This window comes from Phalangium opilio, unplaced genomic scaffold (genome assembly GCF_054372755.1).
Source record: "Phalangium opilio isolate 3A_F unplaced genomic scaffold, DU_Popi_V2 ptg000011l_1, whole genome shotgun sequence".
NCBI classification, from domain to species: Eukaryota; Metazoa; Arthropoda; class Arachnida; order Opiliones; family Phalangiidae; genus Phalangium; species Phalangium opilio.
In genome coordinates this window covers 10,539,208-10,681,767 of record NW_028324147.1, presented here as the reverse complement: position 1 = coordinate 10,681,767, position 142,560 = coordinate 10,539,208, and the positions used below count along the sequence as shown (strand labels likewise).

The 142,560-nt window shown below is 38.4% G+C and overlaps 5 protein-coding genes and 4 long non-coding RNA genes across 22 annotated transcripts in view; 6 read left to right on the top strand and 3 right to left on the bottom strand.

The window, feature by feature from the left end:
- The window catches only part of LOC149712108 (uncharacterized), a 5,061-nt gene extending 3,665 nt beyond the window's left edge, over window positions 1–1,396 (top strand). The window contains exon 2 of the mRNA XM_089860688.1: window positions 1–1,396. This exon is cut by the window's left edge and continues 1,662 nt beyond it. Coding sequence (XP_089716814.1) covers window positions 1–1,199 — 1,199 coding nt within the window. The 3' untranslated portion in view covers window positions 1,200–1,396.
- A 7,573-nt stretch (window positions 1,397–8,969) lies between these two features.
- On the top strand, window positions 8,970–27,667 carry LOC149712107 (uncharacterized). The gene is made up of 3 exons (XM_089860689.1): window positions 8,970–9,297; window positions 22,878–23,153; window positions 27,366–27,667. The coding sequence occupies exons 1-3, from the start codon at window positions 9,291–9,293 to the stop codon at window positions 27,665–27,667; spliced, it is 585 nt and encodes a 194-aa protein (XP_089716815.1). The 5' UTR covers window positions 8,970–9,290.
- LOC149712106 (uncharacterized) lies at window positions 24,933–32,652 on the bottom strand. 3 transcript variants are annotated; one of them, XR_016377778.1, is made up of 5 exons: window positions 31,530–32,652; window positions 30,831–31,381; window positions 30,175–30,764; window positions 27,151–30,050; window positions 24,933–27,028 (listed from the first exon to the last, which is right to left on the bottom strand). It is a non-coding gene; the product is annotated as an uncharacterized LOC149712106 (long non-coding RNA). The 3 variants fall into 3 exon arrangements; XR_016377777.1 differs by lacking the exon at window positions 24,933–27,028 and having other exon boundaries at window positions 29,077–30,050; window positions 30,175–30,313; window positions 30,400–30,764; XR_016377776.1 differs by lacking the exon at window positions 24,933–27,028 and having other exon boundaries at window positions 29,679–30,050; window positions 30,175–30,313; window positions 30,412–30,764.
- Window positions 32,653–34,537: 1,885 nt separating this feature from the next.
- Window positions 34,538–36,226, top strand: LOC149712105 (uncharacterized). The gene is made up of 2 exons (XR_016375715.1): window positions 34,538–34,922; window positions 35,012–36,226. It is a non-coding gene; the product is annotated as an uncharacterized LOC149712105 (long non-coding RNA).
- Window positions 36,227–89,756: 53,530 nt separating this feature from the next.
- Window positions 89,757–92,059, top strand: LOC149712104 (uncharacterized). Its single transcript, XM_089860687.1, has 2 exons — window positions 89,757–90,804; window positions 91,589–92,059. Exons 1-2 carry the CDS (start codon window positions 89,944–89,946, stop codon window positions 92,054–92,056), a joined length of 1,329 nt encoding a protein of 442 aa, XP_089716813.1. The 5' UTR covers window positions 89,757–89,943; the 3' UTR covers window positions 92,057–92,059.
- Window positions 92,060–94,145: 2,086 nt separating this feature from the next.
- On the bottom strand, window positions 94,146–129,121 carry PNPase (polyribonucleotide nucleotidyltransferase 1). 2 transcript variants are annotated; one of them, XM_089860685.1, is made up of 21 exons: window positions 128,871–129,121; window positions 128,493–128,631; window positions 126,338–126,443; window positions 124,217–124,266; window positions 116,484–116,547; window positions 115,310–115,471; window positions 112,923–113,109; window positions 112,037–112,088; window positions 111,915–111,972; window positions 111,335–111,534; window positions 109,396–109,466; window positions 106,642–106,678; window positions 105,222–105,378; window positions 103,873–104,036; window positions 101,852–101,923; window positions 101,727–101,790; window positions 101,579–101,662; window positions 101,297–101,380; window positions 99,270–99,376; window positions 97,161–97,295; window positions 94,146–94,395 (listed from the first exon to the last, which is right to left on the bottom strand). In XM_089860685.1, the coding sequence occupies exons 1-21, from the start codon at window positions 129,038–129,040 to the stop codon at window positions 94,207–94,209; spliced, it is 2,352 nt and encodes a 783-aa protein (XP_089716811.1). In that variant the 5' UTR covers window positions 129,041–129,121; the 3' UTR covers window positions 94,146–94,206. The 2 variants fall into 2 exon arrangements, with proteins under 2 accessions (XP_089716811.1, XP_089716812.1); XM_089860686.1 differs by having other exon boundaries at window positions 128,817–129,120.
- Window positions 129,122–130,400: 1,279 nt separating this feature from the next.
- On the top strand, window positions 130,401–132,929 carry LOC149712102 (uncharacterized). 7 transcript variants are annotated; one of them, XR_016377767.1, is made up of 5 exons: window positions 130,401–130,569; window positions 130,641–131,227; window positions 131,298–131,512; window positions 131,581–131,649; window positions 131,740–132,929. It is a non-coding gene; the product is annotated as an uncharacterized LOC149712102 (long non-coding RNA). The 7 variants fall into 7 exon arrangements; XR_016377766.1 differs by having other exon boundaries at window positions 130,401–130,881; window positions 131,033–131,227; XR_016377765.1 differs by having other exon boundaries at window positions 130,401–131,227; window positions 131,740–131,862; window positions 131,945–132,929.
- A 1,635-nt stretch (window positions 132,930–134,564) lies between these two features.
- LOC149712101 (uncharacterized) lies at window positions 134,565–135,764 on the bottom strand. The gene is made up of 2 exons (XR_016377773.1): window positions 135,636–135,764; window positions 134,565–135,015 (listed from the first exon to the last, which is right to left on the bottom strand). It is a non-coding gene; the product is annotated as an uncharacterized LOC149712101 (long non-coding RNA).
- A 2,186-nt stretch (window positions 135,765–137,950) lies between these two features.
- Window positions 137,951–141,162, top strand: LOC149712100 (uncharacterized). 5 transcript variants are annotated; one of them, XM_089860680.1, is made up of 3 exons: window positions 137,989–138,047; window positions 138,159–138,245; window positions 138,873–141,162. In XM_089860680.1, exon 3 carries the CDS (start codon window positions 139,026–139,028, stop codon window positions 140,994–140,996), a length of 1,971 nt encoding a protein of 656 aa, XP_089716806.1. In that variant the 5' UTR covers window positions 137,989–138,047; window positions 138,159–138,245; window positions 138,873–139,025; the 3' UTR covers window positions 140,997–141,162. The 5 variants fall into 5 exon arrangements, with proteins under 5 accessions (XP_089716807.1, XP_089716806.1, XP_089716810.1 ...); XM_089860684.1 differs by having other exon boundaries at window positions 137,992–138,245; window positions 138,873–138,914; window positions 138,998–141,162; XM_089860682.1 differs by having other exon boundaries at window positions 138,003–138,047; window positions 138,887–141,162.
- Window positions 141,163–142,560: the final 1,398 nt, after the last annotated feature.

Here is a 142,560-nt window from a genome sequence, read left to right as displayed (position 1 = left end):
AAGCAAACCCCCCAATGATGATGACGCCTCACCCGACCCCATCTCTACCATGGGAAATGGTGGGCACTGACCTTTTTCAAGTGGGAAATCAACATTACATCATCTTGGTAGATTATTTATCACATTTCGTCGAGGTACAACAACTATCGTCAACCAACTCGCAAGCCGTAATAAATTTCCTGCGACCAAACTTCAGCAGATATGGACCTCCGCAGAAACTACTTTCCGACAATGGCCCACCATTCAACTCGCACCAGTTTAAACTATTTATGGCAGAATGGGGAGTCAGTCATGTCACTTCCTCACCATACTATCCACAATCGAACGGTTTAACGGAGAGAACAATCCAGACGATCAAGAACTCCATCATAAAGGCCAAACTAAGTGGAAAGGATCTCTCCGCAGTATTATTGGAATACCGAACCACCCCGAAACATAATCGCCCATCACCAGCAGAACTCAGCATGGGTCGAAGACTTAGAACACCCTTGACTACGACCAACAATGCCTTGAAGCCACACTACCCTCTTCAGGAAGCGAGACGCAAGATTATCAAGCAACAACAGAAGATGGCAACAAATTTCAACACAAGACGTACGTCACCACTACCAGCCCTACACACAAATCAGGCCGTCTACTATTGGGTAGGACAGCGAAAATGGCTTCAGGCCACTATAATAGCACAAGGTCCAGAGCCACGTTCCTATGTAATTCGAACGCCCGAAGGTCAAACTCTACGCCGCACAAGAACCCATTTACGAATAGATTTTAGCAAACCAGTAGCGACACAACCACAGAGAGTCCAAGGTAATCAGCCAGCTCACATGAATATGGAAGAGGGCATTCGTCTAGTTCCGACGACAACCAACGGAAATCCAATGGGCAAATATCGCAACTCCCCACTACTGCCAGCGCCAACCACACAAGAAACGCTGAACTCCAACCCCCAGCAAGCTAAAAATCAACAACCAGAGGAACTTCATGACGACAGACTACACGACGACTTCCGAAGTAGGGAGGACAGACACTCACCGGAGCTCCAGGATACTGAGAACATCACCACAAACTTGACACCCAGACAAGTCCTAATCAGACGCACAACACCAGACCCGAGAAATTCTCCAAGAAAACTTGACACTCACGCAAGACGAACAACAAGAAGCGGACGGCCAATCATTCCACCAAAACGCTTCTCATGACCTGAGGGGTCAACCATTCGACGACAATAGACAATAAGCAGTGCTTAGATAATAGCAAAGGATCGTGTAATTTTTTAATTTTTTTTATAAAATTTTAAACAATTATCATGTAAAAGCCAAATAATCATTAAGTTATAATTCTCAAATACATTGCGACCATAAAATCCTGATAAGCTCATTAGATAATTACTGTTTACTGTTTACAAGGAAAAAAAAATGTAACGGAATCTTTTAACAATTTTAACAATATATAGTTATAACTTGGTTAAGACTATCAAGAGAACGGAAAAGGAAAGATGTTATAAAGTGAACTGAACTGAACTAAATTAAGTGAACTAAACTTTGTACTCTTTGCTAAAAAACGATGTGATACTCCGTTCTCGGAGGAAGCTTATATAAGCGTTAACGAGGTGCGATGTCGGGACTCTTGAATCTAGTCATGAATAAATAAAGTTACTATACTGCGCAATAAGTCGTCGTTTAATCACAAAACATAACAATTTTGTCACTCACTCACTCACTCACCGATCATCAAAATTCTAAGGTACTTCTAGAGGAGATAGAAACTTAAAATTCATGATTTAGTTTTCATTTATTTTATGAAGCGCAGAAAAATTAAAACATCCCGAAATTGTTATAAAATTGCTCTTTAGTTCTTGATATTAAAACTAGATGGCGCTGTCGTCTTTTCAACAGAAATAATGTGGGTTCTTGATGAAAGGACGTAACAGTTCAAAGTTAACCGAAAGTTAAATACATATTAAAGCTAATAACAGTAGTAGTTTAAAAGAAATGTGTCGTAACTGATGCTACATTCCTATATTAGGATATAGCGTACAATCCTATCGGCATATTCTCTGGGGGTCGAAAGGGGTAATTCAGTGTAAATATGGACAAACGTTAGCAATTATATTGCCAAACGAAGTATAACGAGAGTGTCTTGTTTTAATTTAACTACCGAAGTATAACGAAAGGGTCTACAAAAAGAAGTGAGATCCTTTGAAAAACATTAACATGTACAAAAATGGGCCAAGCCTCGCCTCGTGACCTCTCCGCCGTTAAAAGTTCTGAGATCCCATGTAGAGCCAAGTCTGTCACTTTGTTCTCATTCAATCGCCAATTGAACAATTATGTTATAAATTAAGTCCTTTTCCTAATTAATAACCAATATTTTTTACTATCATTATTATCACAAGTAGAATAATCTTACACCAAGTTCCTATGTAAGATTTTTTGCCGTAGCCTCTGTGTCTGAAAGTTCTGACGTTAAGCTTTTTAAAGTTTCCAACGGAGCTCGCGTGAATGGAGAGATAAAATTTCTAAAATCTCGGCCACGACCGAGAACGAGCTTTTGAAGCAGTGCTCCACAGCGGTGGAGAGTGAAGTAAAACATGCGGGGCTAAGTTTTTTTATCTGAGTAAGTTGAAGCATGGAGGGTTCATCCACGGAGTTTACGTTTTTTATGGCAACGGCGTATCGTGCGGAGTGCTAAGGGGGGTGGAATTTTTTTAGTGAGAGCCAGCTTTCCGCGGCTGATGTTAGTTGGCACCGAGAAAAAATGTTAGGAGAGAAAAACTTTGGGTGTTCAACCACCATTTACTCTACAGTAGATACATTCGGCCTAGCCTTGGGATATCAAGTTTTAGGAACATTCGAGATGAGACGTTCGTTAGAGAGAACCTGACACACAATACCCACATTCCTAAGCTGGAAAGCTAGGTCCTTGGTGTTAGATTATTCACCTTGTGTTATTATACATCTTTGTTCGTATCAAAAATATCGTGACTTGGCAATCGCCAAACCTTATAAACGTGTAAATAGGGTTATGCATAACTCGCCTTATAAACTTGTTTGTACTCTTCTTATAAACTTGTTTGTACTCTTCTTATAAACTAGTACATATCCCCTCGACCATAAACGATTTATATTACTTACCTGCGATTGCCAAGTCACGATATTTTTGATACGAACAAAGATGTATAATAATGATAGAGTCAAAGAATATTGGTTATTAATTAGGAAAAGGACTTAATTTATAACATAATTGTTCAATTGGCGATTGAATGAGAAGAAGATGACAGACTTGGCTCTACATGGGATCTCACAACGTTTTACGGCGGAGAGGTCACGAGGCGAGGCTTGGCCCATTTTTGTACATGTTAATGTTTTTCATAGGTTTTAGTTTACTGGCAAATTTTCAAAGCAGCAAACATAATACGAAAAAAGTTACGGCCAATCAAAAACCCTCCCATTAGAGGCAGTATCAAGTCTTATCTAAGAGAGCGACCGCTCTCCTAGAATTTAAAAATATCTAAAACTCGGATAGAATTGAATAAAAGACTTGAACATTGCGAAAATATTCCAAATAAACTATGGAAACGATTCCAACACGAATACTTAATGGAATTAAGAACCGCACATTATGGTAAAAATCCAAAAAAAAAAAAATAACTGAAATTAAAATTGGTGATGTGGTTTTGGTGTGTGGAGAGACACACACAGGCAGACACATCGAAATTAGAACCTCTCCGTGACAGACGTCAGTCTGAGAGGTAACAAGTTGGGAAAACCAAAATATTACCTCTCCGAGTCAAGAGGTCTACTACTACAAACTTATTTACCTAGATATGGAATTATTTCTCTTTTTTGAAGTAAAAATTTACGAAATATTGTAGCAGTATTCCAAGCAAAGCGAATATACAGTAAAGCATCCAATAAGGATAAATCTTGGACACATGGAAATCAGTCAATGGGGAAAAGAACAGGAATTGAAGTCTACGCTTCAGCTGTTTACCCTATATTCTTATAACTACATTCACAACTGGTTTGCAGTGTAAGCACTATCGTCTCGTCTCACCTCAACAATATTCTTAGTTTGCCAACATGAGTGTTAACGTTAAATAACACCAAAGCTAAATAGACCCTAAAATAAAAAAAACAAGCTGGGCAGTCAAAGGCTGAGAGGAGCAACCGAAACGAAAGGGGGGATGAAAACGGAGGGCAATTCGGTTCAGTTCAGTTCTTTGACCAATGAAATACGTTATTTTTCACCTCCCGAGTCCCACTCCCAATTTCCCAAATCATAATATCGTCTGCTCGACCAAAATCCAAACATTAGGCTTAAGCTTGTTGATTTAGCGATCTTTACTTAATGCCGAGTTTACCCTCGTAATATTGTCTATTATATTTGAGATATTTTGTAAATGGGGAACTTAAGACGTGGTTCGAAATGTTGCGTCAACAACTGCAATAGTTTCTCTCGTACGCATTCCCACAAACCCACCATCAAGCATCAACCAAAGACAAAAAACAGTGCTGTGTTATGTTCAGCACTGTATATTGTAACCTGCGTTCAGGAATATTAACCATAAATGTCAACGCCGTATACTATAAGACTTCGGTTTTATCGATTACAGTTGACTGAACGCAGACTAAGGAATCAATCAGGTTCGTCATACGGGTTGTCTTTTCCCAGCAAGCTCTGCGGCTACTGGAAAAACCGTTGGGATTTTTGAACGATTAGTTTTTAGGGTCTATTGTAGCTAGACGCACTGATAGTCAATGCGCACCATAAGGCCTCATTTAACTACTCTTTGTTTCACTAAGCCTATTACGGATAATACTTGATATACCCGCCGGAGTCTAGGTCTTAGCTTTCTTCATGAAATCACTAAACCAACGATTATTCTATATACAGATGTAGTATAGCTTAAGTATTATATAAACAGCCATTTCAAATAACAATATTAAAAAAATCTTTGGAATATCAAAATGAAACAGAGCTTTAAAGCTACAAAAGTACTAAATGCATCATAATTACGAAAAATATTTAATCGGAGCCCCCGGGATGAACTAGGCCCATGCGTGTGGCGAAGCGAGAATATTTTTTTAACTAATTTAGTTCGCCGTGTTTTCCCGTTTGGGGGCGCTGATACGACCGAAAAATAAACAAAGTTCAACCCCGTGACTCTGTCGACTGGTTAAGTATTTGGGCCTAGGTCGCGGATTGTAAGTATACGTTTTTACAACTCTTACTGAATTATTTTAATTGAAATAATTTATTTTCTTGTCATCAATACAATCTAACCGAAAGATTCAATAAAAAGTGAATAGCCCCGAAACATTTACGTTAATTTCAGGATGAAACTTTTCTCGATCATAAACATTTTATGACTGACCCCTAAAATATCAACGATAATTTAAGGAAGACCCCTGTCACAACGGAAAAATAAGCGTCATCTATGGTGGAAATAGTTTTCCTAACAAACTGGATATTTCCCCACATAAAATTTGACATGCATGGGCCTAGTTCATCCCGGAGGCTCCGATTTAATCATATTCACTTTATATTATGGAAAAAGGGAATATTAAAGTTCTGTATGATTTTCTTACACATCAAAACAAAACGAACTTCTAACGCAGCGCACTAGTGTAACAACGGACGAACACACAGACAAAAACATAGACAGCTTTTTAACTCTTTCCGTATTAATTTTGAATTGAGAAACAAGATTATATTAAATATTAAAATAAATATAATTAAGATTTAATATTTTCTTCGTTAGGTGTTCGCCTTATTGAGCGTTGCATCGTTTTGATAAAGAACAATTAAACATTCTTGGGAGACTTGACTAATACTTGACGTTTGAAATGAAGCATACGCCTGTTGCGTCGCCTTACTCAAATAGGTAGTATATAAAGGATTCGAATAGTAGGTATGGATAAGACAATCCGCAATTGCGTGAACCTTTGGTGGAAGCCCCATCATTGGGAGGCTAGACGTTTCTCGTAACCCTAGCCGATCGCCTCGTATGTCTTAACCTTAACGATGATGGTGGAGTAGAAGCCAGTGTGTACAGACTGGTGTCCATGACCAGAAGATGGTTGTTTGTAGAAGCCAGTGTGTACAGACTGGTGTCCATGACCAGAAGATGGTTGTTTGTAGAAGCCAGTGTGTACAGACTGGTGTCCATGACCAGAAGATGGTTGTTTGTAGAAGCCAGTGTGTACAGACTGGTGTCCATGACCAGAAGATGGTTGTTTGTAGAAGCCAGTGTGTACAGACTGGTGTCCATGACCAGAAGATGGTTGTTTGTAGAAGCCAGTGTGTACAGAGTGGTGTCCATGTGGGATGGACAACGACCAGAAGATGATGGTGTGTAGAAGCCAGTGTGTACAGATTGGTGTCCATGTGGGATGGACAAAGAGCAGATGATGGTGGACTATAGAAGCCAGTAGGTAAATGTGTCCATATGAAATGGACAAATGGCCAGAGGATATTGGTGTTAGACAGGCAATGGATAATAGCCATTGTAAGTGGAATACAATTTTCCAAATTTCCGGGAACTGTAAATGCGGTCCGGAATTTGGGAAAACGTTTGCTCCGATTTGAAAACTGCGAACGCGGTCCCCTGGGGTGTAGGTCAATAACAACAGACAGACACACGAGACACACACACAGACACCCACACAGACACACACACACACGTCGAAATTAGAACCTCTCCGTGACATACGTCACTCGGAGAGGTAAAAAGTTACATGCAATCAAAAAAAACCCTTATACATTAAAGGCAGTATGAAGTCTTTTCTAAGAGAGCTACCGTTCTCTCAGAATTACTATACAGTACGTTAAATGAGGATAGAACAAGGAGATTCAGCAGATAAATATTATAGGCCACTTTTTTATCTATGATTTTAGTGTGTTCGTTGAATTTTAATTGAGGATCGTACCATACACCGAGGTATTTGTAGGACTGTATTTCTTGTAAGGGGTAGAGGCCGAACCTTATGTCTTTGCTACGTGTCCTAGTTTTGTTGATATTTGAAAAAAGCGTGAACACTGTTTTGTCTTTGTTCAGTTCCAGATAATTGTATTTTAGCCATTGGTAGATTTTGTTAAGGGTCTTGTTAATATCATTTATCAGATTGTCTAAATTTGGGCCACCTTCAAGACTAACAGTGTCGTCAGCGTAAAGGGTCAGAGAATTCGTATCATCGATGGCCACCATATCGTTAATGAATAGGTTAAAAAACGTTACCCAGATATTCTTAAAACTCTTACAAATTCCTTTAAAGTAATTTATCTTCCAAGGCCAATCAAGGGTCGCTAGATTTCGACTCATTCGTTTCTACGGTTTTTAGCCTGCCTCGTTAAATTTAATTTCGGCGATATTGTTAATAGTCCTAAAAACTAAGTTCCATGACGATCTAGTCCGATTTCATAAATTCATTCCAAGTTTAACGAGCTTTGAAGCGGACTAATCCTTGACCGGAGAAACGAATGACATGGAGCCATTTTAGCGGCCCCTAATTGGCCGCGGAAAATTGCTTTTTTTGAAAAACCACTGATTTATATAACAAAAGATAGAATTAATTTCCGCGAATTCAAAAATATCGAGCTTTTAATTCTCCGATTTCAGGTTATTTGGCAATATGCATTTGAAAATGCTTCATATGAAATGATTAGAAATCCACTTTACGAAAAAAATTCCATCTACAAAAATCGTTGCAAAACTGAGTTTTGCATAGCGAAGCGAACTGAAGTCACAACTTTGAAAATTTATTATAAATTAACTAGAACGTTTTTGTGAATTATCTCAACATTTATATGCATATTTTAGCACCTTTAATAAATTTAAAATAAGGTTTTATTTCTACTTTATTATCCATTTAAACGGTGCAGCGTGCTCTGAAGCAAATATTTATATATTTCTCTTTTTGGTTTTTAGCGTTTTAATATTTTAGGAACATTAAACTTTAGACAATTTCTTCGATCTTAGACCTTAAGCAGAATAACAGTTGTGCTAAAAGGCGCTTAGTTTTTGATTTTAAGGGCGGGAACTGTTTCTGAAGAACATAATGGGTACTTTAACTTCTTTTTTTGGCTACATGTAGTTATTTTTCCCAGTTAGTGTCCTCTTTTGGATATGGATTGTTATTATTTATTTTTTAGTATTCATTAGTATTTTCTTAGAGGGGCAATTTCCATATTGGAGGGCGCAAGCCGAAAATATTACTTGAGACAATATCGACATTGCAGGGGAGAATGCCCTCTTTGTCCCCTTAGTGTCTACGGCACGGGTAGCCAAAACTTTTGTTGTATCCCTTCCATTAAAGGGATACAATAACATATATTCCGGTTATGTCCCATTTCTCGTCACACAGTAATAATATCAATAACACGACAAAGATGAATGGGCTATGTTTATGCGACTAAGCCATGACATTTAGAAGAGTTGCACGAAAGAATACAAGGTGCCAAACTAACTCCTCTTATGCTATAAATTTTACAAAAAGAATCTAAACTTAGTCTTGAAGAATGCCTACCACGAAAAGTAAAGCACACGCCACACGGAGCATATAAGATGATGTTTTAAACCAAACTAGGGTTGTTTAGATAAGCTCCAAATTTTCTTACTGTAACTAGTTGAAATACGATCCTATCTTACTAATATTATAAATGTGAAAGTTTGTGACTCGATCCCGCTTTAACGGCTGAGCGGAATTTTTATGAAATTCAACCGCTAGGTGACCTCGATGAAAATATAATTTTTATACCTTTTTTATCACGGTAGAACATTTCCGCCGGATAAGTTCAAAGATTATGCTCTAATACGTTCAATATTCCCATTCCATACTTCTATCATATGTAACAATTCAAACGCGTTTTCAGTAGAATTCTACGGTACGTCAGTCACAAAAATATAACATCATTCATGGCTAACTATAATTTACTTGCTAAAGCCTTTGCCCTATTTTAGGGTCATTCAGATTCTAGCCATAGTCCCTCAAGGATGCTTGAACAGAGCTCCATCCATCGCATCGCGTATAGTTGCTTTTGGTGGGTGCAAGCTTCCAAACGTATTTCTCCATTCTCCTGAACTCCACCCTTTTCAGTCTCTCAGTATCCTTCATCCCGCATTTCGTATCGACTATTTGTGAAACTCCCACGCTTCGCTCGGAAGGATTTAGTCTTCAGACAAGTTTCCAATGAAACACTCGCTCAGTCTGTTCCTTCTCTAGCTGATACGCCTAGACTTTAAGAAAACCATAGAATTAAACTGTTTTAATACATGAAGCTGGTGGCTAATGCTGGGTGAGTTGCTCATTTGTTTTCAAGTAATTTTTGAATTCAGGGTTTGCACGGTTTTGTGTTCACATCTTCAGGATCTTATCTTGTACAAAATGCCCGTTACAATTATCGATTCACATTTGGGAACGTATAAATATAGGTCTAACATTTTCGTAATTTCACGCTTTTCTAATTGTTCGCCCGCTTTCTCATTGTGTTTGACCGTTTTTCAAAGTTGTAATATTTTTCCATGTTACTGTAATATTATGATAATTAAAATTTGAGAGAAAATTAAAATCTAGGGTACACATCTGTATTTTATCATTTCAAAATTGTATGAGGAGCGTTAAATGTTTCTGAAGTCACATTAGTGTGTACAGATCATAACCGAATATGGATAAATCCTAATTAAATATTCTCTCAAAATTATCTTGAATACATTTTTGAAATCATAATTCAAACGGGGAAATTTCAGTCACGCGGTGTACACTGATTACTTTTAACTCTATAAAAGTGATTACTTTTAACTCTATAAAAGTGATTATATGTAGTCTTTAAAAGTCGTAGCCTCGACAATGCAAAAATTATTACACGCAATCCGTGAGCTGAGAGGGATTAGCCCCTTTTATCCAGTGTACCTTACAATAGAAGAGGTGAAGTTCTAGTTGGAGTTGGAGTGAAGAGGTTCTCTCTTGAAATTTAATTTTAAAGGTAGCTTTGCAATAATAAGGGCGAAGTGGTTAATTATTTCTTTGGCTTTATTTTCAAACTCGGATTACTGAAATTTAATGCTCCTACTTTTCACAAATGTTTCCTTTGTTAAATTAGAATTTAGACAAAACTACAGAAGATAAAGAACAATTGATTGAAAAATATACTTATCTGCTGATAGCTTGTCATATTAACTATTTTAAAATTTCTCGCGACCAGTCTAGTTAATTTTCTATAACGCGTTTTCTAAGCAAGGATAATGGCGGTAATATATGTACAGCGATTAACTAAGTAATCGCAATACTTGTAATTGATATGGGACCATTTCAAATCTGTGAAGAAGGTTATCTCCATGTCAAAGCAAGTCCCTTCTTAGTGTTGGCGCGGGAGGATAAGGAATGCGGGCAGAGAGAGATTAGCTACTGGTAGGATCAGGGACTAAGCTACTTTTCACTTTCAGACAAAATTTTACCAAAATCTGTCAGTTTTAAAAATGACGCGTTTTTGTTATGGTTACCCAGACAAGCGTAGCTATTAAATTTACGTAACCTTTTTTCGTGTTATTGAACTGGGCGTCCATTAATAACCGCGAAATTAAATTCTAGCTCATTGTTTTTATCTTCATTGTATAGTGAAATTTATTTATTACTCCGTTCAATTTATTATGTATATTTCATTCCCAAACGTTTTGCGTAAAAAAAATAATAAAGAAACACAGAAAAAGTGAGATTAGTTCGTTGGAAAGGTTACCCCAGGAAATTGATATAGCATTAGTTTTTACCTTACTCTACCTTCCAATTCGTCGATGGGATATTTCTTGAAGTAAATGTAAGTCTTATATTCTCGAACCATTAAAATTACAAGGACTGTATGAAGTCAACCTAGCGGAAATTTCATACCCACACGCTTGGAATAACATGAACACTGACCGGTACTTAGAGGGATCTGTTACAATCCTATTCTAGAATGGTGGAATTGCCTGCAGGGTCTTATGGGATTATAGAGGACCTCCTCAATCAACTTAATTACGACGAGGATGATCTTTTGGATATGACTATTCTTAAAAACCAAATCGGTAGTGATGACGATATCATAGAGTCCGACACCCCCCTCGAATGCCAAGTACAGTTTCAGTTATATACGACGTATACGCCGTGAGAAAATTTTCGTGAAAGATAATTACATTACATGTTAACCATTCCGGGACAAGTCGCCGTTATGCTGGGATTTTCAAAAAACCCATCGAAAACCTCTACCATTTTTCACTCTGGAACAGACACGTACCCTGTGGACTTGAACGCGGGTCTCCATTCCCTCTTTCTTTATTCGGATATAGTCGAAAGTAGACCGGTTGGAGATGTGAACGTACCGTTGCTCAGAATCGTAAGCATACAGGGTAATGATGGTAAGACGGTAGATAAAGACTCCCAGACCGCACTACCTTCCCGTTGCTAGTAACACTTTCCAGTCAGATTGAAGTTAACATAGTGAGCGGGCTTGGTATCCCCGTGCATATCGAGCGAGGCAGACTTCACGTAACCCTACACTTTAGACCTCGTTGAATATGGACGTCATTATAAACCCGAAAGTGACGATGATTCGCGTATTATTTACGTTGAGAGTGTTAAAAGAAACGCGTCAAGAACTGGAAAATGTCCCTTAACCAATCGGAATAGGATCATCATTTTCTGAACCAGATTGGACATGGATCAAGAGTTGATTCCTATAAGCAATTTTATTCCTAGCTAGGTGCTTCGTTGGCCGTGTGCTTAAAGTGAAATTACCCTCGGAAGTGCTTATAGCCCTCGCCAAATGTCTCGAAGTGGCTCTGATAGTCTAGAATGCTAATTTGTGTGAGTACAAAAAGTCCCCGTTTAATTTTCAATTTGCCTTGTACCTGGACGGAGCTAGTGCCCGGCATAAACCCCTTTCCCCAAACCTTTCTGGTGGTCAATATATTAGGTCTTATACGAATCTCTCAAAGGTTATTGGGAGATGGGGAACTATATTTCACGGGAGGAATACCCTAATGGGAATTTTGTATTTGCTTTTGATTTGAGTTCCGACGTCAGTAGTTCGTCTTCCCAATTTGAATTGATAAAAAACGCTAACTAGCGTCTGGAATTAAAATTCGCTAATGACCTGTGCCAGACCGTCACGGTTTTGTATTTCTCAAAGTATCAGAATTTGTAGAAATTGATAAGAATAGGACTGTTATTACATTCTAGCCAAACACTTCGAACCGATACCGTCGGAAATCGTAGAACGGAGTAAATTTTACAAAAACAGGTGAATCAGTTGCCATGTATGTTGCTGCCTTAAGACAAATTGCAGAATTTTGTAACTTTGGTAACACATTAGATACGATGTTGCGCGAGAGACTTGTGTGTGGTATCAATAACGAAGGAGTTCAAAAACGTCTCCTCGGTAGTCCTCGCAGAAACAGCTCTCGATATCAAGAAAGTCATAACTATAGCTCAATCACTCGAAACCGTAGAAAAGGAGGCTTTCGATATCAAATCACAACAGGACTCGGGTCAACAAATTATCACATTTCAAAAGAAGACAACAAAGGGCGAATAACACAACGTCCAACTCACAATTTCCAGAAACAACCGCACATCACAATCGCGGAATCAAAACAAGTGCCTCGTAATACCCATGTATTCGCTGTTCCAGTGCTAACAAAAATAAATAGGGGAAAGTGTCGGACTGCGAAATTTTCCTGCCTTTACCTTAGCTTGACATGCATTTCGAGACGCTCGAGCAAGCGAAATGGTATCAGCCAATCAGATTTGTAGTAGATGATGTCATTCTTCACGAAAATACCGCTCGTACGCCACCAAACGGGAGAATTTGGCACAGGCGTATCTGAAGGAAGAGTCACAACGCTCTGTTCTATTTTCTTTAGTGTTATTTTCGCGTTTGAAGTTTGAACAAAGTTAAAGTTTGTTTAAAACGTTAGCACGCTGAAATTAAATTAAAATTGCCGCAGATGTTCTTGAAATCATCATTTAATTAAAAAATTCATCGTAAAAATCCTTTAGAATTTCGTTTAAACTTAGGCCCAGAGTTGTCATTATAAGCTAAAACGTTTAAATATTAGTAAATAACATCAATATTAGCAAGCTACATTAATAAAATCATGTACATCATCAAATTAAATTGTGGCGATAAACTGCAGTGGCCACGGTTAGCCTCAGTCAAAAGCAGATAATGTAAAATAAAACCGCACTATTTCTCCACGCGCAAAATCACAAATTATCTTAGGTACGTGGTGAATAGGCGAGGGGGATGAAACAGATTTCGCGAGTATGCATTCACCCCTCCAAATGCATGTCACAGACGAAGGAGAGAGTCCGACACTTTCCCCTATTTATTTTTGGTGCTAAACATCACGAATGGGAGTGGCCATATATAGACGCAGAATGTTTTCAATGTGGCACCAAAAGACATTTAGCTATCGCTTGCAGAAAATCACGCAACCAAACTCAGCCACGTACTCAAAATTCGTCGCGTAACGCACGTCCAAGCCCTAATCGTGGCGGGCCTTGTCGCAACTGGTTTGCTAAAATCTATCCGTAAATATGTTCTTGTGCGGCGTAGAATGTGACCTACTATTATACTATTATAGTGACCTGAAGCCATTTTCGCTGTCCTACCCAATAGTGATGTAGGGGTGTAAATAGACGTAAAATAGATAAAGCAATAATAGGTCAATAACAGACAATAGACAAACAAACATGTAAAAGGTAAAGCTAGATAAGAGACTGTAATAAATAGGGAGTTGGGGACAACACTTTAGGCAGAGTAGAACACGCGAGGACGACGATTGATATTTGACGACAGATCAGATTATAACCGAATAAATAATATTATAATAAGTACGGGATGTCTTATATATGCGTAGTTTTAAGCCTATTAAGTGATGAAGTGCGTCTTGGGTCGAAATTTGTTGCCATCTTCTGTTGTTGAGTGATAATCTTTCGTCTAGCTTCTTGAAGAGGGTAATGTGGCTTCAGGGCATTTTTGGTCGTAGTCAAGGGTGTTCTATGTCTTCGACCCATGCTAAGTTCTGCTGGCGATGCGCGATTATGCTTCGGGGTGGTTCGGTATTCCTATAATACTGCGGAGAGACCCTTCCACTTAGTTTAGCCTTTATGATGGAGTTCTTGATCGTCTGGATTGTTCTCTCCGTTAATCCGTTCGATTGTAGAGAGTATGGTGAAGAAGTGATGTGTCTGACTCCCCATTCTGCCATAAATAGTTTAAACTGGTACGAGATGAATGGTGGGCCATTGTCGGAAATTAGTTTCTACGGAGGTCCATATTTGCTAAAATTTGGTCGCAGGAAGTTTATTACGGCTTGTGAGTTGGTTGACGATAGTTGTTGTAATCTACCAAGATGATTTCCCACTTTAAAAAGGTCAGTGCCCTCCATTTCGCATGGTAGATATGGGGTCGGGTGAGGCGTCATCATCATTGGGAGGTTTGGTTTTTGACGGCTGGCGCATATGGTGCAGGCACGTATGAATGTTGTTAAATCCTGCATTAGATTTGGCCAAAAAATGTTGAGTTTCGCCTTAGCAATGCAGGAATTGATACCCTGGTGTGTGGTATGAACTTTACGGAGGAGTTCCTGCTGCATGGTTTTAGGGATGACGAGTCTAGACCCTTGTGTTGCGTGAAGCTCGTTTTGATATGGCAAATATGGTTTACATTCTTCTGGTAAAGCCTTTTGTTGCTTTGGCCAGCTTTCCTTTATATACGTGATAATTTTCTGTATGATTGGGTCGTTCCGTGTCACTAGTTGGTACCGTCTTTAGGCATCATCCGGTAGTGTTACGATTTCGTGCACGGCGACGTAGGTTCTTTCCAGATTTGAAATGCCAATCAAGGTCTTGTCTTGCGGAGCTCTAGATAACATATCTGCTATTAGTAGTTGTTTTCCGGGTACATAACGTTAGATCGAATTGGTATCGGAAGAGGCGCATCGTCAGTCTCTGTAGCCGGGGAGTGATTTGATGTAGTGGTTCTTGAAGAAGACCAATCAGGGTATTATGGTCTGTTTGTACCGTCGTTCTTGTCCCTGCCATGTAATAATTGAAGTGTTCGCACGCGAATACAATGGCTAATAATTCCTTTTCGATTTGGGCATAACGTTTTTGTGTGGGAGTGAATGTCGTTGACGTATATTCAATTGGATGTCGTCCTGTATTAACACGGACCCCACCCCGTTTTGGCTAGCGTCGACGGATAGAGTGATTGGCTTAGCTGGGTTTAAGAACGCCAACACAGGGGCTGATGTAGCAGATTTCTTCAGGTTGTCGTAGTGTCGCTAATATGAAGGTTCTAATTTAAAAATGGTGTTCTTTTTGAGCAGCGTCCTTAGGGGAGCGGTGTCTTCCGTGGCATGAGGGATAAACTTCATAATGTAGTTGACCATGCCCAAGAAACTTTGCAGGGCGGCCTTGTTTTTGGGCGGTGATAAGGAAGCGATAGCTTTTGTCTTTTGAAGCAGAATCCTGTTTGCAATGCTCTCTCCAACATTCTGATTAAGCTTTCCCTGTGGGAAGTTATGTCTTTAGTCATCTGGGGATATATATACTTCCGGAAATTGCTAATATTGACGTTTAAATTGAAGCGTACCCCTCTTACCCGATTCTTTTAAAATTTTGGTATATATGGAAATCGTTTCCCTTGTAATAGCAAGGAAAAAGCGCAATTGCGAAAACCTGTGGTGGCCGATCCCACCTTAGGGAGGCTAGACGTTTTTCGTAACCCTACCTGATCGCCGCGTATATCCTAAAACCAAACGATGATAATGGAGTAGAAGCCAATGATACAGATTGGTCTCTATGTGGAATAGACGGAAGACCAGTGGATGGTGGTGTTAGAAGCCAGTGTAAGTCCAGACTGGTGTCAATGTGGGATTGACAAAGAACTGAAGATGGTGGTGTTGGAAGCACAGAAAAGTACCAGACTGGTGTTCATGTGGGATGGACGAAGACCAAACATGTGTGAGAACTCAAGTATAGAGTAGCCAACGGAGAGAAATACAATTTTCCAAATTTCTGTAACCTGTCAATGCGGTCCGGAAATTAGGAACACGTTTGCTCCGATACGCAAACTGCGAACGCGGTCACGTGGGTGTAACAACGGACAGACACACAGACACGGCCGTTACAGAACCTCTCCTAGACTACGTCACACGGAGAGGTAAAAATGAAACATGGTGGCAGAAGTGAGTGGACCCGTTCTTCTCCCACTCAGTCTTTTTGTTTTTGGTCGTTACCCTTCGCGAGTATTCCCTCCGTTTGAGTTTTCTCACCGCCGAGGCTTAACTGGTCGAAGTAGTTTTCTTTGTGTTTTACGCCTCGGGTATACGTTTTTGGACTCCCCGATGTCTTCGCCTTCCGTTGTTTCTCTGGAAGGGGATGTGTTTGCGAACTGGAAGTTGTTTAAAGCACAGTGGGACAACTACGAAAAGGCTACTGGACTCTCTATACAGTCTGCAGACATTCAGAAAGCTACGTTTTTAACGGTAATGGGAACACCTTGCTTTCAAACTTACCAGGATCTTTCTTTAACGCCAGCAACAGTGGCTTTAATACAACATGAACTGGATGAACATTTTGAACCTCTAAGAAATGAAATCTATGAACGGTATATCTTTAACACCGCATCGCAGCTATCATCTGAATCGATAGACCAGTACGTCCAGCGTCTAAAGAAACTCGCTAAAACTTATGGTCCATGTCAAAGAATTCATACGTGATCGTCTCGTCCTTGGAATGTTAGACACTAAATTTCGTCCTCAACTCTTAAACAAACCGAAACTTACATTGGCTAAAGCACTCGACATGTGTCGAACCAATGAACTGACTAATACTCAAGTCAAGAATCTGGGTGAGGTTCCTGGAGAACCACTTAACAGAAAACCTCGAACCATACAGGCAAACCGAAAGCGAAAAAAAACCACCACTGCTCAAAAACAACTGTTCTTATTGTGGAGGCATGCATATTCAAGATAGACAAGCATGTCCCGCATTTGGTAAAACCTGTAGTAACTGTCAACAAACAAACCATTTTGCACGTTGCTGTAAATCGGACACAACTCAGTCAATGCCGAGGCTACAAAGTTCTCGGAAACAGAATCGTAAACAAGTACATGTGGTCGATACATATCAGGAAGAGGATTTGCCAGACTCAGACACCTCTTGTTATGCCATCGGACCAGCTACAAATAGAAACAAATATTATACAGTCCTAAATATCCCTAGCAGCGAACGAAGAACTACTAAAAAAGCTTGATTGTGGATCAACTTGTAATGTATTAAGTAAGAAACTCTATGATTCCTTACCAGACACACACAAGCAACTAGAAAAGGACACAACTCAACTCCATTGCTATAATGACTCAGTCTTAGAAGTCATTCGATTCACCTTTAGGGACAAGGAATTTCCTCTAGAATTTCAAGTAGTAAAACATGACAAAACTCCGTTGCTGGAAGAAGCTATAGACTATAATGAATCTTAAAGATAAAGGATTTCAACTCGCAGATAACCTGAATGATAAATGATCAAGAGAGCTTATATTTGTTGCTGATTATTATTAGATGGTTGTTACGGGAGATGATACATGACCAAAAATATCGCGGTGTCATCGTAAAGGTCGATAGGCGCCTCATTTCAAAATTGTGGGAATTTATTTCGCTGGTCCGGTAATAGTAAAAGCTGGGAGACATGGTACTCCTATTCGGATATGCGGGCAAATATTGAAGGACCAATTGTGATCTTATGAAAATTTGCGATCACTTGAAATCTATTAATTTTTGGAGTTTTTGGTTTGCCAGAAAGAAAATTGGAAATTTATAGTAGAACGCGCGACCTTGAGGGGCGGATTCTATCGAAGGTTGGTTAAATCCACAAAATTAGGCCTTGAGAAAGTTCTTGGGAGATGCCTTCTACTCTGAGTAGTTTGAGACCACCTTAATCGAGGTTGAAGCCATACTAAACTCAAGGCCTCTAACAACTACTAATCGAGCTTGTACCCCTAACTTCTGTAAATGTTTTAATTGGCGTACGCGTAACTGCACTACCCTCTGACTGATCAGGTTAATGCGAATCGTGAAGAGCTTACACTCTTGCACTTGTTTAAGATGGAGATTAGATTATCCGGTGAAACTCAGTACCGCTCATAAGTATGTGCAACCAAAACGAGCAGAAACGGGCATGATGAAAAGCATCCAAGAATTTGGAAAATGGGTGTCATTTAGTATTTATTTATAGCTAGATCATGTTTAGTTAAATTAGGCACAGGAAAGAGTTTAAGGAGGCCTATGCAACTCCCATCTCCACTAGATATTGTGAAAATTTGTATTTGTAAATTATATTTTGTAATTAATTCTAACTCTTCGATGAGCTTAAGTCATCGAGTGGAGATTGTCGAAGTAAATTTTCTTGTAATTTTGGTATTTTTATTTAAATCTGTTTTTCTTCACTTGTTTTGGATAAGGTTTTAGGTTAAGAAATTTTCCCGACCAAGGAATGCAGGTGCAGCGGGTAATGCAAAAATTATTGTTAGCATGTTTTTTTCGCCAGACAATTCTCTTGGCTGGGCATTTTCCTTTTTTAGTGAATGGGTTGGCAACCCTGACCTTCGGCTTGTCCAATGAGAGCGAGTTTTCTTTTGGAGTTACCGGGGAAAACTGGGCAGTCCTACCACGAGATTTCATTATGTAAAATATCCTTTTGTATCATTATTTATTGCTGATACTCGGGGTAGGTATTGCTACCAAAAAATATATACTCATTGTAACATTCAGTATGAAACCCAATTATATTTTTAAACATTAAAACATACACCTGTTTAAACATTAAATCATACGTCTGTTTAAAGGAATGTTTCTCCCATAAACTTTTTTTGCTGTAATCCCTTTAATTACACCGAAAACCAAGATTTCGAGAGTTGAAAAAATTTTACATTAAGTATATTTTAAATTAAATCAGAAAAACTAATTGCATTGAGGACCTTATCGCGCCTGTATGGTGCTTTTCCGCAAAGCCAGAGAGACTGCGATACGTCACTCTCATATATTAATTCAGTCCTCCATCTTATTGGCCGAGGTATCTATAGGACAAGCTTCTTCTAAAAAGTAAACTCGACTTTTACGCGGTTGAGCGCTAGACCGGCGACAAGGTACGTTGGCAGCGCCGGTAGAGCCGTAGTCAAGCCTGCCCTAGACCGTAGCAAAGGCCTAGTCAGTACGCTAGCGAATCGTAACCATTTTGATGCACTATAAAGGGTACTTAAAGTGATCGGGAACAGTATAAAAACTAACCGCACACCTAGAGTTAACACTCTGACAGTCTTTTATAATAAAACTTGGCATTTCGGCAATTAATTTTGATTCAAATTGATGAACGAAACGACTAACGAGAGCTAAACATACTTGAAGACGAAATTGTCAGGCTCAAAAAAAAACCCGACCTAAGTTCTTCTGCTTGGAGTGCTAAAATCTCATTGGCTAAACGCTATTTAAACCAGCCAGTCATCTGGCAGGTCTGGAAAAGCACGACAGTGAAGTTTAGAGATAGGGGTTAAGGGTTTTGTCTAAGCATGGGCGAATACCAGTTTTTGACTGTCGAGACGAATATCGAATAGTGGTAAATTTTCTTATCGAATACCGAGACGAATAGTTGTTTGGGAACCGAATATCGAATAATTAGGCTTAACTTAAAATTGCCCTTATCGAATAGTTATCGAATAGTCAGAAATAGAAGGATTAATTAAAATCAATTTAAATTATATTTAGAATTTAGATGCGCTTTAGAGTAGTAGCACTTCAGGCCTATTTTCCCATAGAAACTTATACATTAAAAGGTGTAACTGCCATTACTTTTTTAAAACATTTTTAGGGTTAATATTTTTTTTTCTAGAATAGTTAATCGAATATTTAACGAATAGTTAATCGAATATTTAACGAATAGTTAATCGAATATTTAACGAATAGTTAGTCGAATATTTAACGAATAGTAGGCCCGAATAGTAAAATTCACTATTCGATATTCGTTCGAATACCCGAAATGGGGCTTATCGAATATCGAGATGGTTATTCGTCTCGATATTCGATCGAGTTATTCGTGTTACTCGAGTATTCGCCCATGCTTAGTTTTGTCCATATAAAATTTTATTTTAATTATAAAATGAAAACTATCGCTAATAATTTAATTTCAGTAGTACCACTATCTTTATAAAAGTACTATTGACGCTAAGAGACAAAAAAGTTTATGGGTGAACCACTCCTTTAAACGTTAAAACAAACGCCTGTTTAAAGGGAGGGTGAAGTAGAAAATCAAGCGATTTTTTATCGATTCTTCTACTAATTATAAGACCAGTCTGCATATAGTGAAACATTCAGGAAATACTTCCGAATGATTTTTAAATTCAAATTAGGTTCAGATTTTAAGGATAATTTTAAACAAGGACTACCGACCAATCGCGTAACGCCCTGCCTTTTTGTTAACAAAATTCTCGTGGCACGTTCCGTGTTGAATGAAATTTATCACGAGATTTGATAAAATTAGGCGCGAGACGTGACAATCGTGGCGCGAGACATGGAGCGTGCCACGAGAATTTTGTTAACAAAAAGGCAGGGCGTTACGCGATTGGTCGGAAGTCCTTGTTTAAAATTATCCTCTAAATCTGAACCTAATTTGAATTTTAAAATCAGTCGGAAGTATTTCCTGAATGTTTCACTATTCAGACTGGTCTTATAATTAGTAGAAGAATCGATAAAAAAATCACTTGATTTTCTTCTTCACCCTCCCTTTAAACATTAAAACAAACGCCTGTTTAAACATTAAAACATACGCCTGTTTAAACATTAAAACATACGCCTGTTTAAACATTAAAACATACGCCTGTTTAAACATTAAAACATACGCCTGTTTATACATTAAAACATACATCTGTTTAAACATTAAAACATACACCTGTTATTCAAAGCTCAAGTTAAGCTTGTTGCGGGGATGTATTTAAGTAACATATTTAATTAACGAAATATATAACGCGAAAAGGAATTTACGACAAACTAGTGGTTTTTTCAAATATCGTTCCTATTGTTTTGCTCTATGGGATAATTTAGACTTTTTCACGACAAGGTCAGATTAATTTTATGGATTTTAAAACCACTCTTAGCATCTTTACTTTTTTCTAGCATAAACTATTAAAACCAAGGGGGACTATCTCTCTCAAACTTTGGGCTTTCTTCCGAAATTCGTCGCACTCGAGCCTGCATGGGGTGAGTGACGTAGCTGAATGTCTAGGATTAGCTCCAAAACGTGTAAGGCGGGCTCATAGTATGTATGACTTTGTCTGTCTCTATTGAACTTAGGACTTAAAGAGGGTGTTTGCTTCAACTGAGATATTAAAAGTGAATTGATACCCTACTATATTAAATAAAACACAACCATGGATGTTTTAAAAATGTATTTGCTTCAACTGAGGTTTGCTAAACAGCGCAGTTTAAACCCGGCATTATTTGCCTTAGGAAATTCCCAATCAAATAAAAAATATCAACCTGTAAGAATTAAGCCTTGGTTAACTACGCTTTAGAAATTAGATTACATTGGTTGTCAGTCTAAAATTAACGTGACATGGACAATGTGAAAACTAAATATTTAAATACTAAATAATATAATTATTTTGCCTTTATGGCCCTTGGTTCAACTCTGTGAATCATATTTTAATACATTTGAAATGCAACGGACATGAACCCGAGCGGCGGCCGAGCCGAAGGCCCGAAGCTGACGCTCGAGACTCTCGGGTAGAGGTATGGGAGAGGCGAGGAGAGGGGAATGGAAAAAAATCGAGGGCAAAATCGCTACATCTTGTTTTATTTTTTAAGACATTCAGTGACGTCTCTCCTAGGGAAAATATAGGTGTCGTGCCCCCCCCCCCCACCATCCGTTCCAAAACTCCGAAAAATTACCCCCCCCCCATTATAAGCCAACCTATATAAGCGGATGCGAGTTTAAGAACCTTGTATTAAAACGATCTCTTAGACATTTTAACCACACACAGTTTTTTTTGTGAAAGCAGTAAACGCAATGCGAAAAAGGATATATTCAATCAAAAACCATTCTGATACATTAAAGCCAGTATGAATTCTTATCGAAGAGAGATACCGCCACACTGCAATATTTCAAGCTTCCCTTTGGAACAGCTATGTATATAAGCTTATATTGTTTTTTTATAAAACATATCTCACTTGGCTATCGGATAAAAAATTAAAGTAATAATAATATTACATATGAACGTAAGTACTTACCTGCGATAGCCCAGTGACTGTATAATTTATATAAACCAACTATATAAAACTGTATTAAACTTGGCTGTACTACATGTACTCTCGGAGCTTTTTAAGGTGTAGCAGATCCAAAGTTACGCATGACATATTCTACATGTTAATGTTTTTGTTAGGATCTGTTTATAACTTGCAACCATACCTATTGCGTACTAGAACCAGTATTACCCTGAAATGAGTTAGGCTTTAACAGGGTTAGAGTCGAACTTAAAGGAAACTGTTATGGATCCCAACCTGATTAACACATGATCAAAACTTCTTTAAAAATAAAAAATATATAAATATTGATAGGATGTAGGCAAGGATAAGGGAGGTGAGATGGATTCTAAATGATGATGGGCGACCTGCGGCACCGCATCTCTCCCAGTGTTCCTCGCGCATGTCCCTACCCTTCGGTAGGCGATAGCTAAATGATGCCATTTTATTTGTATGAGAACTAGCTTCTATTTTTAAATTGTAGCAATGATGTATTCCTTAACCTGAAAGCTAAGTGGTTGTAAAAATCTCTTTGTCTTCCCAAAGAGAATGGCAGCTACAAAACGGACAACTCGAACGACCAAAATGTAAACGAATCATTGTCCTTTAATGCTGATTCCATTTCTGAAACTGCGCCTCGATATCTATCGATCGTAAGTGTCACTGCTGAAGAAGTAATCCTGGTTTCCAGCGCTATTATCCTTTGGCTGGCCTGTGTCATGCTCTTCATTAATAAATGGGGAAAAATAAGAATGATGGAACCTTATCACCCAGATTTCCATGGCAGCGATTATCCCAACTCTAAGAAGCCATCATTACGAGGTAAAGTAAATTCAAAGGGGCGGGTGCCTATTTCTCTCCAAATTTTAGCTTTCTTCCCAAATTAAGCACACTTGATCTTGTATATCTGAATGACGTAGGTGAATGTCTGCGACCGGTGCAGAAATGGCTAAGAAAGCCAGGATATATGACTGTCTGCCTTTATTAGACTTCAAACGTAAGGCAACAGGCGGCTCCATTATCAGCCCTAGCTTTCTGGCTAATCTTCTCGACTCGAATTTTATTTAAAGGGATAGAATCAATGTTTTCCGACTAGTACAAGATGAGGGCAGTTTTAGGTAAAAAAATGTGCCTAAAATTATGTGTGCCAAAAAAAATCGAATTAAAACGTTTAAAATTAAGAAAAGTACGTTAGATATTTTGAAATTCAAACTAGCCGCGAAATACCGCCCAACTTGTTTTTCATACAGTGACGTTGCTAATGTCTCTTGATTCATTGGTTGTTTGGAAATAGGAGAATGAAGGGAGCTCTAGACCACTGTATAGTAGCTTTTCACCTTCACTATCACTGGGGAAGCGGCGCATATTTGAGAAGAACTTTGTAAACATAATTCTGATTTTTCATGTTTATTATCCTTTGTTCTCTTAACTCTCGGTTACGTTGTAGAGTAAGGATGATAGAGATTTGTCAAAATTATTACAGGTAATGTCCAAAACACCACAAAATGGTATTTCTAAGAACTCTGGTGGATTATTTCTGATATTGTAAAACAATATTCAAGACTAAAAATATTAACATTTTTATGCTATTTTGGCAAAGGCTTAGCTTCCATGTATAATAATGGTATGGCTTTATTTTAGCCTAATGGCCCTAATCTAAGCTTTAACATATTTTTAATTGTAATTAAACATAGTAAAACTATTACTTTGAACACCAAAATTACAGTGAAACTATTTACCTTCCTTTATAACTTTCAAAGCATCCGTATCGAAATGAGTTATATTAATTTGGCGAAAATGCACAATAGTATGAAAACTACTTTTAGGAGTAAATCTACTGTACCTCCGAGCGAGAGGAGGGTCGCGGGAGTAATTTAGTTTTTTCACTCGTGTTTTTGCAAACGCCTGTAGAGGGGGCAGTGATCGGAGCGGTGCCGAAAACTAATACTTTTAAAAATTAATTAAAAATAGTTAATTTATTAAAACTATCAACATCTATATATTTTTGAAAACGTAATTTTAGGTTCTATCTGATTTAAAAAAATGAAAGCTTTTCATTAGTAGTCAAAAGATTGATTCTATCCCTTTTAGGCAGTAGCTAATGCATAATGCTTAGACTTTGTGTAGTCAAAGAGAATATAACAAGAGGAGCAGAAACTTTGTAAATAGGGACCGGCTCTGAATTTGGAGGAACTACTTCCGGTTGTTCACGTGACCATGTCGTCTACGGTCTACTTAAAAATTACCTTTTGTACGTCAACATTCAACCCAGACATCAACCCTTAGCCACCACCAAAAATTAGCAGTCGACATAATTTAACCAATGAAAGGCGTCGCTGCTTAGCCAATCAACACAAACCGGATCTAGTTACTCCAAAACGGTGGCCGGGCTTTTCAAAAGCCTTGTGAAAGGCTAGACTTTCTGCTCCTCTTGGTATATTCTCTTTGGTGTAGTAGAGAAGTCATCTTTAATGGGCGCCAACAGAGCCCCTTTTTGCTTAGGCCTGGCATTCGCTTCAATTTATCTCTTGGAGTCTTTTTCTTGGGGCCCCGAAAAAATTTCACAAAATTTTAAAAACAACCTTTTGCTGGTGATGCGTGTTGCACTAGCCTCTTACTATTGTTATACTTGGGCTATCGATGGCATCGATTAAAATTGTTTATTTAAAGTACATGTTTACATTTGGAGAAGCGGGAAGATGGGATCTCTATCTTCAAAAGCATTCACAAACAGAAAGGGAAGTATCTTCGATGGGAAAGATAGTTTCTCCATTTAAAGGGAAAGGACAGTTGCCCAAATCCGCTTTTTAGCTATGTGTGTTTTATAACACGTACCTATATACGATAAAGCTGCCGGGGTATTTGGCGGCGTGTGTCAACTTGCGACTTTTTGGCCCTATCTAAGTTTAATATAAATTAACAAAACAAAAATGAAAATTTAGTGGGTATATAATTAATAACAATAAATACTAAATTTAAACAGAATATAAAACAATAATACTGCTTTTAATGTATAAGGAGGGTTTTTGTTTGGATGTAACTTTTTCGTATTATATTTACTGTTTTGAAAAAATTCCACAGATTTTGCAATCCAGGCCCTTAATATGTGGTTAAAATTTCAAAATGATCCATTAATTATTTAATTTTATAAAAAATAAAGTTGCTAAGGGTGGTTTTCATTTTCATAAAATTTTTCAGTCAATTTGGCAAAAAAGGTAAATTTTTCCTTAGGAATAACATGGGAATTGTTTGCTGTGATGGCCAAAGTTTCTCGACCATTTTTTGAAGACTATTTGTTTCGATAGGTCTGAAAACGGTTTTAAATGAAAGGTTGAACATTAAACTGGTGCCTTTTGAAGTTTCATGAAAAACAATTAAGTTTAAGTATTGTTTTTCATAATTTTAATTACATACTCTAAATTGCGTTGTTTACCCTGAAACTGTGGAACATACGACTTTTAGTGGTATGGGTTAGGTAGTCGTTTCACCGCGATTATAGCGCCTTTATAGACGATTATACTAAGTTAGCGATCCAGGGTAATTGAACTAGGTTAGCGATCCAGGGTAATTGAACTATGTTAGCGATCCAGGGTAACTGAACTAGGTTAGCGATCCAGGGTAATTGAACTAGGTTAGCGATCCAGGGTAATTGAACTAGGTTAGCGATCCAGGGTAATTGAACTAGGTTAGCGATCCAGGGTAATTGAACTAGGTTAGCGATCCAGGGTAATTGAACTAGGTTAGCGATCCAGGGTAATTGAACTAGGTTAGCGATCCAGGGTAATTGAACTAGGTTAGCGATCCAGGGTAATTGAAATAGGTTAGCGATCCAGGGTAATTGAAATAGGTTAGCGATCCAGGGTAATTGAACTAAGTTAGCGATCCAGGGTAATTGAAATAGGTTAGCGATCCAGGGTAATTGAACTAGGTTAGCCATCCAGGGTAATTGAAATAGGTTAGCGATCCAGGGTAATTGAACTAGGTTAGCCATCAAGGGTAATTGAACTAGGTTAGCGATCAAGGGTAATCGAACTAGGTTAGCGATCAAGGGTAATCGAACTAGGTTAGCGATCAAGGGTAATCGAACTAGGTTAGCGATCAAGGGTAAGTTTCCACTGTGAAAACGAAGGGAAAGCTATTAGAGTTGGACTGGGCGTTGATTGTCATGTCAACCAGTCAGGATTGAAACTTTAATAATGAACACGCAGCTTAAAACTAAGGATTTAACGGTTCAAAGTGTCGAAAGTTAGTTTTGTCGGGAATAAAAAATAATTCATAAGGAGCAAGAACCTTTCCAGTCCTACTATGTTCCTTTTCTCGACGTTGCTAGTTTTTCAACATACATTTTCATTTTTATTAAGTGGTCTATGCATTTTTAATACTTCGCAAAACTAAATTTACCTTTTTTGATATTTTAAATATACTGATTGTTCAATTAACCGGTATTAATATTGGTATTTCTTTTCAAATGTCATATTGGTATTTCTTTTCAAATGTCTAATTGGTATTTCTTTTCAAATGTCGTATTGGTATTTCTTTTCAAGTGTCGTATCGGTATTTCTTTTCAAATGTCGTAATAGTATTACTTTTCAAATGTCGTATTGGTATTTCTTTTCAAGTGTCGTATTGGTATTTCTTTTCAAGTGTCGTATTGGTATTTCTTTTTAAATGTCGTATTGGTATTTCTTTTCAAATGTCTAATTGGTATTTCTTTTCAAATGTCGTATTGGTATTTTCAAATATCATATTATCTAATAAATATAGTTGCCTAGGTGGATTTCCATGTTTTTGAGATCCCTTAACAGTAAAATTTTTATACCTTTGAAGTATCAGGAGCTATGACCTCCGTTGCTTTTAGTTCTACTCCCAAATTTGATGGCTCACAAAACTTTATATTCTGTTCTTTCTTCATTATTGTTAAAATATGTTTAGATGTTATTTTTCTTGAAATCTTATCTTTTTTCCATATTCTTTCTCCCGTGACCCGGTTTTCTTCTGTATGCTATTCATCCTCTCGTGGGACCGTTAATGTAGTTGACATATCAGAAGATCATGACGAAGACGTTAATGGTACTGTGGCGGACGAAATAGCCTTAGAACTGTTAAGGCGAACTCGCGTTCGACAGAACTCCATGTTCGTCTATGACAGTTGTAGTTCCAGATCATACGACAAGATGATCTCTCGTCGGTACAAGAGCGCCGAAGATATCCTTTCTCTCGTAGTTCACGTGGAAGAGTTACAAGAGGTTCAGGAACTCCAAGAAGATGAGAGGTGTTGCTCCAATTCCAAAAATTTGGATCAAGTAATACTGGACTCCATGCAAAGCCCTGTTTAAAAATTTTATTAATACTCTAATTATGAAGGAGTTGTAAAAATGTACAAAAAAGACTGGTTTTAAATTCATTATTTCCTGCCTTACGACTTAAACATAAGGAACAATAAAAATATTAACATTTTTTTTATTTTAGAGTGAAAAAGTGTGGATTAGCAGAATCATAGTATCATAACGAACTTTATCTTTAAGTAATTAGTGTAATGCACAAGTTATTAGTTAATTTAAGTTTCCAAGACCATTATCTGAAAATTTAATCATGATCGATTCATAAAGAACAATATTTCGTAAATAACAATATTTCGAAAATAATAATATTAAACGTACGTTTTTCTAAAAATCTAAAGCATAGTGAAAAATTAACTATTTTTTTCTAGTTACAAATATGCTGTGGAATAGCTCTATCATATGTTTCATTAAAAATGATTACGAAAGTGATATTATTTTGTGACCTCTTTAAACTTTTATTAGCAATTAAATCAGGAAGTCATAACCCCTACTTTCTCAAGTGATGTTTAAGGTAAACAGGGGATGAACCCAAAACAACGTTATAAAAACGGCCATTATCGTGTCACGATTCGTTTATATGTTAAAAATTTATTTACCTTACTACAGTAGCGACTGCAATACTAATTTGCTTGAAAATGGAGCTTTTAATCAAAAAAGTAGCGTTCAGATCGCGCAGAACTGCATGAAGGCAAAGTTTTGGACCATTTATGTCATGGAAAATATAGGATTCCCAGTATTTTTTGGAAGTTAGTACTTTCTAAAATCCAATCAGATCTCTGGAATAGAAGTGAAGCACTGTCGGCCATAGATCCCCGCGTAGAGCAAGATTTTACCCCACACATTGCTGCATTGACAATGTATGTTTTTACCCATTCCAAGTAGGTTTATGGATTCCTGATGAAATACGTACGTGAAATGGTGAAAGGTGTCTTAAGGCTCGTTTTCATAGAAGCTAGAAAATTCGAAAACGCTCACGCTTCACGAGCTTGAATACGCGCGGTAATGTATTTTTTTCGAACGTTTCCGCTTTCGCTCGAAATTCTCACGCAACTCGCGCCTATGAAAACGAGCCCTAAGACACATTTCTTGGCGAATTTTGCAACTGCAGTTGGTAACTAAAAAATTGAGTCCGTTGTTCTAATTACTTAGAAAATTAAAGTCCCATTATCACTACTTTATTCTAAAGTACGTTTAAATAATTATAAAGTCAAGTTTCTTCAACATTGGTCACATGAAATCTACAAAAATGTTAGCATACCTGCTGAAATAATTTGGTTATAAAGGTTACTTACTTTTCATCACCTTTTATTTTCCTTTTCTAATTTAATCTTTAAAGTGTAACATTAAAGACCATATCATAATTTCTGTTTCCGAAATATTTGAGATTTTCAAATAAAAGGGTTTAACTAATTGATAATTTTTTTTTCACAATTTCAAAACTTGAAAATATCATAACGTAATATTAGTCCAAATTCTACACTACACTACTTTAGCTTTAAAGATTCCTAAAAAGTTGATGTGTAGATACTGTTTAAAAGAATTGCGGAAGTGGAATTTTGATGAAAAAACTAAGATAAGCAAGTTTTTTCAAATTGTTAATATGTGTTAATATTTTATGATCATATCTTTAAACTGAAAATAATTCAGTATCTGAAACTTCAGTCTTTTAATTCTATTCGCATATCTTTTTCATTTTCCATGCCTTTGTCCACAAAGACTATTTCATTAATATCTGTTCCTTCAGTCTTAGTTTTAATTAAGTTTCTTGAGAAAGTATTGGGTTCTTTGATACCTGAACTTAACAGAAAGAGATAAAAAGCCCAATCAGACAATCAGCAATATTCTTTGCAAAAACGTTAGTACGATAATTTTAAGCTGAAAGGCTAAACTTTACAAGTTTGTATCGTATTTAATGAAACCAATTGAAATTTTCTAACGCCGAAAGTAGTTAACATTCATTCAATTACAAACTACATTGGGCCCAAGTAAAGGAGTTGTTCGCTAGAGATCGAAATGAACACAGTAGCAACTCAGTGAAAAATTATCATAAACAGTTTTGGACTTATGAGAGGAAGGAACAAAACCACAATTAGAAGAGATATATTTAGAAAAGAATAGCAGAATAACAACATATAATACAGAGATCGAAAGGTAGTTCGAAAATGTTTAAAATCAACTGTGGAAGATAAGTGAAATCATAAAAGGGTCATATTACAGCTCCATATAAGTGCTGGACACAGGTTATGCTTTGTAAACAGCGCTTTCTTTCAAGACCTCCAAGCCCGCCATCTATAGCTCGTTTTTACAAGTTTAGTTTGCCCATTAACCTGGACCTGGAGTTACGTTAACTTTCGGAAGTTCCGGTTGATGGTAATGGCTGTCAGATCGCCGTCAGTGTCAAGTGTTAAATTTGTTATCGTGTTATAAAGTATTGGGAAAATTTGTCGCATTTAAAACCAAACAAACATCTAGGCCTATGTCGACGCTGTGCTGCACATTACCTTTAATTGGTATTAAACTGGTTCAACTACTCCCGGTAAAAACCTTTAAATCGGTGAAAACTCAGTGCTGTATTAAGATGTATAAACAATGTTCTAACGTGACGAAGGACAATTTGATAATTTGAATTCAAATGCATTTCTGTTTCAACACACGCGTTTTAAAAAGCGAAAGAACATTTAGACCGTGATTTATTTTAAAATCCAAAAAAGAAGGTGAAATACTACTATCTTCCTCACAATCCAACATTAGATACGGGACAACGCTCTTCTCTCTCAGACCTTCCCTCATTGGCTACCAATTGCTTCCGCTTGCTTGCCACACTTAAAATATATTTCGCGCCAAAATCATTCCTCTGGTTTAGTTCACAAATTGGCCGCTACGTTTCGCATATACCCTTTTCACTTCTGTGCGGGGGAGAAAATGCTGATGCAAAGCGATATTATCTCGTCCACTACTTATAGAGAGCTGTAATATGATCCTCTTATGGTCAAATATAGATTAAACTATCTATAAAAGTCCAGCAGTATTATTATTTTTAATATCACCATATCCACGATGGACGTTACGACGGTCATAAACAAAATGAGACCTAGAACAACAATGGGCTATGATGGCATTACTAATTTTATTATAAAAGGCTGTAAAGATGTCTTACACTCTGTTTTCACTGGGAGAATTTCCTTGCAGAAAGAAATTCGCAGAAAAAGTAAAAAAGGTAAAAACCACAACGGAAACTTTTATCCTGTGTGGTTTGTTTCCACCATAGAGATAGGAACATATAATGCCTCCAGTGTCACAACATTGAAGCGTCTCCTTATTATTAGTGACTATAAAACGTTAAAAACAGTAGACTTTATCAAATGCACCCAACGCCATCTGTGCAAGAACGACAGAACTATTTTGATTTTTTTTCAACGGTGTAGTCTACAACTGTGCGTGTATTCTAGCAAATTCTTGAGTAATGTTAATGAATAAATTAAACAGATTGATCAAGATTTCACGTATGATTTACTTAAACAAGGAGTCTGTTTTTAGTCAGCGTGACGGCCGGTCGCTTTTCTTGCGCTCCGGTTTCTCTGTGATTTCTTAAAGTTCTGCACCGTACTTTCTTCTCTCCCTCCTCCGCTTCCCTCCTTATGCTTTCCCCGGAAAGCGGAAAAAACAATTAAGCCTCGGCCTCTTCCTTAATCGAAGATGATTGCCAATCTGAAAAAGCAAGAATTCAGGCAGGTCAAGGCTGTCACTTAATGGATACTTCGGTCTCCCAAGATAAAATAAAATCACTGATATTTCAACCCTCTGTTACCCGAGAAGGGAAAATTACCAAGGATTCACTAAACAAAATCGTACGTACCTTCCATGATGCTGACTTTATTCTCTTTTGCACACATTTTGAAAAAACCGTAGGCGAAGTGAAGGATCTCCGGGTATTAAAAGGAGGCGCCCTACTTGTGGCACCAATTTCCAAGAAACAACAAGATCTCCTCGTTAAATTGGATCACATCGACAACATCAAATTCTCGGTAACCTACCCTGGACAAAACCAAGATCCTGGAAATAAGGGCGTTATATATCGAGTCCCAGAAAATATCGATGAGGCTCTTATTCTACCGGGCCGGTAGGCCCTTGTAGATATGACTTGACACCCATTTGTAACGTTAGAGCAAAATTCACATGCTTTTACTAAATTTCCTTTGGAGATTAACATGGGGTTTTTCGTGATTTACCCCCACCGCGAGCTGAAAAACTACAGCAAAGTTACTTTTCGGAATACTCTTGAATTATCAATGAAGTATTCAAGGTGTGCTATCGGCTAGTTTAATCTAAATCAATTAACTCTAAGTATGTTAATTTTAGTTAATTCGGAAAGTACGTCAAAAAATTACTTTTGGGTCAGAAGTCAGCCTAACCTTATAGCGCGCTTAAACCTATTTCTTCATTTCGTTCTCGTTGACAACTAAAAGGGCCTAGTTTTGTGCGTGCTAACAAGTTACGTTGGTAAATTGCAAATGTTGGCTTTCTTGCGGATTTTCCTAACTATTTAGCAGTAGACGCTAACAAATTACTATTTCATCCGAGCTTAAACACCTTTATATGTTTTTTCTAATTAACTGTAGCACCCTTAATAAGAAATACTTCGTTATCAGGTCAAATTTTCGTCTAGAAAAGTAATTCAAGTAAATAATTACAGTTAACAGAGGTTTTTATATCATTTAAAGTAAGTTTTTGAACGTTCTTTACGGCCAAGGCTTAAGTTGAGGGCACGGCACTAGACCAAGTTGCGTTACTCAACACTGATCAAAAAAGGGTTTATGACAAAGTCATGGATCACTTCACCCAAGAGGGAGGGAAAATTGAAAATTTCTGCCACTTTGTATCTGGTCCGGGCGGCACTGGAAAGTCCTTTCTTATTGCTTCTATCTCCAACGCCGTTAGACGTCACTTTAAAAATGCCGGTAGAGTCGCGATAGCCGCTCCCACGGGCTTGGCAGCCCTAAATGTCAACGGCGTAACGTTGCACAGATTACTTATGTTGCCAGTAGAACATGGGCGTACCGCGGAATACCATTCCCTCAATTCCGAAAACATTTCCATTATGAAACAAACTCTGGGAAATTTGAAACTCATGATTGTCGATGAGATTTCTATGGTGTCTTCGGTACTACTAACTTACGTTCATTTAGGCTAAATGAATTTTGGGAAATGAAGAAGCCTTTCGGCGGTGTGGTTTGCGTTCTTGATGTTCGAGATTTCTTCCAATTGCCGTCTGTACAGGGTAATCCTGCGTTTTTAAAAGTCACTTCGCAGGAAGCTAGACTAAGATTTAATAGCATTGATCTTTGGAAGTATTTCCAATACGATGAACTAACGCAAAACGTTCGTCAGGCGGACGACCGAGTTTATGGCGACCTTCTTAACCGAATTAGAGTCGGAACTGTTACAAAAGATGACGTTTCAACCTTAGAAAGTAGCCTAGTTACGGGAGGGAACAAAATTTAGGTGGCTATGAATCTTTACCTTAAGCTGGTTAAAGAAGGATTTCATCCCATCTGTTTGATGCCGAAATTGGCCATGTGCGATAAATTCAACATAAAAATGCTAGAGGAAAGCCGACAGAAAGTTGAATGCGTTCAATGCGAAGACAAACTCGTTGATTACGACAAAACAATTACCAAAAACATTGGCAGGAGACTCAAAATGTTAGACAATGAGCCGTCAAAAACTGGAGGTCTAGAGAGCAAGCTGTATCTCTGCGTTGGATCTCGAGTAATGGTTAGGAGAAACATCAATTTTGAAGAAGGTGTTATTAACGGCACCATGGCCATTATAACGGGATTCCAAAAGAACGACAGTGGGAACATCACTGGTATCCGTATCAGAGTAGATCGGGAACACAGCGACGAGAACAATAAGCCCGACATTTTAGTCGAGAAAATGAGCGTCAAGGTCTTGATAATGACCAATTTATACGTCAAACGAACACAATTTCCGGTAATCTTGGCATACGCTATACACAAAAGCCAGGGAATGAGTTTAAAATGCGGAATTATGGATTTGGGATCAAATTTATTTGGAACTGGCATGGCATACGTCGCTTTATCGCGAGTGACTTCCTTGGCCGGTCTCCATCTCTTGCAATTAGACTCGAATAAAATTACGGCAGATGGACGAGCCATTGAGGAGTATAACAGGCTGCGTCAAAAACACAGACCTGATCTTCCACTTATAGAAATAGTGGGGTCGGAAGGAAAGAGAGGTACAAAAAGGCCAACGTCGAGGAGTATTTTAGAAGTTGAAGGAGAGAGATCTGATGGAAAGGCAAAAGAAAGACCAAATAAAAAGATCAGACTAGGTCTTCAGAGTATAGACATTTTTCCCTTGAAGGGATTTGAAAATGGAGATGGAGTAACGTGCTACGCAAATAGCGTTTTGCAATTGCTGTTACTGATTCCGGAATTAAGGAACATTATTAAAGAGCACAAAGGATCATTGAGCGGCCTGACTGTCAGAGTAAATCTTCACAGTCCGACCGGTATACCCTTTGTTAATGCAGTAATCCGCGCAGTAACAGATCGCGGCAATTTACGCCTGGAACACACTAGCATAGGCGCCCAGACTAACTGAGAAACCGACCCTAGTGGTTTGGCAGTAGTAGCGGGCACCAGCACCGGAATAAGTCTTGGAACCATCGGTGAACCAAATAGTTTCACCCCCAGTGCCAAGAGGCAGTAGGTTAGTCCACTCGGCCCGAATGGGAAAGTGGGTGCTGAACGGCTTAGTAAAGTCGAAACTGGTAACAGTTTTGTCAGAGCCCATCAATAACGACGGCTCAAGTGCGGCAAACTCCAGGAAAAGCTTGGTATGGCTGTAGTCGCAGAGTCTGGGAGCCCAACAGCCATTAATGTGGAGCCTGTAGGCCCCCATGACAGCCTCCTCCTCAACGAAAAGATGAAGAAGAAGCATGTCGAGGAGTATTTCCATGGAAGCAGTCGGGGTCGATCTCATGGCCCCCGTGACACCAATGCAGGCTAGCCTTTGGAGCTTCCGCAGGTCAGCCTGCACCGTTTTAAGTCGGACCCTCGTCCACCAGACGAGTGCCCCGTAGGATAGTATGGGTCTAATGATCCCAGTATAGAGCCAGTGTACGGCCTTGGGGTTGAGGCCCCAAGTCTGGCCGACAGAGCTCCTGGTCCTCCAGAAAAGCATTTTGGCCTTCTTGATGCACCGATCAAGATGCGGCTTCCATGTAAGTCTGCAGTCAAAAGTCACCCCCAGGTATTTCACCTCGGAGGACTTTGACAGGACCTGGCCAAAGAAAGTGATATTATTGAACAGGTCCTTAGTATTCTTCCTCGTAAAAGGGACAAGGACAGTTTTGTCTGGATTAACAGTGAGGTTGACCACCTGGCACCATTGCTCCACGTTAGAGAGAGCAGAGCTCATAAGCGCGGTGACAGTAGCCGGGAACTTCCCGGTGAAAACTATCGCCACATCGTCCGCATACCCGAAGCAGTGGCAGCCCCAACACCCCCGAGCCTCGCCAAGAGCTCGTCCACCACAAGACACCACAACAGGGGGGAAAGAACTCCACCCTGAGGGCAGCCCCTGCTGGTGGTCACCCCAGAGAGTCCCCAAGAGGGACGCCGTCACCTCGCGGTCAGTAGGCATGGACTTTATCCAGCGGCCAAGAGTGTCGCTGATACCAAATCTCTTAACAGCGTCAGTAATAACCGAGCTGGAGACCTTATCAAAGGCCCCCTCAATATCGAGGAAGATGGCCAGTGGAATTTCCTGAAACTCGAATGCCTTATCCAGACAATTCGTAAGGTCGTGAAGGGCCGTCTCAGTGGATTTGCCTGTCCTCTCTCTTCGCCCTGTGCAGAACAGGGTAGAGATAGTCAGGTCTCGTTGGATTGATTAAAGTAGAGTTCGGAAAGTAGACCCCCAGCATATGCTTGAGAGTCTCAGCCCCAGGCTTAGTGTACACACCCTCCTGCAACTTGATAGTATCAAGTCGATGCGTATTATCATGCGCGAGAATTTTTCATGACCTTTGCAGTAGCCGGGACACTAGAGACTTGCTCACAGAAGGTCCGCCAAGAGTCCTTCTTAGCAGCTCTAACGGCCCTGTTGTAGGTATTAAGGGACAGCCTGTATCCAGTCTCCCGTACGCTTGGTTTTATTAAAGAGCCTGCGCGTGTATTTCCGGAGCCGGCTGAGATCCGCATTCCACCAAGGGACAAGCCTCGAGCGGTTAAAGGTCTTGAGTGGGCAGTTCCGGTGAAACGACTCAATAATAGAGCACTGTAGTACACCAGCCGCCCTCTCAAGATCCTTAGCTGAAGTTAGCTTAGGGGTAAGACCATCCGCGTAGCGTAGGAGTATGTCCTCCCTATAGCCGGCCCAATTAGTCCGTTTTGGATTGCGTATCTCCGTCCCTATCGGGACAGAAGTAGTGGCAACAGTGAAGCAAATATGCTTACGATCCGACAGAGACGGCTCATTTAATACATGCCAATTAGACACAGAAGACGCAAGGTTTTCCGTGGCTAACGTAAGGTCAATGACCTCCCTTCTGTTAGAGGTAACAAAAGTAGGCTCATTGTTTTGATTAAGAATATAGAGTTTAGAGCCAACTAGACATTCCAGTAGATGATCACCTCTCCTGTTGCAGTCAGAACTGCCCCACGTGCCATGATGAGCAATGGCGTCGCAGCCAATGAAACGTTTATCCCCTCCCTTCTCACATTGATCGACCAAATTGTCACCTCTAATGTCGGAAGAGAGTCCGCATCGTGGGCAAAGTAAGCAGAGGCAGCCGTGAACGTCATCTCGGCCCGCCCAGAGCCCAGAACCAACTTCACGGCCGTCGTATCCTGAGACGTGTATAGCGGTAGAGAGATACAGCAAAGGTCCTTCCGAACCAAAATACACGCCCTAGGCCTAACAGTGGAGTGGTCATAAAAGAGCCGCCCCGCTGTGCCGAGACCAAGGATTTTGCCATGGCAAATCCACGGTTCTTGTATGAGGGCCACATCAAGACCCTCTATAGCAAACCTCCTACAGAGTTCTGCGGAACCCGCCTTACTATGGTGCAAATTGATTTGAATTGCGTCCCCATGTTGACTAAGAGAGGGGTTCAGAAGGGACCTGGCTACACCTCATCAGTCCCGAGAGGGCTAGTAGCACCTCCCCCCTGACAGGCAATCTCCCAGTCCCAAGATCCTCCCCCCCCCGTCAGGATCACTAGAACGCTCATCGTCTGGACCCCGAAGGGTCGCATCCGATTCTACCAGTAGGGTGGACTCATCCATGGAAGATAAATCTTCCGAATGAGCCTCTCCCTCTCCCTCTGTGCCTAAAGCGACACCGGCAATTGACTGAAGTTCAGATATTGCAATTTCTTTTTAAATTATTTTTATTCCTTTAATCCTTAATCAATATTTAATTCAATCAACTGATTTTTACTGTTAATCGATCTATTTCCTCTAAATTAATTTAAAAAATTACATATCTACGCTTTTTCAAGAATAATTCCAATTTCCGAAAACATTTTATCATGAACATAATTATTTTGAAGGGATTTCGTGTCGATCTCTTTAACTTCTAAGCACCTTGACGGACACAGTTTTAATTCTTGCTGCCTTGACAAATTTTCAAGTTTGCACCAAAAAAGTTTAAATCTGTTGTAAGTTGCTGAGAAGACTGATGTTCAAGGGGTGTACTTAGTACATCAAAAACTTGTAAACCTGTACAACCCTTACTCTTGTATGCCGTCTTCCCCCTTAAACACCCCTAAAACTACAATTAAAACCATCGTTTTCCATAATCATTATAATGATCTGGAGTTCTGTTTAATATTATATGAAAAATATGACCCAATTTTCCGTTCAATTATCGGATAGCGTACAATGTGGCCCCATTTTTATGAAACTTTACGATAAACTACAAATGGAAAGGAATTTTAAGAAACTTTCCAACTATATTTTAAGAAAGCATTATAGTTGCAAATAAAGAGTATAATTGAACAGCGGCTCTCCTGTGTGGGTTCTGCATGGGATGAGAACCATGTTAGAGCGCTATTAAAATAGGCCAATGCGTGATCGCTTTTTCCCGGGGCTGTCGAAGCTTCATGGTGTTAAACTTTAAAGAGTATAAAACAGTTCGTCAGCCTATAACACACATCACTTTAATCCAAGTGCTAACAAACGAACGTCACTTTATCTTTTTAATACGGGATATTTTACAGTTAATATAGGCGCTGATTAGTTATAGAAATTAATTCCAACATGATTCACCTCTTTTCTGTATTCACTATTGCTATTCTCGTGCTGGCGCAGTTGACGAATACAATTCTTGCTGGTAAGAAAGCTTTGAAATAACCTTGGTTTGAAAATACTTATTCATGTCTGTTGAACGCTCAATTTACGCCAGATGGAAACCTTGTTTGAAAAATGTAAACAACTTCAAACAAGGTTAAGAAAATGGCCGCAATTCGACTTTTTGCAAAAATTATTGATACTTATACAATAAGAAAACAAATTTAATTATATTACCAAATAAATATAAGCGGTTTAAATTATAATTATAAAGTATCTCTGTTGAAAACTTTAATTTACTTATCTTTAACACGCTTCTTAATTCGCACTAATAAGATGAGGGTAAGTGAAATTCATCTTTTCATTAAGTACATAAAACACGGAGAAAATTTTAATTTTTATATTCTTTTACACGCACCATTTAATTCACAATGATAAGCTGGCTTAAGTAAGTGAAACTTCGGTCTACCAAAATTGGGTGAAAGATATTTGGGTGAAGACGACTGGGTATCCGACAATTGGGAGCGTTGAAAATTTGAAGTTTGACAATTAGAATTTAAAATTTGGTGAGCGAAAATTGAGTGGCAATGAAACACAGAGAGCGTCAATTGGGTGCATAAAAAATTTATTTTTCAAAAAGCAAATATTTGTTGAGAAACCATAAATGTTTAGCGGGAGACCAAATATAACTAAACCAAACATAACTGAACAAAACCTAACCTCACCTGAACTAACTGAACGAAACCTAACCTCACCTAACCTAATTGAACGAAACCTAACCTCACCTGACCTAACTAAACAAAACAACTTACCTGTCCTATCAGAACGAAACCTAACCTCATCTGACTTAATTATACCTAACAACCAACCCTAAATGAACCTAACATAGCCTGACCTTACAGAACATAATATTTTCACCAACCGAATCTAGTGGTTTTTAGAAAGTATATATTTTCACCCAATTGACGCTCTGTTGGTTTCATTGCCACCCAATTGTCACTAACTCAATTTTAAGTTCTCCCAATTGTTGGTCACCCAATCGTCGTCACCAAACTGTCTTTCACCCAAATTTTGTGCTCCTATGAAATTCATCTTTTTCATTAAGTGCATAAAAACGAGGGGAAAACATTTAATTTTAATTATCTTTTACACCCCCCTTTTAATTCACAATAATAAGCTAGTAGTAAGTAAAAATCATCTTTCTCATTAATTGAATGCATAAAACGCGGGAAAAGATTTAATTTTAATTATCTTTTACATGCACCTTTTAATTCACAACGATAAGGTTCAGGTAAGTGAAATTCATCCTTTTCATTAAGTGCTTAAAAAAGCGTGGAAAACACTATTTTTAATTATCTTCTACACGCACCTTTTAATTCACAATGATAAGCCTTTGGTAAGACAAATACATCTTTTTCATTAAGTATATAAACGCGGTGAAAATTTTAATTATCTTTTATATGCACATTTTAATTCACAATGATAAGCTGTTGGTAAGTGAAATTCATTCTTTTCATTACGAGAATAAAAACGTGGAGAAAACTTTAACTTTACCTTTTACACGCACGTTTTAATTCATCATAATAAGCCATTAGTACGTGAAACTTATCTTTTTCATTAAGTGTATAAAACGGGAAGAAAATTTTAAATTTCTTTTACACCCACTTATTAATACACAATGATAAGGTAATGGTAAGTAAAATTCATCTTTTTCATTAATTGCAGAAAACGCAGAGAAAACTTTAATTTTAATTATCTTCTACACGCATCTTTTAATTCACAATGATAAGCCGTTGGTATGTGAAATTCATCTTTTTCACTAAAAGCATAAAAACGTGTAAAAACTATAAAGCATAAAAACGTGTAAAAACTATAATTTTAATTATCTATTACACCCACTTATTAATTCGCAATTTTAAGTTCAGGGTACGTGAAATTCATCTTTTACATTAAGTCACAGTGCATAAAAAAACCGAGATAACTTTAATTTTAATTATCTTTTACACATACTTTTTGATTCACAATGATAAGCTCGCATGGGTAAGTAAAATTCTTCCTTTTTATTAAGTGCATAAAAATTCGGAGAAAATTTTTATTTTAATTATCTTTCACGCGCAGCTTTTGATTTAAAATGATAAGCTGGTGGTAAGTGAAATTCATCTTTTTCATTATGTGCATAAAAACGCGGAGAAAATTTTAATTTTAGTTATCATTTACACGCACCTTTTAATTCACATTGGTAAGCTGGCGTAAGTAAAATTCATCCTTTTCATTAAGCGCATAACAGCGTACAGAGGTTATTGTAAATATGGACGAGTGGTTTATGGAGACCAGCCAATGTAATCATCAATTTATTTGTATACACCCATAAGCGAGGGGTCCAACATTTACAGGAAACCCCAAAATGTTCTCGCGAAATCTTTCACACATAAAATCACGGAATCTTTGAAGAAATAACGAAATTACGAAAATAAAGAGGAAATTCCTAACCTTTGGCGAAATTGCGAAATCAAAGAAGAAAACAGTAAATCTTCAATTCTAAGAGAGCGGTAGCTCTGTTAGATAATACTTCATAATGACTTTAATGTATAAGGAAGGTTTATTAATTGGATGTAAGCTTTTTATTTTTGCACACGACATCATAAATGACGTTCGCCTAGGGGCCACGCTATCACGGCGACTCGATATTATGTACGGTGGGACCCTCGTATTTTCAGCTTGAGAGGTTACTGAGAATCAATGATGGAGAAATCTCCGCTCTAAACAGCGGCCGCTATCACGGGAATCTTATATTGTGTACGGGCATAATTTTTGCGATCTAATTGAGACCATTTTTGCTCACATTATATTCTTTTATTAATAGCCTCTTAGAATATTGCGTCAAGTGTTGTTTAGTTACTACTTTGAAGGGAATGAGAAGCTTCGTTTGAAAAACCTCTGATTTATATAACAAAAGATAGAATTAATTTCTGTAAATTCAAAAATATCAAGCTTTTAATTCTCCGATTTCTGGTTATTTAGCAATATACATTTGAAAATGCTTCATATGAAATGATTTGAAATCCACTTTTTGTGAAAGGCTAAAACGTTTCCCGTAGGCTGACGTCAGTAGTATAGGGCTACATTTCGTACCACGGTAGAGGTATAAAGTAGGTGCGTGGGAACTGGGTCATGGGAACTGGGTCATGGGAACTGGGTCAAGGGAACTGGGTCATGGGAACTGGAGCGTGGGAACTGGGTCAAGGGAACTGGGTCATGGGAACTGGAGCGTGGGAACTGGAGCACGCCGCCGCCGCGGTGAATCTTCGCGAGTTCCTTCCCCCCTCACCTCCGCGGGGTTCCCCGCGCGCGCCGCGAGTTCCTTCCCCCCTCACCCCCGCGGGGTTCCACGCGCGCGCCGCGAGTTCCTTCTCCATTTTAACTCCGCGAACTGGCTATAATACGTTTTATTCAATGCCTTCAAATATATATCAGTTTAGTTTTTAAATCATTTACATCGTTTACAATGTAGTTGTAAAGAAATGGTTCATCAATAGGTAGATTAGTACCAAAATCTTTGCGAAACTTTTCAATGACATTATCGTAGTTATTTACTTTTAAAGCTTTCACTAGGTTTTTTTCGACCCTTTCGTTCCAGTCAGTTTCTTCGGACTCGCACATAATATCGTGGGCTATTTTGTTTTGGCAAGAGGTATTGTCGCAGCATTGGGTCATCTCCAATAAGATTTCCGTTACGTTTTTCAGAATCGCTTCTCTCATAGTTTCAACGGCTCTTGTTTTTTCGTGTAGCTCTAAGTCTATGAGGGCTTTAATTTTCTTCAAATAATCCCAACTAGATTGGTTAAAGGAAATGCCCCCGCTTGTAGCGTACAAAATGTTGTATTTTTCTCGACATCCTCTCGTGTATTTTCTAATGTCAAATATATGACCTTTCCGGTTTACGAAGCATTCTAGCTTTAAATTGGTAGTAGTTGGATGTAGCCAGACGGAAAACCTCGGCGAATTTCCTTTGAAGAAAGCGTCGATTTCGTTGGAAAACTCCCAAATATTAGACCAAACGTGTTTCTTTAATGATATTTGTACACGAGTGTCGGTACGTCTAAAATATACCTTTGGGGTCGTGACATTACCAACCCAAACTTCTACTTTCTCCGAAATATTGTGAACTTGGTTCATTTTAAAGCGGTTAAGAAATGACGATTTCGACGTTGAGTTCCTACCTAATATAGTTTTTTCTCAAAGTTCAGGTGATCTCCAAAAAAAGAGTAATACGAATGACGTCATATCTAATTCAACCAATCAATGCGCCTATATTATAACTGTTCGACGAATGACGTCTATTATAACAGTTCGACGAATGACGTCATATTTGCCTTAAGTTTTACTCTAATGATACAAACGTTTTTATTGTTACATTGGGACTATTTGTTACAAACTTCTATTGTTAAAGTTAGATTATTTTTTTATAAGCATTTTCTAATGGCATAGAATTAAGGCGATATTTACAAAGTCACGTCCTGTTCTTATGGAATATTTACAAGTCAGCTATATAAAATATAAATGGAAAGACCTTTGTTTGTATTAAGAAGTGCTAAGCTTATTGGCTGACTTAACCATCTGGGTAGAAGGTTTAAAAAACTAACCAATTACAAATTATGTACTAGAACGTTTATAGCACGTGATTTTACTGTTACAAGCACTTCTTGGAATCGGATGTTTCTTAGAAATCAGCTAAAGACGGTCATTTAGAGGTCTTACCAAGTTATCTAAAATTTCAATAGAAAAATGGTCAAAATTTTTTAAAAAAGGCTTTTTGTTTTCAACTTGGTTTAAAGTTTTTGATGAAAATGATTTTAAGTACGAGTGCAAAATATAATTTGTGTGGATATAGTGGTTTCAAGCGTGTAATTTTCGAGTAAAAAACCACGTTTGTTTTTGTGATCATCAACTTAAATAAGGAATACATATATTCACATTGAAAGGTAACATTTTTTGCTATATTTAAATTAGTTTTGGGGTGCCTAGTGTTTGAAATGTGCACTTTAATAAATTTCAAGAAAAATATTCTAAAAGTGAACTATCGTTATGAGTTATAAACGTGCCAGGGTGTTAGCCACTAAAATAAAATCAATATACATGACAAAAATGGGTAATGAACGAAAAATAAACGAACTCCTCCTCCTCTTCATTTAAATTAGCAATGCGTATAGAGCTTCATCTATTTAGTTGTCTTAAACGGCAGAAAATCCAACCCTTTTCTTATGAAACAAAAGTCATACCATCCTGTTAACTGGAAATGGTAGCTGTAAAACCCTTTCGCTAGGAATGCGAGATGTAAAACCCTTTTCTCTAGAAATGAAAACAATGTATCTGACTGAGAATTTAAGTTTATTATACTACAATTTACAATAAATAAAAAAAAAATTAATGTAAAAAAGATACACGAGCCACTTTAGTATGAGTTACCTCTTCTTGGTCTCTAAATGTAAATGATCTACGATTGCTAATAGTATGCCAGCCGGTATTATGCGAACAAAATTCCTCACTATACATATTAAATAAAGGTTTTTTTATGCAATTACTACAGAAACTTTTCTGAACGTCCCAAATTACTTCTACCATCATGTCGTCTCGATGCACTACTGTATGCGTTTTTACCGCTAGATATTTCGTATTTGGTTCGTCCATATCGCTAAAAAAGACAAAACAGTCTCTGCAAACTCTACGTTGGCATTTCCTTTCACCTTTTCTCCATGTTTTTAAAAAATAGTCATATTCTATGTGGTGGTACCCATCCAATAAAAAGAAAGGGATGGTAACTCTATTCCTTTGCGTAGCTTGAAATTGAGCAAAAGTCAAGCGATTATCCACTTCGAATTCAATTTCTGATTCTGTGATCCAAAGCCAATTTGGAATTTCTTCGGGGTATAGATCCTCTTCGCCCAGGTTCCCTCGTTCACCAATAGCTGCTTTCCAAAATACCTGTTCAGATACTCCCCATAGTTGGCGTGGAATTGTTTTCTTAATATCATTAAAGGTTTGCTCCGTATTAGCTAAAACGAATTCCATTGTTACTACCATGGCTCTAATGGCCATGGATCTCAAAGACATGGGTGACCGAGATTCCATATTGATTTTAAATATATGAAGAGATGCTTTAAAGTTAATAACTGAATGTTGTATGTGCCCTGAAGTTTTAAATTTCCCCTTAAATACCTACTGTTAATTAGATAAAAATATTCGCCAAAAGTAACATTAGGTCGATTGAAAGGTTACTTACCGATAATTGGAATCGAACCAGGATCTATCGAATTCCATATTTAGCAGCCAATACGCTACCAATCGACCTAATGTTACCTGTGATCTTTGAGTGTGAAACTATAAGTCTATTTTTCCAATAACTACTATTTATACAATGTATGACGGAGGTGATATTAGATTTTTTGGCAAAGGTAGTTTAAGTATAGTAAAGCATATATAAGGCTCATTAGACTTCAAAGTTAATTGTTGCGTTGAGTCATAATTCCAAGAAAAATCCTTCTATGCCAGAACTTCGAATTAACTAAAACGTCATTGTTTCTAAGGCTTGAGTTCCAAGAAATTTTAATTTTATTTAAAGGTATGGTTGTTAAGTTTTATTTCTCTATTCGTTTAAGTATGTAGCGCCAATTTTCCCCTGCTTTCACGTACAAAAGCGGTAGGCATGATAAACTACATAAATTACCTTTTACACTCCCTTTAAGAAGTCTGAACAATATAAATACCGCACCCACCGCCCCGCAAACTACAAAATATCCTCATTGCTTTCGCTTAATCTCCCTGCTAAAATTAATAATTTCTTCAAAATGGTAAGTAATATATATAAATATATATTTTTGGTACTTTTTCTTACTACCCCATAGTTTTATGTTATCTAGGCTCAAAGCAGCAACCCTTGGGAGACTCTTCAACTACAGTTTAGTCAATCCGAACAAATAGGAGTTAAACTATGCAAGTTTAATAATAAATTATACGTAGACATAAGAAAGTACGCTGTACCCAGAATACCCCTTAAATCGGGGGTATGCATACCCATTGAAATAGTAGATGACTTAGTTAAGGTTTTGAAATTAGCATCTCTGAATAAGTTACCGCAAAGTTCCTGTTTGCCTGGGATGTTGGAAATCGAGAAAATAAAAGAAAAGGGTTGTCTAATAACGAAATATAGGGGCCAAGCGCGCGAGAAGCAACTGGATTTGAAGGCCGTCGATATACCGGAAGTAGTAGAACTAATATCGAGCATCTTGAAGAAGGTTACGTTGAAGTAGTAAAATGTCTGATGATGAACCACTAGACCTTTCTATTTTTAGAGCAGAAAACTTTTATGAATTAGTTAAAGTAAATGTAGCCAGATCTAGGAAATTTAACTGTTCATCATACGAATACAAAATTATCTTTAAAAACCTTGATAAAATATGTGTGACGGAACTATATGAAAAATTGAAACTCATATTTCAATCAATCATTGAGACTATTATCAACGCGGGTAGAGACTACAACAGAGTCAGGTTTTGTGTTAGAAGTGACCAGCTGGAAAATGCCATAAATTTAAGATTTATGGCGTTGAACGAACTGACAGTTGATAGGCTTTTTGGTGCTATAAGTCAAGTTAGTCAATCAAATCGTAATTTCATTTTAGACGGTGATATTAGAATTGATGCAATTTTTCTAAAAACTGATATTCCAATATCGGGTAGAAAATCAGTCAGAAATAGATCGATGTTATCACTAGAACATTACATGAAAAACGGGAGGACTTTTTTACCAATTTTAAACGATGACGATCTTTGCGTAGCTCGAAGCATAGTGTGCGGAAAAATGGTTGCGGACTTAACCTATTTAAAACAACAAAAACAAGATAGATCTGGTTTCGACTATAACCGATACCGTAGAATACAGGCACCTAACAGACCGCTACAGAGGGAAGAGGCCCTAAAACTTCACCATGAAGCTAACTTACCGGTAGGACCCGTTAGTATAGAACAGATTTCGGCTTTTCAAAAAATCTTAGAACCCGAATACCAAATTATAGTGTTTAGCGCTGAAAATAATTTTAAGAAAATTTATGAAGGTGAAATTTACGCTGAAAAAAAATTTTCCTTCTGCTTGTAGATACACATATGCATGTTATTAAAAGTTTAGCAGCCATGTTCGGATGTGTTTCATATTGTAACAAATGCTTAGTAACATTTAGTAATGTATTTAGGGCCTCAAATCATAAATGTTATAATGAACCCACAAAATGTTGGCGATGTTACTCTGAGACATTCCACGAGAGCCCATCCTTGGACGTCGTGAAATGCCCAGATTGTAATAGGTATTTTAAAGGTCCCGAATGCTTCCAAATACATAGAACTAATAAAATTTGTGAAAAAGTAAAAAGATGCAAAATTTGCTGCGAGGAAATTGAAAAAAATCACAAATGTAGTAAAGTATGCCCAAAATGTAAAATTGAACACCCGCCTAGGCTTTGTTATGTCCAACCCCTTACTAAAAAGTATAAGGAAACAACTTATTGTTATTTCGATACCGAATGTATAGTAGATAATTCCCTTCATACCCCAATACTTCTAGTTTCTGCTATACAAATAGAGGAAAATGTTTACGATTATAACATTTTTAGAGGACTAGATTGCGTAGACAAATTTATGCAATACCTAACCCAAGTAGATGAAAAAATTGTTTTTACAAGAGACAACAAAAGACGTAGAGTAACCAAACCTAGGTTTGAAAATGTTACTATTGTTGCTCATAACATGAGAGCCTATGACGGGTTTTTCATTTTACAATGGTTAATCCATAATTATGGAAAAATAGAAATTATATTCGATGGAGCAAAACTGCTAGCAATGTTTGTTAAAAACCAAAATTTAAAATTTATATGTAGTTTTTCCTTTCTGGCTATACCATTAAGGGCTTTTTCGGAGACATTTCAGTTGGGTTCAACCTGCAAGCAGTTTTTCCCATATATCTTTTTAAACAAAAACAATTTAGATTATTGTGGAAAAATTCCCGATAAATCTTATTTTCAGCCAGAGTTTATGAAAAAAGATGATAACATAGCTTTTGAAAAGTGGTATAGTGAAAAGTCAAAACAACCCGTTTATAATGCCATGTTAGAGTTACAAGAATATTGCGTGGCTGATGTCCAAGTCCTTCAGAAGGGTGTAGACTGTTTTCGTAACCATTTCAAAACAGTAACGGGTTTAGACCCAATGAATTGCGGTGCGATAACCATAGCTGGAGCTTGTACTTCGGTGTATCTTCACACATACTTACAGAAGAATACCCTTGGTGTCGTTCCAAACCCTGGATTCCGTGGTTCAGGTAACCAGAGCAAGAAAGCTATAAAATGGATGGCATGGGTAAGTAAGGAAAGAAAGGTCGAGATTCAAACTGTAATGTCAGCATCAGGAGAAAAGAAAATTGGACCATATGCGGTTGATGGTTATTGTAGTGACCCGGAAATAATTTTAGAATTCATGGGCTGTTTATATCACGCGTGTAAAAAGTGTTACAAAGGAAGTGAGTGGAATAGCGTAGTTAAGGAAACAAATAAAGTTATTTACGAAAAAGGACTTGATAGAATACAATACATTAAAGAGCTTCATCCTAGGGCTGAGATCATTACTATGTGGGAATGTGATTACGATAAACTGATGGCTGAAAATTCAGATTTTAGGGAATTTTGTAATTCAGTCGAAGTGTGTGACCCTATCTTATCAAGATCAGCGCTTTATGGAGGAAGATGCGAACCCCTAAAGTTATACTATAAAGCAGATCCAAGTAAAAATGAACGTATTTTATATTTTGACATTATGTCTTTATACCCTAGTCAAAATAAATATGGTATTTACCCGAAGCATTTCCCTGAGGTGATTCAATTCAATTTTGATTATCGGAAAGACGCTTATTTTGGAATCATGTCGGCGACATTGTTACCCCCATATGGTCTGTACATTCCTGTATTACCCTACAGACATAATGGGCGATTGTATTTTCCTTTATGTAAATCTTGTGTAATCGAAGAAAATACTGAACTTTGTAGTCATAGCGATGGTGAAAGGTCAATTTCGGGCGTGTGGTGTACCCAAGAAATTTATAAAGCTATGGAAATGGGTTACAAACTTTTAAAAATATCAGAAGTGCATCATTATAAAGAAACTTTCAAATATGAAAAAGGTGTAAGCGACGGACTTTTCGGTGGTTACGTAAATAAATTTTTAAAGATTAAGCAGGCCAACTCGGGGTTCCCCTCCTCAGTTAAAACCTTCGAAGAAAAGAGGGAATATTTAGATTCAATTTATGAGACTGAAGGAATCAAAATCGAAATGGATGAGGTAACTAAAAACCCTGCTATGAGAGCAATCTCAAAAATTTGTTTGAACTCACTATGGGGAAAATTTGGATTAAATACTAATAAACCAAAGTCTATCATAATAGATGATTATAAAGATCTAATTGGCATTTTAGTAGACGACACAAAAGAACTTATAGATTTAAGGCCCCTAAACGAAGAGCTATGTTTGTTAACGTATAGTTTTAAGGATGAGTTTCAACCCACATATTATAAGGGGAACCCATATGTTGCCCGCTTTGTTTCATGTTATGGTAGATTAACTCTTTATGAAACACTTGCAAAGTTGAATGAGCGTGTACTTTATATGGATACTGATAGCGTAATCTTTGTTGCAAAAGAGGGGGACTACATACCCCCCACCGGTATTAACTTGGGGTGTTGGGTAAACGAACTGGGAGAGGAATCAATTTTAGAATTTGTTTGCAATGCTCCAAAAAGTTACGCCCTGAAAACTACAGACAACAAAACTATCGTGAAAGTAAAGGGCTTAAGTCTTCAAAATCGAATAAATGAAAATATTGTAAATTTTGACTCCATATTTGAAAGTATTCATAATCAGTCGAAAAGAATTAAAGTAGCCGTTCCTTTTAATGTACGTAGAGATAAATATACGGCAACAATAATAAATAAAAAAATGGAAAAGACATTTGGATATACATTTAAGAAGCGCGTAGTTAAGGGTTTTAATACATTTGCATATGGTTACTTAACAGAGACAACTCAGGATGAGTAGATCTAAAAAGAATGTACATTTTTCACCAAATGTAACTGTGTTTGAAATACCTATCGAAGATAGACGTAATTACGCCCTTTACGATGCGCTAAGGTTTAAAGATCGTATTCGAAAGGTTGAAAAAATGTTACTCAAAATATATACAATTCGAACTGGGCAATAAAATATTCGAGTGTTGAATTCTTTGTGTCATTTTAATTACATTTATTAACCATGGCGTGTCGAATAAAATTTGTAGCGCCCTTTCAGATGTTATGCGCAGGTTCTAGCATGTGTGGTAAATCATCGTGGGTTTTTAATTTATTAAGATATAGAACATGCATGATTAGTCCAAAACCAGATCGGATAGTTTATTGCTATTCAATTTACCAAAATGAATTTGATGATCTGAAAAGGGAAATCCCTGAAATAGAATTTTTGGAAGGGTTACCCCCGAATAACGAAGAATTTTGGAATAGAAATCAAAATAACCTCCTGGTGCTGGATGATTTAGCTTCAGAATGTGGTAATAGTAAAGAAATAGCTGATATGTTTATTAAGGGGAGTCACCACTATAATACCAGCATAATTTTAATTACACAGAGCTTATTTAGTAAAAATAAAGAGTTCAGATTGATTAGCCTAAATTGCGTTTATATTTTAATATTCAAATGTCCCAGGGATTCATCGCCAATACAATTTTTAAGTAGGCAAGTTTTTCCTAGAAAAAGTCAGTTTCTAGTGAAGGCCTACGCCATTACTACTGAAAAGCCTCACTCGTACATTTTGATTGACTGTCATCAAGCCACGGATGAATGTCTACGAGTTAGAACAAATGTCTTCCCTCCAGATGGAAATATGTACGTATTTATCGACGAATAAGAAAGAGTGACGGTGCATTTTTAATCTATTTAATACAATGATGCTGCCGGTCTCACTTCGTAAGAAATACCCCTACCTAACTTTTATTAAACGAAGCAATAAAATTCAAAGAAAACACATTCTAAAAAACAGTACCAAAGATCAATTAAAGACGCTTTGTAATATTTGTTTTAACATTACACACGGCGGGATACCTTTGACCTCCAAACTAAAAAATCATTTAAAACGTCACAGGAGAGTTATAAGGCTATTGGCTCAAAAGTCTTTGCCATTAAGTAAGAAGCGTCAGTTGATGATTAATCAATCAGGCGGAGCCTTTTGGCCAATGTTACTGGCTAGTATTATCCCTAGTGCTATCTCAGCTATAAAAAGTTTAACATGAAGAAAATGATTTTGGTGCCTGCCAATACCATTTTGGATCCGGTGGATAAAGAATTATCTGAGCTAGATCAAGAAATGCATAACATTCTTCGAAAGTCCGGGTCTACAGAAACTAAACTTAGAGAATACCTGGAAACCCTGCAAAAATATTTAAATATGAAGAAACTAGTACAACCCATTACCGTAAAAACTGTATCGGCACCTCCTACAACTTATCCAGCGCTACCTTCTACCCCGGTGGTTTCTACTTCTACCGCCACTTTACCCATTACTCCGAGCCTAACAGGAATACACGCAACTACCCCTATTATGCCTACCGCTTCTGCACAGGGTTCCACCATTTTTCAAGCACCATCTAGCGGGTCCACCTTGACATGGCAGCCATTTACGGCTACGGCTATAGCGGCTAAGTCTCCACCACCCAAAAGAAAAAAAACTCTACGTAAAAACAGCGTGGCTCAATCATTAGATGAATTTAAAAAATTTCAAGAACTATATTCGCCTCTTCATTCTAAACGTAAAACCAGAAAAGATAAAAAAACTGTTGTACCCACTACACTATGGAAAGAAAAATTTAAATAAACGTTTTTTTATTGATTGCAATATTTATTTTGATGTTTCAACAAATGATTACATAAAAACAATAGAACCAAAGCTTCATTATACATTAAATCATTTGGTTTATATAAATCTTGAATAATAACGTTTAGATTATAACCGTAACAGGCATTAACTAGATAAAAAATACAATGTAAACCGCATGTTAAAGATAATGGATATTGAACAGGTACAGGGTTTATAAACCATTCTTTAGCGTAGACATAAAGATCGCTAAGATTATAATAAGAGGGATCATTTCCATAAGAATCAAAAAAGTTCCCTACATTATTATTTACATATATAGCTAACCAATGAAGTCCTGGACTCGATGAAGGTTCCGTATTTAGACAAAAGCAATATTTAGCTTGCTTTGGCGGTGATGGTTTTTGATCGAAAGCAAATACACCGAGGAAAAAAGGTCTTGTTACAGGTTCACACGTTAAAATTTCGATTATTTCCACCGTATTCATTATCCCGATGGGTTATAAATCACGGTACGATCTTTAGAAATAATAATTTCAGATTCGAACTCGGCGTACACTATTACAGTTACGTTATGGACTAGCGGAGATTTGAACTTCATAGATATTCTTAGGCTTCCCTGTTTGTTTCTTGACAAATGTTCAGCGCCCGCTTGTTCTTCCGGTGTAAGATCGAACGCGTACAGAGCGTTACCCTCTTTAAATTCTTCGAAGGTAATACAGTTTCCTTTATTACTTTTGAACAAATCCAAGGCCGTATAGTTTGAGAGGTACTCTCTGGAATACTCGTTAACGGCATAGTGGGGTGTAAACGGAGGATTGGGATATGTTTGATTTCCAATTGTTAGTGCCAAGTAGCTTAAATTAAAATGATTGAATTCAAAGCTATTCAAATCTAGGGCTCCATTAAAGGCCGTTGTTCTAACTAAGCCGATAACTACGCGTGATGGTTGTCTTTCCATAAAGACATTTTCTCGTATAATGTCAGTGGAACCGCTACTGATGGAAAAGTATTTTAACACTGTTCTGTTAATTGGATAAATTACATTGTGCTTTTCGTGTACCATCGCCTGAGCTAACATAATCTCATTATTTATTTTAATCTTTTTTATAAATAATGTAACATCGTCAATTTTTAATTTTAAATTTAGGATTAAGTGCTGCTGTAGATATAATTGCAAATTCATTAACTGACTTAATGAAGCGAAACCGTACATCAATATTATTAATGAGAAATCGACTCATTCGACATACATCCAAATGTAAATCACCCAACATATCAATGCGTTTCGATAGGGCAGCCCGATCTCTTCGTTTCAGCATTCCATTCTTGTCGTTGTTTGACGCGGGTAAAAACATTTTACTAGCGTCCACAGGGTCATCTTTGTAATACATTTTTGAAGAAAGATAAGACTTTTTGGCACTTGTACCATAGTTCAAATGTGTTTCAAAAAATGCCAAATATGGGTAGGCATTCGTTGGTGTATTAACTTGCGTATCTCCAAAAAATACGTCAACTTGACTAAATAAAGATGCGTGTAATAAATTTGTAGGACCAACGTCCTTGTCTTGGGAAGTTAAAAAGATCCATCCTCCTTAACTAGTTTGACTCGAACTTGCAATAAGGTTTTAGACAAATCCATAAAGACGTCATTAGATCCAGGGATAAAAAATTCAATTGGTCCATCATCAGAAAGCGAAGCCAAAGCTTTATACATAGCATAATCACTATTTTCTATGTTGTAATTTGTTGGTGGCTCCGCGAACAAATCAAGTTCAGACATCATTCCTTCAACCATTGTTATTTTTAATCGAGAAAATCGGTTTTCGTTCTTTTTCTCTTTTTTGATCGCTTTTTAGGCTTCAGCTTTCTGCGAAGTCCTTGGCCCGTTTGTTGTTGAGCCAAGTGTTGGCTAGCCTTTTGTAGTAAATTTGATCCTGCTTCGCTCAAATTTGATTTCAATGATTCTCTTAGGTTTCTTCCTGCTACGAGATCCCCTGCTATTCTCGACCCCGTTCTGAGAGCTTCCCTACCTAACACTTTACCTGCTGGTCGAAATATCGGTGTAATATATCTAATTAAACTTTTGAAGATACTTCCGAGTCCGTTTCCTCTTTGAAATACAGGCCCCCGGAAGTGATTAAGACCATTTCCGGTTTGGCTTAAGTAGTAGTTTAGATATATGTTACTTCGTGACATGTTTGAGAATGAAATGAAGTTTTATGACGGACTTGTTTAATTTAAACATAATATTTTCTCCGAAATCTGTCCTCATATCAATTTCGATCATTTCAAATGATGGACATCTTAAAGGGTAATAATCAATGTTTTGAAACCTATGTACAGCTAAGCTAGAAGATTTATCATTTATTATTGGTATAACCCTCAGAAGAGGGGCATAAACGTCACCAACCACTTGTGGTAGAATTAAATTTGTATAAATATACAAACTAGCCGTACCCTTGTCTATATCGGCAACACTTTTTCCAGTTTCATCCATAAGGGGTCTATCCATTTGGTCCATATGAAACCCTAATAGTCTACCTAGACCAGACTGATTTTTGTTAAAACACAAATAATAGTTATTTTCACATTTTACGTTTACTTTTCCGTCGGGATTAAGCTTAATTACAAAATTACTACTGTGTTCTCGAGGAATTGCGTGGCGCATTGCTTCAATAACATTTTCAATGTGGTTATACTGGCCGGGTTGAATTTGCAGAGTAATTTCCCTTGGATTCGTTGGGCCTTTTCTTTTTCTTATATGTAAAAAATTATTGGAACTATTTAGTTCTAAAGGATCGTCTTTCTTTCTTTTAATCAGTTCTTCGGGAAAAGTGTATCTCTCTTTGATCCAATCCATGAAGGGTAAGCCTAAGATTATCCCCATTTCTTCCGGTATTTGAACTTCATATCCATTTTTAGCTCTCAGAGCGCAAAAAGCCTTCTCATTGTCATCACTGTAGGCATGAATTTATTTATTTACATGAATATATATCTGCATTGACTAGTTAAACTACATATTCAGGGATGGGAGGGGCTTAGTTTGAGTGACGTCAGAGAATTTCTGGCGGTTTGTTTTTAAAGCTAAAGCTCTTGTCACGCGGAAGGCTAATTATGCTTGTAAATTGATCAACTACCGCATTAATTTAACTCCAACAGCAGGGAAAAACCAGCATCATCAATTCTCACGATTTAAAATGTTAGTAGTTTACTTTCAACCGTTACATTCATTTTCATAATGGCCAAGGCTTAGCACTTTACCAACAGTTTTCAGTTTCAGATTAGGAAAAACATTGCAGGCACTTTTTATAATATCCTTTAAAAGATCAATATCACTTTCGGACATCGTGTTGAGATATTTATTCACGTATCGGCGATCATTTTTAATATTCAGTTGACGCAGATTGGTGAACCTAACCGAAAATTGTATCCCTCATACAATTTTGTTAAACTGGTCGTCTGCTGTTCGAACTTCCAGGTGTCTCGATTTTGATTGGCTACCGCGATGACGTTAAACGCGTATGTAATAGAAAGGTCCCTCCCATCCCTGAATAACATGATAGAAAGGCTAATGATACACATATATATTCATGTTAATAAATAAATTCATGCTGTAGGTGATAAACATATAAACCGACCGTCGTATTTCGGGGGGTATGGCATTATTAATAGATTTAATTAAATTCTTATAAACATCGTATTCGTCTCCACGCAAGTTTCCCGCGACAAGTTGTATCTTATACTGGTCCCAGCTGTTTTCAGTATAGTCATGTACTCCAGCATTGAAATATAAATACTCGCCGGATACATTATCCCAGGCCTGGGGTAAAAATGCTTCGGCAAGCCCCACATGCCAATTACCAACTAAGTTTAAAGGAGCTGGTAACTGAACTTTAAAATGAGATTGCGTGTTATCCGGAAAGACATTCATAGAAGCCGAACTTACGAGTGTAACATAAAATGAATCGTTCGACATGGTTAACTAGATTAAAATGAACATTTATTTATTTGCCAATAGACATATATCAGTAGACTACTTTTTGAAGTTCGCATTCGTAAAAGGCACCTCTTATTTCTTCGTCGTTGTAATCTTTAACTACGTAACAAACTGGATTTCTGTAAAGAACTTTTGATACGGTAAATATTTCCCTCGTCCAATAGCCTTTATAACCCTTTTCGAAAAGAGGTTTACTCTTTGACAGTCTGACAAAATCACCTATCTTTAACTTTGGGGGTTTAGCAGGTTTTTGATTGCCATACAAACGCTGCCATACTAAATGTTCATTTTCGATATTAACATCTTTTGGAGCGAAACCAATACTTGAATGCGTACTAGAGTTATAGGCCTTCATGATTTTTGGCAAACTACCAATATAATTATATTTTTTGGTTCTTGTAAATAGTTTGAAAATTTTATCCTTTAAAGTTCTGTTAAATCTTTCAATAACACCGCACTTTATCCTTCCAACACTTGTATAGAGTTGAATACCCTCTTTCTTCAAATATTCTTTAAACAATTTTGATAGAAATTCACTGCCTTGGTCAACATTAATACGCAAAGGCTTTCTCTCTTTGATCGCTTTCTGAAATGCGCTTAAAACTTCTCTACTAGTTTTATTCTTTAAAGGAAAACTCCAGGCATATTTTGAGAATACGTCTATTATAGTCAAAATGTATTGAAAACCTTTGTTATGCTTTTTGATACGTCGTAGATCAATTAGATCGCATTGAAATACTTCATCAGCTGTTGTAGCATAAGTTTGATTTCGAGGTAAGTTTATTCTCCTTGGTTTATGAATAGTGTATGTGGGTTGAGACTGAAGCCAAGTCTCAATTTTTTTCTTTGAAATACTTTTTACTCCTTGTTTCAATTTATTTGCGCTTCCGTAACTAAGAGGGTTTTCAGAATCGTAATATACTCGGCTTAATTTTGATTCCATTGTTATTGCTAAGCTTAAATTCTATTACCCTATTCCTTTATTTAGAATTGATTTCACTATAACAATAAAACTGTATTCATACGCTATAAGTTATCACCATAAGTCTATGATACTCTCTATAAGTATGGGTCTATAGAATATATGCCAAAAGCATTAATCACTACGTAGATAGTAAGAATTTAACAATAGAATTTTTCCTGGAATTGAATAGTACGAAACTAGCGCCGCGCGCGGAGTTAAAATGGGGGAAGGAACTCGCGGCGCGCGCGGGGAACCCCGCGGGGGTGAGGGGGGAAGGAACTCGCGGGGAACTCGCGAAGATTCACCGCGGCGGCGGCGGCGGCGTGCTCCAGTTCCCACGCTCCAGTTCCCATGACCCAGTTCCCTTGACCCAGTTCCCATGACCCAGTTCCCACGCACCTACTTTATACCTCTACCGTGGTACGAAATGTAGCCCTATACTACTGACGTCACAGATATATATTTCACGAGAGATGGTGTTCGCGTCGGAAACTCTGCCTGCTATCTGACACAGAGTTTAGACTGGCGGGAAGCTCAAGACGCGTGTAGGGTTGCGGCGCTATTTCTCCTCACGTCATAGTGATGTCATCAAACAAGTCCAAATTATTGATATATCGAAACTGATTTTTCGTGATTTTTCAATGGGTTTTAAAAATAGAAACTTTCGTTCAATTATATCAAAAAGTTGATATTTTGAAAGTAGAGATTTGAAAGCGTAACATAATACCACTTTCGTGGTAAAATATGATACGAAATTTTAAATTCGAGAAATTTTATATTTTCTTACATTATCACATATAATGATAACTTTAACCTCGGATATCCTGTTGAGATTGTTTTAAAGTTGGCAACTTTAAAACAATCTCAACAGTTTAAGTTGCTAACTCTCGATTTTTAAGTTATATACTGTCTAGTGACACTTGAAGTTCCGATTTAACGTTATAAACATACTATTATCGTAAATTAACCGATGTCAATATCAAAGCTTAACTGAAATACCGATAACAATTTCTTTAACTAATTAATCTGAAGTAACAATATAATTTTTAATATTTAAAAAAAATTCAGGTAGTGTTTATAAAATATTAATTAAAAAACGCAGTAATTGTCTCGATTAGTAAAATCCATTATCGGTAAGTTAACTCAGATAAATGGCTATCTTATTAAAGTTCCTATATAGAAACTAGTTCAAAAGAAACGAATATTATATTTATATTTCTCCTTTAATATCACAAAACATTAATAATTCTATTTTGGAGTAGAAAAACTTCAGGAATAGCTTGATATCTTTTTCAGTAGATAATTGTTTGATGTTGATATTTTCGTTTAATTGATTTAAAAAAATTGGCATCGGCTAATTTACGATATTTGCCAATTGATAATCACTAATAGTTTAAATCATTTCAATTAATCGGTTCAAAATCCTTAGCAAAAGCTTAGTTTTGAAATGAGTAAAATTCTAATTATAAATTAATAAATTAATTTATTACCTTAGTGTAATTTATACTGAAATAAAATTACGCAATGAAAGAGGAAGTGACGTACATTTGGGATGGGTAAATGTTTGGCCTGAGATTCAAATGTCTATTTGGATTTGGGTTAGAAAAATAAGATAATACGGTTATAAGCACCCTCTACACGGGGAACCAACCGTATTTTTTAAATTTGGATTTTGGGTCCTAATCATTTAAATGTTTAGAGAATAGTGTCCCTGGATACCATGGAGGTGTTATGAATATTTCCGGTCCTTTTCACTCTTTTCTGGCTGTGGGTTATCTTTTAAGCAGGGACGGAAATAATATAATTTTTTACTAGTGTCGCCTCTAGCGGTAGTTTTTTTAAAAAGCGGAACTACGTCATTTCGGTAACAAGGCGAGTGAGGCTGGAAAACAGTATTTTTAGACTAAGTAGTATTGAGAAAAGCTTACCATCTGTCTTTTTAAGCCATAGCTGACTTTGAAAAAAATTGGTCTTTTAAATGTTTAGAACACAGGTACGTATTATGTCCAATGTCATCTACTGTAAATCCGTTATTATACTTTGCTAGCCAGTTTACCCATTGCTGTACCGTAGCGGTAGGATTGCACTTTATCTAACTAACTCAACTAACAGCGGTTACTGACTAATTAGACCACGGGGAGTTCGGAAAAAATAGTGAAAAAATTCTAAACCCGCCGCAAGTTGGTCAAAAAAAATTTTGAAAATTTTAAAATTGCATGTACTTACCGTAACCCCCGAGGCCCGAGAAGTCGAGAAAAAACCTAAGTCCGTCGTCTGCAGCCGAGCTCGATCTTACCAAATGGACTCGTGACGAAAATAGTTTTATAGCGTATTCTAGATCTTACTAAGAAAAGCAAAATCTACAAAAATGCTTCTGGGCGGCAAAGATTGAGGGAATACGACACATGTCGGCGATCCTACCCTATAGGTGCCGACTGTCCCGTGTCCGCCGGAGGTGACTTACCCCAATTTCACCTTCCGTCACCTCCCAAGTAAACCTCATTTCCTTCCCTGCTTATACACATACGACCTAGCGGCCCCCGTCAGTGCTGGGCCGCGTAGGGTCTCCCGCTCCATTCTTCCTGGTGCTCAAGGCCTAACGGCTAAGCACTAGTGTTCGTAGGTGGAAAAAAAAAAAAAAAAATATAATCTACAAAAATTATGAGATTTATGCTTATAATATTTGAAAAGGTGGATTTTAATTGAGAAAAAAATTAGAAATAGGTCTAATTCTATTTGAGTTGTAAATGAAGTAAGCATCAAAATTTTGGAACAGGCTTCAAATAATTTGGGAAGCAAATGAACGTAAAGGCAAAATTATGGAAAATTACGCGAATTATTTGGAAATAAATGGTAATATTTCGAAAAGGAGTCATATTGCACAGCAATATTTTGGAAAAGGCGTCATATTTTACAGCAATATTTTGGAAAAGGCGTCATATTTTACAGCAATATTTTGGAAAATGCGTCATATTTTACAGCAATATTTTGGAAAAGGCGTCATATTTTACAGCAATATTTTGGAAAAGGCGTCATATTTTACAGCAATATTTTGGAAAAGGCGTCATATTTTACATCAATAATGTAGATTTCATAGACTTGTGTAAAAACAGATTTCATAGACTTGTGCACAAATTATTGAAACCTCTCATTTAAAATCATTACTAAAAATCGAAAATCTGAACGGAAATTCGCTAACTTAGCAAAATTACATTAATTATTCCCTTGATCAACCAGTGGCGAAATCAGGTGACATTGAAGGCCTATAGTCACGGGTCAATATTTGAACGAGTTCATTTAATAAGAAAATTAGTTGCCAAATTTGTTTCCTCAAAAGGGATACTTTAGAGAAACGTTTGGTGTTAGTTATGGTGAAAGTGCCCAGCCTAATGCGCGTTACCATGGGAGCTGAAACAAATTTTGCCAAGAATGTAAAAACCTTTCCTTACGCAATGCATCCTTAATTTGAAACGGTTTCACCAACACTTAGTATAAAATAAATAAAACGCAATTGTTCCAAAAATCCATGAAAAAAAAGGAAATTTTAATTGGAGAGAACAGATGGACAAATTTTCACTCATGTCACGCACAGATCTTTTCGATTGTTAAAATGTCATCACTTTGAAAATCAAACGTCATATCTCAATTTCGTTTTTGAAACATAAGGAAATAATAACTCCTAGTCGAAACTTTGAAGAAGAATGTATTTAACCGTCTATTAGATAAAAATATTACACATTTTAGGATCCAGTAAATTATAATTCAACATACTTGGAACGAAACATTTTTGTTAAGCAAAACCCGTAAAATTGTTTTAACTCATTACACAAACAAAATGTTTTCACACTATGCCACGATCTAGGCAATGGAAGCATATCATTTCTCCCATTACATTTGATATATTAATGGATGATCACATCATCTTGCTTTCGGCTATCCGACTAACCAATAAATTTCTCTTTTCATTTCCGCAAGCTGCCGATTTTGCGGATATTATTGATTCATTATGAAATGGCACGTCATAAATATTTGTTTCATCAAGGATGTAGTCAATCACAACATCGTCTTCTTCGCACTCTAGGATGTGATTGTGCAGAACACACGCTGCTAAAACCACTTTTACCATCAAATCAACTCTTTGCATGTCCAAAAAATTCAATCTTTTGAATCTATTTCTGAGAAAACTGAATGCTTTGGTTATTAATTTTGTAACCGGTTTGATTGTATTGTTAAAATTTTGCTGATCTTCTGTCAGATCGAGTTCGTCGACGTAAGGGGTTATAACTCGTGGTAGAAGAGGAAAGCAACGCTCACCAACGAGGTGATGTTCGGGTAGGATTATTTCCTCGAGTTTTTCACAAACAGGGCTGCTATTAAATACGTCTCTGTAATTGGCAGAACCAGTTTGACCAGCATATACATCCAGGAATGTCAGTTTATGGTCACAGACTCCTTGTAGAATGATGCAAGGGGTACCTAATGGTGAGGAAATAAAAGTTGTTTAAAAGCATTTCGTAGGTTTACCATTTCCAATGCTTGTGTGAGTGGCCCAATTCTGGTTTAAGTTTGGTGATATAATTTGTTGAATTAATCATATTGAAATTGCCTTGTTTCTGAACAAACGTTCAAACTACTTTAAATATTGTGTGCCAAGCGAATGGTAGAGTAAAGCCCAAGTGAGAATAATAGATGTTGAGTTCTTTCCAAAACGACTCTGCGAGAGACTTAATTGTCCAGATAGAAGCGAACTGAAGCAGTCTTATCTGTATTTGTAAAACTGTCCTGATACGTGGAGTTACATAACCAATGCAGCGTATATGATTAGATTTGTTTTAAAAAAATAAATTCTCCTTTATTAATATTTTACCAAGTTTCATTAACTTCTGAATAACTTTTACTGATACCCTAGTTTCAATAGAGGCTAAAAACCCTAAGACATTACCCTAAAACTAAAATGTTTCTTTTGGGACCTCAGTCACCTTTACGGCTAGCTATCATATGCGCAGCTGAACTTTTTTCTATCTGAAAACTTCTCTTTCTTATTCATTTTTACGCCCTTATGTGTCCTTTCGCTTTTGGGGGGACACTTATTTTTCTTAACTGTTTACTAGGGTCTCAGTCGTACTATTGTGTTTTTCTATTTTAGGGAAATTTGTTGGCCATCTCTACAATAATATTTGTCAGAAATAAAGTCCGTAAACAAATTATGCACGCATTACATTGATTATTAAATAAAATTTTCCAAATAAAACGGAGTTACACAGAATTAAAACTAAACAATTTAAAAACATAAACTTATATAGAAATGTTCAAATGGAAGCGTTTTGAATCTCTTCGAATCGGTTTCTGATGTAAGTGTGAACAAGGCTTATGTGAGTAGATAGTCCTCTCGACTCGGAGAGGTATGGTTTTGGTATCCCAGCTTGTTTTATGCGCGCATATACTAAGAACATTTGGAATTTAATTAACTTATATTTAGATTTCATGAATTTTGCGATTACGTTACTGATTTCATGGTTTAGTTTCGGATTTCGCTACCTATTTCCAGTTTTGTTACTAATTTTGTATTTTCGGATTTTAAAGTTAGCAAAAAGTGTTTTCATTAAATTCCGGATTTTTGATTTCGATTTTCATTGTGAAATTTCTAAAGTTGAATTCGCTGCTATTGTACGGGATTTCGCGACTGACCTACCCCTCGGTAAAGCAGTCTATCTATGGAATGGTTATATCGTATGATATCGACTCAAATGCCAATATATCCTCTTTAATATTAGACCAATGTTTTCATATGAGCAGTGAGCACGTATGAAAAAGAAGCTCGGAGAGCCCAAATTCTACGTCAGGCCTCCCGTTCAAAGCCACGCATGCGTAATCGGCGTATTTCGGCCTAGGCTACAGAGCACGCTGATCTCTGGTGTGAGCCGCTAACCGTCTTTTCGTATTTACCCTTTATGAAGTTCTTTCTTATCGGAGTAAATGACGTCTGACTGTGCACCGAGGTAGGTGCGCGTGAGAGAAATATCGGGATATTCCGATATAGATAACTTCCCCTTTCTCTCTGTGATGCTCCTTCTTATACATGCTCACTGATATGAGCTACGTTTTTGGTGTTAAAACCGAAAAATAGAAATTTTCAAATTGGCTGCCTATTTACGGGTCTTCTCCCAACTGGAAGTCCGGGAAACTTTTTCCGCTTAATAAGAACTTTTAGTATTTTACTTTCCCGTTGCGATTTGCTTGTCTCTAATTTATTCAAGGTACAACTATAATTGCACTGGACTAAAATGGTTTTCGGGTGATATAGTTTATTCGTTAATGAATTGAATTGAAAATACGGGCTTAACTATTGGACCCAAGTTCCGAAAACATGCAACTGTCAAAATACCTTGGTGATTGTAAAAGGTTTCAGTGTTTTTTTCAGGCGTCTTAATGGTCAGTTGGCATGAACCGATGACTCCGACTGTGCCAGGCAATCCGTATTTCCCTTCAATTTCCAGAGCAATGCTTCTTTGTTTCCTCCGGCTGGGCCAGATAATTGAATCTTCGGCAATTTTACAAATGGCTCCACAAACGCTGACGAACAAGTAATGACAATTACCGTGGGCCATCCCAAACCTCTCGCCCACTGCCCGATATGTCTCTTCATTGCGCAAAATCCATAGGCAGAGCAAGACTCGTTTTCTCAAAGGCACTTTCTTTGAGTGTGGGTAGCGTTCTGTCAAAGGCACCAATCTTTCCATTAGTTTAGCAGCCGCGCTTCTCGTCATGCCAAAATGAACCTGAAAACGAAATGAACAGGACGACACAGAAATCAGTTTAACGTCGCTTAAGGAACGCCTTACTTCATAAGATTTAAATATCAGAAAGGAAAAATTCAACAATGTACCTCAAATATCTGTCCTCAATCAAGACTAGAACCAATTCATTTAACTCTATAAAGCTAAGCCTTATTTCGTAAGATTAAGGTGGGAAATATAATTTCTTATTAAAGTCTAAATAAAGTCCCTTTAACTTCTCTAAAGTTAAGTTTCTCATAACACGTTTCAAATATCTGTCCTACATCAAGATTCAAATTAATCCCGTTAATGTCTCTAAAGCTAAGCCTTATTATTTAAGATGAAAATTTGTCTTCAATGAGTCTCATAACACGTCCCAATCGGTATGCTATCGATTGGGCGTGTTATCAAAACAGCATTGTCCAAAACGGCTTTTTCATAAACGCGTTTGCCATTATAGCCATTTCTCGTTTTAGCGCATTTTGATTACAGCGTTTATATCTTGAGCGTTGTTTCGTATTGTTGAAGGTATTAGAGCTCGGCATTATCTATCCATTATCCACGTTATTTTATCATTATCCATCCATTATCCACGTTATTTTATCATTATCCATAATCCAGAATTATCAACAGAAGTTGTATGTTAAATCGAGTTATGTCCACAGCATTTATCTATAAATAATCGATTATTCACTAATTTACGGATAACGGATGGATAATGCCGAGCTCTAATTAGTGTTGATTTCAGCTTTAAGCTAGAATTTTAATGTTTGTCCAACAAACAGTTTCGTGATCTAGTGTGTTAATGCGTTTTAATGTTTGGTTGGGATGGGTTATTTGAACTCCAATAGTATTCGGTTGGGTTGGGTGATTTGAGCCCAAATGTATAATGTCAGGTTTAATTGTTTAAAGCCCAATAGTATTCGGTTGGGTTGGGTGATTTGAGCCCAAATGTATAATGTCAGGTTTAATTGTTTAAAGCCCAATAGTATTCGGTCGGGTTGGGTGATTTGAGCCCAAATGTATAATGTCAGGTTTAATTGTTTAAAGCCCAATAGTATTAGGTCAGGTTAGGTTAGGTTAGCTTAGGTTATGGGACGAGATAACCGGAAATTATGGGAGAACTATTTGATGTTTGTTCGCCCATAACGACTATCGTTCCGACCCTACTTTCTATTACACTAGTATTTTCTATGATTATTGTAAAAAATTTGCGACCCTACTTTCTATTACACTAGTATTTTCTATGATTATTGTAGAAAATGTGCAACTTATTTTAGACAAGTTCGTTTCTTATAAATACTATAAAAGGGGATTATTTTGTTATTTTCGTTCATTTACGGTGCAAACATGGAACGGTTTCCGCGAACCAGTCCATAACCTGAGGATCACAAACGGTTATGAAACGCTGTAGTGCTAAACCGCTGGTTGGGAAAATAGCGCTATATTGAGAAACGCGGAAACAGCAACCGCTGACTCTAAATCTAAGCTCTATTTCCTAAGATTAAAATTTGTCTTATCCTATATCATATTTTTTGACAAGCTTTGAGACAGAATTGAGATTAAAATATCCTTGATCCTTATGTGGGATCAGAAAAGTATGCTTTTTTAACCCCACATAATGTCCTCGTACAAGGTCGCCAAATAAATATCATAAAGGTGGGCGTGAATAAGATGCTAATGGTTGAAGAGAGAATTAAAAGGTCCCAACATAGTGTGGTACGAACGACCTCGTACAACGAACGTTTTAACCCCAAAACCCCGTGCATACCATCCCTCAAGCTAATCTTTGCTCGAGGGAGACAGTTTTGTATTCTTCAAGCATGCTAGCGAATTGTTGTCCTTTATGATTCACCGTCCATAAAGAAACAATTATTGATCGATTAATTGGCCTTTTTGTGAAGCTGAGGCGCTACCTATTCCGCTCGTCTTCAATAAAACCTTTGGCTTATCATGCGACCGCGCATATATATAGTTACATATTCAAATCTATCCGGGTTACCGGCAATCGCCTTACTTCGGGGTCCTAGACTATTAATAATAATATTAAAATACGTCCAATTAAAATGCCATTCATATAACATTACGTTATGAGTCGTATCTTAGAGAGCCACAGCTCTCTTAAGGTTCATTTTCATAGAAGCTAGTAAAATAGAAAACGGTCACGCTTCGCGAAATAGAAAACGCGCTCTCGAAAATGACGCGCAAGCTTTCTCTTTCCTCTTTAGCTTACTTCTTTTCATAGAATTTAGAATGGTGATAAGTGTTTAAATACATTACTAAACTTACTTGATAAAGAAACTGCATTTACATAACTTCCCAAAGAGAATCCACTAAATCTCCATTTCTTATTCCACTAAATAGCTTTTCTTTTCTTTCCTCTCATTATCTACCCTTCTTTCTTTTTCTCTTCGTTCTTTCAATTTTTGTTTCAGTTCATTAAGCTTTAAAGACATTGTTAAACTAAAATAATATGTAAGTAAACTTAAACCTAATGTTCTCTAGTGTTTGAATTTCGCTGTATTTTCTAGGGTCCACCTCCGATAAATAGTGATTGGCAAATTCAATGCCATGTGACTCATCGAGAACGAGCCCTCGCTAAGCTTTACCGGGAAAAATCTATTCAAAGGTGATATCGTTCTAGCGAGGCTTTTGCGCTTAAGCAAAGTCGTTTCTATCTAAAGCGAGCATTTCTATCTCAAATGAAAATGGCCTCGCTATAGCTGGAGCGTACTTTCGAAAACTTCACGCAACTCTCACCTATGAAAATGAGCCTTAAGAATAATAAAGAAGATTCATTTTCAGCTTTAAGGAAAAGAACGGGTACCATAACATTATACCTTAAAAGAACGGCCTTTTCAAAATATAAAAGGAAAAATATTAAAAAAAAATAAATGAACTTTTATTACAAAGTATATTGCATTCAAACAGTCTTAAAAATGTGTACTTCTGCGCTGCCATTGGTTTAGTGGCCTCAGCAACGTTACTTTCGCAGGAGTAAGTGGTTCGATTTAGCAGACGTCATTAATCCAATGGCGGCGCAGTACAGTCCACGTTTTTAAAACAAATTAAATACCATTTATTTTTTTTATTTAATAAGAGATCATATATTTTTTAAATATTTTTCCTTTTATGTTTAGGAAAGGGCCGTTCTTTTAAGATATGATATTATGTTATCTGAACTTCTCCATTAAACAAGTTTAAAGAAAACCCGTACTTTAAACTCCTCAATGGTGAGTCTGGGGATGAAATGCTCGTAAAATGAATCGTCGTAGGTTTTCATTTGCTTCTTTTTCTCAATTCTCTGTTCTTGTTGTGTCTCCTCGACACAATCGTTAATCGGCGTTTCATTATCGACCAAACTCTGTCGCCTTTCATCTTCTTGTTTGAGGACCGAATTAAAAAAGATAGAAACGCCATTCATTCTGGTTCTATTCCGCTCAGCAATGAACTTGGCAAAAACACTGTTTTCCTTTAAGATGAGCTTCTCGTCATCGTCATCAAGCAATGCATTTACTAGGATTTGCGCGACTACCCGCGATTCGTCCAAATCCGCCCGCATCTACAAAGCCAAAGAAAGAAGTTGGAAAAGTTAAGAAAAAATGTGAAGAAAGAAGAAAAATGAAAGAAACTTCAGATATCAGATACATGAAAAACGTGAAAATAATGTATTGTTTTCAGCTACAAGATTCTAATGAATAAACCAACCAACTGCATATTAAATTATCAAAAACGGATTTATGTAAGAAGAACGTTGAACGTAGCAAATTCACTACCCATCCTCGCATACTGTATTGAGAAACTTCGTCTGCTTATATTTGGACTCCACCCACAAATTCTGTATATAGCAATTTCGAAAAAAAAATTTAACCACGAAAATAGAGATAAGAATGATATTTCGATCTCTAGAAGACGCTATATACAGAATTTGGGGGTGGAGTCAAAATATAAGCAGACGAAGTTTTTCAATAAAGTATGCGAGGACGGTACTAGAGGCTAAAGCTACGATCCGACGTTCTTAGTACATAAATCCGTTTTTGAAATTATAAATTAATAAACGCTTATAAGAAAATTTTGCTTCCGAATCATCAAACTTTTCTAAGACAATCATTAAGAGACATCTTTCGCCAGACTGTCAGTTCAGCTATAAATCACGTCCTATCTACTGTATAATCAGGAAGCTAGTCTGGATAGAAGGATACTTTAGTCCATCAAGTGGTTTATGTAAAAAAGGTACAGTCCCGGACAAAGTTTTCTGGACCTTTTCATTTGGCTGCCATTTGTTTTCTACTAGAGCGACAGTAACAAAATAGGACTTTCTAGATAGGTTGACTTCACAAAATTATTTTTAAATTAAAAATGACAAGGTGGCGCCAATAGGGCGTTAGCCATACCGGAAACAGTAAATTCCCCCGAAATAATGCCTCAAATGTATCAAAAATGCAATCATTGCACTCGTATTTTCACGAAGAATCCAAAACTGTTTTCAAATTGTAAACTGGTTCATAAAATCAAAAGTTATGACGCAAAACATGAAGTTCAAAACATTGGCAAATACGCCTAAGGATTATTTCATTTTATCTATATCAACTTAGCTCCGAAGCAAACATAACCATCAGAAAAACAAGACGTTCAAACCCGAGTATTTTTAGTTTCACCCTGACATATGAGAACTTATGAATTAGACTCAGTCTTCAGAATTGGGGTGTTGTATATGTTGATTGCCAGTTGGACGATTTGGGACGATAATGATTTTAAGTTGTTCTTGAGAATGAAGCTTTTGGTGGCGGTTTTAAACGTCTAAATATTTAGATGGAGATTTAATGTGTTTAAAGGGCTAGCATTCAGAGAATGAATTTTTTTATAATTGGCTAGTTGCTAACACAACTTCAGTAGGTGAATATTTTGGCATTCGTTTTTTGACGGTAATTTTACGACAGATGGCGTTTTGTGTTGAATAGGTATTTAAAAATTGACGAACCGCTGTATTGAATGATGGGCAGTGTTTCAAGGATATACTTTGAGAAACATAGGGAACCAAACTAGGTGGCATGATAAAAACATGGAAGAAGAAGGGTGTAATGGAATGGTGAGGTGAATAGGCAGACGGCAACGCGAAATGTAGGGTCACGTGGGAAAACTCTCCTCTCCTCTCGGCACTAACTGCAACTCGATTACTGCTCTGCGCAATATTGGCGCGCAAGCCACCTCCTTGCGCGTTCAGAGAGAGAGGGATACACTGTTTAGATCCGCTCTCTACCGTCTCTACTACTGCGCAGAAGCTTTCAACGTTGGTGATAAACTCGGGAAGGAGGGGATGAAAAGGGGGACGTTACGAATTTTCAACGCGCTCTCTTTAACACTATAGGACGCTTCCATACACCCTTCTTCTTCCATGATAAAAATACCGGTGTAACGGATCTTATTTGACGTTCGGTAATTAATGTTTGGACGCCTGAGAACTGAATGTTGAGTAGACCGGTTTTATCGTCCATCAGTAAAAAATCAGACTCAGTAGTCCATACTTTTCCTGCTGTTATGTAGTCGATAAGTGAACTCAAAAATAGAGGGATCTCGAATCGATAAACGGGGCAGCGTTTGCAATTGTGTCGTTTTTCAGCGTATGAAGGTAGATTTAAATATTTTTAAGCTTAGAGTAGACCAGTTTCAACGTCCATCAGAATGCAATCAGACTCAGTAGCCCAGACTTTTCCTACTATTATGTAGTCGATAAGTGGCTTGGTTTGCTACATTGAGAATTTAATATCTCTATTTACCTATCGGCAATTTGATCAAAACTAAGATCCTCGCCGACTGTAGCAAAAAGCTAAATCGAGTCTCCTTCCATTAATAACCTTGAATATTTCCTCTAAAATACTTTGATGTTATTCTATTGAAGGTTAAAGTTTACATTTCATACTCTATTTTGTTAGCGGGACATTTGTATTTACACAATAATTTAAGAAGTCTTGAATTTCTCACTTAAAATGATAATTTTAACGGGTGCCTATGTATATTTTTTTTTATTTAATTGGTGTAGACCTTATGGCCTATTGACCACCATTGTATGAAAAAGTTTACAAGAGATATATATATACAGGGTGTTTCTGATAAGTCTGCCATAAATCAAGGGGCGTGTTCTTTGGGTCAAACTGAGTGGAAAGTGTCAAAGAACATGGGGTGTACAAGAATTTGCAACGAAGATATGGCCCCCCAAACATTGGCCCCTAAAACAAGAAAATATTCGAAAATGTAGACTAAAACAAATTCAGCCTTATCAACTTGTTTAGAAATATGAGACAATTTCAATAGTTTCCCTCTAACATCGTTATTGAACTTTCACCTGGCAGAAGTGTATTAAATGAGTAGAAGTATGCCTACTCTAGTAAAGTAAATTCAAAGTATCATGGTACCTTTCGGTTGGTATTACTTTTATTCTTAACAAGTTAACATGGACGTTACAGGTATTGTTCAAAATGTCCACCAACGGCGTTAAGACAAACATGAACCCGTCTTTCGAAAGATTCTTGGACATGTTGGAAGATTCCTGGCATGTTCCTAATTGTTTGACAACCTTCAATAATTCGTCTTCGCAAGTCTTCCTCATCACGGACTTCATTCTTGTACACGATGTCTTTGAGATGACCCCAAAGATAGAAATCGCACGGATTTAAATCCGGAGATCTGGCTGGCCACGCAACTGGTCCTCCACGCCCAATCCACCTCAAATTAAACGTAGCATTAAGATGTTCTCTAACTGCACGGCTGAAATGTGGGGGTGCCCCGTCGTGCATAAACCACATGTCACGAAGTAATGCTAACGGTATGTCCTCGAGTAGTTCAGGTAAAGTGTCTCTTAAGAACGTGAGATATGCTTCACCATTTAGTCTGGGTGGAAGAAAATGCGGACCTAGTAAATGATTACCGACAATGCCGCACCATACGTTTAAAGAAAATTGCTGTTGGTGACTTCTAACACTAGTTGCGTGTGGGTTTAATTGGCGCCATTCGTGGTGGTTGTGATAGTTCAGAATTCCATCCCGGGAAAAATGTGCCTCGTCGGTTACTAAAAGGACCCGTGGAAATTGATTGTCCTCTACTCTGGCCAAAAACCACTCGCAACAGTCAATGCTGACAGTCATGACGCAAACGTAAAAACTAAACGGTGGTTTGCTATAAAGTAACGCGATGTTGTTGATAACGTCACAGTATCACTTCGAACTGTATGCATCTCATGTATGGACTGGCGCAGGGCAATTCAGTGGAAGCACAGCGGCGATACCAGGAACAATTTCCGCAACGACGCATACCAAATCGTCGTACGTTCGAGGCTGTTGACAGGCGCTTGAGGGACATCGGACAAGTACAACCCAACAACGTTCGAGAGCGAGACATTCCAGAATACATGGAGGAAATCGAGGAAGACGTCCTTGCCATGTTCGATGAGGACCCCTCGACAAGTACCAGACAAGTTGGACGACAATTACATGTTAATCACGTCGGTTACTAAAAGGACCCGTGGAAATTGATTGTCCTCTACTCTGGCCAAAAACCACTCGCAAAAGTCGATGCGTCTTGGATAATCTGCCGGGTTAAGAGCTTGCACCTTTTGAATATGATACGGGTGAAACTGATGTCCGCGGAGAATTCGCCAGACCAAAACGTGATTAACATGTAATTGTCGTCCAACTTGTCTGGTACTTGTCGAGGGGTCCTCATCGAACATGGCAAGGACGTCTTCCTCGATTTCCTCCATGTATTCTGGAATGTCTCGCTCTCGAACGTTGTTGGGTTGTACTTGTCCGATGTCCCTCAAGCGCCTGTCAACAGCCTCGAACGTACGACGATTTGGTATGCGTCGTTGCGGAAATTGTTCCTGGTATCGCCGCTGTGCTTCCACTGAATTGCCCTGCGCCAGTCCATACATGAGATGCATGTCTGCATATTCTGCATTGGTATACGCCATACTGTACTACCACACGTTCGTTCGAAGTGATACTGTGACGTTATCAACAACATCGCGTTACTTTATAGCAAACCACCGTTTAGTTTTTACGTTTGCGTCATGACTGTCAGCATTGACTGTTGCGAGTGGTTTTTGGCCAGAGTAGAGGACAATCAATTTCCACGGGTCCTTTTAGTAACCGACGAGGCACATTTTTCCCGGGATGGAATTCTGAACTATCACAACCACCACGAATGGCGCCAATTAAACCCACACGCAACTAGTGTTAGAAGTCACCAACAGCAATTTTCTTTAAACGTATGGTGCGGCATTGTCGGTAATCATTTACTAGGTCCGCATTTTCTTCCACCCAGACTAAATGGTGAAGCATATCTCACGTTCTTAAGAGACACTTTACCTGAACTACTCGAGGACATACCGTTAGCATTACTTCGTGACATGTGGTTTATGCACGACGGGGCACCCCCACATTTCAGCCGTGCAGTTAGAGAACATCTTAATGCTACGTTTAATTTGAGGTGGATTGGGCGTGGAGGACCAGTTGCGTGGCCAGCCAGATCTCCGGATTTAAATCCGTGCGATTTCTATCTTTGGGGTCATCTCAAAGACATCGTGTACAAGAATGAAGTCCGTGATGAGGAAGACTTGCGAAGACGAATTATTGAAGGTTGTCAAACAATCAGGAACATGCCAGGAATCTTCCAACATGTCCAAGAATCTTTCGAAAGACGGGTTCATGTTTGTCTTAACGCCGTTGGTGGACATTTTGAACAATACCTGTAACGTCCATGTTAACTTGTTAAGAATAAAAGTAATACCAACCGAAAGGTACCATGATACTTTGAATTTACTTTACTAGAGTAGGCATACTTCTACTCATTTAATACACTTCTGCCAGGTGAAAGTTCAATAACGATGTTAGAGGGAAACTATTGAAATTGTCTCATATTTCTAAACAAGTTGATAAGGCTGAATTTGTTTTAGTCTACATTTTCGAATATTTTCTTGTTTTAGGGGCCAATGTTTGGGGGGCCATATCTTCGTTGCAAATTCTTGTACACCCCATGTTCTTTGACACTTTCCACTCAGTTTGACCCAAAGAACACGCCCCTTGATTTATGGCAGACTTATCAGAAATACCCTGTATATAAACAGAAAACTATACAGTGATTTGATAAAGGACTATACATTGATTTGTACTGAATTGGTTTCATATTAGAGTTGGTTGGGCTTATTTTTTTATTTTTTTTTTTAAATGTGTAAATATATAGATATGGGTAAGTCCAAAAACGGATTTATGTAAGTACATAAATCCGTTTTTGGTAAGTTTTATAAAGTACATACTAAACTAATTACAGGTGGGGAACACAAGAGTTATTTGTGAAGTATTAAAGGTTAATGCTTTGAATTAACTTATTTTTTTTTATTAATTTTAATTGCTTGACTTAGAAGAATTATTAGGCGTAAAAATATATCATACATGGATCGAATTATAATGAGTAGATAGTGCTTTGCGAAATTTTGATTTATCAGTTAGTTGGAGAATGGACGCGGGTAATTTATTCCAGTCAGAGATGATAGAGTGGGTGAAGTGGGATTGACGAAGTGTGGTGGTCGAGCGTGGTTTTTCTAGCTTTTTGGCGTGACCTTTAGTTACAGAAGCTGTACGTAACGTGAAGAAATCTTCGAGTTGTAGATCGAGTTTATTGTGGAAAAAGTCGTGCAGCTGGCAAAGGTCGTTAATTTTGTGCCGAGTCAAGACAGGGTCCAGCTTTAAATGTTGTAAACGAGTGGTCGCTGGGAGCTGTTCAAGCTTAATGGTTAATTTGGTTAAGCGATTTTACGCCTTTTGAAGGGATGATTTAGTGATAGCGTCACTAGGAGTCCAAATTGTTGAGGAGTAATCTATTAGAGGTAGTGCAAGGGCATTGTAAAGGGTTTTGATTAGGTGTGGCGAGCGAGCATCGAAGTTGCGTCGAATGAGTATTGAGTCCAGATAGGGAGTGTAATTTCTTGCATATTTTATGCGTTTGTGAGCGAAATTTGAGATTAGGTTCCATAGCTATGCCAAGATCGGGTTCAGAGACGGTAGTCGTCAAGGGCTTGCCATAGAGATAGTACGTAGACCGAAATTTTGAAGATCCCAGGTGTAGTACGGCACATTTACCAACGTTAAAGCTCAAGCCATGTTTTGAAGCCCAGCATTCCACTGAGTTAAGGTCAGATTGGAGTAATTGAGAGTCAGCGTGTGTTCTAATCATTTTTGAGAGTTTCGTGTCATCAGCGAAGAGAAGAATCTGAGAATATTTGATCGTGTCCGGCATGGAGTTGATAAGGATGTTGAATGGCAGGGGACCTAGAACTTAGGCTTGGGGAACACCACGTTCGATAGGTACCCATTCGGAGTGAACTCTGCTAAGGTGCTTACGATCTTGCAAGTAGTTTTGGATCCAATCTAATGCGAGGACCGATATGCCGGCATTATTAACCGCTACGAGCAGATTAGCATGGGGGATAGAGTCAAAGGCCTTAGAGAGATCGAGATAAATAACATCGACATTATGTCCTTCATCTAGCCAACTTGTCCATTGGTTCGTAGCAGTCAGGAGTTTGGTTACGCAAGAAAGGTTAGGGAGAAACCCGTGTTGGGCTGAAGTGAAGAAGTTGGTGCATCGCAGATGATGGTGTTTTTGGCGATTGACAATTATCTCCGCTACTATGGCGATTTGATTTAAGGAGCTGATAGGCCTGTAGTTAAATGGATTGGTTTTGGGTCCCTTTTTGTGTATAGGTGTTATGTTTGCCTCTTTCCATTGAGATGGGATTACGCCTGAGTTGAAGGATTGTGTGATCAATTCGGTAATAGACCCTTAAAGAAAATCGTTCAAATTTCCAAACCGTCTTTTGAGGATTGACAGAGCATTCTGGGTAATCAGTATATTAATCTGATTGGTTTAGACGGCTATGGGCCGATTTTGCGCAGTAGTGGCAAGGAAGTGTACTTTAAAAATTTAATGGCGGAACTTGGGAACTGAAGTTTCAGGTGAAAGTGATTTAGGAACTGTTTTAGAGCAGATTTCGCTTTACCGCAAGCTCACAACATAATTACCTTGTTGTTTTTCGCAATGGAGTCTCAAATCGTAGAAAGGTAAGGAGATTTCCAAAGCTTGTCATTGAAATTACACAGTTTTAGATTTTGGCAAAGGCTTAGTAAAGTTTTTATAATTTATTCAACGAAACCTTTCGCCACTAGATGGCGTTGGTACTCTAATAATCCCGACTCGGCCAGCTTGTTTATTTTCTTTAAGGGTCTATTGGGCTACATAGGCTGGGTGGCAGACTTTTTAAGACAAAGGGATGGAGGCCATCTGATGCTGGAGACTTGTTTGTTGGGATGTGCTTTAGTATGTTTAGAACCTCTAGTGAGTCGCAATAAAATTTGGTGAGACCAGAATGAGGTTTTGGATGGAACGTTTCAGCCAGGGGGTCAGCGACAGTCGAAGCGAAGTAGTTGTTTAGGATAGTTGCATTTTCTAGAACCGAGCTGGTGTAGGTACCATCTAAGTTTTGCAATTGAAGTATGGGTGGATGGCTTTTCCGGCGCTTGTTTACATAAGCAAAGAATGCTTTGGAGTTGTTCGTGATCTGTGAGAGTAAAGCGCGTTCGCGCAGACGTTGTTGTTTCCTATAACTAAAACAGACCCCCTCTTCCCCCTAAAGAATGAAGGCTTGTAACGCTATAAACCAAGGGGGAAGTTAGGGTTCACTTTGAGTTAGACATTCGAGCAAGAAAGTCGCTTGAAATGTAAGTCAAATTTGTTTTTACGTAACAGTTTTGGGCGTTCGTTTGGTATAGTATAATAGCAGCGGATGTTTTTTTAGATAAGAATGGAAGTTGATAATCTTCGTAAACGGAAAATTCCGTCGAAACCTCGTAAAATCAACTCGAGATTCCATTTAGGACAAGTATTTCTATCTTTCGGATTCACATCTGATCTCAATATCGAGATTAGATTATGTATGAAAGAACCACATTTTTCTACGTTTCGTTTTGATGTTGACACTTTTCAAGCTTTTGATTCCAAAATTGGTCCGCTTAGTGGATGGAAAATTTGCGAAGAACGCGCAATAAGTTTTGATTTTCAATCGTATAATATATTTATATATTAATGTCTCAAACTTCTTATTTAAAGAAGCGTTTAAACGTTGTCAGTCTTTTTGGTTTGGTGTAAATTTGTATTGAAATAAATTTTTTAAAACGTATATTTTGTCATTTGATCTGGATAGGCATATATTTATAGGACCATAACAAGACGTCGTTACGTTTCTAAATTTCCATATTGGCAATATGCCTCTCACTAAAATTTCAAGAGATTCGATCAAGTGAAACGGAAGAAACTTTTAAACAGTTCGAAGACCAAGCCCTTTAATTAGGGCTAATTTTCGTTTTAATATTTATAAAAAAACTATAAAAGTAAATGTTTTGAAAATTTTCAAAAATAGCAAACGCCGTTTTGCACATCTCTTTAAAATTTCAAGAGATTTGAACCAGTAGTTTCAACATTCTGGCTAAATAACTGTGTTCCTCCCATAGCCATTTCATGTTAGGAATGGTCTGCTGAATCTCAGAAACTCTGTTTGCTACAAATGTTTTCCATCTTTGAGGAGTTGATGATATCCATGCTAGGACTATTGTTGAATCAGTCCATCCATGTATTTCTTGGATGTCAATCTTGAGCGATTCTTGAATTATCTTCATCATTCGTGTTAATAATACAGCTCCGCAAAGTTCTAATCTGGGAATTGATTCGAGTTTAATGGTGAAACCCTTGTTTTTGCTGCTACAAGTGTAACTTGTACTTGGCCTTTGATATCTATGGTGTTAAGATACACAGCAGCGGCATATGCTTGTTCAGAAGCATCGCAAAACCCATGTAAACTGATTTCGTGTACCTCTGGTTAAGATATGTGACACTGTATAGTGATGTTTTGAATTTCTGGCAATTTCTTTCGGTATGAGGTCCATTTGTTCAATAACCACTCGTTTTCCTTGTTTAACGATAAAGGTTCATCCCAATCTAGCTTGCACAACCAAAGTTGTTGAAGAATAATTTTTGAGATGATTATGATTGGTGCTAGAAAACCCAGATGATCGAATATCCTTGACGTATCAGACAAAATAGTTTTCTTCGTGACAAGACTTGTTGTCTTAGGCAACGTAACTTTGAATATGAAGTGATCTGCTGATGGTTGCCAATATAATCCAAGTGTTTTGTCCGTGTCTTCGTTGTCTATCTTCATTGGACCTTGTATTTCTCTGAATTCTGGAGGTAATGATTCCATTAATGCGGGATTGTTTGATGCCCATTTTCTGAGTTCGAACCCTCCTTTTTTGGCTAACTTCAGCAATTCTGCTTGCAGGTCTAAGATCGCAGACAATGTTTCTCCTCCTGACATTAGATTATCCACATAAAAGTCATTTGCAAGAACTGGCGACGCCAAAGAAAACTCTTCCTTCTCGTCATGAGCCAATTGTTTCAATACTTTTACTGCCAAATAAGGAGCTGCAGATGTTCCATATGTTACTGTAGGTCTGAATGGCATCATTCATGTTTGATCTCCAGACTATTCTTTGAAAGTCAGTATCATCTGGATGTACTAAAATTTGTCTGTGCATTTTTGCAAGATCTGCGACTATTGCAATGGAATGCAATACGCAGGATTCACTGATAAAACTTGTTTGAGAAGCTTGATCCAAAAGAGCTCTTGCCTTTTGATATCTACCAGCTGCATCTTTAACGTGAATGACTGCAGTGGCTAAGAGGACATTTGCTTTGCCACCTGATTGTGAAATATGAGAAACAATCCTATTGGTTGACTGATCCTTTTCTTCTAAGGTTTCTCATGTTTCAGTTGGATGTAGAAGAGTGTTATGTTCTGAAGAACATTTTCGACAATTTCCACCCTTGCAATCACGAGTTTGGTGATCTGATCGCAAGCAAGTACTACATAAGGCATTCTTCTTTACTAAGTTCCAACGATCTTCATTTGATGCTTTCAAAAAGACATTACATTTGTAAATGGCGTGTCCTCCATTTGTACAAATGCTGCATTTGTCTCGAGCTGTTCCATAATGAGAAACTGCTGATTTCTTGAATGTTTCTTGGATTTGCTTCTGTCTGGCATGTGTACCTGTTGGCTGGGCTGCCAATAACGCTCTTGCTCGTGTTTCAAGAAACTGCTTTAATTGATCGAATGTGGGTAATCAACTACCCGTTTGAGAGAGCTCCCATTGTCTGCGAGACTCATTATCTAGCTTCCCTTTGACTGTATACACTAGGATTGCATCCCAGTAGTCTACTGGTTGTTTTAAAACCTTCAAAGATCTTACACATTCTACTGTTGTGTCGATGAGACGACGAATCATTATGGCAAATTCGGATGTAATATTGGGTTGTGTAAAGAGACGCTTGAGATGTGCATCGATTATTTCCTTTTCATTATTGAATCTATTCAACAGTATGTCCCACGCTTCCTTGTAATTGGCCTCAATAGCTGGGATGGACTGTATTAATTGTGCTGCCTCATTCCGTACTGCTTGTTTGAGATAATGAAACTTTTGCACATCAGATAGTTTTGAATTAGCGTGTACTGTTGTCACGTTTAAATCATGAAATGGGATCCATTCTGTGTATGCACCACTAAAAGTTGGTATTTCTAACTTGGGTAATTTGATGTCCCCAAGAGTTGACCCTGCTACACTCCCTGAGCTAGTTGGTTGTGTACTCAGAGGCTGAAGTCAGAGCTGCTGCTCTTTGAGTAATAACGTCAGTGAAAAAGATCATTAAGTCTTCTAACCTTGTGCTTTGATAATGGTATTCTTCTGCATGAGCATCAAAATCTTCGGGAGGACATATTGAGATGATACTATTTTGAAGTGTGTCCAGCTCCTTGGTGTAACGTTCCACCTTGTTTTTGTAGATTTGTAAAGCATGATTTGCTACTATAGTCTCAGTTCTGGTGATTTGCCCTTTAATTATTTTCCTTTTGTTTAACAGTTGATCCATGGTTAAATGTTAAGGAATGCACGTAAGTTGAAATGTTGTTGAACTAGAGTCACTGCGTTGCCACACACAATTTGATCACGATTAATTATCCAGTTCGGGTTTACTGACAACAAACCAAATGTCTTGACCGACTAATTGTTCTTATAAACCGCTTTGAATATCCGGCTCGACGGACCAAATAATGTTCGTGAATTATATGTTTAAAGCAATGACCAAAGTAACAAACTAACTTTATTTAAGTCAAATAACAAAATTTGTGATCTTTCCAGTAAGGTGCCGAACGTTGTACTAAAATTCTCTTTCAAAAATGTTTTCCTCGAAAAAGTTCTAAGTCTACTTGAAATAGTGGACCAATGTAGACTGAAGAAATTATGGAGGCTAGAAAGATGAGCAGAGTTCACGAAGAGGTTTGTCCTGGCGAGATAAGTCGACTGAAGAACACGCTGCCAACTGCCAAAGCCCAATTTTCTCCTTCCTGGATGATGGTCTCTTGGGGATGGACGGTCGTTTACAAAAATCTAGTAGTAGTCTGGAATTTCCGCGAAAACATCCCTTCATCGTGCCTTCAAAGCCTGACATCGTTATTAGTACGAGAAAGTCATGCGTGCTGGATTTAATAGCACGACGACGGAGATACGGCAAAACTTCTGGATTATTCAAGGCCGATAAGCAGTTAGGAAAGTAATATAGAAATTTTATGTTTGCAGAACATATGCAGTAAAAGCCGGGAAGCAGATACTCGCTCCCTTACCACGAGACAGAGTTACCCCCGAGACAGCGCGGATCACGATTATAGGTGTAGATTTTGCCCGGCGGTTGTACATTCATGATGCAGCCACAAATCAACAAAGCAAGGTCTACATAGCACTTACACGTGCGCCGTCACTAGAGCTGTTCATTTGGAAACAGTCACAAATACTAGTGCAGGAAAATTCCCCTTGTCGTTTCGTCGCTTCCTAGCCAGAAGGGGAATATACCATACCCTATACTCGGCGTTTAAACGAACGAAAAAGAGCTAGCCAGTCTTTTTCAAACAATTCAACCATCTTAAGTTCAATAGTGTCTGAGACACAATGGAGTTCATTTTAAATATATAGTAGAACGGGCTGCCAGGTGGGGTGGATTTTTGGGAACGCTTAATAATATCTGTGAAAATCTGCCTAGAGAAAACCATCGGACGTACTTCCTTGACGACTGAAGAGCTGACAACTACGTGATATCACCGAGATTGAAGCCATCCTTAACTCTCAGCCTTTAAATCATAAGTTAACTGATGCAGGGTGTTACGTCCCTGGTGGAGTTTTTACTGAATATCTAAAGGCCTCATGTAGCTAGTTTGTAATCAGTAGCCGCGTAGTTGTTATAAGCGAATAAACAGACTCATTTTGATGAAAGGAAAAACTTATTTATTGATAAGCGGAAATAGTTAAAAACACTTTACTAAGTTATAAACGCCAAAGGGGGGTTAAAACTGGTTATTAACGTATTGCGGTGAGAGCGTGTGTTTTAGGGTTAGCGAACGTATTGCGGTGGTAGCGAGGGTTTTAGGGTTAGCGTTAGGCTAAAGCGAGGGGCCGAAGGGGTTTCTAGCGAAAAATCAGACTAGGGGGTCCGAAAGCGAAAGCGTGTATCCTTAGCGAGATACCAAAAAACGACTGACTCTTTTTTTCTCCTCGAGTCCTAGCTCTCTTCTTTTTTCAGGGTGGTCTAAAAGGCTTAGGTAGAAAGGGGCATAGGTAGACTTACAGTGCAGTTTCGGGGGGTTTTTTGGTGACGTCTTTCTACACGTTTCAGTGACGTCTTGGGTTTTTGGGCTCTTTGGCGTAAACAACTTAGTCTTACAAAAATTTGGGTATAAAGAAAATGAAATTGGCAGAAGGCCATAACTAAAAGTGCCAGAAGGCCATAACTAAAGGTTTAAACAAAAAAAGGTCCATAATGTGAAGTTGTGATTTCACACAGGGGAACCGCTACCGTTGACACCAGCCCACTTTATCACTGGTCAACGTCTAATACCATTGCCGGATCAACTACCAGTTTCTGTTAGTACCCAGTTAGTCGGGAGATCTAAGTACCAATAGTCCTGGTCCATATTGAAGTAACGCCGCCGATACGGCGGTCGCTCATTTTCGGCAGCGAAACCTAGCGCCATTTTCGGAGGTGCAATGCTGCCAGACACATTTCCCTAGAATTTTTTGGACTGATTGTCGTCAGCTGCTATTCATTCCGTATTTGGACACAGAACATCCCTAAAGGTTAATTTTTGTTTACGGAAACTTTAATTGGCTTAATTTCAATACTATTTTATTAAATTGGAAACCTCAATTTCTAAACGTGGAACAAAATGTAGTAAAAAATTAAAGAATAAGGCTAGGACGCTGCCGTTTTATAATTGTGCCCTGTAGTTCTCTCAATTATGAAGCAGACGATAATCAGTTACCAAAACCACGGCCCACCCGCTCACGGACGTGATCGAGTTAGGTATTCGAAAAAAAAAATCCCTCTCTCCGTAAATGGCGGCCGATCACGTGATTTTATTTTTCCCGCGGAAAACGCCGCGAGATTCTTGAGAACTATGCGGCGCTCAAATGGACCAATACTATAGAAGATTCTAAACCAGTTCTGGAAACGAAGGCGTGAAAACTGTTTTCTGGAATTGCGTTCAGCCAATTCCATAGATATATATACGGGTCTAGATACCCTACTGAATCGGGGAAAATACGGAGATGACAGCTAGCAGTCGACGCGATTTTCCCGGGGGAAGATACCTAGTGCGCCATCTATCGCTGAATTTTGAAAACTAAAAATTGGATAAATAACTTTTGCCAGCGGGCGTGCTGATGCTTTGCAGTAACAGCTGATATTTAAAGAGATTTAAGCGAATGTTTGTTCAAAGTAAAACTATTTCCTAATCTGAAGGGGAGGTCCTCTTATTCTGTTCGTAAGTAAATCATTTTGTAAATAAGAACAACTGTTAACCATCTTTAATGCCTTATTTCACTAACATTTCATTAAAAACACTACTTCTTTTATATAAAACTATTTATTTCACTTAAGAACATAATTACACGTATAAAGGAGATCAGAAATACGTAAAGCTATTTGAAAAGTTAAGCCTAATTTGAATTTCCCGCTCTTTTCATATTCGAATTTCCCGCGCTTTCCATATTCGAATTTTTCGTTTTTTTGTTTCTTGAAACTCTCAATAGATGGCGTTTGGATCTAATTCCCCCGCCGTAAAGCGTCGACTGCTAGTTCTCACCTCCGCATTTTTTAAAGGGCCTAACAGAGGGGAAGTGTATCTAGACCCGTATATATATCTATGGCCAATTCTAACGTTGTCATTTAAGGACAACCGAAATTTTGAAAATATGACATCGTCCTGATCAGTATCTACGTCGGCACGTACGGAAGATGGGACGGGTTATCGAGATATACTCTGGACGAGTTAGCAAGATACGATCATGCGCTTTTCGTCTTCTCTGTGGCCGTCCAGATGCTGTACAACCTTGAGCTGTCACGAGATGACAGTCATCGGCCGGAGAATGTTGTAATCAGGGTTGCCACAGAATTTTCCGAACCTAATTCCCTGACCTGAAGCGTAAATGTTTACAGAACGTTTTAAGTGCTTATAATTAAATAAACTCTCTACATTAAGTTTTCCAATGTGTTTGTTGCACCAAAATGATTAAGAAACATTTTAACTATAAATAACAGTCTGAGAGATTTTTTTAAGGCATTTACTTTATAAAAACAATTCTAGACATTTTTAGGGATTGCTCTGTATTAAAATAGGATGAGGAGAAACTTTCACTACACTTTCAATAAAGACTTATCCCCAGAATTTTTACCCACTAAAATCAAATTCCCTGACTTTGCTGAAACTTTTAAAATTCCCTGACTTTTCCGACCCATTTTCAAATTCCCTCACTTTTCCATGTTTTCCAGGTACTGCGGCAACTCTTTGCAAACAAATCACCTGAAGTCCGCCATATTATAGCATTAACAAAAAAAAACCCCGATAATGATGTAGTTTTTTTTTTTACTATTGTCTGAATTTCTTGCTATTGAAGTCTAATTTTTTACTTGTATAAAAGCAAATTCATTACTCGATTAAGATTATTCTCGCTTTAGTATTGCTGTCTTTGGTTTTTAACTTAATTCAAACGACAATGCCTGAATAAAGAAATTAGAACTTTCAATTATTAAGTCGAGTCTGATTATAAGTTATTACGCAACATTATTAGAGGCAAATTCATACACACGCCAGCCGAGCAAGAGCTGTCTGCATCAAGTTGGGTAAATGGTGTTATAGTGGTTGTGAAACATAAAGTACCTTGCACTATAAGCCTGACTTAAGTCTACACTAAACTATAGAAAATTATTAGCACTGTCCATTCAATGTCAAATTTTAATTATCAAAAAAGGTGCACAAACATGACGATGTAAAAAATTATTATGATCAACTTATAATGTACATATTGACTATCAGGAAACAACTCTTTAGTCATTTGCCTCAAAATCAGAGACGCTTTGATATTTTTCAACAGCCATTTTAAAGGTGTAAAGTATGTAAGCGCTAGTCTCGTGAAGGCTAATTAGTCCTTCCTCTAGCACCCGTATAGCGGGAGTTCCTTCTCCCGTTTGAATCCTCAAGTTTATTTTGTTCTCAGAAGGATGGGGTATGGCATATCCGCAGAATTTGACTCGTGGATTCTTCATTAGGACGTAGCGGAGAGCATTTCCCAAGGTGTGGTCTTCTCCATTGACACTAAACGTAACGCAAGCGTCGTCGTTCGAATTTAACACTTCAAGCTTGCTAGGTGCAGAACTGGCAGTCACTTCCGTCATATTTAATAGATAATTTTATCCAAACCGAAAAACTAAAAAACGATACCTAAATGTTGGTAAGTATGGACTTAAATCATTTCGTTTTGTATTAACCCATTTCCGATTATCAACAAAATTGCATTCAAATTGTCCTGAATATGTTAAATACTCTTTGGTGGTACACGAAAGATTATGCCTCAGTCGAAATTGGAGAAAATATCAGAACGAAAGAAGAATTCATGACAACTCATGGTTTCGCCATGGATAAAGAATGCGCGTGAGGAAATTTGTTTTCACTCTACAGGATAGGCAACTTCCTATCTCGGACGACAGATTATTCTGTATATACTCTGTTACAGCATCGGTTGTCAGCACGCGCAAAGCTGGTCTCTATCTAACGTAGCTTTGTGCGTGCTGTCAAGAGACAAAAATCTTCAGGATTTTCAGGATTTAAAATATCCGCGAGTTTTTTAGCTCGAGTGCACGGACCTCTAGGCTACGTGTAGTAGGCTGTAGGGAATTTCACACCTATTTGAAACTAAGGCCTAGAGGTCCGTGCACTCGAGCTTAAAAACTCGCGGATATTTTAATCCTGAAAATCCTGCAGTTTTTCGTCTTTTGTCAGCACGCACAAAGCTAGATTTCATAGAAATCTAGCTTTACTCGTGCTGACAACCGATGCTGTAACAGAGTATATACAATAAGCCGTCGTTCGAGATAGGGAGTTGCCTATCCTATAGCGTGAAAACAAATTTAATCACGCGCATTCTTTATCCATTGTTTCGCAAACTTGCCTTCCAATTATTATTTTAGAGCTAAATTGGGAGTTACTATGAATAAGCGGGACCATTTTAGAGGCCACCAACACTGACATTGATGTGGTTATTCTCTACATGTTTTCACTAAAGGCGCTAGAGAAAATGAACATACTATTTTCTCACTTTCATATTGCCTTTGTGAGTCAGTTTCAATTGAAGGTTATGTGACAACACTGCTGGAATAAGAAAACCCCATTTTTAGCCACATCGTATGACGTACATCTACGATGTGGCCTGTAGTAGTAGTATGATAGTAGTACCAAATATTTCGTTCGTCATTAACTATTTAAAGGGAGGGGATTGGATTGTGGTATAGTGATATTTTGTCGTTTGTTCATTATTATGTTAGTAAGGTTAAGCAATGTGAACAGTGTTTTCCGTTAGGTCGTTATTTTTCAGGAGAGAGAGAATGCTAAAGGATTTCATCGGAAGGTAATCACGCTTTCAAATTTCAAGAAATCGAAGGAAATTTTAAAAGAAAACGCAAATATTTACGTTTTTTTCAAATTATATTAAGGTATTTTAATTAGTTGTATTTTACCAGAAACTGAGGGCCAAAGTAAAAGCAAGTACAGGGTTCGTACAATTTTTTTGGTATGAAATTCCCTGACTTTTTGCAGGTTTTCCCTGACCAATTGCAATAACGTACATGGTCAATCTAAATGCACTCGAATAATTTTTGCACAAGTTGTTATTGTTATATAAATAAGCCAATTATTTCGTTTAAATTTAACTTTATCTAAGTATATCATAAAAAACCGTAGCGAGCGAAGCAAGCTTCGCGAACTTGGGGATCTGGTCAAATTTCAGACAACACATTTTCTGGCCACCCTTATACTGTTATCCAGACTTTAAATTTCCCACCAATATATTTTTCCCTGAGATTTCCCTGACCTTTTAGGTCCATTTTCGATTCACGGGTTTTCTTATCCCTTACTGTGAATCAATCGCCTTATATACCCTAAATTTCCAAAATCTATTGAAGAGCCTGAGGCATACGCTAGAATTGAAACGTCAACAATAGCTATGTTTAAAATGATTTCCGGAATGAAGTTTCTTAAAACGATTTAACTAATATTAAGGTAAATTACTGACGATTAAAATAATTAATATCAATTATATTTATTTAAGAAAAACGTCTCGACTCGGAGAGTTTTATTTTGGTTTCCCAACTGGTTAAACATCCGTTAGCTCGCGAAAGTCGGGTGTGAGGTAATGAGAGAGAATATATGTATTAAACCTAGAGTTACGATTCAAATCGGATTACCGCGAAACACATTGTTTTATCAAGGACGTTTATCAAAACATGACAGCGCCACCTGGGAGCCTCTAGCGGAACTAATTACAACTTTTACTTGCTTATTTGCAATCAGAAACATCGTTATGATCTTTATTTCATTTATTTTTTAGATTAAAAAGGACTAGAGTTTTTATTATTTAACTCGCGTATTTTAGTTAACACGTTTAAAAAACTATATTGACAGCTTGTTACGCAGATTATAGCAGCAGACGGTAATAAAAAGTTCTTCAAGTGATTAATAGGTGGCGCCACCCCTATTTGATAAAGATTCATCAAAAGTGTATCGCGAAACGTCGATCTCGAGATCCCACGTTGTGACTCTAGGTTTAATAATTCTATCTCATTGGTGTGTGGTGTTTTAGAAGGTAAGTTTACTTTTTAAATGCAATAGTTTATAATTGTGATTATTATTGAAAATATATACATACTAAAACCCTGAATCCGTAACACTAGTTAACTGTTCGGTAACAAATATATACATTTAAGCACGCCGGCCCTCGCTATAAACCGTAGCAGAAAACCGAGTCGAAGTTTAAGGCGGATTTAATCTATTTCAGGGTAGATAGCGCAAGAACAAATTCCGGTTCAGACCCCTTTCCCCCTCCTAACTCACCTAGGAACCCGTTTATTTGAAGAGACGAAGCTATGAAAAACATTTCTTGGACTTTGTCTTTGGGCATAAGCAGAAATTTTAAAACTCAATTTTAATTAACAATTTTGTTAAAACTGCCACCAGAAATTGCTCCTTCATAAGTATGTTTCAAAACCCATGTTGAGGACAAGACAACAACCCTATCCCCTTAATAAGATACCACCCACTCCAAAAAGATTGACCTTACAAAGCAATGTTAATATTTCAGTTCAAAAAAAAAAAAAAAAAGCCTAAATAAGGTTCAAGTATGTATAGAGCCATTTCAGTATTCCCATATATGGCAACTTCATCCCTCAATCTCTCGGGAGCAAAAGTAAAGTATTCTATCTGACAAAGCTGCCCCAACGTTGAGGATACACAGTTCACTCTCCTACTACCGAAATTACTCTATAGCGAAGGGACTTGGCAGTACTACGTCATGCAACGTCAGGCTACCTTCCACTAGTGTTAAAAACACACGTGACCTAGTTAACTGGCGCCGTCTGTGGCACCATGGTGGCGAGTTTAATTTAATTGCCTTCTGCTACTTCGTGGCGCGTAGATTTCAACGGAGGAACGGAGGCAAGCTTTTTGTGAATTAGGTAATATTTTACGTATTAATTATTTGAATATGGGCCTATACTGCGTGTACAAAAGCCAAAGTTATTATCTAAAACGATGGAAGCCTGGAACCATGCTGCCCGTATATTTTGAATTTGCTAAGTCGAGACATGGTCGAGAGAGGGCGTGATAAATGTAGCCAAAGAAGCATCATGGTGGTTTTACCACAGTGTGCAAGAATCTTTCCCCTTTCCATCCCCCACAGTTTTCTCCCTTTTGGGGGTGAAACTTACTACGCATAGTGAGCATAGTGACCGTGCAACGCTACTCAATTCGACTCCTTCCCACCCCCCCTTTCTCCATGATGAGCGAAAGGCGACACAATGAGAATGGCAGTTATGGAGATTTGGAGAACTAAAGTTCGTCACTGGATATATATAGCTAGAGGTTTCTATCACCCTATGATGAGAGACATTTTGTACTTTGTGAAAACTAGTGGGTCCAAGGGCCCTACTTTTGCAAAAACGGGCACTACATAAGATCATAAGATATCTTATGAACTTATGATAAGATTAGTTCTCACTAATTCTCATGACTGGATGGATTGGCGTCAAATGGTTTTCTCAGATTCACATGGCGAAGATTTGGGAGTCTTTTAAATGAGAAATTAATTACCCTAGATTGACTAGCTCCCACAAACATGATTACCTCGATATGTTATTGTTGGTGAACCTTAATTTTCCCATCCATAGAAAAGGCAGTACGTTGGGTACGTAGCATAACGTGCTACTTAAACCCTACATTAAACCACTTCTTAATTAAATTTGAACTTACCATTTATTTTCTCATAAAATTTCTCTGTCACACGCTCGAGAGGGGATTCGATTTAACAGGGTTCAGTACAGGGTGGCAGAGTTGCCAGATCAGTTTTGAAGATCTCGCCCAACCCAAGCGGAAATCCGCCCAAATTACCGCCCAAACAAAATTTTTGTTTTTGCAAAGAAGCGCCCAATTACCGCCCAATACAGAAAGTCTTTTTGACAATAAGCCAGGTTATTAACTTACAATATAAACATATTTAATAGATGGTAATATCATAAACTTGTTTAGTTACAGTACTTTCCCTGATACACTGTCCAGACTACGGTATTAACTTCGTTTTTATTTAACAAAAATATCTTAGCTTAAAAATGTGTTAATTTTTTATTAGATTTTCGATTTTTCGACGAGTAGAATTCCTAAATTAACTTTGTAAACCTTCCAATGCTAAAAATGCGGCGTAATTGCGCTTACCGCCGGCCGAAACCGGCAGAAACTAGGGCTGTGCGAATAGTACTTTTTAAGGTATTCGTCGAATACCAAATAGCAATGTTTTTGGGAGCCATCTCTCGGCTCGGAATAGGAAAATGACCAAATCATTTGACCAAATAGTGTGAAGTCCAAAAATTCGACCAGATTTAAATTTCTATAAAACTATTCTACCAAATTTCAAATTTATAAATGATGGGACACTGAAAGGTACTATTTAAAACCTGAAAACTTATTTTTGAACGAACCAATGTTTCATTTTAATCAAAATTAGGTTAGCTGTCAATATATCCCTACTCGCTTTGCAGTGCATGAGCTCTTCCATGATGATACCATACTTTTTTTTATAGCCCTATACTGTAGTGATATGTTACTTACAAGGAATTTCGACAAGTTCATTTACCTCTTTAAACCTCTCGTGGATTATTCTTGTCTATGAACTTCTAGACTGGAGTGGCTGATTCCAGCTATAGCCTCATAGATCACGCGACTCGGTGAAAGCTGGCAATATTTAACAATAGCCACGTCGGTATTTTCAGGCTGTGTCTGCCGAGTCGCGTCATCTCTGAGGCCATGATCCAGCGGAAACGCTATCACAGCGCCCTCAAGTTCACAAAATCAACTGAAAAATTCAAAAACTTGTTGCGAATACCAAATAATTTGGTCAATGGACAGATAAAAACATGCATTTTCTCGTGGTTTTATCCGCCATAGAATAGTCGGTTTTTCGAAGCTCATTATTTGGTATTCTAGAATTTTGAAAACCATTATTCGATTCGTCGGTGCGAATAGTAAACCTCAATTTTGACCAAATTATTTGGTCCGACCAAATAGTAACGAATAGTCTGCACGGCCCTAGCAGAAACCTTACCAGCCCAAAAAACCGCCTTCCGCCCAACCATTTTTTTCCCGCTACATAGATCCAAAAGAAGCCCAATTTGGGCGGTAAACCGCCCATCTGGCAACTCTGCAGGGTGGGAAATAAGGATTATTTTAAAACTGGACATTGGGCCAGCCACCCCCTGGTTTGGAATAAATAAACTGGTCCATGACCATTGATCAGGGCGCGTCGTCTGCTAAACTAAAGTGGATATTTAAAATAGTTGTAATAATGTCTGGACTCGGGTTACCCTTGAATTTTCTTAGTGATCCCGTGGACCACTGACCACCTCCGATTTCATTTTTAAACTGGTCCAGGTAATTTTTAAACTAGTCATTTGCCCTGTGCCACCGCCTTATTTCCCACGCTGGTTCAGTAACTGTTGCCGTTTTCCATAGACATTTTCCATGGAGTATCTATCTGGGAGTGAGAACGTAAGTTCCTTTAAAATTGCACTAAATATGAATATGTCTCCGCTTATACTGCTCCATAGAGTACGTTAATGTGATCAGCTTGGGTTGGGAGCTCCATGGAGTGCGTGAATGTGATCAGCATGGGAAATAAGGCGGTGGCACATGGCAAATGACCAGTTAAAAAATTAAATCGGAAGGGGGTAAAACGTCAAATATTTTAATTATCCAGTTCTTTAGTTTAGCAGACGACGTGCCCTGGTCATTTGGTCATGGACAGTCTGGGAAATAAGGATATTTTTTAAACTAGTCCTTGGGACCAGTGATCCCCTAGCGTACTAAATAATAAACTGGTCCCAGCCTTTGTTCTCCTATAGATTTGCAATTAATAAACTGGTCCTGAGGATCAGTAACCCCAGTTTTTGAATTAAAAACCTAGTCCAAGCAATTAATAAACTGGTTGTGGACCAGAGGAACTGTGCTATTTCCCAGACTGGTAATGGACCAGTTTATTTATTCCAGGCCAGGGGAGTCGCTAGCCTATTGTCCAGTTTTAAAAAAATCCTGGTCCCTAGGACTAGTTTAAAAATATATCCTTATTTCCCAGACTGACACATAGAGATACCTGAGCAGGGTGGGAAATAAGGCGGTGGCACTGGGCAAATGACCAGTTTATAAATTAAATCGGAGAGCGGTCAGTGGTCCAGGGTAACCCGAGTCCAGACATTATCGCAACTATTTTAATTATCCACTTCTAAAGTTTAGCAGACGACGCGCCCTGGTCAATAGTCATGGACCAGTTTATTTATTCCAGGCCAGGGCAGGGCAGGAAATAAGAAAAATTTGTTATAGGACATGTGTTCAGTGACCCCCTGTTTGACTGGAAAATTTATAGGAAATTGTCCACTGGAGTGTGCAAAAATGGTGTAGCTTCTCCATAGTCAAGGTATCAAAACTTCGGAAAATTTATTGGTCAATATGTCCAGTGACCCCCTTAGTTTTTAAAAACATTATGGGACATTTTAAAATTTTATTGGACAATGTCCAGTGTCTTGCACTTATTTCCGGCCCTGGGCCAGGGGGCTGATGGCCCAGTGTCCAGTTTTAAAAAACTCCTTATTTCCCACCCTGTACCTGACACTCTGGGAAATAGCACACTTCCTCTGGTCCAAAACCAGTTTATTAATTGCTTGGACTAGTTTTTTAATTCAAAAAGTGGGGGTTACTGGTCCTCGGGACCAGTTTATTAATTGCAAATCTATAGGAGAACAAAAGCAGGGACCACTCCGGAGACCAGTTTATTATTTAGGACGCTAGGGGGGTCACTGGTCCCAAGGACTAGTTTAAAAATTATCCTTATTTCTAAGTCTGGTACCTGAGGGGAAAAAAAGAAAAAAAAGCAGACTGAGATTCTGCTAAGCAGACGACCTTAGTTTTAGCTGCTTCTGTGAGACTGTGATGCTACTAGCGAGTTTGTCAAAATGCAATCATTAAAAGGAATTGAACAATTTATTGAACTAACAATTGAAAAAGTAGACAAGCGGGACTCGGAGGAAGAAGATGTTTATGGTGGAATGCTTGCTCTGATTACTACGTTGTGTACATTGGCATTGGAAAGATTCCGTAGAAAGATCCATCTTCATCGTAGAGTTTTGAACAACCTTATTCTGTATTATCATCAAAAATATAGTAATATCCAAAAAACGCAACTTAAACCAAAACGATTAAAAGGAGATGATAGAAATGGTAATGTTGGAAACCTCCTAGTCAACGAGGACTGGGTTCGAAAAAACTTAAGAGTATCGCGGGATATCTTTTGCAAATTGTACGAACTAATTAAAGAACAAAATATCAGCAAACAAGACTTGATTGTATTTTTAATTTGGTTAGCCAGCGGCTGTAGCTATGAACAAGCTCAAAAATACTGCTGTCAAAATACAGAACCAGCGAACGAACTTATTGAGAAAACGATGAATGCGATTTTGAAACTATCTAGCGATTTAATCAAGCCTCCTTCTGATGAAATAATACTACAAAATATGGGCATCAGTTTCGCGGCAATTGCGGGTCATACGGCATTTGCTAACGTGGTTGGAGTCATTGATTGTTGGAAAATTAGCATTAGGAAAAATATTCAATGTAACGAGCTATATTCTCCAATTAGTTCTAATAATATTATCGATGCAGAAAGTGGCGAGATATTTCTACAAACAGTTTGTGATCATCGGGGGCTAATACTTGACAAATTTGTTGGTTTAAATGAAAATTCAAGCAACTCGCGGATTTTGAGAAGTAGCGCTATCTATCAAGAAAAAACTTACCCACCTTGCGTATCTTCACAGGTACCAATATTGATGATATAAGAGGACTGGCGTGCCTTTTTTTAATGCAATAGGCCCAGCTTAAGAGAAAAATCAGATTAAATTTGAAAAGGTTTTTTATTGAATTACCCTCCCCCTTTCCAATCCACATTTTTTTTTTTCAATTTACAAAGTCTTAAAGGGGGGATGAAATGGAAAATCAAGGGATTTTTTTATGGATTCTTAAAGTAATGCTAACAACATTGTGGGCATAGTGAAACATCCAATAAATAACACCAAAGAAAATATAGAACTATCGTAGTAGGCTGTATACAATTTCACACGTATTTGAAACTAAGGCCTAGAGGTCCGTGCACTCGAGCTAAAAAAACTCGCGGATATTTTAAATCCTGAAGATTCAGAAGTTTTATGTCGCTTGACAGCACGCACAAAGCTACGTTACATAGAGACTTAGCTTGACGCGTGCTGACAACCGATGTTGTAACGGAGTATATACAGAATAAGCTGTCGTTCGAGATAGGGAGTTGCCGATCCTATAGCGTGAAAACAATTTTCCTCACGCGCATTCTTTACCCATGGTCAGACTCTAATCCAATCAGAAAAATAAGAGATTTATTTTCGTGGCTTAACGACAGATAGTACTACAGTCAACTTTGTTAGTCACGTGATCCTACCCCTTAGATGGAGACGAAATCAAGCCAACTTGTCTATTTATTAGTCTATAGTTATTTCTCTTGCTAGATTTAAAAAAATCATCTTATACAACCTTCAAATGAGTTTTAAGATAAAATGTTTCTCATTTTAGGATCACCCTCTCAGCGATTATTTCATCGTGGGAAAGCGTAGTCTACCATGCATTTCAAGACCGATTTCCATTCTGACTCCATATCCGCTACCAATGAATTCGCCGAAAGAGGCGCAGTTTAACAGCTTTCACTCGCGCTTGATGAAAATCTCTGAGAAAACCTTCTACAAGATTTACCGCCGTTGGGTGGAACTATTCTCATACCCCTTGAATTTGTCGGAGATTGAAGCGTCACGCGTCGTTGAAGCGTGCGCGATAATTCACAATGCTTGCATCTTGTTCAACAATGAAGATGAAGTTACAAGCTCAAAGAATGAGGTTCTCAATTTATCAGCGGAACCTGATCAGCTAGCGGCTGAGTACGAGGAGAATGAGGTGGATTCTGAGGATGTCAGGGATGCTCTATCAAATCAATTACCCTCACCTATAATTATACCTCTTTGTTTTAAGAAAAATAAAATGATTTAATTTTTAATCTTTGACTACGAAAATTTAAATTAAAAGATTCATTGGCGCCCTTAGCATGTTGGCAAACCCAACCCTAGCATGCCTGAAAACCTTCTACGCGAACCCCTAGCATGCCGGAAAACTTTCTACGCACCTCTAGTATGGCGGAAAACCTCAGCACTAATATTACCTCGCAAAAGGTAGGAATCAATCGGAACTCGTCCATAACACCAATGAAGATGAAGTAGTCAAGTACATTGAAAGCGTGAACATGGAAATGACGACTACTTCATCAGAAATCAGACACGACTACGTAATTAAAATAAGAACAGAAGAAGCCTCCTTTAGATATTCCGCAGGACCTGTAGGGCGAGACCCGGTGATGTAACCGAGGCATTCTCCCGTTAGTTAAAACGTTTTGCCTCCAGATTCAACCAGCAAACGGTCGACCGGAATGTTTTTTACTAGCCTTTGTATCCCCACCAGTTACATGATCGGCGAGATATATTCTCGGAAATTTACGGATTAATTCTTTGCGCCACCTCTGTACCACTTTGATCGTGTTCCTTTGAACAACTATCAATGTCCCCAGAGTATACGAGCCGAATGGCCCCCACCGCTCGCATTGGGCATACGGGTGATGTTCGAGAAATCACGATTAAGGTCCTCTACATTGCATTTAAGAAAAATTGTTAGGCCTATCTGTACATAGATTAGCAATGACTGGGCATATAAGATATTTTTGGAAAATAATCTCTGTACTATCATGGAAGGACGAGCTGCACTTGTTGCTTTGGCAGAGATGGATGTCTTGCTCTACGGCTTAAAAGTACAAGTACAGTGGCAACGCAGTTGCGAGTTCCACGCACACGCACAAAGACTGCCTTCACTTATGGCACCGAAGACTTAGTCATCCCGATCCAGTGGCAATAAAGAAGCTTGTTAGCCAGCGGGATAACAATACGTAAAGGTCCAGGCATCATTAACTGCGAATATTGTATCAACGGAAAAAATGACTGCTAATCCGTTTCCGAAGGCATCCGAAACCAGAAGTCTACACCTCATGGATTTAATCCACACATTCTATTTCAGGGCGCTAGCTTGCATTTTGTTCGACACATCGTAAAATCTGTGTGCAAACTGCAACGCACGAAAACGTTTTTAACAGACTGTACCATAATAATCCAAAACCAAACGCTCAATTGAACATGATTTACAAACGTGTTGTAAACCTAACATGTAGTCCGGGAACAAACGCTTTTGTTATCACTTGTATATAAGTGTTATCAAGGTTGCCGAAAGGTACAATAAAAGTAACGGTCAATTGAACACCACTTACTAACGTGTTGTAAACCTAATATATGGATCTGACATAATAGCTTTAGTTATCAACATTGCCAAAACTTACATTAATAACGCAAAAGTAACGGTCAATTTAATACCATTTACAAACGTAATTTATAGGCCTGAAATAAACGGTTTAGTTACCACTTTGAATAAACGTGCTATCAACGTTGAGAAAATGCTAAACATCTTGAGGTAACCAGAAGTGAGATGAGACTAGAAGTACTGAGCTAACCAAATTCTTCACTCGGCGAAAGTGAATATTCTTGATAACACACCAACGGTTGGCCCTCTGGTGGCGGTTTCTGAATTTCCCCTCCAAAACGTGAGACGCTCGCGGTGGTAGACGGCCGAACTAGATTCAAACACCCGCGTCCGTGTTCCGCGGCTTTAGGTTGAGGGGAAGGGGGTAAGAAATTTTTTTGGAACCCGACCAATTTTTTTCTCTCTAGTGTAGGCGCGATGGAAGCGGCATAAAATCCTCAAATTTGTTCACTAGTGACAGGATCTACTACCAATGCTAGAGCCCTTCACTTCTAGTCTCATCTCACTTCTGAGGTAACTCATATACCAAAAATAAACGTAACTCGCCTACACTAGAGAGAAAAAAAATTGGTCGGGTGGAAATTTAATTCCGAGCGCGAGATGATCAAGTTCTACACAAGGGAACAAGAGAACTTCTTTTTCAGAGAATCCCCGGGACACAATGTAGAAAGTTAAAACTGAGCAAACAAGCGATATATACGCAGCAATTGAAAATACTGTGTTCTGACAAAAATTGTGCTTTAATTTTATAAATTTGTATCATCTAAGCTACTACAAAAACGTTATGAAGATGAACTTGTAGATGTATTAGTTTTCTTTTGTTTGTCTGCGAGGTTGCGAGCGATTGAAGTGGCTAATCCTTGGATGACTTTACGGGACAGTCGTATTTTTCCACTAACAGGATCACGACCAAAGTACTTGACTGATATTTCTTGGCCTACTTCAAGTCCTAAAGCACTGGCGTGATTAACCTAGGTTATTCGTAAAATGCGTTAGTTTACAACATCGTAAATAAATCCATAAGATAGGTGTGAAAAATGTAGTCTTCAAAGTGTTCGCGGATCTCTCAAATCCAAAGCGTTTTTAAAAATGTGAATGTTTAGACATGCATAATGAATGCGCGTAAGGAAATTTGTTTTCACCCTATAGGATAGGCAACTCCCTATCTCGGACGACAGCTTATTCTGTATATATTCTGTTACAACATCGGTTGTCAACACGCGCAACGCTACGTCTCTATGTAACGTAGCTTTGTGCGTGCTGACAAGAGACCAGGATTTAAAATATTCGCGAGTTTTTTTAGCTCTAGTGCAGGGACCTCTAGGCTTTAGTTTCAAATACGTGTAGTAGGCTGTAGCCAATTTCACATGTATTTGAAACTAAGGCCTAGAGGTCCCTGCACTAGGGCTAAAAAACTCGCAGATATTTTAGATACTGTAGTTTTTTGTGTCTTGTCAGCACGTACAAACTAGATTACATAAAGACCTAGCTTAGCGCGTGCTGACAGCCGATTTTGAAACAAAGCATATACGGAATAAGCTGTCGTTCGAGATAGGGAGTTGCCTAACTTACAGCGTGAAAAACATTTCCTTACGTGCATTCTTTATCCATGGTTTAGAGATGGCGACCTAATGTATGTTTGCATAGATCATAGCTCGCACCAGACAGATGGAATTTTACTCCCTAAACCTATTAAGTTGCTCTCAACACCAACAAAGTCCTCGCAGCGTCCTCATCGTTTCGATAGAGTCGTATAAGTCAGCCGCCCCTTGTGTCTTATAAATAGAAGGTAGTTTTGACACAAATAAAAATTCCGGTATGTGACTTCCCTTGCCATGCCGCCAACCGAATCTTAAGGTACTCTGCCAGACATGGCCAACCAACATTTCTCCACCACTTCTTGGGGCAGCAAAGCTTGATTCTGTAGCGGTTTACAAATCATAGAATTCTGTTCGTGGTTGGACAATAGTGGAAATATTTTATTTTCTACGTCGCGAACTTGTTGTTATATCCAGGTGCCTAAAGCTTACGCCCAACCAAAAACTGTTGTTCTATGGGTAAATTGTAAGTACATGCAGCGGAAGGGCCTCTCTTATTAGCACTATGGAGTATGCTAATCCAGAATCAAACTTTTCTCCTCCAAGATCTTAAGGTCCTTCCACACTAGAGGTATTTTTCAGTTTCGCTCGCGCGCGCGCTTCGCACGCCACTTACGCGCCTCGTTCACACACAAAATATTTGCTTCGCACGCGAGATCGCTCTGTACGCAGCACCAAGAAAATTTGTTTGAAATTTCGAACATTTTCGCGTCGTACGCGCCTACGCAGCCAATCAGGAGAGGCAATGAATCACATGATCTTTTTAAGATGGCGTCGATAGGTGAAACACACCGCAAGCAGTTTTTAGAAATGAATAATCTCGTGATATTTTCTCTACTTTTAATAAATCGTAGAAATAAAATCAAAAATAAAAATTAAAGAAGAGTATGGGTTTTGGGAAGTATTCGCTGACCGTGAGATAGACGGAGATTTTCGTAATTTAGTCCCGAAACTAAGAATGTGCACAACAGAATACATAAAGCTGAGAAAGGCAAAGGAGCAAACTAGACTTCGAAGCTCCGGCATTGCCTATTGGTTGAAACAAACAGGCGTGGCGCTTGCGCTCCTTACAATGGAAAATAAACTTCGTGTGTGTGGACGAGATGCGAGCGAAGCGCGCCAAGCTAGCGATCGGGCTACGCGTGCGAGGCGTGCGAAATATCTGTAGTGTGGATGGACCTTTAATGTGACGTTGTAAGAATGAGTGGCAATGATAATGGGTGACCTGCGGCAATGAAAGCCTACCAGTGTACCTTGCGCACACGCCCCTACCATCCGGTAGGCTATTGCTAAGTGCTGCCTCGTAGCGCCATATTATTTGTATGAGAACTAGCTTCTATTTTTAAAACACAGGGGACAGGGCATCCTTTACGTTTTCATACCGTACGACCCTAAGTAAACGCTGAGGATGCTGGGAGGACTTCGTTGCCGAAGGTGGCGGTATAGAGGCAATGTTACAGGTGGATTTACCACTACATCCCTCTCTCCTTTAAAACAAAGCGCGGGTTCAGCGGGTCCCCTACAAGGCGACTTTCCCCATGTACTCCAGTTTTGGCTTGGCAAAGGCTAGTGGGCGGGATTTATAAGTGCACTTGTAAATCCCGCCCACAAATGTCTCCTGCCTTCGCCAACAGGGTGGGGAATAAAAATATTTTTTAAACTGGACACTGGGCCAGCGACCCCCCTGGCCTGGAATAAGTAAACTGGTCCATGACCATTGACCAGGGCGCGTCGTCTGCTAAACTAAAGAAGTGCGTAATTAAATAGTTGAGATAATGTCTGGACTCTGGTTACCCTTGAATTTTCTTAGTGGTCCCGTGGACCACTGACCCCCCTCCGATTTAATTTTTAAACTGGTCATTTGCCCTGTGCCACCGCCTTATTTCCCACGCTGTCACAGAAGCAGATAAAACTAAGTTCGTCTGCTTAGCAGAATCTCAGTCTGCTTTTTCCCCCCTCGGGTTACTCGCCAAGCCAAAACTGGAGTTCGTAAGGAAAGTTAACTTGTAGGGGATCCGCTGGACCCGCGCTCTCCTTTAAGGTTAAATACAAGGATCCTCTAGTATAAGATCCTAGGTTCTAGCCTTAAAAAGCTATAAATGCCTGGTAATTATCAGCTTCTTAGAAGTGTTGTTTACCTTCCGTTGATCAAGCTGAGTGTTATGTAGCAGAGTTGGAACCATGGATGGATAAAGTGTAACCATAACACCATTTTCCTTAACTTCCACTATTTTACCAGAATAAATGGCGCCAAACTCCAACTCCGGCTCCCTCTAAATACAACGACAAAAAATATACAACTTTGTTCATAGAATGAAGCATATCATCAAGCCTCGCGTTACGTGATCGTTGTTGGACACGAGGCATATTAAAAATTATAAACGAGCTCATGAGGCTACAGTAAGGAGGTTTGAACGCATGCGCGATAATGTACGCTCTCTTGCCGTGAGGTTGAAGCGGTAACCAGTGTTGTTCTTGGTAGTACAATTGTACTTTTTTAGTACATTTTAAAGTCTTCAGTACGAAAAGTACATTTTGATGTTTGAAAGTACATTTTCAAATTCTATTTTTTAACATTAGCGTCTATGGGACGAAAATTACGCCGCAAGATGGCGCCAAAAGCCTTCTATTTTTTAACATTAGCGTCTATGAGACGAAAATTACGCCGCAAGATGGCGCCAAAAGCCTTCTATTTTTTAACATTAGCGTCTATGAGACGAAAATTACGCCGCAAGATGGCGCCAAAAGCCTTCTATTTTTTAACATTAGCGTCTATGAGACGAAAATTACGCCGCAAGATGGCGCCAAAAGCCTTCCATTTTTTAACATTAGCGTCTATGAGACGAAAATTACGCCGCAAGATGGCGCCAAAAGCATTCTATTTTTTAACATTAGCGTCTATGAGACGAAAATTACGCCGCAAGATGGCGCCAAAAGCCTTATATTTAACATTAGCGTCTATGAGACCAAAATTACGCCGCAAGATGGCGCCAAAAGCCTTCTATTTTTTAACATTAGCGTCTATGAGACGAAAATTACGCCGCAAGATGGCGCCAAAAGCCTTTCGTGGACGGGGAAGGAAATTTTAATACACCCAAGGGAGAAAAGTAAGTTTTTAAAAAGCCTCACAATGGTTAGTACGTTTTACCATTGGGGAAAGTACGTTCCCAAAAATCTAAGGAACAACACTGGCGCCGCCATCTGTCTATTCTTTTACCCAGATTTTTCAGAAAAATACTGCCTAAACGTAATCTTAGTCCTAAACCTACGCCGATCTCTAATGCTCAATCCAAAAAAATAATTTCTAAAAAACCGTCTGAAGCCACAAAGGGGGGGGGGGGGGCAATTCCAGCGACGGATAAATTCAAAACGAAACGTCACTTCCTCGTACGTGTCTAGTGATTGGCTATTAGAGCTACGCAAAACGCGTCACGGGCTAGTAGGGTAACACACAAACCAATTCGATATCATAGAAAGTGGTATATCATAGATCTTTATATTTATTACTGCATAGATTCATGATATAAATCGATTAGAAAATCAGGGTTCATACAACTTTTGGAAAACAAACTTTCCTGAGATTTCCATGTTTTTCCCCCTATACTTCCCTGAATTTTCCACATTTTTCCTGTCTATGGAGTATCCTATGGAGCAAATGTTAGCGAAGGAGGGAGGGGGCGAATAGGACTATAACATACTCAAAGGGCATCCCCGTATCTCTAGTAGAACCAGAGTTATGGGCCTCCAAAGTATAGTGTAATGTTAATCCTATGGAGGCGGGTATGTTTATACTCAGCCCCTGTTTGACGCAAATTTCCCTGATTTCCCTGAATTTTACTAAAAATTATAAATTTCCCTGAATTTTACTAAAAATTATAAATTTCCCTGAATTTTACTAAAAATTATAAATTTCCCTGAATTTTCCCTGAAGTTTTTGTCAACTATTTATTTCCCTGATTTTTCTAGGTTTTCCCGGTTTTCCAGGTTTGTATGAACCGTGGAAAATGGTTGTCCAACCATTTCATTCTCCCTTTAAAATAAAGCGCCGCTCCGTTGGCGCCCTTTAAAGTTCTTATCCAGCTCGTGTTTCGACATTTCTAATTGGTTCCCGTCTCTGGCACGGTAAATTTGGTGTTTAAATTAGCCAATATGCTAATGGCATCAAAGCTTTGTTTTAAAGCTAGCATAAACCTTACTCTTTGGACCTAAATATTTCGGCAACAAAATGTACATAAAAGGGTTTTTACTTCTTCATTTAAAAAAATGTGAATCATTTCTTTGGCTTCTTCCATGGCAGCTTGATGCGGAGCAAACAAAGAAAACGTGTTTTCATCGATGGATGAAACTTGTACGCCTAGAATAAAAATATTCATTAGAAAGGCGTCTATCTTAAAGGGAATGAGAAGCTTCGTTTGAAAAACCTCTGATTTATATAACAAAAGATAGAATTAATTTCTGTAAATTCAAAAATATCAAGCTTTTAATTCTCCGATTTCTAATTATTATTTGGCAATATGCATTTGAAAATGCTTCATATGAAATTATTTGAAATCCACTTTTTATGAAAGACTAAAACGTTTCCCGTAGACTGACGTCACAGATATATTTTTCACGTGAGATGGTGCCACTCTCTCCGCTATCAGACCCAGAGTTTAGACTGGCGAGAAAATCGAGACGCGTATAGGATTCCCGCGCTTTTTTCCCCTCACGTCATAGTGATGTCATCAAACGGGCGAACAAGCTCGACAAGACTAAATTATTGATATATCGAAACTGAGTTTTTGTGATTTTCCAATGGATTTTAAAAATAGAAACTTTGGTTCAATTATTTATATTAAAAACTTGATATTTTGAAAGTAGAGACTTGAAAGTGTAACATAATACCACTTTCGTGCTAAAATATGATATCAAATTGTAAATTCGCATTTAAATACAATGTCGGATACAAATAAAAGCGATCATTATCATCTTTACGTGGAGGATTAAGTTAAGTAACAACCAGCTACACTTTCAGTTGAGTCTATTATTGCAGCATTAACCGACTGAGGTAAATGATCTGGGAGTTTTTCTTGATTAGACTTCAAATGGCAAGGCTTAACCTCATATTGAACATCTTTAACGGCGTTTGGAAGATAATACAACACTAGATACCTTTTGTGCAAATTGTTTTCTACTAACCTTGAATTTCCACCTCTTTAAATGCACTTCTTCATTAAAATATATAACTTAAGTTTAGGTAAATTGAAAGATCACGAAAACTCATTCTTGTCTTGTCGAGCTTGTTCGCCCGTTTGATGACATCACTATGACATGAGTGGGGAAAAACGCGGGAAATCCTATACGCGTCTCGAGCTTCTCGCCAGTCTAAACTCTGGGTCTGATAGCGGAGAGAGTGGCGCCATCTGACGTGAAAAATATATTTGTGACGTCAGGCTACTGGAAACGTTTTAGCCTTTCATAAAAAGTGGATTTCAAATCATTTCGTATGAAGCATTTTCAAATGCATATTGCCAAATAACCAGAACACGGAGAATTAAAAGCTTGATATTCTTGAATTCACAGAAATTAATTCTATCTTTTGTTATATAAATCAGAGGTTTTTCAAACGAAGCTTCTCATTCCCTTTAAGCTAACTTTCAACTTTTTCTAGTCTCAGATTTAAAAAACTTAAGTCTCTTCATTGTAAACAGTGCAGTTTGGTCAAAATTGGAAATTAAAGGGAGGGTGAAGAGGAAAAACAAGTGATTTCTTATCAATTCTTCTACTAATTATAAGACCAGTCTGCACAGTGAAACATTCAAGAAATACTTCCGAATGATTTTAAAATTCAAATTACTAAAATTAGGTTCAGATTTTAAGGATAATTTTAAATAAGGACCTCCGACCAATCGCGTAACGCCCTGCCTTCCTGTTAACAAAATTCTTATGGCACGCTCCATGTCTCGCGCCACGATTATCACGTCACGCGCAAATTTTATCAAATCTTGTGATAGATTTCATTCAGCATGGAACGTGCCACGAGAATTTTGTTAATAAAAAGGCAGGGCGTTACACGATTGGTCGGAGGTCCTTCTTTAAAATTATCCTTAAAATCCGAACCTAATTTGAATTTTAAAATAATTTCCTGAATGTTTCACTATGCAGAATGGTCTTATAATTAGTAGAAGAATCGATAAAAAAATCACTTGATTTTCCTCTTCACCCTCCCTTTAACGAATTGTAACTGTGCATATAATGAACAAACAAACAAACAACTTTATGAAATATAAGATACCCGTTTCCGCAGTTAGTTTCTTCAAATTATAGCCTCCTAATCCAACAAACTTGGCTCTTTTGTGAACTGGAACCTCTAAAGTTTCTGTTCAACACAGAAAAATTATTCGTGTCAGCTAGTGCAAATATTATTGTTAATAGAGTAAAATGGTTCAGTTCAGTCACCTCCAAAATTAACTAACAATTAACGTCTGTAAAAATATAACAGCATGCATTTTTCGATAAGTTAGATATCACTACTAAAACGGACTGAACTGAACTGAACCAACAATTAATGTTCTACCGGAAACTGGCCAGTTATCTTTGGTTTCAGATCGTGCCTTGGCCAGTGTTTCATCCATAACTCGAAATATATGTCTGTGTCCGTCTATTAGTTTAAAATAATAGTTAACGGTCAGAGATTAAAAAAATATGTTCATCTTAGTGTTTACCCTTTGCGTTCTGCAAACTTTCCATTACAACAGAGAGTGGTAAACCAGAGTTTTTTACATCAAGCTATATTAAAGAAAATTCGATTTTACAAACCCAAAGTAAAATCTTTTGAAACTTGACATACTTGAAGAGCCGTGATACCTTTCTTTGTTCCAGCTATTTTGAAATCCATATCACCCATGTAGTCTTCAATACCCTAAAAATTATAGAAACTGTTTAAAAAAGAGGACTTAGACATAACAGGGTTGCCACGGAATTTTCAGAACCAAATTCCCCGACTTTTCCAGGTTTTCCCTGACCTTTTTAGGCCGAAAGTGTAACTTTTCAGTGCACTTTTAAACGCTTATAATTAAATAAACTCTCTACATTAAGTTTTCCAATGTGTTTGTTGCACCAAAATGAATAAGAAACATTTTAACTATAAATAACAGTCTAAGAGATTTTTTTAAAAACATTTACTTCACAAAAACAATTCTAGACATTTTTAAGGATTGCTCTAGAGTTTTCTGTGTTAAGAGAGGATGAGGAGAAACTTTCATTACTCTTTCAATAAAGACTTATCTCCAGAAATTTCACCCACCAAAATCAAATTCCCTGACTTTGCTGAAATTTTTAAAATTCCCTGACTTTTCCCTGACCTTTACGGCCCATTTTTAAATTCCCTGACTTTTCCCTGACCTTTACGGCCCATTTTTAAATTCCCTGACTTTTCCCTGACCTTTACGGCCCATTTTTAAATTCCCTGACTTTTCCCTGACCTTTACGGCCCATTTTTAAATTCCCTGACTTTTCTAGGTTTTCCCTGACCCGTGGCAACCCTGCATAACCTAAAACGAATGGGCCTGAAGTCCTAGTGCGTGCTAACTAAAGCCTGGTTTTCACCGACCAAATTTCACAGAACCGTAAAAATAATAGAAATAGAGCCTTCGACGGCAAAACGCGTATTTCGCAAAAAAATTGTAAACTTTTTAAAAAATTTTTTGCGACAAACGGCAGTGAAAACCGAGCATTAAAGGGAGGGTGAAGTGGAAAAGTAAGTGATTTTTTATCGATTCTTCTACTAATTAAAAGACCAATCTGCATAGGAAAACATCCAAGAAATAACACCGATTGATTTTCAAATTACAATTAGTTTCAAATTTCATGGATAAGTAACTCCGACCAATCGCGTAACGTATGCTTTTCAATTAACAAAATTCTCATGGTACGCCTCGTGTCAAATGAAATTTATCGGGAGATTTGAAGAAAAAATACGTGCGATGACATTCGTGGCGCGAGATATCGAACTTGTCACGCTAATTTTGTTAACAAAAAGGCAGGGCGAAACGCGATTGGTCGGAGGGGCTCATTTCAAATTATCTTTAAAATGTAGTGAACCTAATTTGAATTTAAAAATCATTCGAAGGTATTTCCTGAATGTTTCACTATGCAGATTGGTCTTATAATTAGTGGAAGAATCTATAAAAAACACTTTTTCCACTCCACCCTCCCTTTAACCGGTCTTCCTTATTTCTTGAAGGGAAAATGAAATGGCCAGACAACCATTTTTCAATTGTTTAAGATTCAAAACATCACATGTGAAAATCATTCAGAAAATTTAAAAGTGTTTTTCTGGATAAGCCTGTCATTTATGATAAACAATGCGTGACCAAGAAGTGTTCTAGTTTATTAGGGAGAAGGTATAAACTGCCTAAGTATTCGGGCGCCTTAGTCCCAGTCCCCCTTTCAAAATACAAGGGGGGGGCGTAAAAAGAGGCCGGGCTATTTTGCCTCTCCTCAGTCGGAAAATACGTAATTTTCGTCATTCGCGTCGCGCTGACGTGAGTTTTCAAGAATCAATGAGATGCTGGTTGTAATTTAGCGGCGGGGGTTAACTCTGGATCTACTATACGTTTGGACTGGAGATAAAGCTGGAAATGTGGAGAATTTATACCTTCTCCCTAATAAACTAGATATCACTTCTTGGTGTGACTTTAAAGTAACCAATTACAGCATGAATTCAGTAAAAGAAAGAGGAAGAGTTGTCTGCTGAAAGCTGCGGTAATTAACTAATTTTATTCCACTTTTTTAAATCTTAAAATATCTTAAAATTAACAGAAAAGGTCAGGCAAGTTTTCTTAATTAGCAAAATCGATTGAAACTCACTAATATATCTGTAAGTAGTCTGTAATCCTCAAATTCATGTGGCGCAGTTGATTTAGGCGTAGAAAATAGACCAATGGCAATTCCAGCTACGGGCGCAGAAATTGGTACTCCGGCGTCCATTAAAGCTAAACTCCCTCCACAAACAGTCGCCATTGAAGATGACCCTAGAAATTGTAATAAACATTACTCAAAACGATTATGTATCACATCCTGTCCTTGAGTTCGACTTAGTGGCAGAAGCTTCGTTTTTGGTAATAAGCCGAGACTCAGTGACACTATTAGGCCAAACCACTGTCCATCTATCACGTTGACCCACCAATATCTCTGGTTTGATCAGTGTCCCTACCCCACCAAACCTTGATATAACCAAAGAGAATATACCAAGAGGAGCAGAAAGTTTAGCCTTTCACAAGGCTTTTGAAAAGCCCGGCCACGGTTTTGGAGTAACTAGATCCGGTTTTTGTTTATTGGCTAAGCAGCGACGCCTTTTATTGGTTAAATTATGTCGGCTGCTTATTTTTGGTGGTGGCAAAGGGTTGATCTCTGGGTTGACCGTTGACGTACAAAAGGTAATTTTTAAGTAGACAACACGGTCACGTGAACAGCCGGAACTAGTTACTCCAAATTCAGAGCCGGTCCCTAATATAACTACCCTGAAAACTGAACTTCAAAAAAATGAGGGCTAGATAAAATTATAATTTCGTCTAATTAAAGGGAATGAGAAGCTTCGTGTTGAAAAACCTCCGATTTATATAACAAAAGATAGAATTAATTTCTGTGAATTCAAAAATATCAAGCTTTTAATTCTCCCATTTCTGCTTATTTCATTGGCAATATGCATTTGAAAATGCTTCATATGAAATTATTTGAAATCCACTTTTCATGAAAGGCTAAAACGTTTCCCGTAGGCTGACGTCACAGATATATTTTTCACGTCAGATGGCGCCACTCTCTCCGATATCAGACCCAGAGTTTAGAGTGGCGAGAAGCTCGAGACGCGTAGGGGATTATCGCGCTTTTTCCCCCTCACGTCAAAGTGATGTCATGAAACGGGCGAACAAGCTCGACAAGACTAAATTATTGATAGATCGAAACTGAGTTTTAGTGATTTTTCAATGGATTTTAAAAATAGAAACTTAAGTTCAATTAAATTAAAAACTTGATATTTTGAAAGTAGAGACTTGAAAGTGTAACATAGTACCACTTTCATGGTAAAATATGATATGAAACTGTAAATGCGAAGGTTTTTACTAAGACTTAAATATGTTTTCAATTTCAAAACAAAGTGTAATTAATTTTGATGTGCCACTATTTCTTTGAGTTAAATTAAATTAATTGTGGTACAATACCGTTAGATTCCAAAACTTCGGCTGTTAATCGTATCGTGAATGGAAAATTTTCAGGAATTACAGGTCTTAATGCTTTCTCCGCCAAAGCTCCATGTCCTAGTTCTCTACGTCCAGCTGGGCCAGATCTACCAGTTTCATTTGTGGCAAAAGGTGGAAACTAAAGATTAAATATAAGAACATTGAGAGATTACTACTAACGAATGGATAATTGATCGAGCTTTAACCAATAATCTTAAAAAGCCTATACATATCTGCCAAGCCAATGGAAGATGACAAATTGACAATAGACCCAAGCAACAAATAAACAAGTTGGCATGGTTTCGTCTAAGTGATGGGATCACGTGACTAACGAAGTTGACTGTAGTACCATCTGTCGTTGAGTGACGAAAATAAATCTCCTATTTTTCTGATTGGATTAGAGTCTGACTATTGGGGTAAAACGGGTTCTATGCATGGCAAAATCAAGCCAATCAGGTTATCCCTTTCTCGCCTCAAAACCCGAGATCGAGATCTGAGCCGATTTGTTGGTTGGGTCTATAGGCCTTTCCGAAACCGTTTCTGGGCTAGGGCCAACCTGTTTTAAGGGTCCTGAACAGTCTAGGACTGTTCACGAGCCGAGCTGAGCGAGCTTTTTAAAAGCTCGGCTCGGCTCGAGTTAATTAATCGAGCCGCAAAAGTGGCGGCTCGGCTCGGCTCGCTCGTCACGAGCCCGAGCTGGCTCGAGCTCGTGAACAGTCCTACTGATCACGCGAATATCAAAGCGGATAAACGAGTCACGTGAGGCTTTTGGAGTTAGTAATTGGCGTGATATTTTACGCGAGAGATTCTGGTTCGGGAAACGAAAGGAATTCTGGGGAATGGTCCAAAGGCAAAGAAGGCAGCGGCGGGTGGGTAAAAATTATTTGAAATACGTCACTGACATCATGTGATGCCAAGATACAAAGGCTCCTCATGAAGAGGAACTGGACACCTAGTCCTTGTTTTTCGCGAGATTGCAGCGCCAATTCCATGAAGTGGTAATTTTCAAATAAACGAACTAAGCTTCTTTGAAGTTGAACCACACACCTCTCATTGGTCACGTGCCTCTGACGTATTTCAAATAATTTTTACCCACCCGCCGATGCGTACTTTACAGTCCCTTTAATGGTCGTTTGAAATCTAAAGAACAGGCCTAAGCTGATATTATCGTTAAAAATTTATCAATTAAATACGCGTGTGGCGGGGCCTTTAGAAAAATTCCCAACCCCTGAATATTTTTTGGAAATTAAGGCCTACTGAACCGACTCGTGGAAAATTGCCATCAAACCTTTTACTCGGCATTCCTTTAGTGTTTTATTTATTTTTGCATTGCTTTTAATTATTAAATTTTGGTTATGGTAATTAATATTGGATCTTTGGGTATGAACTGGGTTATATTTACCTCGTAATGCAACATGAAATTCTTTTCTTTTAAACCGCTGTAATGATCGAACATTATAATTGAATGAATACTTAAAATATACGATGTACTATAGCATGGCCCGGCTCCAGTGGGTCCCTTATAAGGTCACTTTCCTTACGAACTCTGTTTTGGCTTGGTAGTAGGCATTTTTGGGCGGGATTTATACTTACTAGCTTTCGGCAAGCTAAAGGAGGAAAGTCACCTTAAGCTAAAGGAGGAAAGTCACCTTAAGCTAAAGGAGGAAAGTAGGGGATATACTGGAGCCGCGCTATGGAGTTAGAGACGCCATTTTGATATACAATTTATAGTATTTTTAAAACTTTCTCTGGCTGCCTGTAATAAATAAATTTTAACGATGCAAATTTATAATGCAAATAGAGAATGATCGCGTCTATATTTTGTTGAAAACTATAATGCGCAATACTTGGAAGGTTATTCACAAAATCTTTAAAAATTAATGCTGAAAACAGAAGTTATACTGGTCAGAGAAAGGAGAACAATCAGATTCAGCTACAATAGAACTATCTCAGTTGTGACGTCAGTGCCTAGGTAAAACATCACGGGTTTAGCTTTGGCAGTGGGCGGCCATGTATGGTACCGCGCTTTGGTTCTATGAGCAAATAACATGGGTGACTTCACACTATTAGTGTTGCCAATGTTTGAAAGTGGATTTTCCCACTTCCATTTGAAAAATTTCCCACATTTCCCACACCCCCTTTTTAGCCCCGCCCCCAGCTAAAATATGGTGGAAAAGTTACAGTCATATTTATCTGTACTATTTTTTCCTACTAGGTTTAATATGGAATATCACTGCGCATAGCTTTGGCAATATATACAAATGCGCCCAAACGCTATAATGCTTTAAAATTCTCAAAATATGCTACTTTTTTCCAGCGCCAAATTCAATAACTTTAACTGCATATTCTGCACTATTAACACTTAAACACGAAAATTCCCACATTTGACCAATTTTGGAAGAAAATTACCTTTTTCCCACAGAGCCTTAAACCTTACCAAAATTTCCCACACATTGGCAAGTGACACCAAGGATGATGGAGATAAGGAAGTTTCGTGTAAGGCTATAACTCCGGTCGCCCAAAAATCCCGTATTCGGCGTGGATGTGCATGTGCGCACGCGCCGCGCTTTTCTCGCGCATCGTGCTGAGGAGAGGCGGCACTACCGGTTTCCTGCGCACTTCAAACTAACGCCGATTATAAGTCATGTGACCTGCTACATTTCGTGAAGAGACATTCCTATACTGACCAAACTACCCTATCTCCATATTCCTTGGTGACACTAAGCATTCTGAGATGGCTCTATTTAATTTGAACACCATTTGAAAGTACAACGCGGATTGCAGCCGTTTCAAAGCAAAATTACTGGTTTTGACGCAGTCCTGTCATTCATTAAAGGGGCTGGTCGGAGCTGTTGGGGTGAAGGGGGGGGGTCGTACTGTTGGTTAGCATATTGCTTACCCACCCACCGCGACGGTGACGCCATTCCTTATGGCCAAAAAGCTGGGTGTTTTCCCCCTGAACTAAGGGCGGTCTCCCCCCAAACAGCGCCGGTGAGCCCCTTTAACCATAGTAGCGTATGCTGCAATTTTTCCACTGTTGCTTATTAACGGGTTCAACTTAATAGAATTAAAAATTATAGCAAAGGTAACATTCTGGCTAATCTTCTACACACCAATTATACCTTGTCAAAAGCAGCAACCAATCAGAACTCGTCTACAAGGGCTGAGCTAAAACTAGCCTTTGCTAAGCTTAGCGGGCTAGTCAACTACAGCCGAGATTTGCTTTAAGAGAAGAAAATCCTTAATGAAAAAACACGGACGGTGACACAACCCGAGAGAACATTGTCACACTAGTGGCGTCATCTTGTTGATGGCGGTTAGGTTTCAAGCAATAGAGCTATCTCAGAAGCCTTATTGTGACGTCACCCATACTATTTGCCCATAAAACTAAATCGGTACCAAACATGGCCGCCCACTGTTAAAGCTAACATCTGAGATAGCTCCGAGGGGTTGGTCATTCATGAAATCCCGTACGCTAACCGTGAAATCCAATTTAAGAAATCCGAAATCAATGCTGATTTCGAAATCAAATAAAAAATCCCAAATTATCAACGAAATCACAAAATCAGTAAAGAAATCATCAAATCAGTAAAAAAAAGTCACAAAATCAACAAAGAAATCACGAAATCAGAAGCAAAATCAGTAAAGAAATCGTGAAATCCATTACGAAATCCAAAATCAAAAGAAATCAAAAAATCCGACGAAATCACGGGGAAAATCTCAAAATCCGAGGATATCACGCGAAATACCTCAAAATCCAACGAAATCAAGGGAAATATCGCAAAATCAGTCGAAATCACGGTAAAAATAGCAAAATCCGACGGAATCACGGGAAAAATCTCAAAATTCGATGAAATCCATTGGATTTTATCGAATTCTAAAATCCGACGAAATCAAACGAAATCCGATGAAATCCGACGAAATCAAACAAAATCCGAAGAAATCAATTTGGATTTCGAAATCCCGTACACTTTTTCCTAAACGTCCGACCCCTCGGATAGCTCTATAGAGATTTTGCTAACAGATGTATTACGTTTATCCATAGCCCACTCGATCACGCGCTCCCCGATAGAAGCTGCATGTGGGCTATGGTTTATCTTAATAGTTCAATATGGAGTCCCTAACTGTTGTAAGTTAATACGAATGTAATATTCACCCAATTAGAGCAGACACTGGGTCAGACCTGACAACATAGTCAAGGGAGTCAAAGGTAACTGTGCTCATCACCTGTTAAGTAAAAATGAATTGTTTTCAATACTAATTCTGTTAAAAAAAACGGAAAGCTATCAATAGAAAAAACACCATAATCTTAACACTATACCAATGAGGTAGATAGAGTTCCAATTCAAATCGGCTTACCGCGAAACACATTGCTTTTATCAAGCACGTTTATCAAAACATGACAGCGCCATCTGTGAGCCTCTAGCGGAACTAATTACAACTTTTACTTATTGCTTATTTGCAATCAGAAACATCGTTATGATTTTTTATTTCATCTATTTATTAGATTAAAAAGGACTAGAGTTTTTATTATTTAACTCGCGTATTTTATTTAACATGTTTAAAAAACTACCTTGACAGCTGTTACACCGAATATAGCAGCAGACAGTAGTAAAAAAGTTCTTCAAATGATTAATAGGGGGCGCCACCCGTATTTGATAAAAATTCAAGCGCGACAAAAAATATCGATCTCGAGATCCCATGCAAGTTGTGACTCTAGATTTAATACATATATTCTATCTCATTGAGTACAGTGGGTTCTATGACCGATTTTGAGTGGAAAATGTTCTATAACATTTTGCCCTGAGGACCACCACCGTATACAAATTATGATTGGAGCTTTTTACGGACCGGACCACCCCTTTAAATTTATTTAAGAAATTAGAAGAGCAATACTAATTAAAGAGTTAGTGCCATAATTTTCGTCATCCACAAACTTAAAATACGAAAAAAATCCTTGAAAAATCTAGTTTATTATAATATGTTTACTTTTGTATTTGGTTTCGTAGAAATTTATAAAATTGCAATCAAAGTTTTGTGTTTGGAAAAGGCCTAACTAAATTTTGTTTCGTTTGATGACGTCACGTAGTAAGGAGAAATTTTCTCTCTTGTTGTCGATCACGTGACGCCTGTTAGTGTCTCAGCGCCGCGTTAAGCCTATTTTATTCAGATTCGCGCGGCATTAGTATACTCGGGAGTCTCGGGCGCGCGCGCTTGGCTTATCCGCGAGATGCCGTGAGTGACGTAGCAAGGAGAAAAACTCGCCAAATATCTTCTCCGCAAATTTGCTTTTGCCCCCAAATTTCAAGTTTTCGAAGTGTTTTTTCTGTGTTTTCCCTCATATTTAAATATTTATTAAGCATATTTTTGGAATCAGAAGAGTTTAAAGTGTTAGTGCCACGTTTTTTGAAAAGTGGCTAATTTTCGTTTTAAAACATCAATTGGGTTATAATAACAGTAGATCCAAAGTAAAAAGTCTTATAGAAATTTATTCATTTTGTAATATGAAAAAGAAAATTGATATTTCACATACCTCATTAAGACGGAATAAATTATAAATATACCCCTGGTGACGTCATAAGAGGTTGACCAGCGCGAGACATTTCATTGCGAGAGCTAAGCCTAGTTTTTAAACATCGCGCGCGCGCGTCAAATTCGATCACCGACTATCAATAAAAAAATAGGACTTGCGGAGTCGCGGTTCACGCGCGCTCGAATCGTGACGTCACCAGGGGTATATGAAGTACCGCGAAATTTAACTGTCAAAATAGTTTGAAAAAATTCTGCGAGTAGGTTCCGAAAGCCGGGGTTTTAATAATATTTGGAAAATTATAATGCATTATATAAATAGATATTCTGAATCAGAAAGATTTGATCTTTCAGATGGGAATAAAACCCTTTAGTTTTAAAAATAGCGATTTTTGGTGACTCTAACACTTTAAACTCTCAAAAAAGTAAGGTTTTCTTTAGATTTGAGATCATTTTTAAATCAGGTCGCTATTCCTTTAAATTAAACACTCTAATGATAACTAATAATAATAACCCGAAGATAAGAGAGATAGAGATAAAGTACAATGACAAAAACTGAAACAAACCTGAGTTTGGCCTCTTTGGAATATGGATGATCCGTGTAATGGTTTATATAAGTCTACTTCACATCTGAGCTCGCGTAGATCAGTTAACAACCTACCATCACATCGAATATTTTCAGTAAATATTAGATCTTTCATTACTTTCTTTATGACAAAATTAATAGCTTCTTGAATAAGAAACGTTTCTGATTCGGGAAAATTTTCTAAAAAAAATGATAGCGACTTCAGTTAACTAGATTTTACTAAGAAGTGATATCCAGTTTATTAGGGAGAAGGTACAAGATTCCTAAGTATTCGCGCGCCAGTCCCAGTCCCCCTTTCAAAATACAAGGGGGGACGTAAAAGGAGGCTGCCCTATTTCGCCTCTCCTCAGTCGGAAAATATGACTGTAATTTTCGTCATTCGCGTCGCGCTGACGTGAGTTTTCAAGAACCAATGAGATATCTCGCTGGTTGTAATTTAGAGGCGGGGATTAACTCCGAACCTATTATACGTTTGGACTGGAGATAAAGCTGGAAATGCGGATGAATGAATTTATACCTTCTCCCTAATTAACTAGATATCACTTCTTGATTTTAATTACCTTTTAGCTTTTCACTGATATCTTGTCTTACATCATTTAGTTCGACATCCCTTGAAATCTATTATGTAAATATACATGTAAATTAGAATATTACAATATAATTTTTACGCGTTAAAACTTACTTTATCGTGATTAAAATTACTGAATACTTCTTTTATTCTGGTTTCTGCTAACCTTTAAAAGGCAAATAAAACGGTCTTCATCAATTCGATCATTTTTCATAATAATAAAGATGCCTTTAGTTTAATCATAAGAAAATAATATATAGCTCCCTATAAGTATGAAACGTAGTACATTTTCATACTACAGCATTTGCTTCCAAATTTGGCGCGCTTACGCTTTTACGCCCCGTGGGAGAAGTTTTGGTACTACGAGTAAAAGGGGGGCGAAACCGCCGCCGCCACCTAAGGTGTCCGCGAATGGCATGATGGGCCGGGGAAATATCGCCGCGCCCGTAGAGACACAAGATGCTCCTTACCTCGTACCAGTGTAGGCGCTAGCCTCGTTCGTCAAAATCTAGCGCCATCTATTAATTTATTATGATAATTTTGACATGTACTTAATCAGTTATAATTATCATAATAATAACGTCTAGACCTTTAACTCTTTAATTACAATATAAAATTTGAGAATTTTCTAAAGAAATAATTCATCTTTTTAACGCCAAAAACTCTTAATAGGTGGCATTAGAAACTTTTTACAAATTTCAATGGAAGAAAATGCTGTTTACATGGCTTAAATGGAGTTTCATACTTATAGGGAGCTATATATTATTTTCTTATGGTTTAATTTAAATGAGTACGAGCTGTTGGCTAGGAACCAATGAATCTGAACTCGTCTCCGAGGGTGGAGCTAATTGGCCTTCTGTAACCTTAGCGGGCAGGTCAACAACAACACTCGATTATGGGGTTATTTAGTGACATACGTTTAAACTAAACCACAGCCTAGACTTTCTTAAGATTGTGGCGCAACTAACTTTTTACTATTAAAGTAATTTGGTGTACTTACGATTTCGCGGCTTCAATAAGGCAGGCATCGGGAACAAAATACTTGGAAACATTTCTCTTGGGTTTACCAAATTCCTTTTGAAAGTTTAAAATACTTCCAATGATCTTTTGATTCTCTTTAACACCCAATTTGATCGCTTTCATTAAATCTTGTTGCAAAATATTTCCAGCACTGCATTCGAGCATAACTTTAACATAAAAAAAATACAATTACAGGGTTGCCAAGGAATTTTCAGAACCAAATTCCCTGACTTTTCCAGGTTTTCCCTGACCTTTTTCTGAGATTTTCCCTGACCCGTTTCTGAGATTTTCCCTGACCCTTTTCTGAGATTTTCCCTGACCTTTTTCTGAGATTTTCCCTGACCTTTTTCTGAGATTTTCCCTGACCTTTTTCTGAGATTTTCCCTGACCTTTTTCTGAGATTTTCCCTGACCTTTTTCTGAGATTTTCCCTGACCTTTTTCTGAGATTTTCCCTGACCTTTTTCTGAGATTTTCCCTGACCTTTTTCTGAGATTTTCCCTGACCTTTTTCTGAGATTTTCCCTGACCTTTTTCTGAGATTTTCCCTGACCTTTTTCTGAGATTTTTCCCTGACCTTTTTCCAGGTTTTCCCTGACCTTTTTCCAGGTTTTCCCTGACCTTTTTCTGAGATTTTCCCTGACCCGTTTCTGAGATTTTCCCTGACCCTTTTCTGAGATTGTCCCTGACCTTTTTCTGAGATTTTCCCTGACCTTTTTCTGAGATTTTCCCTGACCTTTTTCTGAGATTTTCCCTGACCTTTTTCTGAGATTTTCCCTGACCTTTTTCTGAGATTTTCCCTGACCTTTTTCTGAGATTTTCCCTGACCTTTTTCTGAGATTTTCCCTGACCTTTTTCTGAGATTTTCCCTGACCCTTTTCTGAGATTTTCCCTGACCCTTTTCTGAGATTTTCCCTGACCCTTTTCTGAGATTTTCCCTGACCTTTTTCTGAGATTTTCCCTGACCCTTTTCTGAGATTTTCCCTGACCCTTTTCTGATATTTTCCCTGACCCTTTTCTGATATTTTCCCTGACCCTTTTCTGATATTTTCCCTGACCCTTTTCTGAGATTTTCCCTGGCCTTTTTCTGAGATTTTTCCTGGCCTTTTTCTGAGATTTTTCCTGACCATTGAAGTGTAAATGTTTACAGCACGTTTAAAATGCTTATAATTAAATAAACTCTCTACATTAAGTTTTCCAATATATTTGTTGCACCAAAATGATTAAGAATCATTTTATTTAACTATAAATAACAGTCTGAGAGATTTTTGAAGGCATTTACTTTATAAAAGCAATTCTAGACATTTTCAAGGATTGCTCTAGAGTTTTCCGTGTTAAGAGAGGATGAGGAGAAACTTTCATTACTCTTTCAATAAAGACTTATCCCCAGAATTTTTACCCACTAAAATCAAATTCCCTGACTTTGCTGAAATTTTTAAAATTCCCTGACTTTGCTGAAATTTTTAAAATTCCCTGACTTTGCTGAAATTTTTAAAATTCCCTGACTTTGCTGAAATTTTTAAAATTCCCTGACTTTGCTGAAATTTTTAAAATTCCCTGACTTTCCGGCCCATTTTCAAATTCCCTAACTGAATTATATGGGTGCAATTACACGCGAATGATTAGCCGTTCCGTTGTCGTTAATTGCAATGTTTCGGGTCGTGAGATCCAGAAAATAAGTTTAGAGTGTAATACGCGCATTCTTTCAAAATTTTCCAGCGATATTTTAGAGTGACTCTGTTAAGGCATTGTGGGGTTCAAACTATGTTAGTTATTTTATTTAATTTGGCGAAAAAATATGTGTTCAAAATATGACCAAAAGTATATAGATATAAAAACAAAAAGTACAGTTCATTAACAATTCCCTGCCTTTGGCTTTATGCGATGTGTAAACTAAGAAACAAACTACCCTCCTCTCAACCGCCTACACCAACTAACCAATCAGGGAAGAGCTTCTTGACGTCATAGGTTTATAGAAAAAAGTACATGATGCTGGCAATCCAAACGTTTATTTTTGGTACTAGAGCTAGCATCTGCTACTTTATGAACCTATTCGCGGCTTGATCCCTGTGCCACGATTTACACTATTCTGGGATAAAGGGGGGGGGGGCTTCTCAAATCACACGGTGCCAGAAAACTTAAGCGAAGAGTACTTTTGGTTTTTACTTCTATATACTTTTGATAAAATAAACGCAACGTAAGCAGAAAGTTGAAGTGGTGTAATTTAAGTTGGGTTTACGATGCGTATTACCGCGAGGTTGGTCGGACTCTCGTTGTACTTTATACAACCACTAATCAATCTTCTGTCATCACCAAAATTGGGAAGTAAGAGCTGATAATTTTGATAAAAAAAGGGATTCAGACACTCACCCACAGAGGAATGTTCCGCGCTGCTTATAACCAAATTTAAAGAGCTTTGAGACATTTCCTTTCTAGTTGGGTTGATGATTAGTTCATTATCCACCATGCCCACTCTTACAGCTGCCACTGGTCCATTCCAAGGAATATCAGAAAGCGCTAGCGCAGTTGATGCTAAGAGAAATCAGAACCATTATACGTTGATACATACAGGAGATTGAGAAAACCGCTTTCTACCGATCTTGTAAGACTGCCAGTTTCATTCAATTGCCATTAACATTGAGATCAAACGTTATTAAAGGGAAAATGATGATGGCTAGACAATTATTTCTAATCGATATGGATTGAAAAAACAACATCCAAACATTACTGAACTCACTACACTCTTTAGAACACCTTGTATAAAGCGTCACATTATTGAACCCATCCCTCTTAAAGGGGATGCGAATTTACAATTTGATATCATATTTTACCACGAAAGTGGTATTATGTTACACTTTCGAGTCTCTACTTTCAAAATATCAAGTTTTTAATATAATTGAACCAAAGTTTCTATTTTTAAAATCCATTGAAAAATCACGAAAACTCAGCTTCGATATATCAATAATTTAGTCTTGTCGAGCTTGTTCGCCCGTTTGATGACATCACTATGACTTGAGGGGGGAAAAAAGCGCGGGAATCCTATACGCGTCTCGAGCTTCTCGCCAGTCTAAACTCTGGGTCTGATAGCGGAGAGAGTGGCACCATCTGACGTGAAAATATATTTGTGACGTCAGCCTACGGGAAACGATTTAGCCTTTCATAAAAAGGGCATTTCAAATGCAGCATTTTCGAATTCATATTGCCAAATAACCAGAAATCGGAGAATTAAAAGCTTGATACTTTTGAATTCACAGAAATTAATTCTATCTTCATTCCCTTTAAACGAAATATTCTAACTTTGTCATGTTCGTGGAATGAGCCCCTTAACTTTCGATCGCTCGTTAAATTTAAATACACTCTTAATTTTATACTACGAATAATATTTCTTTGCTATTTTAATATAGACCTTGATTGAAAAATAAAAGCAAGATAATTTAATTAACCTAAAACAACTAGATGGCGCAAAGGGAAAAAGAAAAATTGTCCTTCCTCCACTACACACCCCTGTGACATAAGTGTTTGATTTTAATATTGTTTTCCTTACCAGCATTTATACTTAGAATGTCAGGGTCATTAATACCATCCACTGCCAAAAGATTGCAGACAACCTGTTCAAAAATTAAATATAATATCTGATAATCTGAAGTACAGCCAAGACTTTTTGCGAAGACATTTTTGGTACTACATAATATCATAAGCAGATCAACCTCTTAAGTACCCATTTGTGGCTATTCGGTGGTACGTCTCTCATCCCCCTTTCTTTTGGAATTTCCTCCAGCGCAGTAATTACCACCACTTATGCTACCAACGACAGTAGCGCCGCCAGGATTATTTCTCGCGTAGGCACAGCATGATCTAGAGGCCCCTCCCTTTTGTTTTGAAAATTTATCATGCATAATTTTGGAATATATTTCAGGATTTTGACGAATATCTCCATATTTAAAGGGTCTCTAAAGAAGTCGGCGGACCGTTGGAATTTTTTTTTGAAAACGTCGTTATTGACGTCACAATCCCCGGGGGGGTGAGTGTTGTAACGGCTCATGGGGAGAGAGAGAACGCAAGAGGTAACAACCAAAACAACTTTATTAAGATAAGACCGCCATCTGACCGAATGCCCTTTTTCATTGTTAAACTTTGGTATATATGTACAACTTAAAAAAACATGTGACAAGTTAAAAAACGATAACATATTAGTAGGTTATTTTTTTCCATTATTGGAGGAGTTCCAACACCTCCCCTTTTAAGTAAAATTGTAGGACTTCTGGCGGGGATCCATACTGATGCGCTCGGGTATCTTCTTTACTCGTCCGGACCGCCGTACTCCCTCATCCTCGGAGTCTGCGTCTGGTATGTTGAACCGTACATGGCGTTCGGGAGCGGGCACTGTGGTCCCAGCAGGAACTCGATCGGGATTTACTCTTCGGTCAGGGATGGGTAGATCGAATGTGTCCATGAATACGGAGTAGGGATCGTTGTTCAGACGGTGGTAAAGTTGGTTGGCATGGAACTTCTTGTTAGTGGCATCATCCATAAGAACATCATAAACTACGCCTTTGACCGTTTGAATTCTTCCTGGATACCACGTCTTTGACTGGTGTTGCCGAGCATAGACTAGGTCTCCGACTTTGAAGGTGCGTCGTCGAGCCCCATGATGACGGTTGAATTGTCGCTCCATGGTTGGATTACGCTCTGATGACGAAGAGGCCGGAGGATGTAGAAGGTCTAGCTCGGTACGAAGTGTTCGGCCCAAGAAGAGTTCTGCAGGGCTTTTCTGGTCTATACTGTAGTTAGGCGTTGAGCGGTAGGACAGCAGGAAGACGTCTAGCATATACGGGACATCTCCTTCGCCCTTGAGTTTCTCTAATGCCCTCTTGAAGGTGTCCACGAAACGTTCCGCCTGCCCATTGGATTGCGGATGGTACGGCGGGGAGAAGATATGCTGGATCCCTTTTCGGGAACAGAACGAGGCGAAGTCGTGTGAAGCAAACTGGGTTCCGTTATCGCTCACCAGTACTTCCGGATAACCATAGCGTGCGAAAAGGTTGTTCAGGACGGATATGGTGGCGGATGATGTGGTGGTTTTCATGTCGAAAATCTCGGGATACTTGCTATAGGCATCGACGACTATAAGATACTGATGGCCGTTATGGGGACCGGCGTAGTCGATGTGTATCCTCTGCCAGGCCTTCACGGCTTTCGGCCAGGAATGCAACAGAGTCTTGACAGGGAACTTTGCTGCAGAGCGACATTTGGAACATTTCTTCACGTAGTCTTCAATCTGAGCGTCCAGAAAAGGCCAGTAGGCGTGAGCGCGAGCCAAAGATTTCATCCTACTGGTTCCAGGATGTCCTCGGTGAAGTAGTTTCAGGACGGTTGCTCGTAATGGGTAAGGTATTACCACTCTATTCTGTAGAAGCACACAACCCTGCTCGATAGTAAGCAGGTCCTTCCTTCTGTGGAATTGTTCGAGGGTGGTTGCCTCAGGTGTCGCTCGGATATTCTTTAATGTCGGCCACCCATTCCGAATATACCCGACGACCTTCTGTAAGACTGGATCCGCCTGAGCAGAGGATTGAATGTCTTGGAAAGTGACTGGAAGCTGTCGGACTATGGCCTTCACATCGTCTGTGACTTGGAGACTTGCGAGTACGATGTCGTCGTCCGGAGAGGAATGTGACGAGATAAGTCTGGACAGGGCGTCGGCCTGCCCGAAAGAGGTAGTCTTGCGGTATTCTATCTTGAAGTCATAGGCGATAAGAATGAGTGCCCAGCGTTGGAGACGGTTAGCCGTATGGACCGGTATGCCTTTCTTGCTTCCAAAGATTGCTAACAGCGGTTTATGATCCGTGAGCAGAGTAAAACGGCGCCCATAGAGCATTTTGTGGAACTTCTTGACCGCGAAGGTAAGCGCGAGACCTTCCTTCTCGATTTGACTATAGTTCTTCTCCGCTGGGGTCAATGCCCGGGATACATGAGCTACAGCTTGAATTGACCCATCTGGCATGCGATGTTGGAAGACCGCCCCAAGTCCATAATCGGAGGCATCAGCAGCGACAATGATGTCCAGTGTAGGATCATAATGCGTTAAAAGGAGATCTGATTGAAGCGTCATCTTCAGTTCCTCGAAAGCGTGCTGACATTTAGGTGTCCAAGACCAAGTCCGTTTGGATTCCAATAATTCGTCCAGTGGTTGTCTCATGAAACGCATATTATTAACGAAAACCTGGTAATAGTTCACCATTCCCAAAAATGAACGTAATGTTGGCAGGTCAACTGGTGCTGGCATGTGGACAATAGCCTTGATCTTCTCGGGGTCGGGTCGTCGACCAGCGCTATCAATGATAAATCCCAGATATTTTATTTGTGTCATGAATAGTTTACATTTCTCGAGGCGAAGGCGGAATCCATAGTCTTTAATACGGGAGAGTAATTCTTTGAGGTGTTGCTGGTGATCTTCGAAGTTACGGCTGACAATGATTATATCATCGAGGTAAGCTGTTGCGAATTCAAGTCCAGCAAGCATTTGGTCCATTATGGTTTGGAAAATCCCCGGAGCGGATTTCACCCCAAACGGAAGTCTCTGATATTGGAAGTTTCCCAGATGAGTGGAAATGGTACAAAGCGGTTTAGAATCGTCGTCCAGTTCTACTTGTAAGTATGCTTCAGATAGATCCAATTGGGAGAAAAGTTTTCCCCCGTTGAGCGTCGCAAATATGTCTTCCGGCAGCGGTAATGGGTGTTGATTGAGTTCTATGGTCTCATTCAGGCCGGTGGAAAAATCTGCGCAAAGACGGGTAGTGCCGTTAGGTTTCCTTACGCTTACGATTGGTGCTGCCCAATCAGTGTGCTCGACGGCTTTCAGGACATTTGACTCTTCCAGACGTTTGATCTCCATTTCGATAGTTTTGCGGGCGGCAAACGGAACTGGCCTGGCTCTACGGTATACTGGAGTGCTTCCGGGTTTGAGAGTAAGGCGAGCTTTGGCTTTGGTACACAGCCCCAAACCGTCCTCGAAGACATCCGGAAACTCGTTCTTCAGCGTCGCAATGCAGTCTGCTTCTCGTAATCTTTGAGGCGTTCCAGGTGAGGCGGTACAGAGATTGATGGCTTGAGTACCGAGTCGGGAGCATTGTCGTAAGCTATCCAGCAGACCGAAGAAATCCAGGGTTTCCACTCCCAGTAGGTTTAGGGATCCGTCTTTTGCCAAGTAGAAGCTGTGTTGAATTTCTGCTGGTCCCAGTTTAAATTTTGCCGTTGCTTTCCCAAGGAATGTAGTGCTTGATCCATCGAATAGCACTCCTTGCTCGCTGCAGGGGGTTAACTTCGGCTTACCAATTCGTTCGTAAGTCGCCTCATTGATAATGTTGCCTTCCGCTCCACTGTCCAAGTAGAAAACTACGGGAACGTCGTTAACCAAGAATTCCCCCGTTATGAGTTTCGAAGGTCGCATGGAATTCAGGCTGACTGTATTTATCTGGCTTCTATCTGGTTTCCGGTGTCCGGATACTCGTTTCTGATTTTCGCATTGACTAGCAAGGTGACCTGTTCGAGAGCATTTATGGCATTCAGTCTTAGCGTGCGTGCATTCCCTGACCCAGTGCATCTCTCCGCATCGAAAACAGGCGTATGGTGGCGGTTTCGAAGATCGTTGAGATGACTTGGCTCTCCGCTTCTCGGGAGATCTGGAAGGATGCCGTACAGAAGTCTTCCGACGACGGAAGCTGTTGATCGGCGTGGCCTTTGCTTGGAAAACCGTCTGTTCAGTCTTCGTAGCGACGATGGTCAGGACTTCGTCAATGACATTCTTGAGCTCAATGTTGGTCTCGGTATTTAACCGTTGCAGGATTCTGGTTCGTATGGATTCGTCTTCTGGTCTGGACAATCCACATAGGGAAACTAGAATTCCGAATTGATCTTCGGTCAAATCGGAGAAATTGAAGCGCTTTAGAAGTAGTTTAACGCGGTTGAAATACGGGCCATAATCTTCATCCAAGTGACGCTGGATCCGCATTAGGTTGAATCTTTCTATGAAGAGTGTCTGTTTCTTCCCGAAAAGTTTCTTGAGGTTCTCTACTGTCGTTGCATACGAGTAGTCCGTTGGCTCTTTGGGCATACAGGACCGATAATACTCGCTGAAGGCTTCGTTAGACAGTTTCGAGACCAGATACTTGACTTTGGCAACGTCGGTCAGATTTGGGACACTAATATCCACGAGATAGTCAAATCTCTTCAGCCATTGTTCCAGTTTGTCGCCATCGTGTTCATCAGGCTCGAAGCTTGGAATGTCAAGGCAAGCTATTGTGGATGTGGGTGCTGATGTCAAAGTTGACGGACCGGAGGTTCCTGTTTTCTGGAGTAGAAGGTCGATGATCCTTTGGTTCTGCTTCTGGGCCGCTACTTGCTGCTGCATAAACGCGTTCAACACGTCTCCCAGAGCGGACGAGGAGTCGGAGGATCCGCTTTCCTGCTTTGGCATGTTGTCGGAATCAGTATCGCGACTTTACCCGGAAAACCGTAACGCGACTATATCCGAAGACCGTAAAACGACATCCCACTTCTGACACCACTGTTGTAACGGCTCATGGGGAGAGAGAGAACGCAAGAGGTAACAACCAAAACAACTTTATTAAGATAAGACCGCCATCTGACCGAATGCCCTTTTTCATTGTTAAACTTTGGTATATATGTACAACTTAAAAAAACATGTGACAAGTTAAAAAACGATAACATATTAGTAGGTTATTTTTTTCCATTATTGGAGGAGTTCCAACAGTGAGCAACACGAAAGTCTTTCCTTCTAGCAAACGCAGCGGGGGTCTCGGACTCTCGTGGGTCAGTACTGGGGAAACGCCGAACCAGGGCGGCACTCAACCAATCACAAGAGAGGGGAGGATGGGTCGGGTAAGCTTTTTTGAAAAAAAAATTCAACGGTCCGCCGACATCTTTACAGTCCCTTTAAGGATTAAATTTCAGCATTTCCTTTTTTGTGAGATTATTAAGAGTACGGAGTTTTTGGCAACATTGTCCTAGTGACCCTTCTTATAAATTTAGTCAAAGAATGAAATTCTTCTTTTCGAAGCTTTTCCGAATTCATGGACCACTGAGATAGGATAGTCTCTTATTTATTTAAATTGATCTCGGTTAATAAAAAGTATGGCCAGGTCTGATAACCTTTCCTCCCCCATTGTAGTACGTAATCGTGTTTCAATTCTATTCAGGGAACTGAATCTTCTTTCTTAAACTGTATTGGCTACGGGAATACACAAAACAACAATATAATATTTTACTAGATCCCGAAAGCCATCTTTCATTGGCAATAAATACTCGTAACTGGGAGCTCTCACATGAGTGGATTTCATAATAGCGGTCCTCATAACAGCAGTTCCCTAAATAGCGGTTTCCCGAAATGACAGTTTACCCGTTACAACAATTACCGATACAGCGGTTCTCGTAAACGCAGCGTAACGTTACAGCAGTTCTTTAAAGAGCAGAAAAACATGCGAAAAACGGTAGTTGTTTATTATGGTGTAAGCTGGCCCAGCTGGGTTATATGAACTCAAATAGAACTAGTTTAGATATGGATAATTTGGTTAGGTTAAAGTTGATTATTTTAAACTAAATAGTATTAAGTCAGATTCAGATTAGGTTGGGTTTTTACGTTTTGTTTCGTTTGGTTAGACTTTGGTTAGTAATATTTTGGAAATAGTGTAACAATGTTACGCCTTTTCCAAAGTATTGTTGTTTATCTTCATTGACTTACTCCCCAAATAATAATATGCCTTTCCCAAAAAATTACTGTTTACTGTTTACAATTATCTACTTTCGAAATAAAATAAGCTTTCTCGAATTATTTTTCTATCCTGGTATGAGACATGTAAACTGATACAGCCTGAAGAATTGTACAATATTTAAGTGTACTTCAAAAAAATTCAAAAACACGATTGGTTAGGTCACATTACTGATTAAATGATAGCAGAAAAAAGGTAGTTTTTGAAACCAACGAATATAACTGTATTGTTAAGAAATGCTCGAAACTCAACACCACCACCGCTATTTCTAAAACAGCAGTTTTGAACAACGCCGCCGATATTTGGAATTGCGATTGGTATTTCGAGAACTGCTCTACCAGGAACTGCTCATACAAGGTACACCCAAAAAATGTTACTCTCGTATAATCTTGGGTGTTCTTGATACTAGTTAAAAGAGTTGGAAAATTTTATTCCTCTCCGCGACGCATGCCGCCAACCGTTTTTAGGTAGGGAGGGGAATTTGCGACTCGTGTCCTCTTTAGTTTCTATGCAAGAGAGGTGTAACCTGGGGGTCAACGTCAACACTTTAGAATATAAAGAAAACGGGTTTTGAAAATGCTCTCTTGTACATTACAAAAGCATAGTGTAGCGAATATGTCAAACAGGTGTGTAATGTTGTGTTAGATTTTTACAGATAGAAATATAAACTGTGAAAGAACATAAAGTAATTAAACGCTGTTAAAGTAAGGAATAAAATTTTATTTGAAGGCCTCTATAGGCACGTTTTTAAAAATTTGGAGGCCCTTCAAGTAGGCCAAAATTTTCCAACGTAGGCACGTGCCTACTGCTGGCGGCGCGACTGACCAACGATTTTGTGGTTTCCTAAAACGGTACTGTGCCGTTCCCGGTTAACATGGTTACCGCTACCCCCTCACGTCAAGAGAGCGTACATTCTCGCGCATGCGTTCAAGCCTCTTGAGCTAGTTTATACTTTTGAACGATGCCTACGTTAATCAAGGCCTGTGCGCGGTAGTTTAGAAGGGGGCGACTTTTAAGAAACAAGACTTATTATTTTCTCTCTATTTTACCGCGAGATGGCATTGATAGCTTTACCGAAACGCCCGCGCGAAAATGAATATTTCATACTCCAAGCCCGAGAAAATGAGAATTTCAAATTCGAGCTAACAGCGCTCTCAGGTGAGAGAATTCGGCAACTTAGATTGCCAAACGAAAAATAAAAATAGGTGCCGCGCACAGGCCTTGATTAACGTAGACAACGCTTTTGAACATTCCTAGTTTCCAACAACGATCAAGTGACGCGAGCCTATACCAACCGAAGTTGCGCGCCACTGTATGCAGTATCCGCCTCGTTTTTTTACCTCCCCCTCTTATACATCCTCCAGGACCAAACAGCCTCAGATGGGTACTTAAGAGGTTAATCTGCTTATGTGCTAGTACCGATCACTTGTTTAATTAGCTTACAGACAAATCTTAAATTTTCTAATGAAATATCTTAGTAAAATATCACCTGGGTTTCGTAGAAATAGCCATCTGGAAACCTTGGTCTAATTGATCTATCTAAAAACAAAATTAAAATAGTATCAGATGCCAGAAGGTATCGTGTTTCTTTGATGAATTGACTATAAAGTAATTTCGGTAGAGAAGGGGAGTGAGCTGTTTTGAGTCTGCGCACAGCGCCCCATTTAGCGCAAACAGAAACTAGTGTAACTCATTGATAGATGAAGCTTTGAAGCTATTTTAATCCAAAAGTAGTGCAAATCATTTGGATAGAAAATGTATATTGTAGTTTTGCATTCATCGCTTAAGAATTATATTTATTTCAACATCTTCACTGCTTGGAAGAAATATCAGATGAAGCTCAAGCTTGAGCTTACTAAATGGAATGAGCCCGAGCTCAAGGTGAGCCTTAAGTACTATCAATATTGACCCCGCGAAAGATATTAGAGTGAGCTTGAGCTCGAGCTGAGCCCATCAAAGTTACGTGAATGAACCTGAGCCCGAGGTGAGCTCATTTATAAAAACTAACTCAGCTTGAGCTCACATTGAGCTCTAACGAAACATTGCTTCAATTTTGAGCTTAAGGTGAGCTCGTTGTGAAATTCTATAAAGTAATGTGAGCTGAGCTGAGCCCAAGCAATGGTGGACAGGTATGGGTATGAGCTTTCATGGGAGGTAAGGTGTTTTTTTTCTTTCGGTTTTACTGGTTCAAATCTCTTGATATTTTAGTGAGAGGTATATTGAAGGGTTTCTAATTATTATTATTTGAGATGTGAGTCGGTAATTTACCGTCCGTAAATTACCGGGAATTTACCAAATACCGCGTAACGTACCAATATATATCTTACCGTAATTTTAGAATGGTAATTTACCGGTAAATTACATAATTACCGCGGTAATAAGCCTATTAAAACACAAAATACCATAAATTACGGTAATTTTTGTAATTCCAAAATTTTAATCGGTAATTTACCCGGTAAATTACCATTTTTAAAAATTACGGTAATTTCACATCTCTAATTATTATAATAGGTTGTGCGCATCCGCATACAAAATTTTAATGTTTTTTCAACATACGTCTCATAAAAATTTCAAAACCAGTATTTTTAGAATTATATGGCCAAAAAACGTTGTTCCTCTCATAGACATGTTAAAAGCAACTGGCTTCAATTTTCGACATGATACGCGTTTTGAGGCCAATAGAGCTATCCCAGAAGCTTAGTGTGACCCCACCCATGTTATTTACCAGTAGAACAAAAGCGGTACCAAACTTGCCAAGCCCGTGACGTTTTACCTAGGCACTGACGTCAAAACTGAGATAGCTCTATTGGTTGGGTTTCTATAGCGCGAACGGCCCGCGTCCGCGAGTCGCGTGGTCCAGGAGGCTAGGCAAACAATCACTCTCAGGAGTTTGTTAATGAAGTTGTAAAATAAAATGATGGCTATCTCCGAAGGCATTAAAGCAAGGCTTGGCTGTGGTTTAGGCTAGTGTCATGGATAAAGAATACGCGTCAGGAAATTTGTTTTCACGCTATAGGATAGGCAACTCCCTATCTCGAACGACAACTTATTCTGTATATATTCTGTTACAACATCGGTTGTCAGCACGCGTAAAGCTAGGTCTCTATGCAACTTAGCTTTTGCGTGCTGACAAGAGACAAAAAACTTCAGGATCTTCAGGATTTAAAAATATCCGCCAGTTTTTAGCTCGAGTGCAAGGACCTCTGGGCCTTAAGTTTCAAATACGTGTAGGCATTTTCACACGTATTTGAAACTAAGGCCTAAAGGTCCGTGCACTCGAGCTAAAAAAATGGCGGATATTTTAAATCCTGAAGATCCTGAAGCTCTTCGTTTCTTGACAGCACGCACAAAGCTAGGTTACATAGAGACCTAGGTTTGCGCGTGCTGACAACCGATGTTGTAACAGAGTATATACAGAATAAGCTGTCGTTCGAGATAGGGAATTGCCTATCCTATAGGGTGAAAACAAATTTCCTCACGCGCATTCTTTATCCATGCTAGTGTCATGTAGCAGTGTACTATGCGCGGAGATGGCTGACATATTTCTCAATAATTCTTCTTAACCTCTTCAACCTGAATGTTTTCAACTATAGAATCAATACTCACTCACCAATCATTCTACTCGTTAGGACTTCCCTTTCTGAAGGACCAAGTTCCCTTCTAAGGTGATTTGTAGGTATTCTCCCGGCTGCCGCTGCTTTTTGTCTAAAATCAACCTAATATGAGAAGAGATTTTTGAAATAAAATCCGATATGTTTCATAATGTAAGGGATAACTTTAGGGCTTAAAAGGGACGGTGAAGTGGAAAAAAAGTGATTTTTTATCGATTCTTCTGCTAATTATAAGTCTATTCTGCATAGTCAAACATCCAGGAAATACAGTCTCCAAATGATTTTAAAATTCAAATTAGGTTGAGATTTTATGGATAATTTGAAATAAGGCCCTACGACCAATCGCGTAACGCCCTGCCTTCCTGTTAACAAAATTTCCGTTGCACGCTCTACATCTCGCGCCACCATTATTACATCGCGAGCAACTGTTATCAAATCTTGCGATAAATTTCATTTGGCATGGAGCGTGTCACGAGAATTTTGTTAACAGGAAGGCAGGGCGTTACGCGATTGGTCGGAGGTCCTTATTTCAAATTATACATAAAATATCAACCAAATATGAATTTTAAAATCATTCGGAGTCTGAATTTCCTGAATGTTTCACTGCGCAGACTGGTCTTATAATTAGTAGAAGAATCAATAAAAAAACACTTGATTTTGCACTTCACCCTCCATTTGAAGTACCTTTGTATACAGGGTGTTCCAAAAAGGGTGGTAGAACCATGGATTAACTAACACTAAGGGATTGCTCGTTCCCCAAAGTATGCATGTTCCAAACGCCCCCTAGCATCAGCTACTATCCCTAATAGGAAGTCATAAGAAAACTGTACCAAATATCACGTGTCCTTTGACGTCAAAATCAATTGTAGAATATATGTTCATAATTGCTGAAATAATGTTATCAGTACTGCAAAACCTAAATTTGTACTACTTTTTAAGCATGAGTTATGTTCTTAATTATAAGAAGTCTCAAAAATTATAATCCCGCCTAAATTGAGCGCCGACATCTTTAAAATCAGCCAAAACGATTTATTATGCCTAGATATGGCGCTATATCTAGATCCGTTTTGGTCCAATAAATTTGGAGAGTGAAGAGGGGAATCAAGGAGTAATTCGGAACATGTAGCTGGTGGTAGCAGGAGTTCATAATAACCTCCCTTCGGGGGGGGGGAGTATGAAACTGGCCATAGAGATAATGGTAAAAATCGCGAACAAGATTCTGTCGTTGCGCATAGAAAGGATTAGCCTGTTTATGGACATACAACCTGACAGTATATCGTAGTGGTATCTATGCTCCTTGGTTTTCGTTCCAAAACTTCCGTTGGCTGGGACCTCCGTCGAAAAGAAAAATGGCGATATGGTGGACGTAGAAACACGTTGCAATTCTTATATTAAAGATACTGGGAATAAATTTGTCCAAACCGTTTTAATTTAACCACGGAATTCTCACTCACACATATCACAACGAAACATCATTGACGATCGTTTAAATGTTTTGTAGAAAACTAGAAACCCCGACTAAAAGCCAACTTCTTAGCCAAGGCTTAATTTACACCGTTCCGACAGAAGCAGACGTGAGCCATTTTCGCTCCCAAAAAGCACAAGATGAAAATAGTGCTGAGCCGGAAGTGTGTAAGTTAATGCGCGTGGGCACTAAAAAATGGGATAACTATTTCTTTGGGAGTTAAGCGGTGTATGAATCCGCTGAGCTTTACGGCGAAACTTTGTTCTTACGGGCTTTTTAACCAGTTTCGAACTTCGGGCTATTATGAACTCCTGGTGGTAGCAATACATGGGAAACGCGGTTAGTGAACAATCCCTAGCGTTAGTTAATCCAAGGTAGAACATATGTACAGTGGGTTTTATGGGCTATTTGGAGTTAAAAATTATCCATTACATTCTGACTCTTAAAAGTTATGATTAGAATATTTTACGGCTGACACCTTAGCTAAATTTCATAAAAAATGTTCTACTCAAAATCGTCTATAGAACACACTGTATTTCGGTCCTACCACACTTTTTGGAACACCCTGTATATTAACGTTAATTAGGGGAGTGGTCATCTAATTATATAATAAGAATCTACATTTAAGCGAAGCCTGCGGGATTAATAGAGGTCCATGCAGAAGAAAATGTTAGGTTACATTATATTACCGTTAATGGCATAAATGAAGAAGAAGTAGGCTTTGTCTTGCTAACTGCCGTGGCCATAACCGCCGTGTCTCCCGCTTGAATAACGGCACTGCCATCAGCGAACTTTGCCAATTTTCCGGTACTAACAATAAAAGATTTCCTACAAAAAGAAATTTAATGGAAAATTATGATAGACAGCTCTTTAGTTCACATTGTACAGGCATAAACCTGTAAAAGGTAATGTGGAAATGAGATGCAAGTAACTTGACACATAGGTCAGTTGCTTTAAATTTTTTAATTTCTAGAGTTAGTAACTTTCATAAGTTTCTAATTAGGTCAGGTTACCTTTAACTATCAGAAATTCTTGAAAGGGTTGCATAAACTTAAAACTTAACTCACTCATTTGATAAATTAATTTTCAATTCTCCTAGTTTTGCCATAGAATAGCTAGAAACTTTACGACACAAAATATAGCGTGGTAACAATTTCGTACATTTAGAAATTGTATTACTAAAGTTTAAACGCGCTGTATTTGCCATATTTTTGACTTTTATAGTAAATATTATCATGAACGTTGTTTCAAGTTCTTAGAAGAAATTGTAGCTGACGACACATTCTGTTTGAGAAACAGTCTGGGACCACTGGGAAAATTTAGGAAATAAGATTCGAATACAAGAATAAATGCCAGGGTGGGAAATAAGTGTTTTTTAAACTGGACACTAGGCTAGCGAAGAGCGAACCCCATGGCCTGGAATAAATAAGCTGGTCCATGACCATTTGTCTGGGCGCTTCGTCTGCTAAACTAAAGAAGTAGATAATTAAAGGGTACGTTCAGTAACGAAAATCTCAAAGAAATCGCTGTTTTCTTGATGTTTGGTTGATGGGCTCGAGACGTCACAGTGACGTAAATGGTTGTTGAACGGAAAAGTCACATTTTTAAGTTAGCGCTGTTTTCGAAAATGGGGTTGGGGAAACGTCTTACTGGCCCTCAAAACGTTACGAAGCGCAAATGGTTCTTGCCCACTATTATAGCGTTTTCCTTTGGGTCCTTGTGGAGCGCTTCCATGGAGGAATAAAAATAGGAGATCCTATTCTTCAAAAACAGTCTTTAACGAAGCTGGAAACTACTACTACCATTTTTATTTCTCCTTGGCTGCGCTCCGCGAGGACCCAAAGGAAAACGCTATTAATGAGCTCGCAAATAATGAAATTGTTTAAGAAAATTATGTCCATTTGAATGGTAGAAGTAGTTTTGTAAAGAAAACTAATACAATTACTGTTGGAATAGCATCATTGGAATTTAATTTTTAAATCCCGTGCCAACAACAGTCAAGCGCTACGTCACGCCATCAAAAAAACCATATCGATTAGATGGTTTTTCTGATGAGCAAGCGCTGAGCATCATGACGTCAAAACCGGAAACGCGAAAAAGCGTACAGTAGTGAAAATCTGGCATCGCTTAGTAAGCGCTGTCATCAAAGAGGGTTACTGAACGCACCCAAAATATTTGAATTAATAAGTGGTCTCGTGGGCCACTGACTCTCCCCCCTCCCGATTTAATTTTTAAACTGGGACAGGTTTAAACTGTTCATTAGCAGCTACTTTCAAAATTTCAAATGCGGATGAAAAAAAAAAAGACCTGAATTACAAAACTAAACTATGCTTAGCTCAAAATATTTCCCTGTAACCACCACATATAGGCTCGCCTCGGTGATTGCCAGCGAATTATTTTTGCGAAATAAATATTATTAAATTGAATAATGATAATTTCAGGTAAAAAAAATGTTACCTAATTTTCAGTAATATATTTGCTTGTTTCTGTACCTGCTCTTTAAATCTGAACAGTGTGTGTCGTCTGCTCTGTCTTCTAAAAAGAGATTTTTGCGAGCGCGGGAAAGTAGCAAGTCCGCGTTTTGCAACACTATTTTACCCCGAAATTATTTTTGCCGAACTTTTGCCGAATTACCCCAAATTCTAAAATAGTAGAAATCTCCCATGCGTCGTCTGCTAAAATATCCTAAATGACTTCTGGCTTCGCCTTCGGCTTTTCGGGGTAAATTAGTGACCGTTTCGGCACTTTTCGGCACAAAAGAGTGGGGTAAAATATAAAATACGGCCCCCACACTAATAGTCGCAATTAAATCAAGCAAAAATTCAAATCCATTTCAGAAACTAAATAAGCCTAACTAAACTACCCTCTCTCGCCCCAACGACTATTAAAATAATAAATTTTTCGGCAAAGATCAAAAACTCAACTAAACATTGACATTAATGTGAACTGTTTATTGAATCTCAGTTTATAAGCTAAATCTACTCTGCCGAACCACAATCCAACGTTAATTTCAACTTAATTAAGTATAATCAGAAGTATATAATACTTCTCTTCGAGAGAAGTGTACCACAAAGCGGGGTAAGTGTAACGTCGTTCTTTCCAACATCAGAGCATTTGGAGCAAGGTTACTAAACCAAATCACATACGCGATAAATAGTTCCCTCATCATTACTCTATTACGCTTAATTATTTGCCATGGCACGCTTGTCAATTTTTTTCCCATATCAAGATGAGGTTTATGGGTTGATTGCTGAGGATTTAGTACCAAACAGTTATAGATATGACCCCACGGTGCGATGCCCATCTATAGTTTGATGAGCAGGAAAGCAAACAAAAAGGGTGAGCCTGGAAAGAATGACGTTACATAACTAAAGTATTAAGAGGATACAGAGTGTCATCCTTCTTCTATCATCCCCTTCTGCTAGTATGTAATAATTTTAGACGAAATCGGAGCTACTTCGCACTTAAAATTTAAATAAAAAATTATCAAAAAGGCATCATTTCAAAGTACGCTAAATCATGTGACAAACTATCACGAATGGGCCACTGATTTTGGAGCAGGTTACGCTTGTCAGCATGAAATGCCCTTGCCAGAAGAAGACAGAGACAAACCATGGCTTCAAGTTAATTCTCGGGCTTACAAAGCATTAGAAGAAATTGTGCTTAACAAGTATTTGGAAAGGAACTTGCAGTACTATGTAAGGTTCAGGTAAATCATGCATATTTATTAGCTGTTGCTAACATTTGCTTGTACAATCAAATGAATTATTATTAAAGGCACACTGGGTTTCTAGAATCCTTTCACAACCAAATTTTGGGTTATGTATCAAAACGTAACAGCTACACGTAAGTGAAAGTTTTAATTAAAAAAATCTCTACACCTGCAAAAACCTAGACACTCCGTGTTTTTCTCTAAAATCTATTTACAATGGACAGTTGGCCCAGTTATCGTGTCCGTATATTATTAGCTGCTATAGATTACAACGAACATGCAAATAGACCACAAGTTGTAAGTTCTCCCTACTAAGAGTGTAGACGAAAAACGCCAATATGTCTAGGGCAAGTCGATCAACACTACTTTCTTTACAATGATATTTAACATTTGCGTATTAATACGCCAGAGCTTTCCCCGTTATTATAGTGAAATTTTATTGAAATATCTATCACACGATCGTTACTTAAAGGGGCTGACCGGACCGTGGGACAAACGACGATCTTCCTCATAGAGCTTAGCATAGCGGGTGGGTAAAAAAGGAGAGGGGGTCGGTCAGCCCCTTTAAAGCATTAATGGGCTATTTCCCCAAGTTTGGCGGGCCCTATTGATTATGGAATTTCCTCGTGAACTTGTAAAGTACAAAAGGTTTAAAATAATTAGACAAGACATACTTATGTACTGTACATACGCTTAACCTGAAATTCGACCTTTCTTGGCCGCAAAAAAAGTAATTAACAACATAAAATTTATAAACAGAAAATCCTTCTAATTGCACTACTAATTGCGTGTTTCCTGACTTACACTGAAACTGTCCCGCAAAGAAGGCGACCTTTTCAAACTTCGAGGAGGCGTCCAGCGCAACCACCCCGACGTCCTGGTCGTCCTAGCCGCCCAGGAGCTGGAAGCGCTGGTGGTCAAGGTGGTAGCACATTCAGACAACGAACACTATATATTGGACTCGCAGGAACACCCACCAATACCAGCCTTACAGCTGTTGCCAATGGCAGATAACCTCCCCCCCCCCTCTTCCCATGAACAAATGGCCTTACAAATCAATTACCGAACAAATCTTGTAAAACTAATGAACGACTTGTAAATAATTAATTAATTATTAACGATTATAACCACCCATTAATTTTTAGTATAACAGTTCCTTACTCTTTAATAAATTTGCTCTTGGTTTCACAAGGGAAAAATAGAAGCGACACTAGGAATTTTAGCTACCCAGATGAAACTAAACTACCGCGCTGTGGGCGGTACTTTAGTCAAATATCGACGTCAGTAAAGGAATAGATATGAGTCCCTCCCACATCCCTAAGTGTCATCATCACGGCACCACACAAGCATTTCCTGTTGCTTCTACGTTCAATAAACGCAAATAGCAATTAATTTAATTAAAGGGATCATACTACTTGATTTACTGATTTCATATATATATATATATATATATATATATATATATATATATATATATATATAGTTATGGTTTTACAATTTGGAAAAAGAATTCCGTAAACGAAACGGTGACATTCTTTTTGGGTGTTAAAGTTCTGTATAACTTGACACAGACGTTTACTGCAGTTTTAACCCTTTTAAGTTTGTTTGCTATCGTATATATAAAACTCTTTTTCTATTGACAAACCAATAAAACGTCGAGTATAAAGAGTAAACAAAAGAACAAACACGCTGCACTTGACAAAACGTGCAAAAGCTTAAAGTTCTTGATACTAACTTGGGCGCAGACGAAACGTTTAAGAGAAACCGCCAATATGCCAAAGGTAAGTCGTTAAATTTTTTTTTACAAATATTCTTAAAACTTGGAACCACTCGATGAAAACTACTTTCTTTCGTACGCGACTTAACATTCGCGTATAAATACGCCTCAGCTCTCCCCTTTTTACAAAGTACACTTGAAGTCTTGAACTTGATTATAAGAAAAGAGAGTCTGATTTGTCACTAGTTGCCTATAACAAAAGTAACCTAATCTTCGTTAAGTATGCCTTGAATTTTAGAAGCCTACTTCAACGTTACTTAAACAAAAATAACGAATATTTTACTATTGGTCATTTAAATTTAAAAAGCATTAGAAAAATAGAGAAGACATACTTATAGATGGTTGTGTTATTTTCGGTTGAAGTGAATTTAGACATTTAGAGACAGTAAAAAAAAATTAACAACATAAATTTGTCAACAGAAAACGCTCCTAATTGGCCATATGTCTAATCAGCGCCACTAGCGGATGGTCTGAAAACTACTCCCATAGAGACTAGGTATATTTAAGCGGGTTTGCAGAATTTCCGACAGATGGCGCGGCGTTCGAGCCACCTGGCGGAAATTCTGCAAACCCGCTTAAATATACCTAGACTCTATGGGAGTAGTTTTCAGACCATCCGCTAGTGGCGCTGATTAGACATATGGCAAATTGCTCTACTAATTGGGTGTTTCCTGAAAGAAGTGTAGATGATCCACCTTCGACAAGTGCGCCGCCACCACGAAAACCAACATACAGAAGGACTTGGGGTGGCGGTGGCCACGGTATTGGATTGCGAGGATTATATACCAACGCGAACCTCCATGGTATTGCCAATGGTAGATAACCACCCTCCGTAGCTCCGAAAATAAACTTTACAAATCAACTAACGAAGAAATTAATGATTTTAACTCTCCATTAAAATTACTATAAACGATAATGTCTGAAATATCATTTCTAAAAATAATTAACTTTTAGTATTACATTTCTTTACTGTTAATAAATTTGCTCTTGTTTTCACGAGTAAAAATATAGAAGCGACACTAGGAATTTTAGCTTCGCAATGTGGTCGGGTACTTTAGTCAACTCTCAACACTTCAACCATTGTGACGTCAGTAATAAGCCCCACCAACGTATCATCGCTTCACCAGAAGAATTTCTTATGTCGCTTCTATGTTTTCTAGATCAATTAGCAACCCACGAGAAATGCTTTATTTTATATATTCAAGTTGAGTTAAAAGGTCGCCCATAGAATCACTGGAGCCACAACGGAATAGATAACCAAGTACACAAATCCAATTCACGAGTTCAATTTTAATTTCAAAACTTAATTTTCAAAACGTTCGAGATTGAAAATAAATTTGAAATTAAAACGTTCTTACATCAAAAATACATCAACAGGTAAAAAAAAATATACAATTATCACTTATGAATTTAGCAAAAATCGCGATAGTTAGAATTATATCTCCATCTCCTCGTCGGAGGTATCCTCCTCCTCTATGACGCGCATGCGTGAATTGTTAAATTTCTCCAGTCTTATTTCTTCGGCCAATTGATCCCTGGCCGGATACAGATAGTCCTTGATATTGCCCAAGACGGGAACCAAGAAGATATCCAAGGCGGACCTATTGACGTTCATATCTCTGACCTCTGTCCATTCGTCCGAAGTTCCGTCGTACTTTTCAACCAAAGGAACGGTGGTCGTTCCGTTGAATCCTCCAATGACGTAGATGTAATCGTCCATTACCTGAACACCCCGAGTTAATGGTCTTTTGGCTTGAGAAAGTTTTGATCTCTTATGAAAGTCGGTTAAATTTCTCTAATGACTTAAGTTGGTCAACGCTTATTTCAAATTAATATAATTTACCAATGGTATTTTAAACATGCCAAAGATAAGGCAGAATACTGTTTGCTACTTGGAAAAACATCTAGAGTCATGATCCGCCTGTTTTATTGGCACGCGCATTCAAGTATAGTCTATGTTTGTCAATGGTTACTGAGAGCTTGTCATGAAGTGACGTAGTTGAAAAGTCATAGATTCTCGTAAAGCGACGCCTGGTGAGGCGCAGTCAAAGGCTTAGTACAGACTAAATAGGATGATGGATTGCAAAACCGCGTGTATAGTCAATTCTCGCTTGTCGTTCTCGAACTAGCTCGAGCTGTAAGTCTCTAGCATTACGAAGTATAGGAAGTGTCTTACTCATGGAACCCATCTTATAAACTTATGGTATAGTCAACGTTGACCAACTTTGTAATCAACGAAATCCAACCGACTTGCAAAAGAGAAGAAAACTTTCGAAAGGACTAATTCTAGACCAGTAATGACGCAGCTCGGTCGAACGACTCCATATTCTACAAGTTGCTTACCAGGGGGGGGGAGTGGGTTAAACTTGTTAATGTACGTCCGCGGTGAAGCTACCGTCATTACCGCAACGCTAGCGACTTGGTCAGCTGGGAGGGTACGCAAGTGGACGCGCGAGCTTTGAATATACGTCAATGCCAAAATTACTCCTCGGGTTAATCATTGAAGAGATTGTTTCCCAAGTGCCATTAGCTTCGTCGTAAACCTCTCCGCATTGCAACCTGGGGTCCTATTCTGAGACGTTCGTTACGCTACCGAAAATTTCCTAACGATCGGGCTAACGAAAAGCCCGTAACGAATATTTTCTGCCAGGATACCCCGTTAAATCCGCCGATAACGTAAAGATGACCGCGGTACACTGCTTCTCGGGGAATGCATGGGAAGAATAGTGGTCCAAGTATCGCTTATCGGATTGTAGTATTCCGCGCTGTTCAAACAATCAAAAGCGCACAGATCAGAAAGTGAAGAACGTTAAACCTTTCCAGCCTTTAGCAACGGTATTCGTGTAAAATGAGAAGCAATGGGTGGTTGGTGAGCCTCGTTTTCAACTACCAATCGAATCAGAGATATATTAGGTCATCGTTAATGTCACGTGACAAGCGGAAAGTAGTTCGCGATGGTAGCGGCTCCTGGGGATAGTGGGGAATACTATTGAGAAATCGGCTGCTAACTAGGCTGAACGGTTGTTCTTTAGCCTAGGAGGATGGAACTCGAATCTGACATTTTGACAAATGTGCCGATTCCCGACTACCTAAATGACTAGACTATATAGACCTTTTTCACACTTATGACCGCGCATGAGCAGTTGCAAGTTTGTTGCCACGAGTTTTACACTTCTATGGAGTTAACGTGTAAAATAAACTACGATGGACGTGTTTTAGAACGTTTTGTAATTTAATATTAAAATAAAATGCCTAGTATTTAAACCGAGAGAGTAAAATTAAAACCATGTTAAGAAATAAACAGTGTTTAAGTTCTAATGGGAACGGTGCAAACTGCAAAGATAATAGTTGGTTAAAACTCACTGAGCCTCGGCGACCGTATGGGATAATCGCTTCATCGGCGGACATCGCCGATGCCGTGCCGTGCCCATAGATATATATACGGGTCTAGATACCCTACTGAATCGGGGAAAATACGGAGATGACAGCTAGCAGTCGACGCGATTTTCCCGGGGGAAGATACCTAGTGCGCCATCTATCGCTGAATTTTGAAAGCTAAAAAATTCGATAAATAACTTTTGCCAGCGGGCGTGCTGATGCTTTGCAATAACAGCTGATATTTAAAGAGATTTAAGCGAATGTTTGTTCAAAGTAAAACTATTTCCTAATCTGAAGGGGAGGTCCTCTTATTCTGTTCGTAAGCAAATCATTTTGTAAATAAGAACAACTGTTAACCATCTTTAATGCCTTATTTCACTAACATTTCATTAAAAACACTACTTCTTTTACATAAAAACTATTTATTTCACTTAAGAACATAATTACACGTATAAAGGAGATCAGAAATACGTAAAGCTATTTGAAAAGTTAAGCCTAATTTGAATTTCCCGCGCTTTCCATATTCGAATTTTTCGTTTTTTTGTTTCTTGAAACTCTCAATAGATGGCGTTTGGATCTAATTCCCCCGCCGTAAAGCGTCGACTGCTAGTTCTCACCTCCGCATTTTTTAAAGGGCCTAACAGAGGGGAAGTGTATCTAGACCCGTATATATATCTATGGCCGTGCCCGGCCCCGAAAGCTCCGCGTATAACACGCTCGTAAGCCTTAGCGCCCAATTTGGTCTGTAGAATATTATAAACTACCCCAATTTTACGTCTATCAATTGAATTCGATAAAATTTCACCTAGGAAGTTCAATTTATACTTTCACAACCATTAATACAACACTGTTTTATAAAAATAAACTCGAATGCCTAACTAGTAAGGTAAAAGTAATGGTTACATAAATACGACTACGCGAAAGTAGATCTCCGCCGCGGCATAAGACCAACTCTTCCCGTCGCTCTGTAAGGGGGACGGAAATCTTGAATCGACTATGGGGGAACTCATTTTTCACGTTGCGGTTTAGGCTTCTCGTTCTTCACTTTCTGGTTATCTATGCGCTTTTGGTTAGGCTTATTTAGTTTCTGAAATGGATTTGAATTTTTGCTTGATTTAATTGCGACTTTTAGTGTGGGGGCCGTATTTTTATATTTTACCCCACTCTTTTGTGCCGAAAAGTGCGGAAACGGTCACTAATTTACCCCGAAAAGCCGAAGGCGAAGCCAGAAGTCATTTGGGATGTTTTAGCAGACGACGCATGGGAGATTTCTACTATTTTAGAATTTGGGGTAATTCGGCAAAAGTTCGGCAAAAATAATTTCGGGGTAAAATAGTGTTGCCCGTGTCGTTGTCATAAAGCCCCTTCAAGGGCAAGGTAATTTCGATTATTTAAATAATATCAAAATATTAATCTAGTTCTTCATGACTAACGAACAGTTCAATATTTGTCCTGTCTCTTTGATTGACTACTTACATATGGGGTTAGGTCTTGGACAATTCTTGCTGGTCATTATCATTTCTATTTGAAACAGACTAGTGACAGGGTCACGCACGCCACTACTACAATACTGAGGTTAATATCGCACTGTTGTTTCTTGGAATGCCCTCCCTGATTCTGTCACATCAGCCCTTATTGTCTGACAATTTAAATTGTTACTATGATGCCAACTCAATTTTTAATTTATTCATTTAATTATTTAACTCGCTTAATTGATTATTATAATAACCCTATGCTTGGCTTGTTTCCTAGCAAAGCTGTATGGCACAGTGTCCCTAGCTTACACTGGCTCGGGAACAAAAAAAAACTGAATTAATAGGGACTTGGCAATTCGGGCTTAACTAGCGCCATTATGGTATGTTTTTTTAACAGAATGAAAGCTATATAAGCTCCTCCTCCTGGTATGTTTTTAGCACTAATGGGAGGTAGCCTGACGTTGCATGACGTAGTACTGCCAAGTCCCTATCGGACCCCTCTGTTTGCAAATCCTTTGGTGAGCTCGAATGACAACAGGGACTTGGCAGTACTACGTCATGCAACGTCAAGCTACCTTCCACTAGTGCTAAAAAACATACCAGGAGGAGGGGCTTATGTAGCTTTCATTCTGTTAAAAAAACATACCATAATGGCGCTGGGGGCGGAGTTAAGCCCGAATTGCCAAGTCCCTACTGTCGTATGATATTCTCATTTTTGCATGAATAGCCATCTCATTTCAGCACTTAAAGAACATTATGAAGTCTTTTTGTAAGACATTTATGTTATTTCACCTTGAATAATAATCTCGCTCAATGTCCACAATCAATTCATATATGAATGAAAACATTAAGCCCTAGTGCGGAAGGAATTTAAAGAAACATGTCGCGACTCAATGATAAGCGTCCATTCAAATGCGACCTTTGTGATTATCATACCCAATTTCGGACGAATTTAAAGTCACACGTCTTGACTCACAGTGATCAGCGTCCTTTCAAATGCGACATTTGTGATTACTGCACCCGATTTCGAACTAATTTAAAGCAGCATGTCTCTACTCACGGTGATGAGCATTCATTCAAATGCGACATTTGCAATTACCGTGGCCGAACTCGCCAGAATTTAAAGCAGCATGTCACGTCTCACAGTGATGAGCGTCCATTCAAATGCGATATTTGCGATTACCGTGGCCGAACTCGCAAGAATTTAAAGCAGCATGTCACGTCTCACAGTGATGAGCGTCCATTCAAATGCGATATTTGCAATTACCGTGGCCGAACTCGCCAGAAGTTAAAGCTGCATGTCACTTTTCACAGTGATGAGCGTCCATTCAAATGCGATATTTGCGATTACTGCACCCAACTTCAAGGGAATTTAAAGAGGCATGTCACGTCTCACAGTGATGAGCGTCCATTCAAATGCGACATTTGCAATTACCGTGGCCGAACTCGCCAGAATTTAAAGCTGCATGTCATGTCTCACAGTGATGAGCGTCCATTCAAATGCGATATTTGCAATTACCGTGGCCGAACTCGCCAGAATTTAAAGCTGCATGTCATGTCTCACAGTGATGAACGTCCATTCAAATGCGATATTTGCAATTACCGTGGCCGAAGTCGCCAGAATTTAAAGCTGCATGTCATGTCTCACAGTGATGAGCGTCCATTCAAATGCGATATTTGCAATTACCGTGGCCGAACTCGCCAGATTTTAAAGCAGCATGTCAAGTCTCACAGTGATGAGCGTCCATTCAAATGCGACACTTGCGATTACTGCACCCAAATTCAAGGGAATTTAAAGAGGCATGTCAAGTCTCACAGTGATAAGCGTCCATTCAAATGCGATACTTGCGATTATAGTGCCCGAACCCGCATAGCTTTGAAGAAACATGGCTTGATTCACAGTGATGAGCGTCCGTTTAAATGCGATATTTGCGAATATTCTACCCGAAGGAAAGGAGATTTAAAGGAACATGTTGCGGCTCACATTGGTGCGCGTCCGTTCAAGTGTACGTTTTGTAATTTCGCAGCCAAATTAAAGCGGGTTTTAAGAGCTCACATTGTTAGACTTCATCCATCAAAATATGGAATTGAAAGAAAAATGAACTCTGTCTCGTCAAAACGGAAAAACAAATACAATCAGTCAAAGTTTATTCGAAAATGCCGATTTTGTGGAAATGTTTTCAATCGTCGAGAGTCTTTAATTTCCCACGAAAATATTTGTCGAAGCAGCAAGGGTGAACTTATTTCTCCCAAAGACAATGCTAAAAAACCAAATCAGGAAAACATTGAATCGAATTTACCAGATTCTAAAGAAGTTCGGTCTGAAAGTAGATCAACTGATGTCGCAGACTTTGTGTTCCCATTAAAACTCAAATCGGACGACAAACAAGGAAGTTCGCAGCCAAAAAGAAGTGTGCCAAATATAAACCATGATTCCCTTGATGAAAGTGATCAGTCAAAAGAAGTCGAAATACATTCTGAATCAGATCCCGATGAACCCAGAAAAACGAGAGAGTCTAATTGTACTCATTCAGAACATATCCGTTCTAACTTCAACCAAGGGATTTCTTTGAATACTTGGCCAACCTTAACCGCTGATGAAATTAAGAAAGAACTAGAACCTTTATCGAATGATAATTTCAGTTCAGAGTTTCACATAAATTGTGTCAAATTGGAAAACGAAGCTGCAATGCCTCTTCCAGCTAAAAATCAGTTTGCCAACAAACGGTGTGCTATAGTTTTGACGAAATTGGAAGATCTGGATGAATATCATGGATGCTATTACATCAGAATGAAAGAAGCACCTAATCTTTACGAGGTGGTTAAAGTTATTTTGAATCCCGTCATTTAATCCATTTTGATCTACTAGTGTGACTAAGAAGTCTTATGTCTCTTTTCCAACTGAAAAAAATCGCCGCAATGACAGTGCTATCATTTTATTTCAACAGCACGCCCATGTTTCTTACTTTGTTTTCAAATAAAATTACTCAATCTGAGTTAATACGTTCAAAACTTTCTAGCTGCCTTTAGAGTCAATTCTTAACCAATTAATTCTAGGAGATCAGTAGCTCTTTTAGATAAGACATGGCACTTGCTCTAATGTATAAGGATGGTTTTTTGATTGGTTATTTGTAACTTTTTTGGTATTGAGTTTGCTGCTTTGAAAAAATTACACTGAACTAAAATCCGGGCCCTAATCTTGTGGTTAAAATTTTAAAGAGATCCATCTAATAGTTAATTTTACGAAGAATAAAGTTGCTAGGGGTGGTTTTAGAATCCATAAAATGAATCCGATATTTCGAGAAAAATGCTATATTTTTCCATAGAGAGAACATACGGATTTTTTTGAAAAGTGACCTTCCATTGGGATAGTGTATAAAGAAAACTATTCGTTCGTTACGTTTGGGAACCATCTTAAATGAAAGATAATAGTTCATGGATGCGCCTTTCCACAGTTTAAGTAAGAAAAATTAAGTTTAAGTATTGATTTTTATCATTATAAACACATACTTCGACTTACGTTGCTTTGCGTATTGGGGTTACGGCGTTTTACCACTGTTAGAGACACGCAATTTACCCCTAAATTTTTATGTTGGGCCAAGATTTTAACCCAATCCCAGCTTTGACGCTTTGGTCAAACGATAGTCACAGAAGACTGAACTAAATCCCTATCACCTCAAGTTGAAATGTGAAACAGCAGGAACATGATTCTGAATTTTCAGAATTTGAAAATATTCAGTGTAACTTAATAGAGAATCCTTAAAAAATTCCTAACTTTCACCTAGTGTAATATTTTTTTGAAAAAACGTACTGAAAAAATAAGACCAAGAAATTTGTGATATTATATCTGTTAACTATTTTCTTAATGTCTTCAAAGATGGTTAAACATGATTTGGACCATGTAATTTTATATTTATAAATAATTTTTAAATGGGACCAGTAGTAAAATAAATTGCACAGGGGTAACTGGGTCTTGGGACCAGTTTGAATATTGTTGATGTCGGGGTCGCTGGTCCTGGGGACTAGTTGAGAAAAAAACCCTTGGGTACGTTCAGTAACGAAAATGTCAAGGAAATCGCTGTATTCTTGATGTTTGGTAGATGGACTCGAGACGTCGCAGTGACGTAGAAGGCTGTTGAACGGTAAAGTGACATTTTGAAGTTAGCGCTGTTTTCGAATATGGACTTGGGGAATCGTATTTTTCTTTTTTTGCTCCGTTTATTGTCGAGCTAGGGGTGGGGCCAGCCATACAGCTCCAAAATGGAAGGTACAAAAATAGTGGTAGAATTACAATATACAATAATAACATTAATTAAGGTACAGAAATAGTGGTGGAATAACAAATATACAATAATTTTTTTTTTGTGGCAATAGGCACTTTCAATAGGAACTTTAGGACTAGGATTAATAATTTC

Coding starts and splice junctions, on each gene's coding strand:
- LOC149712104 (XM_089860687.1), top strand. CDS start 89,944: ATGCAATCATTAAAAGGAATTGAACAATTTATTGAACTAACAATTGAA. Junction 90,805..91,588: donor CACCTTGCGTATCTTCACAG/GTACCAATATTG, acceptor TTCTCATTTTAG/GATCACCCTCTCAGCGATTA.
- LOC149712100 (XM_089860681.1), top strand. CDS start 139,026: ATGTCGCGACTCAATGATAAGCGTCCATTCAAATGCGACCTTTGTGAT.
- LOC149712107 (XM_089860689.1), top strand. Junction 23,154..27,365: donor TAAGAAGCCATCATTACGAG/GTAAAGTAAATT, acceptor CCGTTAATGTAG/TTGACATATCAGAAGATCAT.
- PNPase (XM_089860685.1), bottom strand. CDS start 129,040: ATGATAATATTTACTATAAAAGTCAAAAATATGGCAAATACAGCGCGT. Junction 128,632..128,870: donor AAAATTAATTTATCAAATGA/GTGAGTTAAGTT, acceptor TTCTTTTTGTAG/GAAATCTTTTATTGTTAGTA. Junction 109,467..111,334: donor TCCAAAGAGGCCAAACTCAG/GTTTGTTTCAGT, acceptor TTTACTTAACAG/GTGATGAGCACAGTTACCTT.